The 144179-nt window shown below is 39.2% G+C and overlaps 2 protein-coding genes across 2 annotated transcripts; one reads left to right on the top strand and one right to left on the bottom strand.

Moving 5' to 3' along the window:
* The first annotated feature begins 19533 nt into the window (after nucleotides 1-19533).
* On the top strand, nucleotides 19534-97024 carry SRFBP1 (serum response factor binding protein 1). The gene is made up of 8 exons (XM_080362970.1): nucleotides 19534-19618; nucleotides 44846-44934; nucleotides 45898-45970; nucleotides 73332-73403; nucleotides 93126-93207; nucleotides 94118-94862; nucleotides 95259-95296; nucleotides 96017-97024. Exons 1-8 carry the CDS (start codon nucleotides 19589-19591, stop codon nucleotides 96202-96204), a joined length of 1317 nt encoding a protein of 438 aa, XP_080219096.1. The 5' UTR covers nucleotides 19534-19588; the 3' UTR covers nucleotides 96205-97024.
* A 10180-nt stretch (nucleotides 97025-107204) lies between these two features.
* Nucleotides 107205-114758, bottom strand: LOX (lysyl oxidase; the record flags this gene model as incomplete). The annotated part of the gene is made up of 6 exons (XM_080362105.1): nucleotides 107205-107324; nucleotides 107468-107563; nucleotides 109977-110133; nucleotides 112008-112145; nucleotides 113446-113554; nucleotides 114011-114758. The coding sequence occupies 6 exons, from the start codon at nucleotides 114756-114758 to the stop codon at nucleotides 107205-107207; spliced, it is 1368 nt and encodes a 455-aa protein (XP_080218231.1).
* Nucleotides 114759-144179: the final 29421 nt, after the last annotated feature.

Raw genomic sequence — 144179 nt, forward strand, 5'->3', positions numbered from 1 at the left:
AAAAACAGGACAACTCAAAATCCAATGGCTGTGTCTATTTCTATTTTTTTCCTTCACCACAGACATAAGAACAGCTATTTCCTATAGCAGAGTTAGAAACATCATTTTAGGGTACATATTAAGGTGGATTTTTTTCTTTTTGAAGTTGCCCTATGAATGCTTGCATCAGAGAGATAAAGTGAGGAAGACTTTATAACCCATTCCTTAAGGAATGCAACACAGAGAATACCAAAACCTGGACTCTAGACCTTGCTGTACTGAACACTAAATTTGTATAACTTCAGAAGGCATATACAAGACCAACTCATAGAATAGCTCAGAAGTTCATACACAAGATCTATGAGGACAAACCAAGTGAAACTGCAATTCCTACTCTATCATCAAATTTAGAACTAAGTTGCTATAACAGACTTGATGGAAATAGTTGAATGACTGGAATGCTAATGTTGTTAATGTTAATATTAATATAGAATGTGTGGAGATATCTTCTCGTGTATCAAGAACACATCTTCTCTAATGTTCAGGATGTGAAGGGAAACCTGCTGAAAATATATACATTTTGATAAAATCAGAAAACAAGAATTTATCACTGAGCACTAATAATGTTACAGCAGTAATCTACTATCGATAACCCGAATCAGGGACCTCAGATGGAGCAGGAATATTATGAGTCAATAATAGAATCATTCAAAGCATCACACATGGCAGTAACTGGGGATTTTTAACCATTCAGACATCCATTGCAAAAACAGTATGACAAAAGAAAGACCACACAGAAACTTCTTTGAATAAAGTGGTGATAATTAATTGATAACTTTACAGCAATTTGTCAGACAATAATACAAAGAAAGGTATAGCAAGAAAAATATTTATATTCTAGATGCATTTCCAAATGCTATTCTACACAATAGGAAAGATGTGATTTAAATGGAAACTGCAAAACTGACATAAATGGCCACTAATTTAAATCTATAATCATCTAGTTCTAAGCTTTTTTTCCTTTAAGTTTCCATGTTTGATGTCAGGCCACAAAAAATATATTATTCACACTGCATTTTTCAGGCTATCCATGTATGGTGAATCTGCTCATTCCTTTTCTTGTACTTGCATAGTCCATGGAGGCTCATGTATTACTTTAATGACTGTATTATCATCCAAAAAGCAGTGTGGAAATTGGCTTCTGGTCTTTTTCACTGATTTTCCATTTTAATGGTATCATAAACAAACTCAACATCTCTAATAGAAATACCTCTTAGAAGTAGTAGAAAAATCCCCATTGGTCAGATCATTACAATGAAACAAACCCTCTGCCCCTCCCAAACCACTCAGGACTCGAGCAATCTTAATTAGTGAGCTTTAACAAGAGACTTGACATTAATTTGTATTTAAAAAGTCTGGCTAAGTGAATGTATTACTTACACAAGCTGAAGCCAAACTCTATATGCGTGAAGCCTGCGCACAAGGGTGGTTGTGCACCGCGGATTTTAGATACCCTGATTTCAGCCTAGATTTTCTGGTTCCCAGTTGAACTACGCTTAGCAATGAGTTTTTGCCAGCTTTGAACTTCCAGCAGCCCTGCAATTGTCTTACTTGACCCTCACATAAATTAAAGCACCCTGATAGCCTGCTGCCAGAAACTGCAGAGAAAAATTCAGTAGCTAAGGACTACCCTGACCTTGCTTCCCCAGGAGATTCCATGTCAGGGTGAGGACTATGATGATAATCCATTAGCATTCTTTACCCTCCTAGAAGTTATGCAGAGAAGTCATATGAGGCTGACCTATCAACTTTGTATCTACTTACCAAAACTATTGTGTTGCACAATAGTCATGCAGAGTCAGGTCCTTCACCTACAAATAAATGAATAAGAAACTAGAAGGACTGACTTGAATTTCCTTTGGAAGCCAGTGGTTAAAATATTGTTAATGAAGTAGATAGGCCATGAAGCTGAAAAACAAAAACCAAATTTATTTTGTTGGCTTGAGCTCAAATTTGAGCACTTATAAACTTAACAATTTAAATTCTTAAATCCTGAGTAGTCTGAAAAGACCTTCTTAACATGTCTCTTATGGCTGTCCATCTTTCTAAAATTATGCCAGAGGACAGCATACATCATGTGCCAGCAAAAAATCAAAGGATGTGAAATAATTTCACAGGATTTCTTATTCATATATTCATTTGAAAATTACTCTTGAAATATTCTTCTTTCTGATTGGAACAAATTGAATATACTTGTTCATTTTCCAGGCTTGACTGCCATGAATAGAAGAATTACAATCAGGTATTAATCAAGATGCTGTTATGGGCTGTAGGGATTTTGTATATTTGTTGGCAGAAAACCAGACAAGATCACTATGTGCATGCATTTCTTCATAAAATATCTGATATTCATTCAGAGCTGTATATCACCATGACTGCCATCCACTTATGGATATTCACTTATGCTGACCATTTTCAGGAGAACTCATCTGCATATTTACTTACTATATCAGGCCAGTCATAACTTTCCATAATTAATAACAATAAAGAGCCTACAACCAGTCCTAAAATATTGTGACTGAATGACTGCCTGCCACTATTGTCTTCTGTTGCAGCAGAAGCATCTGGCCAAAACATTCACTTTCAGCTTCTCTCCTATTCTGTTTGCTTTTAAAAAAACTAAACCTGCTCAGACCTGTGTCTGCTCAAGTTCAGCTGTGCAGATGCTGCTGCACCAGCCTTATGAAGACTTTGTGAATTAATTCCTATATTTTTTTCTCAGTAGTACAAAAGACTTTCCTATTTATTCTCTCATGTAGAATCAAAACAGAGTCATAGGTCCATGATGCCGCTATGCACACACACAGAGAAATAAGATGGTTATAGAAAAAAAAAGGAACACTTATCTATACCTCATTTGTTAGCAGGATTAACAGTTTTGCTAATGATGCTAAAAAAAACCAAGAAAAAAAGCAAATAAGAAATTATAATATTCTTCCTGCAGTAATTTTAAATTAAAATGTAGAGTTTAATAAAATTTCTGAAGTACTAGCTGAAATCTTCAATTCACTTGCAAGAGAAAATGAAAAAGTAAAAAACAAATGAACAAACAACAACAGACGTTACTACTTACACATTATTTCACAGCTTATTGCATCAAAGACAGGATTTTACTACAGAAATTAAAGACAGACCAAGTTAAAACCAAGACCAGATGTGTATCTTTCGGTAATTTGAAAAAAAGACAGGAAGAAAACTCAGGAAATCCCTGACGATCACCAGGCAGAGCTTGGATGCAGTCTGCTCTTCAATGAACTAAAAAGCCAGGTCTAATTTGGAGAGTGTAAAGAAAATCATAGCTGATGCCCAAACTGTGCAGTAATACCATCCATGAGTGTCACATGTTCTAGCATATTCCACCACTAACTTGCTACAGCAAGTCCACTTTCTTAGAAAATTATGTCAGAAAATGAAAAATCAGAAATGGGAATGCATCTTCTTTTGTGCAAAACATTCAAGTCTGTTGACTAAATCTCTTTACCATTCTAGCAGAAATCCAGAAATCCAGATGACCAAAATACTAGATTCTACCACTGAATCCCCCAAGAGACGACAGAAAGTTGCTAAAAAAAAAAAAATAAAAATAAATAATTTAAAAAAATTAAAAAGGAATGAGACTTGCATCATAATCAGTGGGCACAATTACTTCCATCAGGTATTTATAGACACTGATAAGATCACCCTGAGCTTTCTCAAGGCTCTCTTAAATGCTCCTTTATGCTCTAGGGCTGTAGTCATCCTCATGATGCTTTACTTGACTTCATCCAGGATGTCCATAACTCTCTTGCACTGGGGAGCCCAGAACTGGACCAGGTTTCAGATGTCTCTCACCAGGTCTGAGTGGAAGGATCTTCTCCCTCAACCTATTGCCACACCTTTCCTAATGTAACCCAGGTGCGTGAACCAACACAGGCTCACTGCAAGAAGCGAGCAGAGGCCATGAATGCAATTGCAAAGAGCAAGTTTTATTTTAGTTACCTCTCTACCAGGGGATCTCTGAAGCAGCACCTAAGCTCCCAGGCAGAGGTGACACAAGTGGGGACACAGGCACTGCAGAATTCAGCCATGGTAGAAGATCACTGGGCCTGCTGCATTTGCCTGTATTTCAAGGCTTCCAGCAGGCACAGCCTCACACTTTCTCACAACAAAGCAGGAATCTCAGGCATAATGGTAAGGTGCCTTAGAGCTTCTCGCAGGCCCATGCTATCTAACACAGAGGTTCTATTTGTCAAGCACACAAGGTCAGTAAAACAATTAGTGTGATGTATGTGCTTTTTCTTCACCTAGCTGCAGTCACTTGAACATATTTACAATTAGCCTCCTTGCCATTCTTGTGCAGTTCCCATACACCAGGAGACCACTGGCCTTCTTTGCCATGAGGCTGCATTGCTTGCTCATGGTCAGCTATAGTCCAGCAGGACACCAAGATCCTTTCCTGCCAAGTTGCTTTCAAGCCTGACAGCTCCCAGCACGGGTGGGGCAAGGGTTCACTGCTACCCAGGGGCAAGTCTTGACTTTTTCCTTGGCTAAACTTCAGATTACTTCTCTGTCCATTTCACCAGCCTATCCACATCTCTCTCAATGGCACTGTAACTATTTGGTGTACCCTTCCAAAATTTTATCTTCTGCAAACTTCTTGAACAACACACTCTGTCCTATCATTAGTGAAGACGTTAAATACTACTGACCCCCGCATGGAACTCTGCGGTATAACACCAGTTACTGGTCCCAAGTTACATGTTCTTCATGCTGCGCTCAAAATCCTTTCTTATCAGCAGTCCAGCCAGTTTTTGATCCAGGTCACTGTCATAGAACCATAGAGTGTCCTAGTTGGAAAGGACACACAAGAATCATCAAGCCCAATTCCCTGTCGCTGCACAGGACAGGCCCCAAAATCACACTGTATGTCTGAGGGCATTATCTAATTTCTTCTTGAATACTGACTGCATTGGGGCTATGACTGCCTTCCTGGGGAGCCTGTTCCAGTGCTCCACCACACTCCAGGTGAAGAACCTCTTCCTAATATCCAACCTCCCCTGGCACATCTTCCTGCCACTCTCTCAGGTACTGTCATTGGTCGCCAGAGTGATCAGCACCTGCTCCTTCTCCTCTCCTTGTGAGGAAGCTGTAGACCATGATGAGGCCTCCTCTCAGTTTCCTCTTCTCAAGGCTGAACAAACCAAGTGATTTTAGCTGCTCCTCATATGACTTCCCCTCTAAACACTTCACCACATTCATGGCCCTCTTCCGGGCACTCTCCCGTAGCTTTATATCCTTTTTATCTAGTGTTGCCCAGCACTGCACACAGTGCTCCAGGTGAGGCTGCACCAGTGCAGAGCAGAGCGGGACAATCGCCTCCCTTGCCTGGCTGGCAATGCTGTGCTGGATGCACCCAGGACATGGTTGGCCCTCTTGGCTGCCAGGACACATCGTTGGCTCATGTTCAACTTGCTGTTGACCATAACTCCCAGATTCCTCTCTACGGAGCTGCTCTCCAGCATCTCATATGCTAGGTCTGTATGTACAGCCAGGGCTGCTGCATCCCAGGTGCAAAATCCAGCATTTGTCCTTGTTAAACTTCATGCAGTTGGGGAATGACCATCTGTGGAGAGTTTTGGCCTGTCTGCTGTGAACAAGCCAGGGCTTGGGGTGGCTGTGGTGCACTAGGACCATGCGGAAATAAGCAGAAGCTGGTCTGCCCTCGACCCAGGCTGCAGGAGGGCGCCGTCGTCGTCGCTGCACATGTGGACAGTGCCCTGCAGCTAATCACCATCATTGAGGGGGAAGAATGACTGCATGCATAACCAATCGTAGCCTGTGCTTGCTGCATGGCCTTTTGGGTATAGAGTATAGAAGGGTTGGAAAAACGTGGTCTGGCGAACATTAATATTCAGTGTTGTTAAGAGTTCATTAAAGGGTATTGATGGTAAATTCATATTGAATTAGATTCTTTACTCTCCAGCCCGCCCATCGTGCTCAAAGAGGTCCTGCCGGCAATTTTGCATTCTCCACGTCGTCTCACGACACCCATCTCTCTAATTTGTCTAGATCCTTCTGCAGGGCTTCTCTGACCTTGAGCGTGTCAACAGCTCTTCCCAATTTCGTGTCATTCATAACTTCTTTGAAAGTCCTTCAAGTCCTGCATCCAAGTCATTTATAAAGACATTGAAGAGCACTGGCCCTAAGATGGATCCTTGAGGAACCCAGCTTGTGAGTGGTCACCAGCCTGACATGACCACATTTACTAGAACCCATCAGCCAATTGCTCACCCACTGCATTATGTGTTTATTCAGCTGGATGCTGGATATTCTGTACAGGGAAATGCTATGACAAACAGTATAAAACATATTACTGAAATCCAAAAAAATCACATTAACTGGGTTCCCTTAGACAATGAGATAGATAATCTTGTCATAGAAGATAATTAAGTTTGTTAAGCCTGACTTTCCCTGCATGAACCAATGCTAGCTGGGACACTGTACATAGTCCTTGCTTCCTCAGTTTGTCTGTGCAGATGATAGGATATATGATGTCACAAGCTTTACTGAATTAGAGACAAACGACCACTGTTCATGTCGCCCATCAAGCTAGTCACCTCACCATAGAAGGCTATGAGGTTAGTCAAATGTGATTTCCCCATTGTAACTCCGCTGACTATCCTCAGTCAGCTGCTTGTCCTTTATGTTTTTGTAAATGGTTTGCAGCATTATGTGCTCCATTCATCCCTATCAGCCATCGAGGAAAGGCTGCCTGGCCTTCTCAGCTGTCAGGAATCTCCCTGCAATGACCCCTCAGTTGGCTTTGCCAGGACCTCTTAAAAATGACTGAGACTGGTGACAATGGCCAGCTTCCTCATCAACTAAGGGTCCACTCCAGCAGGTCCCATGGACTTGTGTATGTCCACTTTGTGGAACTGTTCCCTAACCTGACCCTCCTCTTCCAAGGGTTGATCTTCTTTGATCTGGACTTTCCCACCAGTTCCAGAGATCCAGTACTCCTGGAGGCTGCTCTTACCTGCACTAAAGACTGCAATGGACAATGATTGATTACAGTGGCCTTTTGAATGTACTTCATCTGAAATCTCCTCTCCACTCATCTGTGGGCTCACATTTTCTCTAGTCTTCCTTTGCCTGCTGATATTCCTGCAGAATATTCCTCCTTTTTTGTTTCTTTTTCTCAGGATTCCAAATTCCACCAGCTCGGGGTTACTGTTAGCACCAGTGCCCCTGACCTTCATCTTGCTGACCAGTTCCTCCTTCTTTGTATATACCAGGTCCCACAGAGCATCTTCCACCATTGGTTTGTCAATCACCTACGCTAGAAAGCTGCTATCAGCATTCACCAAAAATCTCCCGGATTGCTTGACAGCTGCAGCTCATATCTCTGCAGCAGAGAGTGGGGCAACTCAAGTCTGCAAGAGGCTGTGGACATGAGGTTCCTTTAACTTGTCTGAAGAAGGCCTCACCCATGCCCCAGGGACACTCTGCATGGCCAACGGGGAAAGCTGATGGTGGAGAAAGTTGGGCTGGGGTGGGGGGGCTCAAGCCAACACTGGTGCCACTGCTGGTGGGGGACACTGTGTGCAATCACACTACCCTTCATGCACCCAGTACTTTCACCTTGAAAACTTAGTAGGTACAGGCCCCAGAGATGCCCCTTTGCCTCTGCCCCTTTCAATTTTGGATTTTTCTCCACCCTCTCTTCCACTGTCCTCCTTCTAAAGCCTCCTCACACACAATGTGGAAACTGGCCAGACGGGAGCTAATGGGTGTAGGGCTATCCGCCCACCTCCTTTTTTTATGATGGCCCAGAGATTAGGAAGATGCATCTTCCACCTCCTTGGGGTGGGGTGGGTGGAGGTGTGAGGAGGTCTTTCTGCCCAGCCAAGCTGGTGCAGGGGCTTCTCTTGTCCTCTTTGAGGGGCTGGGGCAACACCCTCATCTGGATGGAGCACGTGGTGTCCTGGGGGTAATGGGAGGTGAGGGCAGGAGGAGGCAGGCAGGACACTGATGGCAGAGCTCCAGTGCTGTGGGTGCTGGTGGGGAGCATGGGGGAAATCAGACACTAACCATGGCCGGGCCTTGTGGGTACACGGCACCCCGAGAGAGGAGACTGCTATGGTGCTTTGGCCTGCATCGCAGGGTGTGCACCCAGTGTAATGGGCAGCCTTTGCCTGCTGGGAGCTGTGTAACGTTGGAAAGTTGTGCTCTGCAGATGGGATGAGGTGCATTAAATGATCTTGAAAGGGGTCTTCATCTTTGTATCAAGAAATAGTGTGGCCAGCAGGACAAGGAAAGTGATTGTACTTGTACAAGTACTCATCAGTACTTGGCACTGGTGAGGCCCCCCTCAAATACTGTGTTCAGTTTTTCAGCCTCTCACTACATCAAAGGCATTGAGGTGCTGGAGCAAGTTCAAACAAGAGCAACAAAGCTGGTGAAGGGTCTGGACCACAAGTCTTATGAAGAGCGGCTGAAGAAACTGGGGCTGTTTAGCCTGGAGAAAAGGAGGACACCTTATCACTCTCTACAGCTATGTGAAGGGAGTTTGTAGTGACATGAGTAACCCACCCCTTCTCCCAAATAAGAAATGATAGGATGAGAGGAAATGGCCTCAAGTTGCACCAGGGGAGGTTTAGATTGGATATCAGGAAAAAAATCTTTGAGGAAAGGGTTGTCAGGTGTTGGAACAGGCTGCCCAGGGAAGTGGTGGAGTCACCATCCCCGGACATGTTTAAACAGTGTGTAGATGTGGCACTTAGGGACTCAGTTTAGAGATGGGCTTGGCAGTGCTAGGTTTCCAGTTGGACTTGATGATCTTAAAGGGTTTTTCAAACCTAAATGATTCTATGATTCTATTAATTACCTGAGAACAAAGCCCAAAACTAAAAAAATATACTCCCTTCCTGAGGTGTCACTTAGCTATATTCAGAATCCACACTGCAACGCTCACTAATCCCAGAAGTTCTCTCTTTGTGACATTAAAAAAAAAAACCCAAACACTTTTTTTTTTTTCCCTAGTTGGAAATTTCTCAGTTTATTTATAAAATAACTCCATAATTTTGGATGCTGGTGGTAATACCAAAGGGGAGTTAAAAGCTTAGTGACCTTGTTAATAAGTGATTTTGCTAGATTTTCACAACCAGTCAAATACCAAAGAAAAGTATAACCAAAAGATTTAATTATCTTACAAAATTAAAGGTGATTAGTGGAACAGATTAAGAAATACAAGTTGTTTATTGCTAGAAATTTTGTATATAAAAATTCTCACAAAGAAATAATTTTATCCCTGAAAATACAACAAAACTGAAAGATAAAGTCAGCACCACAAATTTCCTGGAAGCTCAAAAATAAGGAAAATCTGTGCCTGTAGCATAAATATTACACCAGTCATTCACTTACCACCACTTTCCTACCAAACCCACTTCTCTTCAAAATGAATATAGAAATCAGTGTGTAGCCTCTGACGGTGCTGTCAAACATGGCTGTAATAGATAAAATGTGTCTTTGACAGTAATAATAATATATTTTCAGTCTTCAGAACTCAGGAAATTATGTCCAGTTTTTACTGGTTCACAGCAAACATTCAACAATTGCTTTGATATTGGAAAGACACCAGATTTTTTCCATCATTTTGTGGCTTGCAGGCTCAGTGAGTTTAATCAATGCCAAGGGATCAAGTTACATAAACTCTGGGTATATCACATAATGTGCTTTTTTGCAATGATAGAGAATGCTATTAAATGAAATCCTTTTTGCTGGTTGTGCTGGTTCAACAACTCTGTAAATTAAGAAGACATATCAATTTTTCATCTGTATTTTTCAACTCCAGTTATAAAAACCTTGAAATACAATTCTGCTAACACTGCTGCAGTTACAGATTCATCATTCAGAATTTTCACTACAGACTCTTACTCTGAAAGCTACATCATAAAATTGTGTTTAGGTATTAACATTAGCTTCAGATTGCTTTCTAAAACTAATTGTAAACTATTTCTAAGCCAGAACCACATAAAGAAAACTTTAAAGCATTAGGTCTCCATTTTTTTTTCTTTGTTCGTGTAAGCTGTATAAAACAAAAAGCAGCCTGTTTTATAAACTAGATTTTGAACCGAGATTACCTAAAATTTAGTTTTAATCTTTTGCTGATTTTAATGAATAAATGATGCTTTTATCTTTGACAAATTGTTACTGCAAATGAGTACCCATTTATTGGACCCACATGTTTAGAAGTAGAATTTACTGTTCTGAAGTCGCTATAATATGTCTGTTATACGTATCTTTAAATTGACTCATAATGTACTTTCCTATTCAGATTTGTAACAGATGGCCAGGTGAATACATATAAGGGCAGTTTTTGAAGTATCTATTAGAATATAAAATACAGTATGCACTTAATATTGCAACTTTTATTCATTCTTAGCTACCTGAAGTTTTTCGAACCTGCTTTAGTTTTGTGATTATGCTCATAAGTGTCAGCAGCTGCATCTTTAAAGCCAGACCAGTGACAGAAAATGTGATAATTTCAAAAACTACTGTGAATAACTAATTACTTTAAGGAGACTTTTAGTATATTCTAGACTTTAATTTACACTTTTTTTGAAAAGAAATGTGAATTTTTTTTTCTAGTATAAATTCAGTTTGAGAACAGGATATGAGAAAAATCCCTTTAAAAAGCTTAGGTTAAAGTGCAGCAATCCTTTGCACTTTTTAGTCAAAACAACTGTTAATTCGCATACTGAAAGAAATTCAGAGGACTTACACTGTAAAAAATTAGGTTTTGTATGTGTGCTATCTTTCTTGATATATCAAAACTCCCATCAGTATCAACCCTGAAACAGGATTCCCATTAATCACCACTTAATGGTGTTATGCAAATATGCAATTCCAAAGCAGTACTATTCCAAACTCTATGAAAAACTCTAATTATTTGAGCTACCAAAGTAAGGCTTCACTTAAGAGGTGAATAGCTTCCACCAGATCACCTTCTGGTCTGTTTGAGGAGTTCCTTTCATTCAGCTCCTCTAAAGGAGGAATCCTGGTTGAATTTTGCTCAACTCCACAGACTTAACTCATAGACAAGTTTTAAAGGGGAAAGAAAACAGAGAGCGAGATTGATCAGTCAGATGCCCCTTAGAATAGACTATGAGACTCCAATCCCCCAAATGCTTTTGTTCACGAACCTGATGAAAGATGACATTGAGTCAAACACTGACTTTTAATTGTCATGGGGTCAAAAAATACCTTGTGATATCTGGATTAAATCATGTCTGTTTATGATTCCAGACTGTGGTAGACAGTAAATACCAACTACAGTCAGCACATATCTTAGCTTTTCTTCACAACTACAATGATACCCTCTACTCTGCCCTGGTGAGACCTCATCTGGAATATTGTGTCCAGTTCTGGGCCCCTCAGTTCAAGAAGGACAAGGAACTGCTGGAGAGGGTCCAGCGTAGGGCAACCAAGATGATTAAGGGAGTGGAGCACCTCCCTTATGAGGAAAGGCTGAGGGAGCTGGGTCTCTTTAGTTTGGAGAAGAGGAGACTGAGGGGTGACCTTATTAATGTTTATAAATATATAAAGGGTGAGTGCCATGAGGATGGAGCCAGGCTCTTCTCGTTGGCAAACAATGATAGGACAAGGGGCAATGGGATCAAGCTGGAACACAAGAGGTTCCACTTAAATTTGAGAAAAAACTTCTTCTCAGTAAGGGTGACAGAGCACTGGAACAGGCTGCCCAGGGGGGTTGTGGAGTCTCCTTCTCTGGAGACATTCAAGACCCACCTGGACATGTTCCTGTGCAACCTCACTTAGGCGTTCCGGCTCCAGAACGGGGATTGGACTAGATGATCTTTTGAGGTCCCTTCCAATCCAGAACATACTGTGATACTGTGATACTGTGATACCCATGCCAAGATTCATCCTACCTAATACTTAATTGAGGCATTAAGCTAAGAATCTAGTCATCCTAGACTTCTACTATCCTCAGCAACATCTTAGATAAGCTTAAGTGCTTTCTGGAAGTATCCCAGTGTCTCCCTCAGAAGGGAATGGAAGGGACAATTAATGCTGATTTGACCCCTGATTAAAAATCCTGCTTAAAAGCCTAACATTGAGTGTGATGAACTTCAGCCTTCAGAGTTTCCTATACAGAAAATTCATATTTACAAAATCTAAATTCCAAAGTAAAATAATTTCTGGTTTGTCAGAGTACAATTAGGGTATGATGCTTTACTTTATATTTTCACGTAAGTAACTAAAATTTTCTATAGATGCTAAATTCTCTTTCATTTCAGCCAAGAAGTTTCTCATGCCCTCATCTGTTCACATCTCTCCATTTGTACTGACCCCATGCTATTCCTGATCCCACTTATCTTCAGTTTCATACTACGCTTTATTTTTTCCTTGTCCACTTATACCCTGCAGCTTTTTCTTTACAATGAAGTCAGCAGACAGCCCCACTAATGCCATCAGCCACTCCAGCTGCTATCCCATAGACACTTTCCCTGTCCATCTCCAAACTCCATCACCCACTTCTGAATTCCCTTCCAGGGATGCATTAGTAGGACTCATCCTATATAGCTTTCACCCAAGACACCATATGCACTCCCAATGCATCTTTTACTATGAAATCCAATAATCTCTCACTGAGAGTCAGACCCACTTCACCCTCATCTTTCCCAGAATATCACTTGTTTGTCTGCTACGACAAAGACTCATTCTTAATCTTAATATTGAATGCTCACACAGTTTCTGCTCATGGTATCTCTGTTCAGAGCACTTCTGCACCTTAATTTTCAAGTGATTCTCCTGCAAGGGGTTGGAGAGAGCTGAGTCTTTTGTCCTTTTCTCCCCGACATACAGGTGTACACTGGGCATCAGAGCCATTATTCTGGGCCTTAAATATTCAGAAAACTTTGTTGTCTAAGTCCTAATGATTTTGTTTTGCCCTAAACATACAGTTTATCCTATTCGCTCATGGAGATGATACACTCATCAAGGTTTCTGTTATGACTTTTGTATTACAATCGCTGCTACATCATAGTCTCCACCCTGACTAATACAGTCCTGTGCCTTGGCACTGTATGCATAGATCATCTTCCTAGAAAGTAACTTTCACCTTACCTCCCTTCTCTTTGCAGCATCCCTTCTGCATTAAATACAAATACAATTCTTATGTTCACTTTCAAGATCTTAATAGTCTTTCCCAGACACTACTGGAGTCCACGGAAAACTGTGTAGACAGTTATTATGAGGAGGTTGGAGAGCCAGCAGTGTCCAAGCTGATGTCTGCCTCTCAGTGCTGCTCAGCAGTGCAAGCAAACAATAGTGCCATGAAGACAAATAGGAGTGTGGCCAGCAGGTTGAGGGAGGTGCTTTTGCCCCTCTACTCTACTCTGGTGAGACCCCACCTGGAGTTCTGAGTCCAGCACTGGAGCCATCAGCACAGTCAAGACATGGAGCTGTTGGAGAGGGTCCAGAGGAGGCCACAAAAAATGTTCAGAAGGATGGAACAGCTCTGCTATGAGGACAGGCTGATAGGATTGGGGCTGTTGAGCCTGAAGAAGGGAAGGCTCTGGGAGATCTTATTGCAGCCTCTAAGTACTTAAAAGGCGCCTATAAGAAAGATGAGGACAGACTTTTTAGCAAGGCTTGTTATGACAGCATGAGGGGCAATGTTTTTAAACTAAAAGAGGGGAGATCGAGGATAGATATGAGGAAGAAATTTTTTACAATGTGGATGGTAAAGCACTGGCACAGGTTGCCCAGAGAGGTGGTGGATGCCCCATCCTTGGAGACATTCAAGGCCAGGCTGGACAGGGCTCTGAGCAAGGTGATCTAGCTGAAGATGTCCTTTCTCAATGCAGTGAGGTTGGACTCGATGACCTTCGAAAGCCCCTTCCAACCTGAACTGTTCTATGATTCTATGATTCTACAACATGCACATGGCTTCTGGACAACTCAGAGCAAAACAAGTTTGAGTTTGCTTCAAATAGAAGCAAACAGTATTTGAAATGGAGGAACAGCACTTCCGAGTCTGCTCACAATATACTGTGTATTTACAGGATAGTATGTAAAGGAGCAGAAAGTTACACCAAAATGGCAATAAACTAGGAAATGCCAGAAGGCAACAATCCTTTGCAGAAATCCAACTGTACATTGTCTTTCTTCTCTGACAGATGTCAAACTACTTTTCTACTTTGAAGAATCTTGATTTCTTATTACTATTTATTTGAAAAAGCATATTTAATATATTTTGAAATAGGCCTTTAATTGTATTAGAAATGTAATTAAAATGCTGGCACCTTTCTCTCAAGAGGTTTTGCTCTATGTATTTGCAATTACTGCCACTGTTCTAGAATACATTTTAATAGCTATTTCAGTTGGATATGTTGACAAAATCCACTGCTTGCAAAGCATCTGCAAAAAATGCTACACCAGACAACATTACTCCTATGGTGGAGTGTTTCTAGACTCTCCTGTACTTCATATTTTAAACTTGTACAAAGTTGTAGCCTGTCATAAGCAAAAAAACACAAAAAATAAAACCAAAACACAACAACAAAAACAGTCCCCACAAAAAAAAAAAACCCACACACAACAAACCAACAACCAAAAAAAAAAAACCAACCCAAAACCAAAACAAGAATATGCTTAACATGTGAAATACTTTCCGTTTAAGCTGCTTATATTATAGTGTTAACACATGGAATCTACCATGTCATACATGTATGTCTGAGCCCATTTATAGCTGGATCTTATTTTGGTCAAGCCAACATGCTGCAAGATGCTAGTGTCATTATTTCTGTAAGGGTGTGTTTTACAAATGCTATGTAGTTGTTATAATATAGGTGATGTAATGATATTAATTCACACAAAAAATCCACTGAACACACTCTTTAGAAAAAAATCAGTCAGAAAATGCAACTACCTTGTTTTTAACACAATAACAAGCCATATATGAAGATACAGTAATGTGGTTATTAATTTAATTATCATATTGAAATGTGAGTTCTTATTTCTGTAAGAAAAATATTGAAAAATATATATTAAAAAATTCCCTGGTTGTCTATAAAAATGTGTTATTAAATGGATTATTCTGACTTCCAGGACAGAATAGAAAAATTGGCTCTTGTTATTGCAGATAACTTGTCACTTTCTTCACTTCTAAAAATTTTTGTGTCTTCATACGCACTTACTGGCTACTGCCCTTAGGTACAAACTAGAACATGCTGTTCACTGAAATTCACTGTATTCAATCCTAAGTGACCACATCCTCTGTTATTAAAGAAGCAGAATTAACTTTGAGATTGCTTCTTACTTAGAATCCATTCAATGTTCAGTCACACTGCAAGCACTTAGATTTTGAAAATATTTCTGAATTTAAAGGATACTTTCATGTTCTTAAAAAAAGATTCTGGAAAGATGATCTTGTGGTGAACTGCAGTGTGGGACATTAAGTTTAAATAAGTACTGCACATTGTCTTCTCCTGCAACCCATCATAAATCACCTAATAATTCCTATATCCTACATTTTCCTTCTATCAGAAGCAGTTTCAGTAGTACAATTGCATATTTCAGCTGCTTGTTGTGTGATGCTGAAATTTTGTTTTACTACTCATATGTAAAGAGATAAGTAAAAATGAATATCTTAACATCAGATAGATCCTCTTATTATAATTAAAAAATAAATACTATAATTTCCAATAAAAGAAAGGAAGCAAGTCCAAAACAGATGCCTTGGTATCCATAAGAAACTCCTCTGGGAAAACTCAGAGCACAAGCTGCTATACAGGAAGCTACAAGTCGCAGAACACCTTCTGGTTTTGTGGTCCTCAATGTCTAGTTAACATTATTGTCACTTGCATTATGTGAAACTTTCTAAATTCTTAAATAGGGTCACAAAACATGAAAATTAATTGAAATTGCTAAAATTTTCCTTTTCAATACAAAACACACTTAACACATATTTCTTTACATCTGTACTGTGCATATGAATGCAAGTGACTGCAATAATCATGAATCTCAGTAACTACTCAAAAAATATGACTTACATGCATGGCCTCTGGGATCAAGGCCAGATGTAGCTTCAAGATGGTCTGCACAGCTGCTGCCACATCACAGAAGCCTGAAGAGTGCCAAGATAAAGGCAGGGAGATGGGAGCCAGTCATAACCCCATTTTTCCTTAAATAGCTTACTGTTCTGAATCCCTTGTATTGTTTTGAAACATATTATGTCCTACAAATACATGCTGCCCTGCCATGTGCACACACAGGCATCTGTGCTCAAAGCAGAGAAGATGGTTCAGAAAAATTTGTTCAAACACTGAGGAAGCATGCCAACATATCTGAATGAAATACTGACATGAAAGGAAGAAAGGTCAGAACAAAGCATTGAAGTATGAAAGTGTTATATGGGGCAATGCCTCAAAGCATCCTTACTGTGACAAGCTGACAAGAAAATCTTGACTTAAAATGAAGTGAGGTCAAAAAATAGTATGACAAAGAGCCAATGAACCAGCTGTGAGGCACAGTGATTCTAAGTTCTGGAAGGTCACAAAGATTTAAAAAGATGAATGCAACAAAAACGTATATTTTTATCAGTGACTGACTGAGTAACAAGAAAATAAAATTGTTGGATGAAGAAGGGCCAGAAGTATGTCATCAGGATCTACAAGAAACTTGCAAAGCAAATAATTTTAGTGTCCAGAGGAAATGGAATGGAAAATTGAAGTTATGACCCAGCAGGCTACACAGACAGGAAACAGCCCTAACTGATGTGAGGCCAGGCTGGCACTGGTTGGAGTCACAGAACCACAGCTGTCTCCCTGGTCCCACTTTTTCCTTCCTCTTTGCTGCAGTGCACAATGGAATTTTAGATTGGCATATCTAGGAATTAGTTTTGCTTTAAAGCTCAGGACAAAGGCAAGCATCTCTTTATTTTCCTCAGAAGATCTTCCCATGTTGTTCCTGATTCCAATTTTACACTCAGTGTATATAAATCCAACCCTGATATGAGATCATATTCCTTAATTTTTAAAAATATATTGATGGTGATGAGTGTATCACATCCAAGTCTGCTTTATATGAAGACATAATCAAATGCATCTACTTCTCATGTAGAACAGTATAGCTGTTTGCCATCAGTGTTACTAAAAAGCAAAGAATAGTCTATGATGGTCAGCTGACTTTAGGTAGGCTGGATGTAACTGCCCAAGTCACAATCTTTCCAAAACAGCAGCTGTGGTAAACACTCCTCACCTGCAGTTAGAGCCAAAGCATTCTCAACAACAATATGTTTAACGTGGAATTCAGCTTCTGTTGTAACAAAATACCTTTACTACATTATGAAGGCATGGCTTCAAAGTAGTTTCAGTTGGGTCTTTATTGATCCAAATGAAAACTAGATTGATACTGAAAAAATGGAACTGGAAAGTTTTACTATGAAGGATTAGTCTGGTCTGGTCCTACTTGCGTGTAAGACTTGATAAAAATTGTAAAGGTGATTTAGCTGCAGTTCACGTACAAGAGATTCCCGAACGCCAACTAAAAATCAAACATTAAAACATAGCAAGATCTAAATGCTAGATCCTGCAGAAAAAAATGCATTACAGAGACAGCTGACAACAATTGTACTTGTCTAGTCAGACTTCAAAGAATTCCAGGCACAACAGTGCCATCCAGCGGCCAGCTAACTGCTGGTGAATGTCCAAAGAATTTCCCGAAACTGATATTATTCGTATAAACAAAAGGTTTTATAACAACTCGTATAAACAAAATGTTTTATATTTAAAACAAGTTCTCCAAATATTTTCAAATATTATCTCAGTTCTTTTGAATGCTGAAACAGATAAACAGTGATGTGAAACAACTGATTCATTTTCTAAACACGCTAAGACTTCCTTACATTCAGACACAAGTTTTGTGAAAGTCCTGTTTCAATAAAATAGAAAAATATTTGTAAGAATTTAAATCAACAATTCATTCTAAAACAATAAACTGGAAATAATGAGGAAAAAGTCTCATGAAACGTTGCCAAAATTTCAGACTGAGATCTCACAAAGTCAAAAACACATGCTCAGCCCCACTTCACCACAAATATTGAAAATGAACTGTGCATACAAAATTTTATGCATCTGGAGCTTCAGATGACCTTATTTCAGCACAAACTATACTCTGCGTCCTCCACAAGTGGAAAAAATAAGTCTGAAAATTTTAAAGCAGTTTGAAAATCATGGCTGGTTTCGCATCATAGGGAAAAACAAGGAGTGAGGATAAGACAAAACCTATGAATGCAGAATTGTGCACTGTTTACTCATGTAATGTTTTTCGGGCTGGCAGTAACAAGAGGAGAAAAGCAAGAATCCCAGATCATTTCTAAGATTATAAACTACTAGTGATAGAGGGAACTAACACTTTAAGGATGCCTAGTTTAGAGCTTTATGTAAACAATTTTAAGAAAAGACAGAACCCCATCGAATGCTAAGATAAGAAGTTTTACAGCACCTAAATGTAAACTTGAGGCACTTAGCTGTAAACTTGAGGAGATGAGATAATGAAGATTTGCAGCAAAATGGAGGGAACCAGTGTGGTTTCAATCGATGTGGCAGCTTGGGTTCCAGTCAAGTCAACATAATGAACCAGAGGTAAAAAGTTCACTGTGACGAAGCTGAAGGAGCCTTCATCCAAAGATCCCCGAAGACCCCACCTCAAGACCTCCAGATGGCACTGCGCAGGCGTAACAGGGAGGGGTCAAGGAGGAGACAACGGAAATTATTAACTAGGACTCAATAAGAAGCGGGTTGAGGTTATGAATATCTATAGGCGTTCCTGGGGCCATTATGAATATGTAACACCTTACTGTATTTAAACACACCTCTTATTGTTAGAAGTTACGCATTAATGGTGGAACGATCCCCCTTGCGCCCGACGTCAAAATAAACATATCTGCTTTATAACCTTGTGGGTTGTAAAGTTTTATGACTTTATAGGTTGTAAAGTTGTTGCGTCACTAGGTGGGGCAGATTTCTTATAGTGTGACGATTCAGACATCTCAGGTCTTCGCTCTGGCCGGCCGATGACGGGGTGCAGCAACACAAGCACAAGGCCGCAGTGCCAGGGTCACCACGAGCCAGCCGAGCGGCTCGGGCAGGTCAGCCGGGGGATCCTCTTCCTGCCCACATCGCTTACCACCCGCCAGAGTCAGAAGGAGACCCTCTTCACCCCCATTCGTAAAGAAACGCGACTGCGGGCTGGGTAGCCTGCGCGGTGCAAGGTCCCCGCCCTTCATAATCCCCCGCCCTTCACAATCCCCCGCCCCCGCCTCCCCGGGGCACGGTGGGAGCCGCCGGAAGCCGGCGCGGCCAGGGCGGAGTTGGAGGACCGCGGCCCGCAAGAGTTAGCCTAGAGAGGCTCTAGCCATAGAGCGTCAGCCTGGAGCGGGCCTGCCGCCGCGCGCGAGGCGCATGCGCCCGGTTTCGCTTCGTGCTGCGGCGTGGGGAGCGCTCGGAGGGACAGCGGAGCTCTACGGGCAGGGGCCGGCACCATGGCTCCCGTGCTGAACCTCAACAACGAGGTGAGCCGTCCTCTCCCGCGTTCCGTGGGGCGGCAGTCGGAGCAGGCTGGCGGGGGCAGGGCAGGAGGTTTTGGCGCGGAGAGCCCGGCGGGACAGGTGGAGGCAGCGGCCATGGGAGGGGTCTGCGCACCGGGAGCTGGGGAAGGGGCAGAGCTGGGGAAGGGGCAGAGCTGGGGAAGGGGCAGAGCTGGGGAGGGGGCAGAGCTGGGGAGGGGGCAGAGCTGGGGAAGGGGCAGAGCTGGGGAAGGGGCAGAGCTGGGGAAGGGGCAGAGCTGGGGAAGGGGCAGAGCTGGGGAAGGGGCAGAGCTGGGGAAGGGGCAGAGCTGGGGAAGGGGCAGAGCTGGGGAAGGGGCAGAGCTGGGGAAGGGGCAGAGCTGGGGAAGGGGCAGAGCTGGGGAAGGGGCAGAGCTGGGGAAGGGGCAGAGCTGGGGAAGGGGCAGAGCTGGGGAAGGGGCAGAGCTGGGGAAGGGGCAGAGCTGGGGAAGGGGCAGAGCTGGGGAAGGGGCAGAGCTGGGGAAGGGGCAGAGCTGGGGAAGGGGCAGAGCTGGGGAAGGGGCAGAGCTGGGGAAGGGGCAGAGCTGGGGAAGGGGCAGAGCTGGGGAAGGGGCAGAGCTGGGGAAGGGGCAGAGCTGGGCGGCAGCGTGTCACCCTGCGAGCGAGCCGGGATGGGCTCCATCCTCCCCAGAGCCGCGTGGCTACCTGGAGTGGTGGGAACGGCCCTGGCCGGGCTGTCGCCATGTGGCCTGAGGCCGCTGCCGCCGCCCCCCCGGGAAGCGCCGCTCACCGCGCTGGCCCCCAGCAAAAGGGCTGTGTGGGGAAGGAAGATCTGTCTTGCGAAGATAAACCACGTCTAAGGGGGTGCTGTGCAATTGTCTACACGTGTGCCTCGGTTCTACATCCTGTCACTGCGTGTGATATCATTATTATATTGCGTTATCTCTTACCGTGTTTGTGTTCACACTGAAGTTTTGCAGGTGATTCTGGTGAACCTACCAAAGTCCCAGCTGCCTGTCTCCTGGATAGCAAAGATATGATGTTGCTTTATTTTCTTGGGTGTGGAGGGACTGAGAATGACAAATTAATGGGTTAAATTTATATTTTTACTGTTTTGTAAGAAGGTTGGTGTTTCATATTTCTTTTGGGTTTTTTTCTACTCTATAAAGTGAATTTAATTAGTTAAATGTGTTTCACTTGTGATGGGCTTTGACTACATGTTTGCAAATTATTCTGTATTATAAGTCTGACAGAACTAAACTGGCTTCTTTAAACTGCTACTGCAGCACCTAAAGAGTAGCTGATAGTTCTGCTGAGCATGGGTTGTATCAGCTTCTGCAGATGGTACTGTGCACTACCTGGATTCCTAGATAATTCACAGTATGATTAAAGTTACAATTTGTCACCAGCAGAACCAAAATGACAGATTGTACAAGCATTCTCAGATTACGTTTGTATTTAAAGTAAGTTTTATGTTCTATGCATACAATGACTCCGAGAGAGGTAGATTTTCAAGTCAATAATTTAGTGAGAAGTAGTCTGTTCATCAGAAGAAATGTGGTTTGATATTACATAAAATATAGATATTTAATAGGTAGTTTATTACAGGTTTTCAGTCCTTACTCTTAACAAATATAAGGTCAAATGTGAGTGATTGCACATTGAAATATGCCAGTGAACCACTGAAGAAGCAGCAGAGTATTTCCTGCATTGTTGAAGCAGCAATTTCTTTGACTGATCAAGTTCAGGTGGTGGTTCATAGTCTTTCAGCAAAGAGACACTTGTATAACAAGAGATGAAAAAAGCATTGTTTGACTGAGTAATGACCAAACTGTTCTTCAGAAAAAAAATAGAATACAATGAGTTTCTGTACAAAAGATTAAAAATTACCATGTGGACACTAGGCACACTAGGCATGTCATTCCTTCTTATAGTTCAAACATCACCCTATCCTAAGAGGAAACTGAAAGTAAGTTCTTAAATTTTCTGGAGGTGGGAGATTTCATCAGAGTTTGGACAAAAATTAGGCACTCTCTAATAAATGTCTGAGCCTGATCTGTCTAAGACTAGAACGGAGACTTGGTGTGAATAGCTTAAACAATTTTTTCCATTTCTGCATTTCATAAGAATAAGAGCCATATTATTTACTATGGTGAGTAGTTATAAAATCTGAAATAAGCATTTTTTAAAATAATACTTGGATATTCTCTGTATTTATTAAAGTTACTGAGATGCTCTTGTGTAAGCACATTTTGCTTTCAAGAGATATTTACCTTCCTCTAATTAAATGTGTAATAGTGGAATTTGACCATGAATAAAGTAATGATTTTAGAAAGACTAATGTTTTAAACAAACTATGGAATTTTTAATGTGTATTTTTCCAGTTTGGTAAGGGAAAGACTTACTGTAATTACAAAGCAACTTGATTCTCTGCATCTTTGTCATTCCACAATCAACCAATGCTAGGGATCATACACATTTCTTCCCTCATTAGGGTATATCAAATAGGCATGATGGTAGTTGTTGCAGAAAGAACTTTGTGACCCTTATGTAGCTGATAAACCTGTTGGTATTAGCTGGATTTACAGTAGTTCTGTGTAAGGCTTTGTAAATTCAGCTGTATTATATTTACATATTCCATATTCTAATTTTGGCCAAGGCAAACTTTAGCTATTAATTAATATAATAAAATATAATGGTTCGCTAAATGATAGAGTCCTAAGAAATTTTCAGATGACAGGTTGCTGGGGTTTTTTTGTGTTTGTTCTTTTTTTTTTTAGCTTCATTACTTCCTATTATAAGTTTGGCACTAGTAACTGATGAAAGAAATAGTTATTGATGTGCAAAAACCTTTTTCTTGAATGTCTTCAGTATTCCTATGGATGGTATTGTCATAAGTGAAAGTTGCACAGCATCTCGTTTATACAGATAACATATATTTATTTGTGAATGTGAAGGACAATGACTTACCAGTTGAGTAGGTAACTTCAGGTCTGTGTCATTCGATGGCAGAATTTGTTCTGCTATTACTGTCCTGATGAAAACAAACCTAAAAAACCCTTGCACACTTAATGGAAAGGTTTGTTACTACACTGTAAAAATCAAGACTTTGGTTCTGATATAGTAATGAAGTAAAGTGTATACATGTTTTGAAATTAGAGGATATTCAACTAGGTGATGATTTAACCTCTTATCACCAAAAAAACTTGAAAGTTAACTATTATTATTATGAAAAGCTAATCCTCTAAGTAAATAAGACAAATAAAAGACTGTGATGTGTGTCTGCTTTCTGACAGCTTTTGGATTCATTGGCTAATTTCAGAGAATTTGGAAAAGAGTAGAGACCTCAGAAGTGTTTGTTTTGTGGGTATTTTGTTGTTGCTGTTGTTGTTTGGTTTGGGTTGTTTTGTTTTGTTCGTTATTGTTTGATTAAAGAATAGTGCCTTTGCGAAGCAACATGCTCCCAACTGTTCTGACTTTATAGGAAACAAAGAATGAAAATGTCATACTGTTCAGGTGACTGTATGAATAGGCTCTGAAATTATTGTACAGAGGTAATTATCCTGGGTGAAAATAAGAAGGAATTGCAGTTGTTGTGATAAGGTGAAATTAGACAGAAAAAGGTAAGAAATCAGTCATCATTATTCAACTATACACAGAATAATTAGTTTAGACATAATGTTCATCATTTATTTTATTTTTTCGTGTAAAATTGTTTGTATCAATTAACAGCTTCAGAAGTTCAGGTTATTTCCATGTTAACAAATAGCTGATGTGCTAGAAGTGCATAAATGTTCTTTTTCTCTAATTCATGTATAGCTAGATAATAACAGCAAAAAGCAAGTTAGCAAGGTTAGCGCTTAGCAAGGTCCGGTAATTTTAAGAAGCAATCAGCTTTCTGCTGGCAAGTGTGGTACAGTTTCAGTGTGCCTGCATGACTGAAAAATTAAGATTGAAAAGAGTTAAAAAACGTGAATATTTTTGTAATCCAAACATTCAATTCCTTTATGGGATTATTGCATTTTTATTTCTGAGCCCAAAGAAGAGCTGGGGGGAGTGGAGGAAGTAAAGACTGCAGAAAGTTACAAAGTAAAACAGTGAAGACTGGGGTTTTTGAGGAAGAAGAGGAAAATGCAGTATTTCTTACCATTATTACTCCTGTTTTTTTGTACAAAGAAAAACATAACTTGTATAATGACAAAGTTAAGTTTTTCAATTATTATGCATCAACTGTATAAGATCATGCATGCTTTTGCAGGGTTTATCTGTATTAAGCCTAATTCTCATCTTGTGTTTAATTTTATAGGCATGCAGGCTGAAGGAATATTTTTAAAAAACAAAAACAATTGCTGTCTTCTACATGTTTCTTATTTTGAAAAGCTTGCTAAGAATTTTCAGGTGTCTTGTCACAGAATAGTTTCCAAAGTTAAACTTTTCTGGAAACATGTGCTAGATGGCAGCACATAATCATCAACTGCCATGGACAAGGACAAGTTTAAACGGAAGATGGCTCATGTTTAATGTGAAAAATGATCGTTGTTGATCAGCAATATACAATAGAATGAAACTGAAGCTTTTGAAAGGGAACCGACCCAGATTTGTGGTTTGGTTTTGTTTTGTTTTGTTTTCAGAACCCAGGCTTCTTAAATTATGTTGTTCTGTTTTTACAGTCGTACTTTGCTAGAATTGATCTTCTGTTCAGTGTGCGGTGTCTCAGACATGCAACATGCTCCTTGCAGGAGTGTGATTCTCTGATGGTGGTTTCGTGGGCAGCTATACTCTCTGCTTCTAGAGCCGGAGCTTCTCATTGCTTTTTCCTCATCCATTCCAGCCACATGGTCCTGCCTTCCCTTTCTGTGAGCAGAATGATTTTTTTTGCTAGGGCAGTTTCCTCCTGTTGGTGGTAGGGTCTCACAGGGAATGGCAGCAAGAGAAACATGGGACCAGGGGTGAGTGGGCAGGGGATGGAGGAGTACTGTCCCACTTCCACCACAGTGAACTATTCGCTTGACTTGGAGGGCTGGTGGAATGGTGCTATTCATCTCAATTAAGTGTTTGTCTTCAGGCAGTGACATTTCTGTGAAATAAGCATAAGGTTTGGGAAGGGCGTTCAACCAGCAAAACTTAAAATAGTCAGGATGATTATATGATGTGCTATTATGTTGTCTGGCAGGTGTTTATGTTTTGGAAATTAGCTAGTGGTCAAAGCTACAAGGGTGGGAGAACTAGAGGGTTCAACGAGGAAACCACAGGAGCCCTTCTGTTTGCCTGATCTTGATAATGTTACATGATGAGTTCGTTGGAGAAGAATCTTATCATTTCACTGTTATAAGCAAGTTTATATTTCTTTTTGGAAAATGTGACCTGGGGTATATCAAGGGGAAAAACAAACAAATAAAAAACCAACCACACCAATGTAGTCTCTTACCTGTTGCAAAAGAACTCTTAAAAGAAGTTGCAGTTCAGTTAAGTAAAGCAAAATTTAAATTTCAGGAGTTGTATTCGCCATAGTAATCAGAGAGGTGAACTCTTAGACCTTCTTTCTTGGGCTTTCTTTGAAATTACTTTTCACTATCGTGAACAAGGTGATGTGAGCATTTAGTTTTTTAGTATATTATATCCAAACGGCTAATGTTACCTAAGGAATGTTGTGATATTCTTAAATACATTCCTAGACCTTCTTTACCAGTGATAAAAAAGAATTCTAGATGGAAACTTTCAAAATAACAATGACTGAGTACTTTAGGCATTATGGTGTTTAAAGTGGTCTGAAATACTAGGCATCCAGCCCAGTGTGGTGATCCAGGCTCCTCTTTGAAATAAAGTAGCTACCCTCAAAGATCTGATTTGTGTACTATCCTCTGGGCGATGTGGTGATCTAGGCGTTCTTTAGGGCAATTTAATATCCCTGTGTGCTAACTTTTTATCCACCTAAAGGGAAGGTGAGGTATCTGACCAGTTATCCAGTTTTGGACTGAGCTGTGACATGTCTTACTGCTCATAATTCAAAATATCCTGCCTTCTTTCAAAGCATGCCTCTGTCTGATAGGAAACATGCTGCATTTTTTGGTTCAATGGTGTAGTTGTTAGAGAACTTTCCAGTAGTTGAGAAAGCTGGTGTATAGGTCCTCTCAACCTGAGATGAGTTGAATCCAGTGATTCAGTGACCAGCAGAGTGCACTAATCACAAATACCAACAAATATGAGTGCTGGGCTACTGTCTGGCAAAAAAGGTGGATTATGTGGGTGAGGGGTGCTTGGTCATATGTTTCACCAGTGGGAGCATTTCTGTAGGAAAAATCATTGGCAGTGCTCCAAAGGCTGCTTATCCAACAATTAACATAAAATACATGAGCTCCATCAAAAGAAGTACTGGAATTCTGAACTCTTTACCCTTGAAGAAATTCTTCTTGCTGTTCTACAGATGAGTTCCCTTTTGGTGTTTTGTCTCTGACTTATGAGCCTTGTTTGTTCCAGTACCTATCCACCATGCTGGCCCAGCCACTCGCTTGAAGTAGAAGCATTTGTATTAGGCTTCTTCACATTGAATAGGGTCTGTAATTTTAGACTTTTCAGTCTGATAAATGCCCCAACACCTGGACTGTTCCTCAGATGATGGACATAAGTGCTGTTACTGTTCTGAGCTGTCTGCCAATATTGTTAAGCTGGATCAGAGTGTCTCTGTCTTAGGCAACTTAAGTCAGCTTTAGGTTTACCTGTGACCACTTCAAAATTATTGTTAAGGCAAGGTGGTTACCACTTACATACTTTTGAAAAAGTACTGGTGCCTAGGGTGCTCTGTAGTCGAAATTAGAGCTGTGGCTGAATTCTGGCACTACCAGGATCTGTCTATCCTTGGCATGCATATGGTCCTAAATACTTCCTTGAAGCTGGTCATACCATCTGTCATATGTCACTGAAATCAGTCTAAAGTCTTGGAAAGGTCAAGAGAACTGAGAAAAAACATATTTCTACATAATTCAAAACCAAATAACTAGTCTATTCTATGAGTTTATTTCTCATTATACTGGGAAATCACCACTTTTTGCTGTAAATTACAAGTCTGCGCAAAGTTAGAAAGCAAACAGGACTTTTTCTTTAAATGTTGGTGTACTTGGCAGCAGTCATTTTAGCTGTATAGAATTGCATGTAAAAATTCTTGCATTACTTGTGTTACTACGAAATAACTCTAAGCACAGCAGTTACTTGAAGGAGAAGAAAACTGCTAGTTTGGGCTCGAATTCTGCTTAAAACTGTTCAAGTGTTAAATTGCTGACATTCTTTTACAGACCATGTAAATGTCCTAAGGAAAAGGTCTTTTGAAAGCTTATGAAATTTCCAAAGTTATACTCTGTGAGATAGAATTCTGAGGAATTGTGGCTTTTTTTTTCCTTCCTGGGAACTGTTCCAGCAGCTGTTTCTAAAGTTTCTAGAGTTGCCACATCATCAGTTATATTAACAGCAAATTCTGATCTGCTGTTCACACAGATTTTGTTCCAGAAGATTCCTGAAGCAATTAAACATAGTAATCTGTGCAGTTTTTTATGTCTACCAGTATTGTATACAACCATTATCAAACTACTGTTCTTCAGGACAGAAATGAAAACTTTTCCTTAGCTCAAGTGATTTATATAAAGTGTGTGTGGTAGGCCACGTAGACTAGTAAGATGCTCTCATAAAACAAAACATCTGTGGTTCCTTGCTGTGGTAGTGTACAATAATGAAAAAAACATGCAAACACAGTCATGGGAAACTTTGTAACTTATTTTAAAGGAACTGTGAGATACTTGCAGTACACAGTATAGTCTTTTATCAGATGTTATTTATGGATATATATGCCTGCATAAAATACGATTTAAAGAAATTATCCTGTTACTGTAAACGTGCTTAATTGCTTGCTGCTGTAATTGCAGACATCCTTTTGCAACCTTTGCATTTCTGGGCCTGAAGCTTGCTGCCAATTGAAGAAAGAAGCAAGGCTGAAATGGGTGTAGAAAGGAATGGGTTGGTGTTGGGTTTTTTCCTAACAGAATTTGGAGGCTTGGGGAAGGAGGAGTTGGTCAAAGGAGAATAGTAATCAGTTGCGAATTCATTGCGAGTTGCCAGTTGGTATGGCAATGCTGAAATTCTATTCAGTTTGTCTTATGCTATGGCAGTCAGTAGTGAAGAGCAAGAGGTAATGGCTTTAAAATGAAAGTGTGTAGATTTAGATTAAATATAAGGAAGATACTCTCCACCGTGAGGGTGGTGAGGCCCTGGAACAGGGTGCTCAGAAAAGTTGTGGATGCCCTATCCCTGGGAGTGTTCAAGGCCAGGTTGGATGGGGCTGTGAGCAACCTGGTCTAGAGGAAGGTGTCCCTGCCCATGGAAGGGGAGTTGAACTACATGATCTTTAAGGTCTTTTCCAGCCTAAACCATGATTCTGTGAATTAAGGGTGAAATTTTTTTTTAGTTAGGTTTTTCAGCACAAAAGTAACCAGCTACTACTAAATTCAGTTACTCTCTTGATTGTAATTTAAATCCTATAAGAGATAGGGATTTTAAATTCTTATTCTGATTTTATATGAAAAAAAAAAAAGTACCATTACATTATTTCTGTTACAAAGATGGGTCACAATGACACATATTTATTCATATGGCATTTAGTATGAGATGAAGTGTGTGTATATATATTCAAAACTAACTACGTGAAATGTAAATCAGTTGATAATTTTTTTTTAGAATGCAAATATTCTGTTTGTTTTTATTCTGGTGTATTTTCTCTTCTGTAGTCACCTGACCTAGAGTCATTCTGTCTGTAATTTTTGCGTTGAATAAACAGGTCAAAATTGGTTCCACCACAGTATTTGTGTGATGGCTTTTAGAGAACTTCCATTTAAAACATCAGTAAGCTTGATACTGAGATCTCCGTCGCACCAAAAATATGCTAGGGGCTCTAATTGAGAAATTAAACTTTTACTGTACTGTCTAGAGATCTGGTTGGATTCATTCAGTTGTGTTGGAGGCTAGTTTATCATATGTTTGTAGACTTGTCTAAATTGTTTGCATTTGTGCTCAAGCAAACATTGGATATAAAGTGGCTCTCAGGAGCTGAATTGGACAACTATCAGTTTAAGACAGTATCATATAGCAGCATGGCAGGGTGAGAAGTTAGACTGCAAGGTCTTTAAAATAGATACAAAACGAAAGACTTCAGTCTCAAAAATTCATGAGATTGACTAGGGATGGAAACAAGTAATATTCCAGTAGAAACAGGAGCTCAGAGCAAGAAGTAAAATGTGAGGGTCTATTTGTTCTCATTTTTAATGAGTCAAATGTTGGAGTTACTGCTTGTCTTCTACTGGAAGATACTGCATGTTAAGGTAAAGTGCAGATGTAAGCAGTGCATCTGGAGTAGCTCTTTTGTTGGGAAGTTACTTTAGATAAAGAGTGCCATCCTGTGATTTGTCTTCCTCAGTTTCCAAATGACTATAGTAATGAGACTAAGCCAGTTTCACATAAAAATCTCCAAGCATGCTTTAAAATGGCTATAAAATTTTGCTTATTCTTTTGTTATTTCTGTTCTTTTTTCTTTCTGCAGTTCAGTAGTTCTTTGCTCATTTCCCTAGATTCTGCCTTGATAATTTTATTCTCAGTAGAGAATGAAAACTACTCAGCAAAATAAAATTGACCAACGGGAAAAAAACCCCTTATTCCTCAGAGTGTAACTCTTTGTACTTTTTATACTAAAAATATTGAAATAACATTTATTTTTGTCTTTAAAGAAGATACTCACAAGAAAGCGCACCCGTTTTAAAAAACAAATTATTGAAAGCTAGTGGTGGAGCAGGACAAATAGAAATGAGTTTTTACATAAGCAGTACACACAGCATTACTATGACTGGCATAGAGATACCAGTAAATACTGAGTATGGATATCTGAATCTCTAGTGAAATATTTTCCATTAAATTTGTAGCTATTACCATGTGTCAGGTACATGGCAACTGGAAATTTTTGCTGTGATAACAGGCTATCTTAGTTAATTTCAGGATCTGCGGTACTTTTGGGATACATGCATGGGTTCTGAGGGAGCTGACAGAGATGCTTACCAAGCCACTTTCAATCATTTATCAGCAGTTCTGACTGACTGGGGAGATCCCAGTTGACTGGAAGTTGGCAAATGTGATGCCAATCTACAAGAAGAGCTCCAAGGAGAATCCAGGGATTTACAGGTGTGTCAGTCTAACCTCATTGCTGGGGAAGGCCATGGAACAGATCATCCTGAGTGCCATCATGCAGCACATACAGCACAACCAAATGATCAGGCCCAGTCAACATGGGTTTATGAAAGGCAGGTCCTACTTGACTAACCTGATCTCCTTCTATGACAAGGTGACCCACTTAGTGGATGGGAGAAGGGCTGTGGATATTGTTTACCTGGACTTCAGTAAAGTTTTTGACATTGTTCCCACAGCATTCTCCTGGAGAAGCTGGCTGCTTACAACTTGGATGAGTGTACTCCTTACTGCATAAAGAACTGGCTGGATGGCCAGGCCCAAAGACTTGTGGTGAACGGAGTCAAATCCAGTTGGCAGCTGATCACAAGTGGTGCTCCCCAGGGGTCAGTTCTGTTTAATATCTTTATCAGTGATGTGGACAAGCGGATCAAGTGCACCCTTAGTAAGTTTGCAGATGACACCAAGCTGGGTAGGAGTGTTGATCTGATGGAGGGTAGGAAGGCTCTACATGGGCATCTGGACCAGCTGGATGGATGGGCTACAGCCAGCTGTATGAGGTTCAACAAGGCCAAGTGTCAGATCCTGCATTTGGGTCACACCAACCCCATGTGACACTACAGACTTGGGGAAGAGTGGCTGGAAAGCTGCTTCATGGGAAAGGATCTGAGGTTGTTGGTGAGCAGCCAGGTGAATGAGCCAGCAGTGTGCCCAGGTGGCTAGAAGCACAACAACAGCATCCTGGCTTGTATCAGAAATAGTATGGCCAGCAGAACTAAGGAATTGATTGTACCACTGTACTTGGCACTGGTGAGGCCCCACCTCTAATCCTGTGTTCAGTTTTGGGCTGCTTACTACAAGAAAGATATTGAGGTGCAGGGCAATTTCAGAGGAGGGCAACAAAGCTGGTGAGGAGTCTGGAGTGTGAGTCTTACAAGGAGCAGCAGAGGGAACTGGGGCTTTTTAGCCTGGAGAAAAGGAGGCTGAGGGGAGACCTTATCACTCTCTCCATCTCTCTGAAAGAAGGCTGTAGCACATGTTGATCTCTTCCAAGTAGCAAGTGACAGGAAGAGTGGCTTCACGTTGTGCCAGGAGATTTTTACATTGGATATTAGGAAAGAATTCTTCACGGAAAGGCATCGGAAAAGGCTGCCCAAGGAAGTGGTGGACTCGCCATCCCTGGCGCTATTTAAAACATGGCACTTAGGGATATGGTTTAATGATGGACATGGCAGTGTTATGTTCATGGTTGGACTCGGTGATCTTGAGGGTCTTTTCCAACCTAAATGATTCTATGATTCCTCTTTGTTGTTTTATGAGGGCTCATTAGAAAAAGTCTGAAGTCATGTACAGATACGCTAATGTAGGAAGGGATGAGTGAATAGAGACTGGTTGCATGAGAAACTGGTAAAAATTGTTTTGAATAGCAGCTGGTTCAAATGAATGAATAAGAGATTTCATCCAGAGGCAGAAATCACTGGGAGGCTGCTGCAAAGGAAATGAGTAGCATGGGAGCAGGAGAGCATAACTTAAACTTGGTTGCATGATAAAATCAGAATTCCAGATGATGGAAAACAAAGGGCAGTTAAGGTGATTGCTCATGGAGCAATTCAGAAATAATGACAATGATGGAAGGAAGGGAAGAGAGGGATAGCTGGTAATTCTTTAGATGTTGCAGCAGTCAAAAGTGATAGGTGAGTAATAAGGTGTTTTGGACAAGAGGGAATAGGACAAGGAATGAGGAGAGCTCATGAAGGGGAACGTGTTGTTTGGTATGGAAAAGCTGGATACTTGAAAGTAGCAAGCTGCAGAAGGGAATGCACCAACAAAAGCAGCACATAGTGTCGGAGAGAACTTCAAAATGGCTGGGCAATAAACATACCATACCTAAAATAGATGGGTATTGTGAGAGCATTAGGTCTGTTGTAACAAAGAAGATTGTGCAGGAACCAAGTGCTGTTCTAAGGTGTTAGAAACATAATACTGGTGTAGTTACACAAGCTCTCGTATATCTGGTGTCTTGGCAACTGCTTGACAGAGAACTAAGTGCTTGAAGGTATAGTTTTTAAACAAAAGAATAGTGCATGTCAGACATCTGGCAGGGATATTTTAAGCTCTTTATTCATTCTACTTTTCATACTTGTCATTTTCCCCAGTTCCCATTTTATGTCATGAAGAAACTTCCAGGAAGAAATCACATTATTAGATTTTTCTATTATTTTTTTTTTCAAACACTTTCCCATGTGTATGTGAAAAGTCCTCATCATGAAATAGATTTTTCTTTTTAAACAGTTCCCAGGGAATAAAGAACACTAACTTCTGTAGCATGGTAATTCTCCATTCCCACTAGAAAGAATTCTTCCTGTCCTAAAAAGATTGAAAAGTAAGTTATATGCTAGTGCTGTTGAAATACCCCACTTTTTAAGATTTGGTTTGGTGTTTTGTTGTTTTGTTTTTTGGTTTTTTTTTACCCTGATCTGTAACTGTTGTGCGAGAGAAGGTTCTCACAAAAAAAAAGTCATAGACACCTGATAGCAAAAGTCACCTTAATGGAAGAGCATTTTTGGGAGGGCGGAAGTAGTAGTAGTAGTAGTAGTAGTAGTAGTAGTCATTGTTTCAGAGTCTGACAGGCCAATAATACTGAAGCATGTTTGAAGCCAACAGAAGCTCACCTCAGATTCTGATGATTTAATAGTCTTTGACAGAGGCTATTCACCCTATATGAAGGAGTGAATAGTTGAGAACTTCCCCTTTTTGATGGGAGTTTTCGCATACATAAAGAACCTTCCTGCCTTTTGGTTTCCTAGTATTTATTCCTTTTCTTACATATATAGAGAGGGAAAAAAATTGCTGAGGAGTTTGAAGAAAAGTAGTTCAGATTTTAAAGCAGAAAGTTCATTTTTCATTTAGTAAGATCAGTTACTTTTATTTTCAGTTTTCGCAAAAGCAGGTTGTACTTTATAGACAATCTAAAAATTGTGGTATTTGCTTCACTTTTTTATCCTTCAGATTCACAGAGAAATGGTTTATGAGGTATTTCTCCAACTTGATGATGCCTCAGCTGATGCTAAGTTTTATTTGTTTAGTGAACTTGAAACCATTTTTCCTTTATGATTCCTTTATGCCTGTGTAATAACTATATAGTGACATTGAAATAGAAATTTTGAAGTGGATGAGTCTTAGTACAAAATGAATGACTGTACTGAATGACAGATTCACAAAAATACTTAATACATTTTCTGGTAATATTTAGATATGAATATTTGGCAAATGTTTGCTGCTATAATGTTTCAAAGTCTTCCCATTCTTTCCTTGGCTTCTTAGCATGTGAGACTAGTGTAAGTTGAAGGTAATTGAAGTAAATATAAAAATGTCTCCTTTTGCAAGGTGTATCTTGCACAGAAGAACCCCTCTCCTCCCCCTCTCCATTCCTCCCATTCTCTATCCAGTTCAGCAAGCTATTCATGTTATAATTTCCCTTGAAGCTTCAATCACCACATTAAAAACATCGGTCGAGTGACAGTGGTAAGAATAAAACGTATGTTCAAGTCACAGAGCCAGTGATGACTAGCATCTTACGGTGTTCCTTAAAACTTCAAACCAGTATCCTCCGTTATTCCTTTTTCTCTACAGTTTTTTAGTGTATTATGCTTGGAGTTGCTCTGAGTGCTAATCAGTAATTAGTTATGGCCCATGTTTCCCACCTGTTTTGACAGTTAGGAGATGTGGCTGATGTTCTGTGGCTGGTTCAAAGCCAGATGTGCTGGTGAATGAGTATGCATGTACTAGTTGGCAGTGAAAATCAGAAAGATTTGATTTCTGCTTATGAATTTCTTCTATGCTAGGCATGCTAATTTTAGTCCTTATCTCCTACTTGGCTACTAGTTTTCACAAAATATGTAGGAGCTCTGGCCTGTGCTGATTTGTCAAAGTTGATTTCTGTTTAGTAAGCCTGAAAGTTACTAGGGAGGGATGCTGACAGGCAAACAATGTGATGACAACCTTAATTTCCTCAGAAACCAGGTTAACAAATTTAATTCCAGAATACACAGTTTTAATATTCCACTCTCTCAGGATAGCTGAGCAAAGTTGTAATGTATTGGCTCTCAGGACCCTGTGGTTTTTTCTTTGACTTACGATGTCTTTGCAAAAAGGATCATTAATTAAACTCAAGTGGAAATGTTGAGCAGCAAACAAATTCTGAAAATCTAAATTTCTAAGTAAAGTTGAGAAAGTGGGGCTTTCAAGATGACATGGACACAGTATGTTTTAAATGTTGGATAAGATACGTTTTTCTTCATTTTTTTGAGTATATAACTAATTTATCATAACATCAGTGTTATATAAAAATAGTTATACAAATTGATGTAATATTTAAGGAATTTCAAGTCTAAATAAACTATTAAAAAGCAAAATTATAAACAGAAGAATCAGCTTGGCTGGCAGTCTTCAGAATTTCCATCTTACGCTTTGAGTCAGCTCAGGTGCTGATTGTCTGCTTTTGAAACCCATCATAAGCAGTGCCACCTTTCAGGATGCAAATAATTGCTTTCAGCGGGTGTTCTCCAAAGCATTTCTAAAACAAATGCATGAATAATATGAGATCAGTTCTACCAGTGCAAAAATAAGGGGCAGCATGCGTTTTTGTAGAGCTTATTGTCATACAACTGCCCCTGTCCCTACTTCCCCATTCCCGCCTCACCCCGTATCAGAAGGTAGCAGAGCAGACCGATCTTCTCACAGATGGAGCCGAGCAGCTTTGTTGTGGTTTGAAAATGGATATTGTTGTTTCACTTAGAGAAAAAGTACACTTACATCCTGATCTGAGACAGTGTGACAGTTGACCTGCTGACGGTTTGACCATAGGATATTGGAGGCCTGTTGATGATCCATGAATGCCAAAGTCTTGTAGTTCCTTGAAAGCAAACGGTGGCATACAAAGAAAATGTGTCTGGCCAGAAGAATGGTATGAGGGTTCTTGAAATGCATATTGTTATTTTGAACCTCATGATGTTTGGCAAGGACAAGTGCAAGGTCCTGCACCTGGATCAGAACAACTCCCGGTGTCTATACAGGCTGGATAATGAAGAGATTGAGAGCAGCCCTGCGGAGGAGGACTTGGGACTACTGGTGGATGAAAGATTGGACATGAGCTGGCAATGTGCACCTGCAGCCCAGAAGGCCAGTCGTATCTTGGGCTGCATCAAAAAAAGCATGGCCAGCTGTTTGAGAAGGTGATTCTGCCCCTCTACAGGAAAGACACAGACCTGCTGGAGATGGTCCAGAGGAGGCCACAAAAATTATCAGAGGGCTGGAACAGCTCACCTCTGAGGACAGGCTGAGAGGGTCGGGGTTGTTCAGCCTCGAGAAGAAAAGGTTCCAGGGAGACCTTATTGTAGCCTTTCAGTACTTAAAAGGGGCCTAAAAGACAGATGAGGACAGACTTTTTAGCAAGGCTTGTTATGACAGCATGAGGTGGTGAAACACTGGCTCATGTTGCCCAGAGAGGTGGTGAATGCCTCATCTCTAGAGACATCCCAGGCCAGGCTGGACAGGGCTCTGAGCAACCTGATCTAGCTGAAGATGTCCCTGCTCATTGAAGGGGGTTGGATTGGATGACATTTGAAGGTCCCTTCCAACTCAAAATTCTATCAATATTAAACAGTCAGGTGCTATGTGGAATTAGTGCTATGTAAAAGTGGCATGTAAATGAGAGAAAACATAGAAAAAATACAAGGGAAACAGCTCTGCATTTACAGTTTGCCAATTTATTCACTCTCTTACCATTTCTGTCTTGAAAACATTTCTACAGTGCACATTTTCAGTGAGTGACAACCACGACTGAGAGAATCAAACTGAAGTAGAATAGGGGAAAATGGTCTGATGATTTGTCCTTTCAGCTGAGCTGCCAGCTGGTTGTTCTGCTGCTGCTTTTCTTGCAAGATGGAGTGATACCTGTTCAAATGCTTTAGTTTTATGTTCTGTTGCAAACAAGTTCTTTTGCTGGCTTATGTAACAAGGACTCTTGCATCTCTTAGTTCTGTCAGACAAACCCATCACTTCATGTTTTATGGCTTTGACAGGTTGAATTTAACTTGCATTTGAAGTGCCTTTATCTTTGTACTCGGCAATTAGAAGAGTTCTAGCCCCTTGCTAGTGGTTAGGCCAATACTGTGGTTTTTTAATTGTGGTAAGTGAAAGGGTTGTGAGTGCTTAACAGTGTTACTCAGGCTCATTTTTGGGTAAAACGAGATTAATCTTTAAAAACTACACATGAACTTGAGTCATGTTATATTTTTAATATATACAGAGAGGTGTAAGTTTCTGAACATCTTTTGACTCTTTTTTTTTTTTTTTTTTAAACAACTGTTGTCTCTACAAAAAAGTATATATGTTACTTGAAGTGGAGGAAGAGAGAGTAGCAACATGAGTGTATCTGTACAGGAAAACAAATAAACTAATTCCAAGCAAAAGCAATCACATCACCCCTGAAAAGTTAATACTGGAAACGCTGTTGTTGCATTTCAGACTTTGTTATGTGAAAGGTGTCATACCAGTTCTGCCTCAATTTTATTTTCATGATAGCAGTTTAAATCTAGAGTGTGAATGTTTGTGATTGGTTTAATTAATGCAAAAAATTACACAGATTGTTTGTGAGTCAGTATTGTCAAGCTATGGTGTTATGCTTCAGATTATGCAACTAATGAGATTTGTACTGCTGCAATGGGACCAGTGCTCTCTTTTTAATCTTCTTTGAAGAAGTTCACCATTTAAAGTGAAGAATGGAAAAAACCCTCACAGCTCTCATTATTCGTGTGTGTTCATCCTGGTAGTTTTTGTGTCACTATTATAGCTTCTGCTGTTACTGTCTTCCTGTGAAATCAAAGCATAAGGGGATGTGAAATTCACACATGGCTTCTAGCTAGAGCTTTGGTCTAATTAAGAAATCCTAGACATACAAATGCATTGATTTGAGCTTGGCTGTTTTGACTGCCTTGATCACATCACCCTATAACATTCCAGGGAAATACTTTTAGCAGAGTGCTAGCTGGGGGTTTTCAAACTCACATCCACCTGATCAATTAAATACAGGGCTAGAAATGGCCTTCAGGTGATCCTCTGTTTTGGAGGACTTGTATAATTTTTATTTCCACATGGTGACCCGTGCACTGATTTATGTAATATAGCATCCTGGGCTAGAGTATCACAGTTATTTCTTATGTGGACGTTTACAACTACTGCTGCTTATTTAGGGTTTAGAAATGTGTCTAGCCAGATCATGATCCTGGTTTGGACTTGAGAGCTCAAATGCTGCCTGAAGTACTACATAGAACCTGACTCCATGCAGTGAGACACTGACTTTGAAGCAGTAAATCCATTAAGTTTTGGCCTTTGGCAATGATCAAGTAATTCTAGACTAGCCTTACTCCCTCCCAACTATCTGAGGTATTTGGAATTACTTTTCAAAACCTTTAGATGAAAATAATCTGTGGTAGCAGTCCGAGTACTCCTTGTGGTTTCCACTTCAAGAAATTATGCTAGAAATGACAACTCTTCTCCATGCAGGAGGAAATACGGTGCTGTATTGAAATGAGACACTCATATTTCATTGCTTCAGTTGAGAAAGTACAAAAAAAAGCAGCATGGACAGACTGTGGAGGAAGGCTTTGATGTTAATTCACAAGGAGTGTGTATATTACTTTTCCCATGAGAAAGGTGCAAACATGCTCCAGTTTGAAATGTGCTTTTTCCCATTCATCTTTAGCAACCCACCTTGCAAACCTGTTAGGGTGAGTTCCCAGAGGACTGAGAGGCTGCAGGTGTTTTGCTTTGTGGGTACTTCCAGCTAGTGATGGCACTTCTGCCTGCTTTGGACAGCAGGTTGCTGTATTTTAATCCAGAAGAAGTTGCCTCATTTTGTTAAAATGATAGTGATAAAGTTCAGTCTACTTGGTTTGAACCTGTTTGCATGTAGCTGAAAATGGCAAAGGCAAGATTAATGCTACAGTGGTACAGCACAGATGTTAACTGAAGAAACTATGTTCCTTAGCACTCTCTCTGCTGGAATTTGATTCTTATATTAAATAAGGCAATAGCTCATTGATCATAGTCTGGTTTGTTGGAGCCCATCTCTCTGTCTCCTCCTGCTCATTCTCATTTTGCTCTTTTGCCCTGGAACTAGCCAGCATTCATGTAGCCATGAAGGGAAACAGTTCAATAAATTGATCTGGTTGAAAACTCACCTTGTTTCTTTTTCTAGAAAGTTAGGATGTATGGCGCTTTTTTTTCTTTTTTTTTTTCTTTTTTTTTTTTGTGTGTGGATGTATATTTGCATAAAACTGCCCTGGAACTGAACAACTGAACACTGGTATACCGCATAGGTGAACTTCACATTGTTCTTGCTGCCTTTATCTCCCTACTTATATATGTTTTTATAATGAAAATATATGAAACTATAATAAGTCTGAGGCTGGCTATTTCCAGATATTTTGACATGTATAAAATACATACTGTAATAAAAAGATTCTTTTTCTAAAAAATAAGAAAAAAAAATCAAACTTGGCAATTCCTCACTTTTCTTAAGACTCTAAAAGTTGTTGGATCCTTCAAGCTGACATTCCAGATAATAGAGAGAAATATTTGTAATGAAGTTCCAGAAACATTTTTTCACTTAGATTATTCACTCAAAAGATTATGTACTATTGTTAGTTCTGGCTAATATGTGATGCAGCTCCAGGTGTTTTGAATTTTAAAACTCTCTGTTGCCAAATAGCACCAAAATTTAACATTTAGAATACTCTGTTGTCATGGTAATTTCTTGGTTAGAAGACTGCCAAGTAACTATAAAATGAAACCAATACTTTTGGTGTGCCCTAAAATGGGAAAGGAAGATCAGTGAGAACTGAAACATACTTAGTTCCGTGTTTTTCTTGTAGGTATTGGAGAGACCTTGAATACTCAACTTAAATACATTTCGCTTTAATTTTTTTACCTGGATTTCTTGCTTTGACACTTGTTGACACATAATTTAATATGCCTATACAACTGGTTTGATGTATTTTATTGACTTTTTTCCTTTCTACTCTAGCAGTGCTGTTGAAATTTGAGGGGGTTCAGAAGCAGATTTGTAAAAGGAGTAAAATCAAGAAGCTAATGTATACCTTTAGGCACACGTAAGCAGTTTTTTCCTTTTGATTAGGGTCATTTTGATGTTAATGAATCAGACTCTTATTCCTACTTGCTAGATTATCTTGGCATGAAATGTCTCCACTAGGACTACAGTTTGTATCTATGATTTTGTTTATCATTGTCATTCATTCACTAGTCCCAGTTTGTGCAGGTATGTACGAAATTGTTGACAGCAATATGATCACATGTATCAAAAGTAAATTTTTTCCTGCGACAGAATTTAGAAGGTAGATTCTCGATGTTTTCTCATTGTCATCCCACTCTCAGCTGTGACCTTCATGTCAGATAAAGCCTTTTAGCCTTGAGAGCACAGAAAGAAACTGAAGCAGAAAAGCTCAGAACTACCTTTTTTTCAAACTGTAAATTAATTTTTTGCAACTGCTTTTGGACCTTGAAGACGATCTTCATGTAGGAGAGACTTTACCATGTTGGGGAGAGGAAGGAGGTCTCTGTTTAATGGATGTGTGTGTGTATGACATTATGGATATTTCAGAACTCCTGAGTTTTTTCACTGGATGAGGTTAGGTGCAGTGTCCTTCCTTGAGGATAACATAATTATTTGTCTTTTCTGGTTACTTGTACAATAACTAGGACTAGACTGTGTGCTGGCATAAAGCAGAAATGGATGAAGAAACTCCAGTCTGTCTGGTGCTGGTTATTTAAGGATTTTTAATAATTTAAGTGCATTATTGAGTCAGGACCAAAATGTTCAGCACCTCATGGGCTGAAGCCCAAGCAGAACAATTGTATATACTTCAGGCTACTCAGAGGAAAAAGTCATGGCCATCTGCTTACTGGCTTTCATGCATTTTGTAATGCATGTAAGCCAGGGCTTAATGCATAAGTAAAATTTTATTAACTTTGACTTAAGAAGAATTTAAGATATTCTGGGTCTTTCAGGTATTTTCATGTACATTACTAGCTTTTGTACACAGTAACATGAAATAAATACTTTCCATGTTGTAAACCTACATAGGTCTGCTAGTATTTCAATGTTTTTGAATAGAATATATTAAACAGGTCATGGGCAAAAACACATTTTTGCTTTTTTTTTTTTCTCTTAATCGATCAGATGAATCATTTTTTAATAATGGTTTGGTTTTGGGGTTTGGGTTTTTTTTGGTCACGTATAGTTGATACTGCAGTTCAGAGGAGACATGTACCTTTCTTGATATAAATCTTTAGTCACACTTTCCTGTATTTTTTTCTTATTGGCTGAACACTAGCTTAGTTTGGAGGCATGTTGCCTGTACAGACCTCAAAACAAGTTTCAGAAGTGGCCAAGTATAACATTTTATTCTAGTGTAGTGTTCCTTTGAGAAGTTTGCTGCTGTTGTCTTAGAAATATGCAGGCAAATACCTTTGACTGGTCATGTGAATTTGAATCTAATGCACATTACTGTCATTTTGTCCACATTGCTTGGTGTGGTTTTTTTGCCATCACCAATATGAGGGCCTTTCCATAATGATTTATGTTTCTTGGAACCTAAACCAGGTATTTTTTCTTTATTTATTTCATCTAAAAATACCATATGCTTCTCTTCAAGCAACTTGAAAATTTTCATAGAATGTTTTTTGCAACAGCTTAATTGTGTGAGAGGCTCTTAAAATAACTTTCTGTTCTATTACACGTTTTGTCTTGTATGCAATAACCGTGTCCTGTTAATTTAAAAGGGATAACATATGTGATCAGAAGCCTTTTCCAGTAAGTCCAACACTGATTCAGGCACTGACTTAGCCCGTACAAGACTTTTGTTAGTTGAAATTAGGTAATTTGTAACTAGGACTGAAATATCAGTATTTAAACCAAACTATTGTCTTGCAGAAAAAAAATAGAAGGAAACTAAGAGATCAAAGTTATGATAGAATAGTCATGTGTCAGTATCTTTCTTTTTATTTCCCCTGTTTGGGCATCAGAAGGGCTTGGACATGGCTGAGGACTCAGGAAAGCTTGACTGGAATACCACACAAGAGGACAAATCTGCGTGAAGGGTTATTCACCCTTCAAAGGCAGGAGCAATCTGGACTAAGATAGCAAAGTGGCTGAAGCTGTTGCTTTCTCACTTCCTCAGCTATAAATTAGGGTTAAATATAGTTATTGCGGGGCTTTTAAACACATACTTGTTAGATGCATTATTTGCTGGAATTCACCCTCTTGGTTTGACACGTACCCTCTTGTTCATTCGTACCAATGCCAAGTGTACCCATCCATCCAAATCAGGGCTCTTTTTGTTGCCAGATACTGCTGCTACTAGCAGTGAGTACCGGAAGGCATAGGTTGTGCTGAAGTCAGCAATTCCTGTTGTAATCCCCCTCAGCAATGTGCACTCTATGCGTAAAGGTAAATTGCAGGAGAGGGTTTCTGGTTCTTGTCTGGCAACTAATCTGCTGATCTCATACCTTACTCTTTCTTGAAACAGCAGCAGCCACTGTCTGCCTGTGGCTTGAAATGGCTTGTGTGCAGCCAGTTGGTAGAGATCATGGTTTGTGGCAAAGCCTACTGTAGGCTGCAAGCTGCTGTGGTGGTGGAAGCCTCTCCTTGTGGAATACCTGCAGCCATAGAACCTTTTGGGGTTTCATCTTTGTTTAGGATTTGTAGTAATATAACTACTTACAGTGTACTGTGGAAAGCGCAGTGCAGAATGGATGTGATTTTTATTCCGAATCATAGCTTTTGAAACATCCTGATGTGCTTTCCAGCTAGTAGGTACCACTACCTAGGCTTGTTTTTAAAAGTAGGTTCATTTCCCCTATGATTTATTTTAGATTGATTGATTTATTTAATAATTATATCTATTATCTATTACCTTTTCTTAATGACTCAATAGTATTAATCACGAATAAACACAGATATTTGCTAGTATGAATAAATAGTAAAGTCTTGCCTTGTAGATAATGTTTTCCTGCAGAATAACAAAAGTCTTCAACAAAGCAAGCAGTGGTCATTTCCACTTACAATTGCACACATCCTGTATTTCCAGGAGTCCTAGAATTTGTTCCTGTTGGTAGAAGAAATTGTTTGCTTTTAGATGTGCCTGTGGTCATATTTATTCTATTGTGTTTACTGCCATCTCTAAGTAGATTAAAAATCCTTATTGCCTGACCCTGAATTTTACTGCAGCTTTTCTGAGTACAAAGACTTCTCCTTCTCTTTTTGTCTTTTCTACTCTTTTTGTCTTTTTCGTACTCTTATTATGAGTAAATGTTTGTTATTATTTTTCAAAATCTACTACTGGTTTTGGTAGGAGTTTTCTTGGTATTTTATTTATTCAAGAGGAAGTTGCCTATCTCTGTAAGAAGAGAGGCGAATAGTTCAGTGAGTCCTAGGAACCACCCTGGTGGTCTAAGCCCCATTCTTTCAGGCACGCTGTAAATTTAAAGCAAAACTTTTTTGATTTCTGTCCCAAAGAGCTGGCTGCTTTCTTGAAAACTTTGTGAGTATTTCCAAGAACACAGTTGATGCATACTGTCCCGTGTGAAAGAAGTGACTGTGGATTACATAAATTGGTACTTCTAGTCTGCCAAAGAGCGAATACCTTCCCACATTCCTGCTGTCATATGTCTATGTAGCCTTCATGGGCTGGCAGAGGGGGAGGCTGGTTTTTGGCTCTTGTAGACCCCAGAAACTTAGTGTGTCCGCATCAATATTTCTATTAAGAAATAAGTTACAAAATACTTTTTGAGAGAGGTTAAATATACTTTGTGTTTTGAGTCACGGTAACTAATATGTAAAGTATGAGTTATTTAAATTTGAATGTGTTTGTAGCTTGTGGATGTTTTTAACAGTTATTTAAAAAAAAAAAAATCGCCCCCTTTCACATTCTAAGAAGGCATACACAGTTTGCATCTGAAATGCCCAGCTCGTTGAATGTACATCCAAGAGATATTAAACCAGAAGATGCTTTGTTTTTTCTTCCATTTAGAAGATGATGTAATGTAGGGAGCTGTGATAATTCCATTCAGTATTTTGTAAAAATAAATGTTAACATGCCCATATGGCAAATCATAATGGTAAGGATTTCTTCCTTAGCTCATGGAGACTTGAGCAGTGCTACTGTCTGGCAGAGACTTGGCGCAGGTGCCTTTTGGCACATCGTTTCTGCTGTTAACTGAAGTAGAAATGCTTGCAGGTAGACCTGTGTGCACAGTTACTTTCACTAGGGTAACCGATGTAAGTACTGACCTTTGCAGTACAACTTTGAGAACAGGAGACAAATTTTGAGTCAGTTGTTTGCGTCTCAAAAGCCTTCTTTGCCTTTTCCCTTCTCTCTGCGCAAGTGCCAGTAATGCTGCCCTAGTATAGTTACCCTCTCACTGGTTTTGGGGCACGTTCTGCTCTACTCTGCCCCACAAGCATGGGGCTGGCAATCAGCACGTATGTCTCTCCAGAAATTGTTCTTATCTGACTAACTGAGCCTTCAGCAGAACCATTACTGAATACAGTTCAAGCCTTCACCACTTACTTTTGTTGGTAACCTAAGTACAAACATAACCAAGTGTGCAAAATATGTGGGGGTTTTTTGTTGTTGTTTTGTTGTGGTTTTGGTTTCGTTTATTTGGTGTTTTTTAATAAATGATATAGTCTCACCTTTATGGTTGCGGCACAGGGGATATATACTAGCCAGGCTTCCCATTGTAGGTGCGAAATGTTGCTCTGTGAGCTTCGTAGACTTATTGTTTCTCTTTTTCGGTGAAGCTTGATGCAGGCTTGTAGTACTAATATTCCTGATGGAACTGACTTGACAGTGCAAACACCGTCAAGCAATCATTTTTATGTTATCTCTGAGAAATCTGAGGTAAAGAAGTTCCTTGAGGAAGAGGTGCCAGCCTATTTTGAAACTTATCCCACTAGATAATTTTAAGATAAATTTGGCTTTTTGTCAAGAAGATTGATTTCTGTCGTTTTAATATGTTGTGTCTTCTAAGTTGAACTGTCAAATACAAAATCTTAACAGTGATGGTTAAGTCATATCTGAAGAAATAAGTGGGTTTTGAGTTGTAAAAAATAAGGTCACTATCAACTCCCTTATCTCCAAAATGTGCATCACTAACAAGGCAATATCTAGGCCTAATGTTTCCCATTATGGCATTTAATAGCAACAAGTTCCAAAGTTTTGTCTGTTTGTACCATCTGTCTAATAAAATTACAACTGTGTTTCTTTTATTTTGGGGCAAAAAATAAGACAAAAGCATCCTTGTCAGGTTTTCTTTAATACTGTCTATTTTGAAACACATTTTGGGAACAGAGTACTGAGTAGGATAGGGAGTTGAAACAGACTGTAGTGTGTTGGAAGTCACTTTCATTTTATTTTCTACAAAAATCAATACAAATATATAAAAATATTTTAATATCTCAGGTTCTGTTCTATAATAAATCATGTTTAGTTTGGGAGTCTTTCCTTATTCTTTCAGAATGTTTCACGATGAAATGCTTTTCCATTAGTACATAATATGTAAAAGTACTGATGCTGTTTTATGGGACAAAGTAAAGGCAAAACATGATTTTCTTCAAGTCTGTAGCTCAATCTGCCTCAAAGAATAACAGTAAAATATGGCTAGTTAGGAAAGTCTTGTCTTCTGTTGAAAGCTCAGACAAATTTTAGATGGTTGGTTGTTCTTCCTCTAATGTTTATGGAAGCAGTTTGATTTTAAATGAAATCTGAATTATTTTGAACTGGGATTTGGTTAGCAGGGAACTGCACCCTGTTTTCAAAAATTGTTCGTTTTGTTGAACTAATTTCTAAAATTTAAATCAATGTAATGAATATATTCTACATGGAAATTAATCAGGGAAAACAAGCTTTATAATGTCTCCTATCTTTCTGACAGGTTGTGAAGATGAGAAAAGATGTGAAGAAGGCCAGAGTCCTGACTATCCGCAGACTAACCAGACACATTGCGAAACTAAAGTTGAAAAAGTCAGTTTTAAGTATCAGTGTTCTTGTTTTTGTATTTATAATTGAGACAGTATCTTAATAGTTTTCCCAAAACCACACAAGTGGGAGAAACAGATATTATATTTTAAAGTTTCAGGGTCTATGATGCATAAGTTCTATTTATCTTATTTTTACATCACTTTAGATAAACTAAAGATACTATAGAAAAAGCAGTTTCATAAAGCAGAATTGCAATATCATTTTTAAGCTGATACAGTATATTGGAAGCTAATGCAAATCACAGAACCTTTTACAGTACTTTAAAAAGTGTTAGACTTGATTTTTTTTATGTTATTCTGCTGCTAAGTTGTGCAACATTTTCTCACTGCAGTTGTCTGCATGGTTCTATAGCAAAAAATACTGTTCAGGTTGCATAGGTATGCAGATTGTACTTGATTTTTATTGATTAGTATTGATTAATGCTGAAGTAAATAGTTAAAACAACATTTTGAGGATTATGTTCTTAAAGATAACTGGCCCAAAGTAACTTAGGACATGTCTCATTGGAGATGGTATAAGATACATCTGTTACTGTGTTCGAAGTGTAAGTTGAATGTACTCTTCTCCCACAATTTTAGGAAATTGTGCAAAATAAGAAGCAAACCAAATGATCTTTTATGTTTAAATATTACAGATCTTAAAAGGTAATTATATTTGAGATATCAGTGTCTCCTACGTATCATGAATAGGAATTGTAGTTACTATTTTCCAGTAAAGCAACATTTGTCTTTCTTATTGTTCTAGTAAATCCCCAGTGTGCTTTCCTCTGTTCAGATCAGTGAAAGCACTAGATTATGTTCAATTCTTTGCTAAAATGTCCATTTAAAAACAAGTGAATGTGTTTATGCTCGTTTCTGTGATATTTTTATTTTGCTGCTTAGTACATGGGGATATAAAATTAACAAGAGTTCCGATTTTTTTAATGAAGACAGACTTCATTTGCAGGGGTTCAGAAGACTTGAAATTAAAGAACCAGAAACGAGTTGAGAGATTAATAGAAGAAATCCATGCCATGAAGGTAACACTATGTTTAGTTATTTCAATATTAGAGGTCATTAATTTCAGTAGCAAAAAGCTTTGTCTCTTTTCTGGACCTGAATTACTGAAACTTAACTGAAATATTTCCAGAGTCAGCTTGGTCATTAGCACAGATGGAAAATTATGGATATTTGTATATTTCCATATTTGTTTGCTGCTTCTGTCAAGGTGTTAGACAACTTGAGTCTTATACTTGCCAGGCTAAACTTGAATTTGTTTAGAAATGTGTGATGCTTGTAATTTTTACTGTAACACTTAAAGCATGGAAGCTGAAGTTCTCATGCTGCTCAGGATTATAGAAGCCATTTTTTGTCCCTGACAATGTAGTATCCTCCTTGTCAGGCCTCTTAGTTTCAAGTATGATGCAACTTGTATTTTACTTTCAGCTTCAAAGTTCTGGGGTAGTTTGAAGTTTTAGCTGCAAGGGAATGGTAACACTTCAGTCAGACCTGTTGTTATCTTCAGCCTTGCTGTCAATTGATACAGCTTTTATTTTATGTTATGCCATATCAGCAAATGCTTCAGAAATTTTGGAACTTGATAGTGTTTTGTACTAGTAGTATCGCAATTTTAGCCAATATTGCTTCAAATCTTGTGTATTGAAACGAGGTACAAATTCCAGTCATAAGGCTTGAGCACTAGAGTCCTATATAAGCCAAGAAAATGGTTTTCACATATATCTCTTTTGTTTGTTTTCCATTGATGACTGTAGTGATTAAATCACCACTACTTTGCAGGTTTGGTTTTTTGTGATTTATTTATTTATTTGTGGGGGTTTTTGTTAGCATTTCTGACTTGGTTTCTTTCCTGATCCTTGTGCAGACCTTAGTCTTCAGAAAAACTGGGTACTGGAAAAGGCTTCATTGACCCATTTAGATGTGCTTTGTGTGAGATTCATCAGGTGGAATCAGGAATTTTTAGCACTGTACTTACAAAACAAGGGTCCTCACAAATCAGTGAAGTGGAAAAGGACATGGGCAGTGGTGTATTGAACAGTAAAGCACTGGTTGTAAGCATTCTGCTTTCCTGGCTTGCCATCAGTCTTAAGCTTGGTCTTGTGATGGTGGTTTTTGGGTTGTTTTTTGGTTTTTGTTTTGTTTTGTGGTTTGGGGATTTTTTTGTTTTGGTTTTGTTGGTTTTGTTTTGTTTGGGTTTTTTTAATTTTTGATGACACATTTATGTGCCTGTTGGAGCATGATGAGGATTCTGGACACATCTCTCAGTTTTTGAGAGGAAATACATCAAGTGATGAGATGTGATGCATCTGATGCCCCATGTTTTACAGGGCTTGTGTGAGCCCTCCTGAGACAGTTTCACTGCAAAACCCATTCTGCACATGACTCCTTGAACTGTTTGCTTTGTCCATGTTGTGCTTTTCCTCTTAGGACTGACTGATGCAGACATCTTAAAGGCAGCCTGTACTCAGGCTATACTGGCCAAGTACATTCAAGCTGTTTCTTCAGTTGGTGTAATGAGTGCAGGACTTGTAAGTGTTAATTTTAAGAGCTATGTCAAGGGAGAATAAATTTGTAATCTGGAGAGCTAAAGGCAAATGAATTTTGCTTTGAAATAGTTTTCTATAAAGAAAGGAGTCTTCGGAGTGGGCAGCTGAGAAAGAGGAAAAGCTCTGCCACTTCTTAGGCAAATAGCTAATAAATGTGCTTAGTTATCTCAAATGGTGCTGTAAGTGGTTTTTATTGTTAGAAAAAGTGCACCTTTATATTAATAAAATTTTTATAGCAAAAAGGTTTGTTCTCTTGACATTTTTTAGTCTTTAAAAATGAACAAATAGACACTTACTAGCTTTACAGGATATTTGTTCCTTAGACAAAATAATATTTCCTGTTTCTTATGATTCACAACCTAAAAGACACTAGTTGTTTACATATTTTTCCATACTGTTGATTTCTAGACTAAGAGCTTTTTAGAGTTGGTGTAGAAATACTCCTCATTTAACATGGAACAGCAACAAGACAACTTTCACAGAAATCATTGATATTATCCGAGATAGTGAGAGACTTTATGTTGGTGAAAGAGCATTCCCAGCAACCTTTTTTCTGAAGTTTTTCATGATAGGGTTTCATAAAGAACTCTTTGCATAACCTAAATGGATATTTTTGAATTTTTAGGAAAGAATGGACAGAATAGAAATGGTTAATAAGGTAAATTGGAAAGCAGTCTACCAAGTTGCACCTTAGAGCAGGCTTGTATTATCCAGACTTTCCTAGCAGTTTCAGTGTGTAGATCCGCAAACACTTGACGGAGGAGGTGCAAATCCTTTCAGAACTGATTGACTGTGTGCAGAATATAGGAATTGGTAATTTTCCATATAACACGCAGAAGTAGTCCATAAACCTCTACTTAAGTGTGTTATGTGAGAAGAAACGTCTGCCTTCTCCTTTACTGAATATTTAGGCTTGAGAAGTATACCAAGCTGCAAAGAGTTCATTTAAAAAGACAATAAAACCCAAAAATATTTACACCAGCCGAAGTGGCTGGGAAATATAAAGTGCATGTTACACCAAAGTCTGACAGCTTGTTTAATTTCAAATTAAAAGATTTGTTGAGATGACTGCTTAAAACTTCTAAACATTCTTTATTTGTTGGACAAAACATGAAGGGTTGATATAGCTTGAAGAAAATACAAATTTGGAAGAAATGAAAATAGTAGAATTTTTTCCAGGTTTTTCACAGTTGCCAAAGACAGCACACCTCTTTCTAAATATTCATTTTTATTCCATCAGTCTAGAACAGACCCAGACCACCTTTCTGCAATCACGTGTCCATAAAATAAAAGCCTTCTGGGGACTGCTCATGTTAACAGTTTTTTCTGGGAAGGACTTCATATATCCTGATGACCTCAGGCATGAGGGGATTCCCCTTCACAGGGAACTTGTTTCAAGATTAGAAAGAACTGAAATTCCGGGACTGCCACAGTTGTCTGTTTTACTGCCATTTTTATTTCCATGGCTTAAGTTTATCTTACTCGGGAAAAAAAATCTGAGGGGTTGAAATCTCAGTAAGGAAGAATTCCTTGCCATCTTCAGAACTACATTTCTGCATTCAGCTGCCTCTAAACCCACAAGCCTTTTGTATTAGCTCATTTACTTTGGGAGTCTGTTACTTGGTCAGCACTGTGTTTCAGTATGGCTGCAGCCACTTCATGGAACAACTGTTTTCTTTCATCCAGACTGTAATAACAACAACAACAACAAATCAGTTGTCTGACTGTATATCTGTTGTTAAGGAGCTGGCTGCCTGCAGCTCAGCAGGACTTACAAGAGCTGCTGTCCTTCTGAATAACACAAATGTAGGCTTTCAGTTACAAGATCTTAACATCTATTTCTAGAGTGTATCTTTACTAATGATCATCTGATATTACAGGAAGGAGAAAATGCTTGCTATTATTTGATAACAGTTGTCTTATCATTAACTTATGGGGATACTCTTTTACTGTCTTCAGGTAGACTCTAAACAGGCACTGCTGACATAAATTTCACTGTAAATATACTGTTTCCAAGGAGTAGGATATAATGAGATGCTCAGTTTTCAAGTTAAATACTGTGTCTGTGTCTACTTTTTTATATCCTGTAGACACTTGTACATGCAGAGTTCTGCATATATTGAAAACCTGAGAAGGGTTGTTGATGGGCTGTATTAAGCTTTTTGCTATTTGAATTTGCAAATAGCATGTATGGTGTGTTCTTGATGTTTTCATTGGTAAAACTGGAGATTAAAATTAACTTAATTGACAAAATTGATAGTGTCTCAAACACAACAATCAGAAGTAAACACTGTGGGAAATAAGAGCAGTTAAAAATTCCAATTACGTGGATGCAGGAACTGGATTAGTTATTTGCAGGAATTCTCCAAGCTGTTGGAATAGTACACTGCTTTTTGAGTTCATCAGATTTTTGTTTCACCAAAACTGTATAAAATATTTATTTAACGACTAATGAAAGATTGTAAAAAAAAAAAAAAAAGTATGACCCTTTTAGTCCTTCCACTATGATGTTACTTTTTTTAAAATATAAATTTTTGTATACTCGTAGAATTTCCTTCTTTTACGAGTTTATCAGGCTTGATGATACTGTCAAAATAAATTAATTACCCATCGTAGAGTACTGTACTTCCTACCCTATTTAAAAAGCTATGATTTTTTAAAGTTTATTTACAGGAAAAAAAAAAATATGGTTGTCTAGTAATTTCTTAGCAACGTATAGCTTATCTTGAATTGTTTAAATTTCTTAGCAGAAAGTAAGTCTTAATACAACTTTATGTAGTTGCTTTACTATGTATTTAGGAGTAGTTTTTGCTTTTACCTTACAACGAAAACCTTGTTATGACAGGTGTTGCTACAGGAATATCGTGTTTGGAGGATGCACATTAATGAGATACAGAAGGAAGCCTTTTTACAGTGCTTGAAGTGAAAATGTCTTCCAGTTGTTGAGAATGAGCAGCAGTTGCTTACAACCATTGTTACATGGCTTGGAAAGATACTTTCTCTGTCCTGAAAATACTGGAAAAATAGTTGCACTAAAAACACAGTATTTATTGCAGAATAATGAGTTTAGTACAGCAGAGATCAGAAAAAATAATTCTTTACTCCGTTTTCTCTCAGCTTTATACCTTAGCAAGATATGAGCAGAAGTATGAACTCCAGTATTCCTGTCAAGCTTTTAAAAGCCAAATCATTTTGTAAAGGTAGAGCTTCAGTCTGAAGGATGTTTTTACAGTCTTTGCCCTTGGAACAAAAATCATCCCATTTCATGAAAGTAATACTGATATCGGTGAGAAAACTTCTTTTCTCTTGACTGGGAAACTGATGATTTTAGAGTAGGTCAGCCTAAGGAGTGTGATAGATCTTTCTTTTAGTATGGTCCTTTTGCATGGAATTTTTTCAAAAAGCCTTTATCATTTTCTTCTAACAGTGGTGGTTCCTTTTTTGGTTAATGCTTTCATCTTTTGTAGCCTCAGTTTCAGTTAACATCTCACTGTAGAATTATCTTAAGTAAGAGTGAGGACTAATGCACTTTTTGCAGTTTTGCTTTTTCTGACTCTTAGCGTATGTTTCCAACAACAGTCTTACATATTTTCTTCCTTGATAGATAGCAGACCTTCATATTACTGATAGAATGTTTAACCTTTGAAGGTCTTTGAACAAGTAATGGGGAAGCTCTTAAACTGTGGTGTAATCAGCTTAGGAAAGGTCCTTGATGCTTCTCAACAAAAGATAAAGTCAGGAGTGGTCTAGCTCTCACGATGGTGTAGGTCAGGTGCCACTTTCAGATTGTTTCAGTGAAGGAAGAAGGGGTAGAATTTGAAGTCATTCAGCCCGCCTTCAACAAAGCAGTGCAGATTCTTGCTGAGGGAAGTGTTTGACTCTTTATCGATGCATGATGCATTTCTCTGCAATAATGCAGGAAACTTGGTGCTTTGAGTGGTGGACAGATCTGTATGTGCGTTACTCAGGAGAACGAGCAGGAAGTCAGTCTCTTTTAAAAAACACTGAATTTTATTACTTGTGTTCTCAATGGCACGTTCTACTTTTTCAATGGCATTACATGGCTCTTCTAGGTACAACAGTAAGGCAGATTATTTTTGTCATAAAAACTCTGTAAATTCCCTTAATACACATCTCATATTATGTCAGGGCTGAAGTAGAAAGCTCTTCCAAGCAGAAAACACAATGTAAAGAGCACCTAATGTAACACAGAAGAAGACAGCATGGATAAACAGTGTGTTCCTGAGCCCAAATGAGAAAAGGAGGTCCACCAAAGGTGGAAGCAAGAACAGACAACCTGGGAGGAATGTAGAGACACTGCCTGAATGCACACAGTGTTAAAACATACAAAACTCAGATGGATTTCCAGCTAGTGGGGAATGTGAAGGTCTGCAAGAATGGCTTCTATAAGTACACTGGGAGTGAGTGTGGCAGAATGCAAACCCTCCTCTCTCGCCCTCTAACAGCTTCTTTTGTTTGGCCCCAGAGCAGCCTGGCCAGGGCCGTTAGGAGAAGGGAGTGCCGAGGTGCCAGGGAGCCGCTGTGTGCCCGTGGCCAGTGTGGGGGATGTTTGGAGGCTTCAGGGGCACCCCACAGCCAGGGTGGGGGTGCAGAGAAGCTTCTGGAATGCCCACAGTCAGATCTGTTCAGCCAATAGAAAATGGGACTCTCATAGAGATGTGCAGTTTTACGCACTGTCTCTTGGAGTTATGAGCTGAGCCAGGAGCCACACCGCCAGGAGCCACGGCCGCCCCTTCCCGGGTCTGAGACTTCGCTTGCTTTGCCGCCACGTGTGTAAGTAAAATTAACCCTTGCAGGATTGCAAGTGTATATATACTTTCCATGCACATTTGCACGTGTATTTTCCGTGCTCAATACGAGCATGTGTATAAATTAATCCTCACAGAATCGCGAGTGTATTTTCCTCCCATGCTTCCAATAAGCACGTGTAATATTCCGTGCACATTTGCACATGTATCTCTCCTTGTAGGATTGTGGGCGTACTATAAATTCACCCTCGCAGAATCACAAGTGTACACTTCCCGTACTTAATATGAGTACATATATCTCTTTAAAATAATCCCACACCCTATCAGGCAAATGTGTACTCTTCCCAGACTCAGGGTTGGCTCTGACATTATTTTTGGTGTAGCCATGTGTATGGACACTATGGACCTCCTGTTGTATTAGTTGCTGCCCCTTAATAATTTTCCTCAACTGATATCCGAACCTGTATTTAAGTCACTTTTGGAGTGCTAAAACCCTGTTTCTCACCGATTTACCCTCTTGTCCCTTAAACTAACCTCGGGGTGCCTCTGTGACAGTGAGCTAAAGGAAAATAAAGGGTCCACAGCTCAGTCAGACGATATGGAAAAGGGTGAGGTATTCAGTGCGCTCTTTTTTTTTCCCATCTTGCTTTTTACTGGTCAGTTATGCTGTTTGGCTTCTTAGCTTCCAGAGCCTGCAACCAGAGTCTGGGGGACTGAAATGTTATCCACAGCAGCATATTATGCCATTAAGAGTCACTTGGGCATATACAAGTCCAGGGGCCCAGATGTATTGAACTGTGGAATGCAGAGGGAGCTGACTGATGTAATGATGAGGCTTCTTTCATGGGTGTTAAAAGGTCACAATAATTGAAAAAGGTTACTGATATTTGGAAAATGGTGAACATTGTGGTTAACTTGAAGAAGGAAGATCTGAGGAAATACAGGCTGGTCAGTCTCAACTTAGTCTCTTAGAAGGCTGTGGATGCAAGTCTTTCTGGAAGCTAATTCCAGGAACAGGAAGGACAGTAAAAGAACTGGGAGTAGGCAACATGGATTTACCAAGGGTGACTTGTGTCTAACTGACCTGATAATGGTCTGTGATGAGATCACTGTATGGACAACAAAGAAGAAGCATATGTCATATACCCTGACTTTAGCAAAATCTGTGACATAATACTCCATAATCATATAGCCAAACTAGGGCTAGGAAGACAATGATGGCAAATTTGCCCTTTATGTGAGAGGGCATCAAGAATTGGGATGGATAATAAACCAGATAAGAGCATAAGGGTCAGCATTACCAGACAGACCAACATAGGCAACATTACTGTAACAATCTGATACACATGGAATGGTCAGAAACAGATAATAGAATCATATAATCGTTGAGACTGGAAAAGCCCTGTAGGATCATCATGTCCAACTGGAAACCTAACACTACTGAGCCCACCTCTAAACTGTGTCCCTAAGTACCACATTTACTTGACTTTTAGACATCTTCAGGGATGGTGACTCAAGCATTTTCTTGGGCAACTTGTTCCAATGCCTGACAATCCTTTCCATGAAGAAACTTTTCCTGATATCCAATCTAAACCACCCCGGTGCAACCTGATGCCATTTACTCTTGCCTATCACTTGTTATTTGGGAGAAGAGGTGTATATTCACCTCACTACAACCTCCTTTCAGGTAATTGCAGACAGTGATAAGGTTTCCCCTCAGCCTCCTTTTCTCCAGGCTAGCTGGCCCCAGTTCCCTCAGCCACTCCTCATCAGACTTGTGCTCCAGGCTCCTCACCAGCTTCATTGCCTTTCTCTGAACTCTCTCCAGCACCTTAGTGTCTTTTGTGTAGTGATGGACCCAAAACGGAACATGGGATGTGAGTTGGGGCCTCACTAGTTCTGAGTATGGGGGGTGATCACTTCCTTAGTAGTGCCGGCCACACTATTACTGATACAAAGATGAAGACCCCTTTCCAGATCATTTAATGCACCCCATCCCATCTGCAGAGCACAACTTTCCAACGTTACACAGCTCCCAGCAGGCAAAGGCTGCCCATTACACTGGGTGCACGCCCTGCGATGCAGTTCAAAGCACCATAGCAGTCTCCTCTCTCGGGGTGCCGTGTACCCACAAGGCCCGGCCATGGTTAGTGTCTGATTTCCCCCATGCTCCCCACCAGCACCCACAGCACTGGAGCTCTGCCATCAGTGTCCTGCCTGCCTCCTCCTGCCCTCACCTCCCATTACCCCCAGGACACCACGTGCTCCATCCAGATGAGGGTGTTGCCCCAGCCCCTCAAAGAGGACAAGAGAAGCCCCTGCACCAGCTTGGCTGGGCAGAAAGACCTCCTCACACTTCCACCCACCCCACCCCAAGGAGGTGGAAGATGCATCTTCCTAATCTCTGGGCCAGCATAAAAAAAGGAGGTGGGCGGATAGCCCTACACCCATTAGCTCCTGTCTGGCCAGTTTCCACATTGTGTGTGAGGAGGCTTTAGAAGGAGGACAATGGAAGAGAGAGTGGGGAAAAAACCCAAAAGGGAAAGGGGCAGAGGCAAAGGGGCATCTCTGGGGCCTGCCCCTGCTAAGTTTTTGAGGTGGAAGTACTGGGTGCATGAAGGGTAGTGTGATTGCACACAGTGTCCCCCACCAGCAGTGGCACCAGTGCTCGCTTGAGCTCCCCCACCCCAGCCCAACTTTCTCCACCATCAGCTTTCCCCGTTGGCCATGCAGAGTGTCCCTGGGGCATGGGTGAGGCCTTCTTCAGACAAGTTAAAGGAACCTCATGTCCACAGCCTCTTGCAGACTTGAGTTGCCCCACTCTCTGCTGCAGAGATATGAGCTGCAGCTGTCAAGCAATCCAGGAGATTTTTGGTGAATGCTGATAGCAGCTTTCTAGCATAGGTGGTTGACAAGCCAATGGTGGAAGATGCTCTGTGGGACCTGGTATATACAAAGAAGGGGGAACTGGTTAGCAAGATGAAGGTCAGGGGCACTGTTGCTAACTGGAACTGGTGGGCAAGTCCAGACCAAGGAAGACCAACCCTTGGAGGAGGAGAGTCAGGTTAGGGAACAGTTCAATAAAGTGGACATACACAAGTCCATGGGACCTGCTGGAGTGGACCCTTAGTTGATGAGGAAGCTGGCCATTGTCACCAGCCTCAGTCATTTTTAAGAGGTCCTGGCAAAGCCAACTGAGAGGACATTGCAGGGAGATTCCTGACAGCTGAGAAGAAGCAAATTTCACTGCTATCTTCAGGAAAGGTATGAAGGTAAATCGGGGTACTGCAGGCCAGGCAGCCTTTTCTCAATGGATGAGGAGATGAATGGAGCACATAATCCTGCAAACCACTTACAAAAATATAAAGGACAAGTAGCTGATTGAGTGTAGTCAGCAGGGTTACAATGGGGAAATCACATTTGACTAATCTCATAGCCTTCTACGGTGAGGTGACTAGCTTGATGGGCAACATGAACAGTGGTTGTTTCTGCTTCAGTAAAGTTTGTGACACCATATCCCATGACATGCATATTGGAAAACTGAAGAAGCAAGGACTAAATAAAGGGAAGGTGAAGTGGATCAAACCTTTCTGGAGTGCTGAGCAAACAGGATTTTTATGGCAGCATGGAGACCCTGTAAGTGGGGGCCAGTGATATACTACAGAGTTCAATACTGTGGTCAGTGTCAGCAGTAGGATGTTACTTCTAAATAGAATTTAGTTTGTGGAAAGTTAGCTTACATCTTTCTACCAATATGTACGTGTGCTTGCCCTTAGAAGTGAATGATGACAACATTTTTATCAAATTAGAAATGTTTTGTTCTTCATAACTGAGGTGGAATACAAGTATACAGAAGAAGTGATAAGCTGAATGAATGTTTGTTGGGATGGCTTTCTCAGTGTTTGTGAGATCAGAGGCTTGGATCTTGATTAATAATAATGAGTGAGGAACGCCTTGTCAGGAGACTACATGTTTGTGTCTCCTCAGTATACCTACTTCCCTAGAATATTCCTACCTAGCACCTTTCTCTAACATGGTTCTTAAAATAGACAGGTTGGTGTACCTACCAACTGAGTTCTGTTCTTAATCTACATAGCATTTTATATTATTTTCACTGATACATTTCTTCCATTCATGTTTATGCTAAAATAGGAAACTTCATATTTAATGCAGGTGCTTTCCCAAGTCATTCTCCTGTTTAGTCCTCCTGCAAGGTCAAAATATCTTAACTGAGGAAGCTTAATCATCTTAGCATGAGAAAGCTGCAGAATATGATGCAATTTGTTTTTTAGATACCAAGCATGAAAGAATACTTAGAAGGAAATATTTAGTTACAGAGTTTTGATCTGGAATGAGAAAACAAGTGACAGACATTCCCACTGTTTTATTTTGTTATGATAACAGAAGCAAAGATTTTTTTTTTTTTTTTTTTCTTAAACACCAAATACTGCTTTGGATTGCATAAAAAGATGGGCTGCACTTCTTAAATATAAAAGTCAATGAAAATATCACCAGCTTCATTTTTCAAGATTTCATAGTTGACAAGATACTTAAAATAAAAGCAGTTATAATGTCCTTTCTTAATGTACTAGATTGTTAGTTACAAAGTGAAAACAGATCACAAAGACAGCTTTTTGTTGATTTGACACAACTAAAAGGAAATATTAAAGTAGGTTCTGAATAAAGTTTGTCAACTGTCTTAAAAACGTGGTTGCAGATGAAGCTTTTTCCTCTTGAGTCTTGCGTAAGGATTTTACTAGCTTTTTTTTTTTGTAGGGATGCAAAAAAATCTGTTTTCACTTTTTTTTTAAAAATATGGCTTGCCAGTGAGACTCCATGTCCTTTCTGAATTCTGTATCAGTATTTTTGTAGTTGATTTTAGTAAAGAGGCAACCTTTGTAGTAGCACAAAAAAAAAAAAGAAAATGCAACACATATGTCTTTTTTTTTTAAAAAATTGAGCAGTGACAGCACACCAAAACACTTGGTGTTGTTATTTATTATTCAAAATAATGACAGAAGTGTCAGCATGTTTCTTTGCTCATTTTGAAAATATTTATGTGAATTCCAAAAGGATATTTTGTTGTTGTTTTTGATTTCAATTTAGTGCATCAGCTTGGATGTCTTTGCTAACCTTCTCTATAATTCATCTGAACCTGAGATAGAAAAAACTGTTTCTGTAAGCACTGCATACCTTTTCTTTACATTTTTGCCATCTCATGCTGAAGTGTACTAATAGTTACCAAGTAAGATGGTCTTTGTGAGATCTCTGAGCCAGTTCTAGTTAATTTCTTGCTGTATACTAGGTGGTCTTTCTACTTAAGTTTATTCTGGAGAAGCTAAGAAGAATACCTCCGGTAAACAGTGAATGTAGTTAATATGGCAGATCAAAATTACACTGTCTCAAAATCCTTAATCAAATCTTAGGTCTTTTGTTCTTCACAGCTGTAAAATATATATATTTTTTTATAACGTAGTAAAGGTTTTATTCTTACTTCTTGTAACTGGAAGGGTTGAAAGAGGGAGGAAAAAAGAAATTGGAGACCTACTGTAAATATCTTGATAGTCACTTGGAAACTAATGAATTCAGAATGGTGACTGCAGCTCCTATGACTCCTTATTCCAGGTGATGTTTTTTTGTGTAAAATCTTGTTTCCCCCATGATTGCCTCTTGCTTACCAAAAAAAAAAAAAAATATATATATATATATATGTAAAGTCTGTTCTAGGAATGTAATACTAATGTAAGTATAACTTCAGTGTTGGACAGACTTATTGGTACATTTATTAAAGAATGGATTTAGTGAACATGTGAACATGTGAGTGAATACGATGAGGCAGAATAATTATACCTTTAGGAGATGAAAGTTATGCCTCACAAATCAGTGGGAGTTCTTTGAAATACATACAGTGGATGTTGATGATTGAGTCTGTATATTGTTTTAAATTTCCAAAAAGCCATTGTCCAGCTTTCACCAAAGACTCTGGGTTTTTGTGGGGTTTTTGTTGGTTTTGTTTTAAATTTGTTCATGGATATTAATTCTTTTGGTCACAGAGTTATACACTGTAAGTGGAAGAAAGGAATAGATTGTTAGCTTTTATAGTGTTGGAAAGTTAACAGTGGAGTTCTGCTGGGAACAGTGCTGGAAATTATTCAGAAAAAGAGAGTGAATGATGGAGCTTGGTGATCTCAAATTTCAGGATAGTGAAGATGCTAATGCTAAAACACTGTGAAATAATATTACAAAACTGACTAGCTGAGTAATGAAATGACCAAAGAAATTCAGTAATGATAAATACTAAGTAATTCATGGGGTAGTGGTGAGAATTACGTTTTGAATAGTTAATTTTCATTGGATCAAAATAGGCTTTTACCAGTGAGGAGGTGGATATTGAAGTTACCATAGATACCTGTATGAAAATCCTATATTGCTGTCTTCAGACAGAAGACAACATGTTCCTATTTGAATCAGTTGTTTTATCATAAGTCTTCTTGGTGTGTTTAAAAAAAAACAACCACACAGCCACCCACTAAAAGTATAAAGTGAAAAGTATGATCAGAGATATGGTATAGCATCTACTAAAGATGTAACAAAATTAGAATGATAGAAGGTGAACTACTGATGTTGGAGATTTACATAATTCACATATTTGTGCTGGGTAGTTCTTTTGCACTTTGTATGCCTATATTTTGCTTAGGAACTTTTAGCAGCCAATTTTGAAATCTTCAGGTACTGAAAAAATTGTATTTTTTGTGCTTTATTACCAGATGTCTTCTTTCTGCCTTTACCCCTTACCTTGGGCAATTGAGATAGTAGGTTTGTCCTGCACAAGTTTCAAGATCTCTAGGAAAGGACAAAAAGTAATTCATTTTCTTCCCCATGGTACTTTAAGAAAAGGCTGCAGGAGGAGTGCTTTTCCTTGGATGTGGTGCACACTGGGAAAGGGAACGGAAAAAGGAAATTCTTTCTCCATTGTATCTAATCTTTGAACTCTTTTATGCCCTCCAGAAGCAGACAGACTGTGTATGTAGCTCTGTGTATTCCCACTCTTCTACCCCTTTCTGCATCTCTCCAGATTCTTCTGTCTTCATTATTCATTTCTGTATCCATATCTATTTCAAACCAGAATCTAGCAAGTGGGGATGAATAGCTGAATTGCACCCATTTTTCAGTCGCTGTCTTTGTTGGGAACGTTTTGAGAATATAGTACATCCTTTCCCTGGCTGTTTTGGTGACTGATTATCTTGCTGGCTCAGGCTCCTGCTGGGAGAAGAAGCTAAACTAAGAAGGAGGTGGTTAGTTGTGCATAGCGTCCCCTTCTGTCAGGTAACACTGTTTTTCTTTAATTTTTACGAAAACAGTTCATCTGGCAACCAGCACTACTGGCAGCGTTTGTGAATACCAGGGATAGTAATTCAAAACCGAAGACAGTTCCAGCCAGCCCAGGACTGCTTGGAAATATGTTAACCCTGAAATTGCATGTGGTTGTTATTTTAATATTAGAAAAGCAGCATGGAACAAATTGCCAGTACAGAGTGAAATTACAGATTGTACTGGTCTAAGTGAACACTGACATTCAGAACTAAAAGAAGTTTGAAGAAAAAAGAATATTTAGATAATTTTGGCATAATCATGCTTGCTGTAAGGAATAATCCAGAGTTTGTTTTTTCCTTTTTTGTGACTTTTCTTTTGAATATGTGTAATTGTAGTTTACTTTCATAATACCTTCTTACTTCTGCAATCTTTTTTTTTTAATTCCATGGGAAAAACAGTCACTGTTGCTTCCTGAATGTAATGGGGCTACTGATTCAGATGGGTACCTCCAAAATTAATCAATTCATTTAATCTAATTGACTAAATAAAATGCCAAGTTCACAGTGTTCATCTCAGTGAACTGATGTAATTGCTGGCATTTAACTTGCATACCTCTTGAAATATTAAATTAGTTTATAAACGTGGCAGAAAAGAGCAGCCTATACTTGCCAAATAAAGTCTGGGTACAACATCTTAAGCTAGTTATGTTAACTCTTGTTTTAGGGAATTGTTTTTTTCATTTTATTATGTTATTAAATGCCATGGATAAGTGGTCTTTGCCTCAGCTGCATGCTCTACTTTTAAGAGAACTTGTACAGCATATCAAAATAAAGATGTTTAACTAGAAGAAGGTAACCATTTGGACAAAAATATATATTTATAGGAATATTGTGTAGTTTTGTTTGATAAGTGTTTTAATAACTGTGATTTTCCAGAGGACTATAAAACCAGAAAATTACAAAATCTTGTAGTGTGAAACTTAGTAGATGAAAACTCACAGGTTCACACTGAATTTCACTTGGATCTAAACTGAGACAGCAATACTGTAGACGTTTAGTAATGTTTAAAATTGGTGCCAGCAAAAACCTGACACCAGTGTAGTTTACTGAAAGAACAATTGCTAGACAAGTTCCACTTGAAATACATTCTTGCATTCCCCATGATTAACTGTAATTTTGGAGTGTCTTTTTTTAACAGGCTAGTAATAGTTAATTCCCATCAAAATCAAATGCCATATATTCATCTAAAGTGAGATGGTTGTACAGCTTTCAACTTTCTGGGGGGAAGTTCTGTTGTAATAATTTAGTCTATGACTTCTTTGATTTTGTTATTTTAAAATAAGAATGAAGTTTTACTGTTTTTTCTTAGTCCATTCTGTAGTATTACTGCCAAAGTTGTTATTAATCCAACAAGACTGAAAAGTAACGATTTTAAGGAAGATTATTTTAAGAAGTTAATATTAAAATAAAAAGCAAGTTAAAACAACATTAAAGCTTTTGAAAATTTCATGCAATTGGCAAAACATGCAAAGTGTTTGGAAAACACATGAAATTTTCCTTAGCATATATTTTAGGAAAATCAGCAACTGTAGAACCCTTTTATGCTTTCCTTCCTCTTTGTAATACAGAATCTACATATTTGATAAGTGAAAAAGGCTATAATTACTTTAGGACATAATATAATCTTAAACCCTAATGACACAGGAGAATGTATTTAAATTATAATTCACTTAATTTGTCTGCAATTAGAGAGAAAATGTCTTCATTTTTACTGGATATAACCTCTGGTTTCAGTCTGTGATGATATAGAATCAAGTCATCCAGTCAGGTTGCCGGGAAAAGCTTTGTTGGCTAGACTGGTGGAACAAAAAAAGAACTATGGAATCTTTTTTTGTAGTGGTTTTGCTTTCCTGTAGTTGTCTCTTTTTAATGACACAGGTATTTACAGTAAAACGACTTCTACAGAAAGCTAAATCTGTACATCTGCATACTTCGAATTTTTATCAGGTTTTTTTGAAGCTTTATCAGTTTTACTATGTTGGCTTAGTGAAAGTTTAAGTTCTTGAAGTCGTTTATTAACAGGTGATGTCATTCCTGAAAATGTGAAAACTTCTGAAATAGTATTTATTCAAATAATATTAGTAAATATTTGCAAGACTGATAATATTAAAACAGCTTAATAGTGAGAAGTTCCCACAACATGCAAAGCACTGATAATTGGAAAGGTATTCCTACCCCTGTTGTAACATCACATGTCATTTTTACTTATAAAACAGAATACATTACTAATATACAGATTTATTTATCTTGTTTATATTAATTTTGAGTGCACTTATGCCTCAACAAACAGTCTTTACTTTGTCAGTATATTACGTTATCCTAGATGTGAAGAATGGGAATCCATCTTCCCAAACACATTCACCCTGCAGTGATTCATTATTGTCTTTTATGGTCTCTGTTAGTACATGGTAGAGTATTGTCTACTTTCATAAGCTTTATATGTTTGTACCACTTATATTTTGTGTCCATCTGTAATTTAAAATGCAAAGGTTTATGCCATTGAGATGCCAGTGAGTCACCAAACCAGCCAAGACATTAGCTCCCAAATAGACTACTTCACTTTCTCTGTCTGAAGGGTGCAAGCTGTGGCATAAATATGCACAAACATTGAAAATCCCGAGTGTCACCTTGCTAGGAAGAGTGGCAACTCAACCTCAGCAAGGCAGGGAGATCTTTAACTGTGGTGTGAGTAGATTAAGCATATCTTGTCTTTCATTTCTCTACCTGAGCGTTTTGTAAATGTTTCTATGTCTGTTTCAAGTATTACAAATAAGTGCTTTTAATTGCATTTTATTTAAACATAGCATGAACTGACTGTGGCTTGAAAGGTGTAGCATGGCCCTTCTCTGTGTAGTATGGAGCAATTCTGTAAACTGGGAGGAGTTGAAGTGCTGAAGTTTCCCAGCACATCCTCTGCCCTGAGCCCTGGGTGTGATCCACCCAAGAACCACAAGAATGAATCCCCACTTCGACTGTGTGGGCCAGCGGGTGAGCTGATACTTCTGGGGTTAGTGGGTGAAGGTTTTTTCCAGATAACTGTTAAGGGGGAAAAAAAAAAAAAAAAAGGCAAAAAGGCAGGAAAGCTTTTAACCCAATGATATCTATTCTTTTGATTCATGAAGGGCAACAATACTCTGATCTGAACAAGTGGCTTGGGAGTCTGTATACCTTCTTAATTTTCTGGGCATCAGTCAAATTCAGACCTGTGACAAGGATGTCCCTAACAATGCCATCCTAGACTCCCTGTGAATCAGTCTACCTCTAATTAGACTGTTAACCGCCCTGACCGGATTCTCACCTGTGGGCTGAAAATCTCAGTCCTCCTCAGCAGTAATTTGAAGCTCTTGGTAACTGTGGCATAATGCTTTTACATCCACCGATGTGAAATATTGTGTAAAGTGTGTGTTTGCAGTCTGCTGCAACAGGAGGCAGTGGCAGGTCTTTTTAGAATGGAAATGCTGTATTGAATTCCTGATGAAAAAATCTGGTTTTTACTTGCCATGCTTTCAGATGGTGCTGAATTTTTAGTACAAATGTATGGGTGGAGATTTCTAGAGTCTGCAAGCAACAGAAATTTTAGTATCAAACTAGTGATAATGTGTCCATATATATATAGAGGTAATTAAGAATGAAACATTTAATGATTATACAATCTCTTTCTTAGCACCAAGTAAAATAAATGGTGCGGTTGCATCATACAGGTGTTCTTATGTTGTCATTTGGCCAGAGGACATGAATGGGTTTTCAGGATTACTTGTCACAGTCAACAAAGCAGGAAAACATTAAAAGAAAACTGTCTTTAGTTGTCAAAAGCTTTACTGCGGAAAGTGCAAGCAAAACCAAGTACCAAATACAGTGTTCTGTGTTTACCTAACATCAGGCTACAGTTTGGGAAATTTGAAACAAATCAGTGGACCTCTCTGGAAGGATTTTATGTAATCTAAAGGTGGTGGATAAAGATGAGAGTGACCTGGATTGCCTGGATTCCACTGAGGAAAAAAGTAAAGCCAAATGGAAGATTAAATTTCCAGGAGTAAGGAAGGCTATGGGCTCTTCGTCTAGAATAAGAGTTCTTCTCTTCTGTATGATATTACCAAGACAGATACTGCATCCCATTCTATTCCTATCTTTTAAATTGTAGTTTAAAAAAGAGAGCAAATGCGGAAAATACTTACAGAGTTTACATATGGACAAATTTTCATTCTGTGGTAGACGAAGTTGGGGACATTTAATTACTCGAAAGGGGGCTTGAGACGTGAGTTGATAATAGTTTGTAAGTACTGTCAGGAAAGCAGCCAGCTTCTTTAAAGTGCTTAATTTTGTCTGTTGGTAAATTACATAGTGACTTTTTAATAAAGCAGATATGTCAATATAGTGCTGATCTGTTTAATAAACTTATTAATAAGCTTAAGGCACACTTAACTAGGCAATACTAGACTTTTACCTACCAGCTTAAATTTTCTGTCCTTCTGTTCTGCTTACTGATTTTACCTGAATTCCCCTACTGACAATACTATTCATCTTGGCTTCACATTTGGTAAAACTGAGGCTTGGGGGACTATGTCTTAGGGGGTGGATTTATTAGGTTGGTGCAAAAGTAGTCATGGTTTTGGACCATGAATTTTAAATCATTTTAACTAGGCTCAAACACATCTTCATTAATCAAAACAGGAACCATTAAAATTAGCACATTGTTGCCAATGAGAAATAAGTTTGTTTATTCCTGTAGCATAAAAATCCATGCTTTGGGATTCAACAAACTCTTGGAAAGCATTTTCTGCTGGTTGTGGAAGCATTTTCCATGAAAGAAGTTGTTGAGATGCTTGGAGAAGTGGTAGTCAGTTGGCGAGAGGTCTGCTGAATATGGCAAATGAGGCAAAACTTCATAGCCCAATTTGTTCAACTTTTGAAACGCTGGTTGTGCGACGTGCAGTCGGGTGTTGTTGTGGAGAAGAATTTCACCCTTTCTGATGACCAGTACTAGCTGCAGGTGTTGCAGTTTTTAGTGTATTTCATTGATTCACTGAGCATATTTCTCAGATGGAATGGTTTTGATGGAATTCAGAAAGCTGGAGTGGATCAAACTGGCAGCAGACCACCAAATAGTGACCATGACCTGTTTGTTGTGCAAGTTTGTCTTTGAGAAGTGCTCAAAGTGCTCTGTCCAACCACTGAGCTGGTTGTCGCTGTTTGTCATATTAAATCCACTTTTTGTCACATGTTACCATCCAATCGAGAAATGGTTCGTTGTTATTGTGTAGAATAAGAGAGGGCAACAATTCAAAATGATGGGGTTTTTTTTTATTTTTTCAGTCAGCTCATGGGACACCCACCTCTCGAGCTTTTTCACCTTTCCAATTTGCTTCAAATGCCAAACAACTGTATAATGGTCAACACTGAGTTCTTCGGCAACTTCTTGTGTAGTTGTAAGAGGATCAGCTTCCATGATTGCTCTCAACAGGTTGTTGCCAACTTCTGATGGCCACCACTATGCTCATCTTCGAGGCTCTCCTCTTCTTTGTGAAACTTCTTGAACCATCACTGCGTTGTACGTTCGTGAGCAGTTCCTGGGCCAAATGTGTTGTTGATATCATGAGTTGTATCCATTTTGAATTCAAATAAGAAAATCTCACAAATTTGCTTGTTGTCTAACATCATTTCCATAGTCTAAAATAAATATAAAATAAACAGCAAGTGATAAGTCAGTAGCAAAAAAACATAAAGTGAGAAAAGCACATTAAAATGAGGTGTAATATAACCACATTTATTTAAGATTGTATTCCAATATCAAATGGCAAATTTCAACAATGCAAAACCCACAATTATTTTTGCACCAACATAATACTTATTTTCTTACATAGAGTGCTATTTAGTTAGTTATGGTGGTCCACTAGTGAGACTTATATCTGTAGCAATTCTTGGATATGTGTGTATGTATGTGTGGTTTTATATTTGGGTAACAGTTACTGGCAAAGGGTTTAGATTTGTAAACTGTCGGGGGAAGAAAGTGTCACTTTTTCTTCAAAATCAGTTTGGTATAACCAATTAGAGTACTGCATTTCTTGAAAACAGACCTTCATAGCTGAAGCAAGCTTGTACACTTATCATGGATTTAGTTTCTTTTTGAAAAGCAAATAAACTTTCAGAAGCATCATGGCTGATGTGTTTCATTAGTTTGAAGATGCTTGTGTGCATGATCCCATTTGTATGTACTTTCCCAGTGATAGTATTTGTGCTGAGAGTCAAAGACTATTTTGCCCTGAATAACTATAATACTTAACAAATTGGTTATAACAGGAAGCCATGCACTTATTCAGTTATAGAAGAAAGAAACTGAAGACCTGTTCTGAAACTAAGTTTGTTTTATTTCTGCTCCTTTTTCCTCACTAAGAAACCTAGAAAATGATGGGAAACAGCAAAATGAGACTGAATGCTGTGGAAAAATTCAAGAAAGCTTGCAAGAAAGTGTTCTCAAATAGCTATTCAAGGACAAAAATCATGATAAAGTTTTAAAAGATGTAAGTGCAGTAGTGGGTAGCTATAGTTGAGATTTCACCAGAAATATTTGAATTTTTCTGTATAGGTGTTCTGTTATCTACTTGTGTAAACCCTGATTCTGTTTTGTTTTGTTTTAAGAAATTTCTCCATTTTAACACAAAAATCATATTATAAAGATGGTGGATCTGGAGTGATTTCACAAGGAAAGGCTTAACACTTGTACAGTTTGAAAATGTGAAAAAAATGAGGAAAAATAATTAATTACATTATAAAGGTAAAAGGAAAATCCTAGTCAAAATGAAATTGAATTTGGGTAGTTTTTAATAGTGTGAGGACTCTAAAATTTCTTCCATGGACCACAACTGGCAAGCTAACTTTTTCCTGAGTCATCTAAAACTGCTTTAGACAGCATAACTGGGGATACATTTTATGTGAACAATCTTGCCTTTCTGAGGTGTGCCAAAGCCTCATCTGACAAGAGTTCTTTTGTGTCTTTCACATCTTCTGAAGGCTCTTCAATAAATTACATTTCCATGCCTGTTAAGTTAGAAACTCTATCTTCCTCAGTATCACTTCCATGAAGTGTCATGTGAGGAACCACTATAAATGTCAGCATGAAATCATATTTTCAGATGCCATTTGTGCTTCACATACTTCGTTCAGTATAGCCTTGCTTTTCTGTCAGTTATGGCTTATTTATGGCTTAAGACAGTTATGGCTTATTTAAATAAATTCATCATTTAAAAAAAAAAAATCAAACCTTGCTGTTCTGAGTTTCTGTAAGTAGTGGGGTGAGCTGTCTGTCTCTGGTACTGGGACTGGCTTCAGCAGAGCTGTATGGCAGCACTCCAGCTGCCCCACTCCATGCTGCCACATCCCTTCCTGTGCCCCAGTGCTCCCTTTTCCCAGCTCAGGACAGTTTTTTTTCCCAACCATACTTTTCCCCAAATAGGCAGTCTTGGCTTCATGTGCTATTACCAGTACAGTTACCTTTGTACCATCAGCCTTTCAAGATTCCCACCCCCTGCCCCTGCAAGCTGCCCAGCACTCCTCTTCAGCTTTCCATGGAGCTTGTCTGTTTTTCACGTAACTCTCCTTTAATGATCAGTAAAATCCAGCTGCTCCATCAGCTTCTCGCATTATCTGTCACATCCAGCAGTTTTCTTATGTCACATCCAGTAGTTTTTCACATCCTGTTTATTCAGCGTAATTTCGGGCCAAGGCCTAGTCATCTGCCTGCAGCTGTGACGAGGTCCAACTGGCTGACAGGTCACTTTGCTAACGCCCGCCTGCTGGAGCGCAGAGCAGCTGCTCGAGTGGCCAACGCCTGGAGGAGCTTTGGTCCCCACAATGTGAAAATCACTGAAAGACTATGCAAATCCCAGTCCTGAGAGTCAGGCTGGTCCTGCTGCTGCCACTGCTCTGTCACCTTTGCCACCTCCCCATCTTGTCTTGGTTGCTCCTGTGGAAGTTGTTGGCTCAGCTCAGGCACCACAATAAAGAGAACTGCACACAGAGTATGCACACTGTTGTGTTTTGTGTTGTGTACATCAGCCTGCAGAGAGCCTTCCCTTGCCCTGTCTCTTAAAGCGTTTCATGACAGAAGTTGAGATAAGGATAAGTCTAACTAAAAGAAAACTATCTGTTCCCCTTGTTGCTTACAACAAGCCTTTGCCACCTAGGCATGTTTTCCAGAAATTATTTTCAATAAGAGGTTGTCTGGTTGGTAGCAAGGCTTTGTCTATATTTACCTCATCTGGGATAATTGTGGATGAAATACTTTGTGAAATTCCCTCTAAACTTTTTTATTCCCTCTTCACTTAGAACATAACACTTAATTGATCTTGGAAACTTGTTGGCACATAATGTTATGACACCAAGCATCATTTCAGAAAGTAGTAAGTAATCTGTTAGGTCACAGAATCACAGAATGTTAGGTCTTGGAAGGGACCTCAAAAGATCATCTAGTCCAATGATTGTCAATATGTCATGTGGAAGTGGTGAGAGCATTCTCTGTTACGAGCCTTCAGGCTTGAACCTTGTCAGTGCTTATGGTGAAGGGGTAAACAAAAACACAGAGGAGCAGAACTAGTAGACTGGGGATAACAGAAGCAGTGACAAAGACAAAATGTCTCCAGTCACTAAATAATAGGCCATTAAGAAACTACTGGTATTGCTTTGGGGAAGGCAAGCCTGTACTTTACAACTGGTAATAAGGGGAAACAAGATGAACGTGATTATTTTGGAATATGGGGGTATCTGTGAACTGTGCTAAAGTTAATAAATAATGTTTAGGGGGCATAGGTGGGAGTGAGTATTGGAGCGGTCCATCCCAACCAGGGCTGGTGAGTACATTTCTCTGACCAAGCCCTTTATCTGAGCACCACATTCTGTCATCTTTATAAATCTTTTCTTAACTGTCCACGTAATCTCACTCCTTATGCTGTGTGTGCAAGTGCAGTAAGAATTAAGTGTCAGCTACTGGGAGGACTGGCATGAGTGGATATGGGGCTAACAACTGGAGTCACACCAGGGGTGTAGGTGCCTAGAGCCTGTGGTGTCAGCAACAGGGGCAGGGGATGGTTTTGGCCCCAGCCGTGGGGGCAGGAGCAGCTGTGTCCTAGCTGGGAAGATAGCAACAATGTGTATCCTGGGCAAAGCTACTGAGGGGAAACAAGCAAGTGAAGCTCTCTGCAGCATTTGACTGGGACTGCAGCCTGGTGCTTGCTGCTGACAGGGGCAGGCAAGCTGTTGGTATTTTCAACCATGCCATGTGGGTTGACCCCATATATGTGTTTCTTTGGTATGTGTAATACACTGGCAAACTTCAAGTTGGACTAGCAGTGAGTGGGAGATGCCAGGCTTGGGCAGAGTTATCAGGTGGGTAGAGGGCCTGTGCTGGTGTTTGGCAGGGACCTGTGAGCCTGTAAGACAAGAGTATCTGTAATACAAGAGTGTGAGTGCACACATCTGCCTACTAATGACTTACTGCCAGCCAGTAAGTAGGAAGCCCATTAAATGGATGAAAGGGCTCTGAACCCAGGCCGAGAAGTATTAGATGGACAGAGTGATATGGTTTGCTGGTATTTGAGGGATCCATGAATGTGCATGTGCTTGTGAATCTGATGGGAGTTGGGAGCACATACTCTCAATAGTGAGCTTCAATCTTGACTAGGCAAAAACGAGGAAGGGGTCTTAGCTGACTGTACTGAAGTTCATGTGAGTCCTGGAAACATTACGTGTGGTTGCTGTCAAAGGTAGTGCCTTGTCTGTAGCAGCTAGCTGCTTAGCTGAGCTTCACATCTGGTTGAACCTGATGATGCAAAAGCAACTGTCATGTTGATGGACCTGGGATGGAGACCTCCAGCAGCAGGGCAGGAGGAATCCATGGACTGGTCCCAGAGATGCTGGAGGTGGCAGTAACTTGTGACATCCATTAACGTAACTGGTGAAATAAGTTTTCATAGTAGACATATAATACAAGTGTTCTCTTTGGGAGTCAGGAGTTTCTGAGCTACATGCATCTCAGACTTGATAAAAGTATGCTGAGAAAAATATCACTATATGCTTTTTCTGTTTTCCTGTCTGCTGCTGACCATTAATAGACACAGAAGAAACATTTCTTTATTCCAATAACTTGACTTACATGGCTGTTTTTACAAAACTGGATGTTGCTGAAGACTATATAAGTCACAAATGCTTGTTCTGCCTTAAATCTAAGAGAAGGAGATGCTTTATAAATGTGGGGGTTTAAGTCTTAACAGGAGATTTGTGGCCTTGTTCTATATACTAAGCATTTCAGTGAAGCTTCATTAATGATTTCACATTCCAAACTGTAATTTTTTTCTCCATTATTATGCATGGTTCTGCAATGTTAAGGGAGTTCTGCAATATTGTTGTATCAAAATTAAACCTCTGACATTCTTGTGTAGGGATTGCTGAAGTTTGCCTGCCTCCCCTCCGAAGCATGTTGTTGCAATTAAATATGGAAATATGAAGTTTTAGTGGAGATGAAGATCAAATAAATTCTTTTTTCTTTTATAAAGCAACAGCTTGATTTAATGAATAGTATAGGGTTCTAGAGCGTCACCTGTAGCCCCCAACCAGCTATGTGACAGTAAGCATGTCACTTAACCACTGTGTCCTACTTTTACCATCTGTGAAATGCTTTGGAAAGTCATGGAAAACTGAATCACAGGTCTTTTCCATCTCAGCATTTTATTAGGTCATCCAACTGTCCATCTGCCAGTAGAAGATTGTTTCCTACATCCACCAGTGTTTTTCCAGTCTGGATTCCACCCTCCAAGTGATTGGGCTTCCATCAGTACCTTTGGGAGATGATTTTGCAGACTTCTAGACCTCACTATCAGGAGGCTTTTCTGATATTCACAAAAAGAGAATTTTTTAAATTAATTTATTTTCATTCTGTTACTTTTTTCCAATTATTATATGCCTGCTTATAGTTTTAAGGCATATGCAATTTGCCCAACACCTTAAAGATCTAAGTAAGATGAAAACTCTCTGTAAGGTATCTAATATATAGAAGGAAGGACAACGTAAGGTTTTGAAATGCAATGTGTGAGAAATATATAAGAAAGTAAGCTACTTGGTTCTTCCTGAAATTACATCTAAGTAAGTGTGCAGACTACTGCAGATTTAGGACAGAAACAGAACAGAATATGGAAACTTAGCAGTGGAGCAGGATGTTAAGTGAGAGTGTTGGGATACTTATCAAGAATGATTAAGTAGGGAAAAAAAAAAGAAAGGAACAAGTATCATTTAGTAGTTGAATATGGAAGCCTTTTCCTATTATATAGTACTTTTTTTTTATAGACACTTATAAATTATCGTGTCTCCTGTAATTTGATTTGCATTTGACTATTTGACAACACATTAATTCTTCTGAGCCAACAGTCACAGTAGTTGCTTTTAAGGGTTTTCAGTTAGCACCTTTCATGTCCAGATCTAAACACCTGGACACATCTCATTTTCTCTAACAATAATACTTTGCATGGGTACTTCCAGTTTAGGTTTTCTTCTTCTTTATTGACCACAAGTTTTTCAAAGTTATTGTATTTCATATTTAAGTCATCCACTTTACTATAGTTTGAGAAATTTAGCAGACATAATTTTTTTTCACATTTTGAAGCCACCAGCATTGTGGCTAGATGTAGATGAAAGCTATCAGAAAAAGATTTCTTTCTACAAACTTCTTCATTTTTTCAAACTATGAATGTGTGAAAGTTATTTGGGGTCTACATAACAGTCATTACACTGCTTTTAAAATGGCTGTCTGGCAAATAACTGATATGTAGCATGATTTATTTGATGGAGCATCCTAAGCCAATATTCAGTACATTCAATTGATAAGGTTAATAGGGCTTTTGTAATACACTGTATATAAAATATGTATTATAAAATAACAAGAAATTTGCCATGGGGACATGTTTCACAAAATATTCAAGTTTTAACAAAATCCATTTGTTCAGGGTTTTCATTCCTCTATTTCAGTTGCCAATGGAAATGCTTAAGTCCAGCAATGAAAACTGCATGTGTAGTCAGTCTCTCCAGAAAAAATAATTTTTTGGTCATCTCAACTTCATTTTCATTGTCTTAAACATATATTCATATATGTTGGTAAGGTGTGACATAACCGCAGAGTCTAAGAAGAGTGGGGCATTTCAAACCTTTGAAAGCTTATTTGTAGGACAACAAAACAGGCAATTTAAACATATCTATAAATAAAATCACCTTCTGCATACTTAGCTGTTGAAAATCTCTGTTGCCCTCAGTAGTAGTAATAGATTAGGTATAAATAATGTTTTGAAAGTCAGAAAAAGTAGTATTTACATACACACAAAAGAAATCTCTATATCACAGAATCACAGAATGTTAGGGATTGGAAGGGACCTCACATGATCATCTAGTCCAATCCTCCTGCCAGAGCAGGAACACCTAGATGAGGTTACACAGGACTGTGTCCAGACAGCTTTTGAATGTCTCCAGAGAAGCAGAAGCCACAACCTCTCCCCTGGCAGCCTGTTCCAGTGTTCTGTCACCCTCACTGTGAAGAAGTTTCTTCTCATATTTAAGGGGAACCTCCTGTGTTCCAGTTTGTACCCATTGCCCCTTGTTTTATCATTGGCTGTCACTGAGAAGAGCCTGGCTCCATCCTCATGACACTCAACCTTTATATATTTATAAACATTAATGTGGTCACCCCTCAGTCTCCTCCAAACTAAAGAGACCTAGCTCCCTCAGCCTTTCCTCATAAGGAAGATGCTCCTCTCCCTCCATCATCTTCATGGCTCTGCGCTGGACTCTCTCCAGCAGTTCCCTGTCCTTCTTGAACTGAGAGGCCCAGAACCAGACACAATATTCTAGATGTGGTCTCACCAGGGCAGAGTAGAGCAGGAGGAGAACTTCTCTTGACCTACTAACCACCCCCTTTCTAATACACCCAGGATGCCATTGGCCTTCCTGGCCCCAGTGCTGGCTCATGGTCATCCTGCTGTCCACCAGGGCCCCCAGGTCCCTTTCCCCTACACTGCTCTCCAGCAGATCATTCCCCAACTTATACTGGAACCTGGGGTTGCTCCTGCCCAGATGACTTTACACTTGCCCTTGTTATATTTAATTAATTTTTTCCCCGTCCAGCTCTCCAGCCTGTCCAGGTCTCGCTGGATGGCAGCACAGCCTGCTGGCATGTCGGCCACTCCTCCCAGCTCGGTGTCATCAGCAAACTTGCTGACAGTGCACTCTATTCCCTCATCCAAGTCATTGATTAATATTTTGAAGAGTACTGGTCCCAGTACCGACCCTTGAGGGACTCCTAGAAACTAGACTTTGCCCCATTGATCACAACTCTCTGGCTTCTTTCCTTCAGCCAGTTCCCAGTCCACCTCACTACCTGATCATCCAGACCACACTTCCTCAGTTTAGCTGTGAAGATGCTGTGGGAGACCGTGTCAGATGCTTTACTGACATCATGATAGACCACATCCACTGCTTTGCCATCATGTATCCACCTGGTTATGTCCTCATAAAAGGCTCTGAGGTTGACTTCCCCTATTTTCTTCCTTTAAAAGAGATCAGGGGAAGATGCCATTAAGTTAGAATGTTTATAAGGAAGATGAACCGTATAAAGATTTTGTAAAGTCTGACCATAAGAAGAATAAATATATCTTTCATCCACAGGATATAAAGCCGGATGAAGTTACCAGACTTGCTCTTAGGACAGAAGTTAATTTTGAAAGTGTGTGCAGAAAGGTAAGGCTTGTTGGTTTTTTTATTTTCTTTCTCCTGCTTCTCTGAGAGTGAGAGCACTCCTTGGGAAAAGGTACCTATGTGGGTAGGAGCACATACATTTGCACACTGTGTTCTGTATGTTATATTTTGTCTTTGTTGTAGACCTTACTTCCTTTTCTAAAGAAATTCATCAACTAGGACATATCTACAAAAAATTGTACAGCAGTTTAGTACAAGTGGCTTGTCATCTAAGCTGGTGGGCTAATCCCTAGTAACTGGAATATAATACCAGGAAGCACAGTAGTGGTTTTTGAGTCTTTATAAATAGATTTAGTTTGTTTATATCCTACATACATATGGTAGTGTTTCTCCTGAAGCCCACTGGTGGTATGTTATTAAATATTAACTGTCTGACTAATGATATCTGTAAAAGATTAAGACGTATAAGTGAGAAGATGCTTGTTGAAATAAGCAGTTGAGGTTGAGAACAGACAAGACATTGTAAAATAAGTTCTAAAGAGCACAAATAATACCGTTTTAAGGGATGTGCTGGAGAAGTGATGCCAGAGTGCAATTCTGAACCAAAAAATATCAATACATGTAGCTATATATTTTTCACTACTTCATCCTAAATTGCTATGTGTGGTTGATCCACTGAGGAAGTCTGAAGCCTGAAATGTTTATTGTTTGCAGGCGAAGTTTTAATGTATAACTTGGTCATTTCCTCCTATAATGGCATCATTAGTTTGTAATATAACACTGTTGCAAAGCACAGTTATGTGTGATATAGTTCAGCCATTAGCATAATGTGCAGCAGGATTTCCATGCTTCATGTGAGCAAAATCAAGTCAATAGGAAAATATCGTAGGAGTTTGGTATTTCTGGAGTAGTGTTTGGATGAAAGCATCTTATTGGTTTTCCTTCTCTTAATGATAGAAGAGGGTAAGGAAAAGGTCACAGATATACTGACATGGAACTAAAAAGCAGCATTCTTCTTTTAAATTTATTTGACCAAAATTTTCCAGTCTGAACGTGAGCTACTCAGAAACTGGTTACTGCAATGTTAGAAATGGTGCAGAAGTAAAGATTCTGGAAGTGTGAGCACATGTGGAGAGGGATTTAATGCTTGAAGATGGATGCCAAATGCAAACAATAAAATATTTTGGTACTTCCTGTAGGAGATTCTTCTGCCAAGGATTCAAATGCATCAGGCCTATGCTGGTTGCATAAAGTATAGGAGCCCCAAAATGAAATAATTGATGCTATGTTTTTAAAAGAGTTTACAGTTGAAATTTTATTTTCTAAGAAGATATTTTTATTGCTAAGAATACAGGAGGAATGTTATTAATCTTACTAATTCATTATGTCCCATAATTTTTGATGTATTCATAGTGATGGCTGACTGTATGCTTTCCATATTTACTTAAAATAGGTTTTCATTTAGCTATAATTCTTGAAAACAGGTCATACATGTGTCTTCATGGAGTTATTTCTGGTTGTAGAACTGTTGTTATTTATAGAATCATAGAATCATTTTGGTTGGAAGAGACACTCAAGATGATAGAATCCAACCATTAGCCTAACCCTGACACTAAGCCATGTCCCTAAGAATCTTATCTACACATCTTTTAAACTCCAATGGTGACTCCACCACTTCCTTGGGCAGCCTCTTCACCCTTTCCTTGAATAATTTTTTCCTAATATCAATCTAAACATCCCCTGGCGCAACTTGAAGCCACTTCCTCTCATCCCATCACTTGCTACTTGGAAGAGGAGACAACACCCTCTATGCTACAGCCTCCTTTCAGATGGTTGTAGACAGCCTCCTTTTCTCCAGGCTAAACAGCCCCAGTTCCCTCAACCACTCCTCATAAGGCTTGTGCTCTAGGCTCCTCACCAGCTTTGTTGCCCTCCTCTGCACTCTCTCTAGAACCTCAATGTCATTCTTGTAGTGAGGGGCCCAAAACTGAACACAGTGTTCAAGGTGGGGCCTCACCAACCAGTCCCAAGTACAGGGAGATGATCACTTCCCTGGTCCCGCTGGCCACAGTATTACTGATATAAGCCAGGATGCTGTTGCTGTGCTTCTGGCCACTTGGGCACACTGCTGGCTCATATTCAGCCAACTGTTGACCAACGTCCCCAGATCTTTTTCCATCAGGCAGCTTTCCAGCCTTGCTTCTCCAAGCCTGTAGCACTGCTTGGGGTGGTTGTGACCCAAGTGCAGGACCTGGCACTTGGCCTTTTTGAATCTTACACAATTGGCCTCAGCCCAACAATCCAGCTGGTCCAGATCCCTCTTGTAGACTCTTCCTACCCTCAAGCAGATCAACATTCCCACCCAACTTGTTGTGTCTGCAAAGTTACCAAGGATGCACTCAATCCCCTCGTCCAGATCATTGATAATGAGATTAAACAGAACTGACCTCAACGCTGAGCCCTGGGAACACCACTTGTGACCAGCCACCAACTGGGTTTGACTCCATTCACCACAACTCTTCGAGCCCAGACATCCAGCCGGTTCTTTATCCCTCCCAGAGTACACCCTGGATGGCCATGAGGTGCCAGCCTTTCCAGGAGAATGCTGTGGGATACAGTGTGAAAGGGTTTTCTGACGTCTAGGTACAAAACATCCATAGCCTTTTCCCTCATCTACTAGGTGGGTCACCTTGTCATAGAAGGAGATCAGGTTGGTCAAGCAGGACCTGCCTTTCATAAACCCGTGTCGACTGGGCCTGTTCATTTGGTTGTGCTGTATGTGCTGCATGATGGCACTCAGGATGATCTTCCCCAGCACTCAGGTCACACTGGAAGGCCTGTAATTTTCCCTGGATCCTCCTTCTGGCCCTTCTTGTAGATGAACGTCACATTTTGTTGCTTTCAGTTTTTCAATGGTGTGAAAGTCTGTTAATCTCACACCTTGTAGTGAATTGGTCTTACGTTTCAGATCGAGTTTATAGGCGGATGCTGATGCTTTTTTAAAACTACAGAGGATTTTTAACCTTGCTGCATAAGAAGAATATGTACAATTAATTATTACGATACTATTAACAAGTGGTGGCTAAGCCATCAAACTATCGCTTGCTATTGGTTGGCCACAGCATATCACCAATTAAAGAAAGCATCCCTTCCATGCTTTAACAAAAGTTAATTTTCCAATATATTATTTCTTCTTTTCCCACAGTTAATTATTAAACATACAATTAAAAAAAAAATAAAAAGAGTTTCTATCCCTAGCAATATTCTAGATCATATGAAATGCAGACCACACTGTTTACCTTTTCATTAACTTGAGTTTCGAAATATTTGAAGGAAAACATCCTGTGGCTGTTTTCATTTTCAGAATAGGTTTGTTTTCATTGATAAAAGGCAATCTGCTTTTAATTCACTGTGGAATGTTGAATATTAGTTTTGCATAGTGGTCATGTTTTATGTTCCATTACTACATTTCCCCATATATTTTTCAGAAATGGATAAGCATACTTTTCAACTTAAGAGGAGTTTGCACAGATTTCAGTCAAGTATGATAAAAGTGTGCTATGTGTTTAGCAAGTGGCACTATAACTTGAGTTCTAATGATTTAACCGTCAGTATTTTTATACCAGCACTTACTAATAAGCAAATCAAATTTATGATAGTTGCAAAGTGCGTTGGCAAGAGTCACCAACCACATTACTCAAGACTTCTTCCTTTTCCAATTTATGGTAGTGTTATAGGGCTTACGACATTACTTTAAGAGAAGAAGCTGTAGGTGAAGAGTTCTTTATGCACCTCTGCTGAAACGTTTTTAAAATCCTGAACTCTTACAGGAGGCTTGGTTCATTACTGTTGTGCTCCAGCACACCAAAGTTAGAAATAAGCTAATCCGAAAAATGCTGTTGATGACAAGCAAGAAACTGACTTGGGAACTGAGAAAGGTCTTAACTGTTATTTTCAACTTATTGCTAACAGTTTTAAGGTAACTTAGATAAGCTAAGGTAGACAGGGTAGATAGGTTAATAAGTATTAATATTTTTCCAGTGTTAGAGAAATTATGTGCATCATCTGTGCTGTTTCTCCAAACAAAGGAACATTGGTCCATCTGTGACCACCCTCATCATTACTGCAGTTGGTTTTGTTGCTTTTGCACTAGTGCTAACAGATACTGACTAGCTTATTTTAGCATCTCCTTTAGTTTTTTTTCTGATAAGTCTTCGGTATATAGAACATGAGGAAAACAAACAACAACAAAAACCTGTGTTTTAAACACTGAAAATGACAGAATTCTGCTCCAGCATAATGGAACTTTATTATTACAAGCAATTATCTGGAGTCCATCATGCCCTAAGTCAAAATACTTTTTTTTCATCCAAGTAATAAAGTCTGTGCTTCAAATTCAGTGAGTTTCAGATTTTTGGAGAAGGGGGAACTGAAACAGCAAAAAACTGTGGTATTTGATTGAGAAACAAGAGTACCAGTATACATTATTTTCAGAGCTTGAATTGAGCATGTGCTTCTGGCTTGCAGAAATACCAACACATATTCACTGATACACGTCCTCTATTTTTTGCTTCCAGATAGAATCTTTGCATAACCTTAGCAGCATAATTTTCTTTTTTTTGCACTGAGTTCTAATCTTTGGTCCTTGAGAAAAGCATCACCTTTTCTTACTAAGTCCTGTATTTTCACCTGAATCCTGTCATATTTGAATCATGAATACACTAATGAATACACTTATTTATTAAGAACATATTAAACTTGATACCGCTAGTAGTTTTTAACTGTATGGCAGGGAAGGAAGATGTGGTTTCTGAATCAAACAGAACTTTTGATTAAGCACGTCTGCATCCACCGAGCAACAGTCATATCTGTGTTTTCTAACTTTGGAAAATATAAGGGTTACTATTTTAGCTGACGATCCTAAATATATGCTTGTGATCTTTGGCTTAATTTACTTTAGAAATGTATGTTCTAGAGGAAAATATATAAACAAAACCTCTCGATTCTGTGTATTTAATCTGAGGAAATGCACTAAATCATAAAAGGGGCCTGACGCAAAGTCTCTTGCAGTTTAATTGAAGACTTTCCGTTAACTTCAAAGGCTTTGGATCAAGCACAGAATAGTTTCTGTCTTTCGTCTGGGCTTTGGGGGATTTTTCCACAACCTCCTCCCTTCTCCCCCCCTCCCCGCCCCGTGAGCCCCTCTGAAGTATTCTACTCATTACAAAAACATTCTGATTATGATAGATGTTATTATTGATATGAAACTTCTGTTTCTCTTGTTAGTGCCTTTAATAGCAGCATAACTAGATAATTACTTAGGTGGATTTTTAACATTCTTTGCTTATGAAAATATTTTGCTTGTAATCCGTAAACCACAGGGAAAGGACTACTGTATGAATCAGAGTTTTTTGTAATAATAATGTGATAGACTATTAGCTTTATATAATATGCAAGTTAATTTTGTGGTTTGATTTTGGCAATGTAGGGGTGAATGGCTTGTGTTTTTCAGGGACCCATGAAAAACTCATTCTCTTTTTTAATCTAAGTTCTGGTTGTTACACTCTTTTAAATTAGAAATTGTGTATAGACAATCAGAGCATAATTATAAGATTTGATAATTAGTAGTTTAATGAGCACATGCCTAGACTAACAATCTCTCATTGCCCCCACCTTGCCTTCTTTCTAAGTATCAATACTTGGAAACATTGTTATCAGCTTTTGCTTTGGAATGAATGTATTGCTTTGTACTTAGGAAGACATTTCCATTCTCCACCAATGTGTTTATGCTGAGAATAGTAAAACAACGATACTCCATTTATTTTCCTACATGTTTAAAATGTTACATTCCTTTCTTATTTCAGTATGAAAATAAAGGTACTAATTTGCATATCAGATACCACATGCACTTTGCTCTAATAGTGGCATCTGTCAACATTTTATGGTTTTGGAAATGTGTTGCATTGATTTAATAGCACGATTTCCTGTAACATGTTCTAAAATAATTGACTTGATGCTGGGAATCAGTGTTACAGAGTTGAATTCTTTTTGTCCTGAGTATTTTGACTCTGTTTGAATGTAAGTCACACTGAATGTATGAAACCACTGTTTCCTGAGAATTTTCCGTGTCAAACACCAGATGTTAATGTTAAACAGAAATGTCTGTGGTCTTCCTAACACTACTGATGAAGTGAAGAATTTTGCGTTCAGTGATGAATATCACATTCAGGTGTAAATACGTTCTCTGGATGACTGATTGGGTTTTGTTTTCTTTTCCTGAAGATTCCTCATCTTCCAAATTTGTTCACCTGAACTGCAAGCTGTTAGCATGTCTTTTATAGATAATTCTTTATTTTAGAACTAAGAATCCGTTGTTATGGCAGCAACTGACGTTTTATGTCAGTATAAAACTGTCTATTGATTTTTGACAAATCTTTTTCCACTCTCTCCCTGCTTCTCCACTCAATTGTCTATCTGCTAGCCCAGCCAGTATCAGTCCCTTCCCAGTCTTCAGTGGGAGAGTTCAGGCTCCTGATTATGCTGTTCTGTCCATTGCCCACCTACCTTAGGTTTGCCATTCCTTCCCCCTACAAAACTCTTTCCTTTACTGGGCCAATTTATACATCTCTTCTCCATTTGCCCTTTTTTTTCAAACTACGCTGCCACACGTGGCTGTAACAGCTTGGGAGTAAGGAGATAGACTAGACCAAAGTTACCATCATCTTCAACAGCAGAGTAGCAATTGCAGTGATCTGTTTAATTACAGCTTGGATTTTGTCCATTCTGGAAAGAATCTTTTTTAAGTTCAGTACCGAAATAAACTGCTAGTAAGTTTGGCAGTTTTTCACAGAGATACTATGTTTATCTGTGACACAAAAAGGCTGTCTCCTGTCAAATTTTAAATTAATAGTTCAGGGATCTTTCTACCACTCATTTGCATTCCTGTGAAGCTGTATTACTTACTGTTGTTGCCTGGCTGAACTGATTGTTATTAAAGTGTATTCCTGTCCTTAGACAAGGTTCAGTCTTGAAAGTGATGTGATTGCTTTCAGTTTTAATATACTCGTTTCGCTTACTTGGTGTGTCAGACCAGAATGTGGGCAGGCATATTGTCAATAAAGCTGAATTGTTAAGTCAATTCACATTTTTGTAAGCAGTATTTGGCTTGGATCATCTAGTTAATTCAGATACAATAGGCATACTTGAAAGAGCATAAATGAAACAAAAAAAAAGAAAGGTAGATTGGGTAGATCAGTGTTTTTAGGTTCATGTGTGCCTGTGGTAGTGGTGGTGTGATGCATGGTGCTTCACATGCATGTGACTGTACTTTTTCAGTACCAGAAAGACTTACATCACAGCACTCATAAAAGACAAGCAACTCAACTTTTATTCCTATTTTAAATGAATATAAGAGTGATGTGTGTAAATATCTTACTGGATATGAGCTGTCATGGGAACAATAGAGGAAAATGTTAGAAATCATCTTGGGTTTATGCTTTCATTGAATAAAATGCAGGAAAAAAAGTGTAGTGTAACGAGAGATTCTCAGGATATGGTGGTTGGTTAGGCTACCTTTTTTTTTTTTTTAATAAAGGAAGGCGAAGTTACTGATGCCCAGAATGTCCTTGGTATTCTTCTCCAAATTATTGTTCAGGCTTCATCCGATACCCAAAAGGCAGGCAGAGGTCCAGAATCAAAATGCACCAACACAAGTATGGTATAGGAAGGAGAGATTTAGGTGGCGGGGGAATCTTTGGGGCAAGATGAATTTGGACAGGAAAGATGAGCTGCATCATAATCAAAATTGTGCCAGGCTGCTGGAACTGAAAATTTTAAAGGTCATAACGGAATACTTAAACTAAAAGCAGGGAAATGCGTGGAAGAGCATCTGATTGACAATGACATGACCAACAGGGGGCATGTGGCTACTTTTCAGGATGTCTCTTAAAGGCCAAAGAGAACAGCTTGATCCAATAAATAAGGAAGGTAGATTGGGCTGCCTACAGGGACAGTTGCTTGGCCCCTCCACTACTAAGCTACAGAGAAAGAATGTAAATTATGAATGCTTCCGTATCAATCCTTGAACTGAAAAAATTAATGGAGAGAAATTAGAGTACCTGATATACGACATCATCACAGATATAATAGATACCCTTCTACCAGATCTTCAAGATAATTAATGAAATGTACCATCTTTACAGGGATAAAGGGGGAGGATGTAGTGCATGAGAGTGGTGCTGTGTTGTGAAGCACTGTATTTTAAGTCTAACAGCACAAATATGTTACAGGAAAAGAGAAACACTAAGAGGCCTTTTGAATGGAAGTTCCAGCTGTCTTAAAAGTTTGGTACTATGAATGTGCTACAGCCTCCAATCAGAACGGTGTTGGTGAACAGAAAATGTTAAATGAGGTTAAAGAAGCTACAAATTTATGACACATTAATAGTGAGAGTTTTCATTTACCCTTAATTCATTTGGATACTAAAGAGACAATCTTTGAATTGCATCCTTTATGTATTCATAGGGAAAGTAATTGCTTTACAAAGTTCATCCAGATGAAGGGGCAGGGAGAAGGTTACTAATCCAGTAAGTATTAGTACCTATTGAGCAATTTCAACCAAAGTTACCGGAGGTGATTTTAAAAGCATTAACTTCCAACAGGGCTTTTTGTGTGTGAGGGAGAAACCAAAATCGGTGTACCATTGAGGGAAAGGTGTTCATAGTTCATAACCTCTTGATCTTGTTTTGAGAAGCACCACAGAGTTGGTGTTGGCACAGAAGTGCACAGAGAGAGGACATGAGGTACAACATACCTGTGTTGGAATCTTTCATTATTTTGGTTCCTTCAAGAGCTTAAAGTGTTAAGGTGTCTTTAATGTTATATAAACAATTGTAATCAACTATGTTCAAGGCAGACAGCTACTCACAAATTGCTAACTGGAAAAGCTCTTTCTGTATATACGCTTCGTAGTGTGACTCAGAATTGCATTACAAAATCAGAAAAAAAAATAAATCTGTCATTCCTGATATTTCTGAAAATGAAAAACATCTGCTGCTATCTTTTTATTTTTATAAATGAAACTCTCTCAGTTTTTCATTACATATCATATAAAAATAAAGTACTAAACCATTCTGATTTCTTTCCCCCTTTCTTATCCAGATCAGTTTTTAAAGTGCTGCAACTCAGAACAGGGAAATGGAGATTTATAAAAGTAAAAACAAACAAACAAACAAGTGTTCTGGGATTAGGAGCTCAATATGAAGCCAATCAGTCTGTTAATATTGGAAAATCAGATGAAAAATGCTGGAGGCACTATTGTTTGAACTTTTTGAAACTTAACTGTAGAAGGAGAAAGCTTATATGTTATTGAATTCCTAGAATTCTGTTTGAAGTAAAATCTTATCTATTGGGACGTCAATGAATGTAGGTGCTAAGACTGGCTACATTAATAAGTTACACCTCAGTAAAATGAGAGCATTAAGTTTAGAGGATACTGCCCCTCTATGACAAGATTACTAGGTAAGAGAAAGTATTGGAAACGTGAGGTCACCGAGTAATGTAACAGCATTAAATTTAAAGGGTGATGGTCTATTTTTTCTTGGGTTTGGAATACAAATAACTGCATAATGATTGAAATGGTTGAGTGATTATACATCAGGAAAATTCTACATGCCAGAGTTCAGTTAATAATGAAGTAATGGCCTAGAAGATGCCCGAGAGCCTCTAAGCATAAAGACGACTATTCTGTTTGTCATATGGTGAAATACCTGCTATAAAATGTGAACATCCAGAATTTCCATTTATTTTACATACATTATCTGCTGATTTGTTCAAATAATATCAGGGCTTCCATACATATCTGACATGTGTTTATTGTTAGTTTTGAATGCATATACTCCCTCAATAGACTTAAAGATGGAAAATCTACATTTTGATGCCAGATAACTGGTATGTTTATCTCAGATGTTTTAATAGCTTTTCAGTGAATAGGATATTATTTCCATTGTCTTTTCAGAAAGTGGCTGAAAAACATATATATATATGAAAAGAAATCTGTTTTCAGTTGTGCATGAAAATTGCAATGTGGTATGCCAAGAAATTCTGTCTTGTTTTGAATGGCGTATTATAATGTGGCCTACCCCTGGTTAGTGTGTGCAGTGTTTGTGAGGTCTTTAAGTCATCTGTGCCTCCAAATCCCTGGTTCTCATATTTAGTTCCTTCAGCAGCACTCTAAACCTAAGTACATCTCTCCCAAGAGTTTTATCTAAAGGCATCAACCTGACAGCAGTTATATATGAGTGTGTTCCTGGTGGCAACGCTTGTAAATGTGAAGGTCTGAGCAAGACAGGCTTTCTTGGCAGGGATAAATCTTTTACCTTTATGTTATAAATCATCTGAAATGTACCTGATTAAATTGGAGCTTGTTTTTCAAATGTTAGCTAGTTTTGAAGCTTTGCATCTGTTTTAAATTTGAAAATCTGAACTGTGTCTACTTTCTCTATTATAAAGTCTGTCATATATGCTTATACATATGGTGCTATATTGGGCTGCATCTGACAAGTGATAATTTGAAGTCTGAGCATCTGTTTTACAGTGAAATATTGTATGGATTTCTCAGGGTTACATTCCTGAAAGTTCAGTACAGAGTTTTGTCACCAAATAGACTTCATAAGGAGACTGGTGGATATCTCAATTGTGAAACTTCACAGGTTTGTCCAAGGCAGAATATTGTGAACTTCTTGGTCCGTTAAATAGTTTACTCATGTGGTGCTCATCCTGGCATCTCGCCAGTTTATTTGCCACCATCTGTTTTCACTCAGTCTTTGGACATGCTCGTGATGCACAGCTAGATCTTGGGAGCTCAGATGCATTCAAGTTGTAGAGAACTCTCATGCAGTTCTGTTTCCTGCTTGGTTTGCAGCGCAGCCTGACTGGTGTTGGTCTCTTTTCTATAATAAATATAAGTAATAATTTTATTTTTAAATTTTGGTTTCCCAAATAATTGTTTCACATTTCATTTTGAGATTGGTTAGCTTAAGTCCCTGTTTGGAGTTAATAAACAACTGCCTATTTTGAGTTTCTAGACCCTCATTCTAGATTGCCAGTTGCAGGCAAATGATCTCTCAACTTCACACTTTTCTGCAAAAGTCAGTTTGGTTTTCAGATCTGAAATATAGTTGTTGTCAAACTAATTTATATATGACCTTTCCTACAAATTTCATTATGCTCTCTGAATAAGTCTGTGTGAATTTCGTGACATAGACCTTTCTCTTTGCATTGTTCCCAATTACTGCCTGTTACCCAAGAGGCATTTTGTTTCTGTTCCCTCTGAAGTACATTTTTTGCTTCAGGGTTTCTATTTCATCGAATTTTGCTTTCCAGTTTACTTTCACAATATGATTGTCGTTTGCCTGATTTGGGTTGAAGGACGGGAGTTGGTTGGTTTTTTTGTGGGGTTTTGGTTTGGGTTTGTTTTGGGTTTTGGTTGTTTTTTGTGTTACTTGTTGGGTTTTGGGGGGTTTTTTATTGCATCTATTTTACTGTGCTGCGTGCCAAGATTTTTTATTCAGTTTGGCAAGATGCATGTGTTTTATAGTGATATCATGCCTCAACTGTTCAAATGTCAAAAAATATGAAATGCATCTATTTTGTACAAAGCAAAAACATGTAGCCTTTATACGGTTAGGTTTTATGTATTTGATTTTATGTTGCTATAGGTCAGAACTGTACATATTTTATACTGGTTAATTGTACTGTATATACAATTCAAATTATGCAATATTTTTACATTACAGATACTTCTTAATAATTTTTTAGCATCTAATATGGGGAGTACTCGGTTCACAACTGCTTTCCACTGGGAATTTGTCTGCATCATAGATATGTTTGTCCATAGCATAAAGTAATGTTCAACCTGCTTCTAGGTTTTCTCAACGGCCAGCAGGGGTTTAAGTGTTGGTAGTTACAATGAGTTAGACCACAACTGTGGAGGGAAGTTGGCACTGTGCTCACTTTAGGTCCTCTTTCATGACCTTAAGAAGTTAACATTTTTTACCTAAAGAAGTGTGCATTGTTTGTTTGGGCTTCCAAAGTGAGAGTATTAAAACACGTATTCCTACTAGCTTTTGAAGAAATGTCAAAGAGTTAGCAGCATTTGAGTTTTCCCACAATCTTGCTGTTTCAGCTTATATGTAGAGCTGACCCTGTTTGTCATGAGGAGATAATTAAGAATCCATGCGTGCTTTATTCGGGATTTTTTTGCTCTGACTTCTTTATTGAAACAGTCATAGAAATTATTTTATACATAAGGAGAAAGGAAAGAATTAGTAGAAGATTAAGTACATAATTTGTACTTGGGCAGGTCTGGGGTTTATGCCAAGTTCTGCTATAGTTCACTGTGATAGTTAGGGGTGAAACACTCCGATTTCTCTTTGACCATTTCCCAGTCTGAAAAATAAGCATTAGACTCACACTTGCATGGTTAGTCAAATTAGTTGTGGCAGGTTAATCCGGAGAAACTCTATTGAGTCTTTTATAGTCCAATCAAATGTGGTCTTCTAACACCTGTAAAGTGGTAGGCTTCTTAAAAGGGCTTTAAACTTTTTCAAATGCTTGGATAGTAGGTGTTTTCTATCGTGCATGCAGCAAAGAAGAGCAAGAAATCTTTTCTTTTTTTTTTTTAATTTATGACCTAACTTGAAATTCTTATTTTAAAAGAAGAGGAGACAATAGAAACAAGTTTATACTTGGTCCTCATTTTGATAAAAGACAAAACAAACTGGATGGAGGAGTGAGGGTAAATCTAAGTGAACAAACTGAGGAAAAGAACAGCTTTGGTCCAGACATACAAATGAAGTTAGGGCAGTGTAAACACCTTGATATTATTAGAGGAATCTCATGCTTCTGCCTGATGCTGGATTCAAAAGTCTGCAGACATCAGTGATTAGTTGACAATCAGTGCTGCTGCAAGGTCAGCTAGATTCTCCAGACCTTGACGTTCTGTTATGTGCCAGAGTTGCCATGGGTCTTCAACTTCCATACTTCTTGAAAGATAAATAATGTAAATAATCCAGACATTTTCATGGTTGAATTACCATGATAACAGAAAACAATGTAAACCAATATAAACTATGGTAAGCATTGTATAATAAACAGGAAGCCAAGGGGGACTTCAGGTTTATTGTGTATCTTGATGTTTTGTAAGAAATTGTTTAGTTTTTCTTCTGTTGTTCTGTTACAAGATGTCCTGCTGAGGTTTATGTTTTGTTTTTTGTTGTTGTTTGGGTTTCTTTGTTTGCTTGTTTTTTCCAAAGGCTTTAGATCTGTTAGTACATACATTTTCGCTTCAATTGGAAATTTTTTATCAGTCTACTTTAAAAATTGTGTGTAGTCCAATAAAATCTGGTGAAACTTGTATGATTTCCTAAGATCTGTACAGAAGTAATTGCCATAGGTATTTCTCACCTGTCTTGGTTTTAAGTTTATATAGCTATTTCTTCATAACACCTGTACCATAATTTTGATGTTACATAGAAAATTGGGAAAGCTTGAGTAAAAACTGAGTAAAAGTTGATTATAAATCTGACAGGTTTTGGCTGTCCATTTGCAGTGTAGAGTCTGAAGCATTTAGTGCTGATGTTCCTCTCCTTTGAATGTCATGGGCTTGCTCTTTGTTATTTATGTATTTTGGAGACCCATTCTCTTTTAAACTCTCACCAAATCTAACAGACACCTCTTTACTGTATTCCTTAGTTGATCCATCTTCCTATTATCAGAGTGTTTTGGGTCCACATTGACAAGGTTTTGGTGGCAGGTGGTCTACAGGGGTGGCTTCTGTTAGAAGCTGGTAGAAGCTTCCCCCATGTACGACTGAGCCAGTGTCAAGCGGGCTCCAAGATGGACCAACCGCTGGCCAAGGCAGAGCCCATCAGTGATGGTGGTAGCACCTCCAGGATATCATAGTTAAGGGGGGAAAAAAAACCTGCACAACTTCAGCTAGAGAGAATAGTGGGAATATGTGAGAGGATCAGCCCTGCACACACCCAGGTAAGAAGGAGGCAGAAGGAGGGGCAGGAGGTGCTCCAGGTGCTGGAGCACATATTCTCCTGCAGCCTATGCTGCAGACCATGGTGAGGCCAGCTACCCTCCTGCAGCACATGGAAGTCCATGGTAGCGCAGATACCCACCCACAGCCCATGGAGGACCCCACACTGGAGCAGTAGGCTGTGACCCCTTGGAAAACCCACGCTGGATAAGGCTCCTGGCAGGACCTGTGAACCTGTGGAGCGAGTAGCCCACGCTGGAGCAGGTTTGCTGGCAGGACTTGTGACCCTGCGGGGGACCCACACTGGAGCAGTTCAGGAAGAACTGCAACCAGTGGGTGGGACTCACATTGGAGAAGTTTATGGAGGACTGTCTTGCATGGGAGGGACCCCACATTTGAGCAGGTGAAGAGTGTGAAGACTCCTCCCTCTGAAGAGAAAAGAGCAGCAGACACAACATGGCCCTGTCCAGCTGAGGAGGGGGAGTGATAGACCAGCTTTGGTGGACACATGGTGTCCAGCCAAGGTCAACGCACCACAGTCAACAAACAATATCCTGCTGTCACAAGCAGAAAGACAACATGCTGCCACAAGTGATACCAATAATCGTCTCTCATACCAAAATCTTCATGTCTAACATCCACAAACCACACACTGTATGTCTTACAGACATAAAGAATGAGGGAGGACTAGCAACATTTCACAGTCAGAAAGTAACTTTTCTGAAGGGTCTGGTTCCAAAGCAGTATGAGGTCATGGAACAGACTTGGGTGACAGCCATGATCTGGCACCTTCAGACATCCTGTGACTCTACATTAACCATATCTGCTATTACAAAGGACAACTGTAACTAGTTAGACCTCTGGGAAGAATGTGGGGATTAACAGGGTTTCTGAGGCCTTTTTTTTTTTTTTTTGTAGAGAGACAGCTCTTCTTGTAATCTGCTACAAAGCGTGTTGCAATGACATCTTGGTTTAGCTCTGAATATTGCATTATTTTTTTAATGCTTAGCATTTTCTCTGCCATTTCTATGCTTAAAAACAGGCTGTTAATCTCAACATAAAACTGCACTTCCAGTTGGATTAGAAATTTGAGTATGACATGCTTCAAGGTTACTTCTGTCTTGGCTTTTGACATGTACTGCATATTTGTCAGTGGGGTTTCTGATTGTCTCCATTTCAGTGTCATTGCTTTTAAATAACTGAGAGACAATCTGAAGTGACAGATGGAAGGCCACCAAGCATTACTACTTTAGTAGCACTGTGCTTTGACCCAGTTGAAATTCTAGTAGTAGTTTTTGTAGTAGTATACTCTTCTAGTAGCAGTCTTGTTTCTGATGAGACCTGTAACAAGGCAATCCTCCTTTATACAAAAGTCAGTTGAAGAATAGATGTATGACCTCTTTTTTCCCTATTGTTGATTATAATTATAGTAGAGAGGGTACAAACAAAACTAGACTTGAATAGGAAGAGTAATCAGAATGAAGGAATGGTCAGAAGTCTCCATGTCCCCAAGTTAATCCCAGGTTTCTGCCCTTTAATTCTTCCTGAAGCTCTACTGTCTCAAGCATGCAAACAAGGTGACCCTTTCAACTCCTGCAATCATGTCTCCTCCAGTGCCCTGAGACATGCAGTTTCTTGTTCTAACTTTGTCACCTACGTTGTATGAAGTAGGTACTACCCACACAACTTCTGCCTGACTTTTTTTACCCAGTGCTGCCAGCTTTCAAGAGCCATTGCATACTTCTTCTGGCCCCGCACATCTCAGAACTTGCATTGTGAATCTGTTTTTATCTTAACAAGCTTGAAATGTCCATTCTCTTCCCAATCATTGCCACATGGTACAAAATTTGTCTGCCATATGTGGGACAGGCATGCGTGTTTGCAGATGTGTAATATACACAACTGTTGCTTTATTATGCTATGACTAACAAGTTATGTTTTGAGGCTTGTGCATCTATGTGCACATTTACCATTCAGGATGAAGAATGCTTGTTTATGCAGTTTGGGTTTCTTTTCCTTTTAAGAGATTTGAAAATACAGAAGTCAGTACAGTTAATTCAGTTAAATGTCCACATGAAGTTTAATGAAACATGGTAGTGATGATAGACATCTTTGATACTATATACAGAAATAATGCATCACTTACTATGTTAAAAAGTTTAAGGAGACTCTGACATTCAGGTGGTTCTTTCTGTAACGTACAGCTTCTCACTGTTCCCTGCTCCTCTGCTTCTTTTCACATTGCAGAGCTTCATTTGCACACTGAATGAGAGTGTTCCTATGGAAAGTACTAGGACATTCTTGCATTAAAAACGAATAGTGCAAAATAATACAAGAAGTAACAGGAACACATGAGGATACATGTGTACAGTTCCAGTATCTGCATAATTAAACATACTGGGGTGTGGGCAGGGGGGCAGGGTGTTCTTCCTGTAAATACAGTTGACATTTTTCTGTCAAGTTTTATTTTCTGCCAAGGTTTTATATACTGGAAAATACTTGAGGGAAAATAAATTGAGCATTGGAAGTGCCAAAAAAAAAGAAGAACAGGAAATTGTAAGGAATATGAATATCATGTTGTTAGCTTTTTGACTACTGTCTATCAGTGTGAGTAGTCTTTGTGAAGTATTTTGCTATAAGGAAAAAATGTGTTTATTCCATATGGATTGGCATGTATATGCTTAAACCTTTCCTATAAACATTTTAATTAAAGGACACCAGATGTTGCACAGAAGCTACTGCTGCTGCTTTCTGAACTTCATGGTATATTCTTTCAAAACCCACAGGAAGTAACTGAGGGAAAAAGTGTATTAATTAAGTTCAGAAATAGATTTTCCAGCTATAGAAAAATGTCCAAAGAAAATAATGTTTGATCTTCAGAAATGTGAGCTTGCTGTCCCAGGAATCTGGTGGCAGCATGCAGCACTGTCACATGGGGATCAGAATTCTGATTTCAGATTCTCAGAGCTAGGCTAGCTTGAAAGTAAGCCAGTCTGTGACCCTTGGAAATAGACCCATATTTTGACCTGGCTCTTCAGTCTACAGTGAAAACATTTTTCCAGTTTTTCTTGACCTGAAGAAATGAAGTTGTAATAGCAGAGACTCAAGGAGAAAGAAAAATAGAATTCCCAAATGCTCTGCACTTCAAACACCAAACATGAGCAGACATACCCAAAGAATATTTTGTAAGCTCTAGAACCATGGCAAAAGAAATACAGGTGAGATTTGCTTTGCTCTGGTGGAGGAACAAGATTCACATTTTTGCAAACCAATTAAATACTTCTGCATGTAGAGGTACTGGCTCTGCTGTAGCTGTAGTGTCATCTTCTTTCCTTCAGACTAAAGCACTGAAAGTGACTCTCCTGCACTAGTAGTTGGCATGAATTGTCTATCTTTATGCAATGAATACATAACTGTTTGGACTAAGTGGCACAATTCTGCTGAAATAAAATGTACATACAAACAAGTAAGATTCTCTGCTGAGCACTGCTATGTCGAGCAAATCATATACTTTAAACATGCATTGCTGATGTATTAGGTAGTGTTTGTGTTGTGGTTTGACCCCAGCCAGCAACTAAGCACCGTGCAGCTGGTCGCTCACCCCACCCCCGCAGGATGGGGATAGCATCAGAAGAGCATAAGTGAGAAAAACTCACAGCTTGAGATAATGACAGTTCAATAAGTGAAACAAAGACGTGTGTGCAAGCAAAGGAGGATAGAAATGTATTCACTACTTCACATCAGCAGACAGATCTTTAGCCACATCCTGGAAAGCAGGACTTCATTTCATGTAACGGTTACTTGGGAAGACAAACGCCAAAACCACAAACATCCCCTCTTTCTTTTCCTTTCCTAGAGCTGAGCATGACTTGATGTGGAATATCCTTTTGGTCTGTCCTGGGTTCAGCTGAGATAGTTAATTTTCCCAGGAAGCTGCGAGGGGGCCCAGCTGGGACAGCTGACCCAAACTAGCCGAAGGGATTTTCTATACCAAAAGGCATCATGGTCAGTACATAAACTGAGGGAGCTGGCCGCGAGAGGGAATTCCTGCTCATGTGGTGGGCATAGGTTTCTGGGTGGTGAGTGACTGCATTTGTATCCCTCGTGTATATTCTTTTATTATTATTATTATTACTGTTGTTGTTTATCTCTTCCTTTGTTGTCCTGTTAAACTCTCTTTATTCCGACACACAAGTTTTACACTTTTTTTTTAATTCCCTCCATCCCACTGTGCGGGGAAGGAGTGAGTGAGCTGCCACATGGGACTCAGTTGTCAGCTGGAGCTAAACCATGACAGTAAATTTGGATCAGCTCTCCCAGGTGTATTTCTCTCCCAACCTCTTGCCTACACCCTACTTTCTTGTTGTGAGGGCAGACTGAGAAAGAGAAGGCCTTGATGCTGTGCAAGCACTGCTCAGCAATAATTAAAACGTTGGTATGTTACCAACTCTAAAATGTTTTTGTCACAAATCCAAAGCACAGCACCATCTTGGCTGCTAACTCCATCCCAGGACAGAGCCAGCACTGTCTCAAGCCCTTATTCTGTACCATTTACATACCTGTGATGTGGGCTCCATCTGTTGCAGCAGTCACTCAGGACACAAGAGGCAAAGGGTTGTGTTTATTTGCTGGGCACTAAAACCAGCTCTAGGTTTTGCCATGGGACTCTTGCTCGGTTCTTTATGAGACCCGTCATCTGTTGGTTCCATTAGCTTCTGCTGTAGTCTTTCCTGTAGCATAGCTCAAATCACAGGTAACAGTTTAACATATATCAATTACAGCACCACTAGGATGGAGGGAGGAAGGTGTGTCTTTTCCCCTTTCTCCCAAAGAATTTCACTTCAGGCTCTAAGAAATCTTCCTGCTAGATTAGTGTTTTACAAATCTGTTATACCCCCTTTCCCTCCCTTCAAAATAAAAGAAGACAGAACTGTCTTTGGAAAACTCTTAGGGAAGTCTCATTTTGTTCTCCAATCAGAGTAATTACAAGAACCTAAAAATGAGATAGGTTTTACAATGTGTTGTACCTATGTACTCTAATATATAAAAAAGGAAGTCAGAAATTGAAGAAATTCCTACTTTTCTCCTTTTTCTTTAAATTAAAGCATGAAGATCATATTTGTTCTTTGAATCAGTCTACAGAGTTCCAGTATTCTACCACAGGAAATTCAAGGTGGTTTGTTTTTAAAATCAGGTTAGACACTGTCTCTCAACCACATTAAGTATATATTCCTTCAATACCTGCTGTGACATTTTGCCTACTTTTATGGCATCCATACTGCACTTCTTGAAAGCTGCTGTATTCCTTCATGAAGAATGCCTTCTGCCAATATGATGGTTTTTATTCAGGGGGTTCATAAATTTGCTTTGCACTTGTAAGAAATAGTGAATGTAAACTCAGTGTGTTCGCTCTGAAAAATGTGTCTCCTACACTTTTAAAATAAAAATCATGTTATCCCGTTTCAAAACCTGAGAAATCGCAGATTTACATGTCTGTTATGATTCCGTCAGTGTTTTGGTAGTCAGTTTTTTCCTCCTTTAGGATGACAATAACACAGGAAAAATAAGAAATATTCAAATATTACAGTGTCATAAGCTTTTCCTCTTGTTCAGTTGATAGTCCAGAATCACATTAGTTGCATTGTAACATAACCAGTACAGACCTGTATAAGTATTCACAATTCTATTGACTTCATGCCTTTGGATTTTTTTTTATATAGCCAAATTGTACTGCCACTGAGAGAGCCATTGCACGACTTGCAACACACCCCATCTTGAAGCCCAGATTTGTTGAACTTAAAGGTATGAAATATATATTAACTTGTTTATGACTTCAGTAGCCTACTGATATGTTACCTTGCTGCTGTACATTCCAGACATGAACAACCAGTATAAAAAGAAAGGTAAAAAACAAACAAATTAATAAAAAAAAAAAAAAACCACACACACAAACACAAAACCAACACCACTCTTGTAATTACCTTAACTAGCTGCAGTGAACTGTCACCATCTTGTAGCCATTTATATTGGATGAAATGGGCATATGTGTGACAGTATGCTATATGACATTTAAGATATAGGGTGTAGGATAAACAGGCCTCATAATGGGAATTCTAAAAATCGAATGTATGTAATGGAGTATCTCTAAGTTAAATAGGACTGAACTGGCAATGAGCACAGTAACTATCAGATACACAGGTGGAAGGAATGTTACAGCTGGGTTTCTAAAGGCAGCTAAAAGGTTTTTTTTCTGGGACCTGTCATTACAATCCTTTTTTTCAACTAAAATTGATGTTTAAAAGGGTTGAGTCCTAGTAATAATGTCACAAAGTTACTTTGTTAATAACAGAGTATTGAAAACACCCATTAAGTTATTTCTGAGCAATTTACTGTGTATTTGCAGTTTTTACGCACAAAGTAATGCCCTAGATGAACAACTGCAGGTTATTTGTTGAAGAGTTCACAGTTAAACCAAATTTTAACAGTGTATTCAGTTGGTAATAGTTTCAGGTTCTTTTCCTCACTTTTGTTGATGCTGTACTCTAAGGTATTTACATCTTCCATGTGTTCAGTGAATGATTGATAAGGACAGTCAAAATATGCTTATTCAATACAACTTATCTAACTTGCAAAAATGTTTCATTATGTTAAAATAACTCTGTAAACTCATGTGTAGCTGCAACAAAATATTTTTCTTCTTGCCCTTGTATAGCTGCTGTAAAAGCTTTTAAGGATGAAAGAAAGAACCCAGTCACAACCATACCTGCAAAAAAGGCTCAGTCAGAAGAACAGCCTAAGTCAGCACAACATTTCAATAGTAGTTTGGGTGACCAAGGTCTTAAACAAGCTTATAGACAGCAAGGATATGAACACAAAAAAAAAAAAAGTGTGAAAATAGAAACTGACAGGGTGGGTAAAGACCCTTGTGAGAGTGAATCTGAGCAGGAAACTGTGGAAATGGAAAGAGCATATGCTCCAGAAGAATCTTCATTTCAGGCAGGAGAAGTGCAAGCAGTCAGTCAGAATAAAACAGGAAAGAAAGTTGGCTATCAGAAAAGGAAAGAAAATGTGAGCATGAACAAATTAAATGCAATAAAAGAAACAATTAATGATGATAGTGACCAGAAGCAACCTAGTGAAGAGGAGTACTTTGATGATAGTACTGAAGAGAGATTTTATAACCAGTCATCAGATTCTGACAGTGACAGCGATGATGATTTCTTCATTGGCAAAGTAAAAAGAAAGAACAAGATAGCAGCAGTTGATGATCTTTCTTCAGCAAATGAAAAGGGTAAGCTTCAGAAAAATGTAGTGAAGAATGAAAAGAACACAGCGCCTGGGACAGCACAAAATGTGACCCTGGAAGAAGGAAAGCCACATGCAAAAACAAGCAGGCTAGAATCAATGTTCTGCAGTTCATTGTCTACCTCTAATGAGAAGTCTCAAAACAGAAGAAGGTAAACTTTTCCACTTATGTTCACCATTCCCTCCTTCCCAGTAATGGAAATTGTTGTGATTTTTTAGTAGCCCTTACCAAACCAGTAGAATTTCAGCCAACCACAGCTTAAAATAGTTTCATATATAGTACTCTGCAGTCTTATGTTTTCTTGACCCTTAACTATTTTTCACATTCATACTAGCACTGACATATACATAGGATTCCTAACTAGACCTGCATCCAGTCACTACTGAATACTTCTATTTTTACTTCTTTATTAACAAAGAGGAAACAATATACATTATGCTTGAAAGGTCATTGCATGAGTGTTTGGGTGATTATGATTCATTATTCATGGGTGTTTGTCATCTTACAAGTTTGTTGAAAAAAAACTGAATTCTCTCTTTATTTTTAGAAATACAAAAGACCAGCCTCTCAAAAATGGAAGAACAGGTATGTTTACTTAGCCTGGTAAAGTTATAAAAGTAAAAACATCTTGAGATTTTATTGCCTCTGCAATCTAAACATGATAGACTATTTTTTGTTTCATTTCAATTTTTTTGCATGTATTTTAACATTTTTTAGTAAACTGGTCCAATTGTGGAGGTTTCATTTTAGTCTGGATATTGTTCACTCTTTCTTTCTTTCAATATTAGAAATACTTAGAGTAGGGTTTACACAGGAAAGTGCTTTTCCATCTGTCTTGATGTTGAGTGGTTAGTGTTACCTGTGTACAGGTAAAGGTGTCACATTTTGTAAGCAGGTTATCACATACGTAATTCCTTCAATAGTTCTTTCAGTATTTTATTCCATTGATAGTACATGGTTCCATTTTGGAATTCATTGGGTCAAGGATATAATTTCAGTCTTATTGAGTTACATTGTATAACATCTTATTAGTTTATTGTGAAGGAAGGAGTTGAGATTGTGCTCTTTGTCTGCACAAATTTTGAATGTGATCCATAATAACAAATCTTAACTATCTGCATTCTACTAAGTGACAATTTACTGGGCTGCAAGATTAGGAAATCTTGGTGTGAAAATTCAGATGAGTGTGTTCTCTGTGACTCATTAAGAAATTATTGAAAATATCTGCAGTCTCAAGGTAGTTTTAGCATATTTGTATGAAGGTTCATGATGTAGTTAATGTCTTATTTTGTTCTTCTTGCACAGCTCTTCTTAAAAAGGAACCACAGCTCAAGAAGCAACCATTTGCAAAAGCTGCAGGTATTAAATGCGACAATAAGAAAGCAAGTTTGGAGCAGCCTCTTCATCCTTCATGGGAAGCAAGCAGGAGACGCCGGGAACAAATGTCTCAAATTACAGCATTCCAAGGCAAAAAGATTAAATTTGATGACTAGACTATATGTAAATCGAGATTAAAAAAATACTCTTTGGGGATATGCATCTTATGGTGTTACAACTACTGTTTGAACATTTTTGTTATACTGTCCTTATCCTTTGCAATCTGTAAAATACCAACTGCTAGAATTTACTGTAATTCAATTATGAAGATTACTTCATTTATTCAATATGCTGTCTGTTGATGAATGTGGTCATATGGTCTTGGTTCATAGGCCCCATTATATAGTGCCACTAATTATGAAATACCCCTTAACGTGAATTAATGGATTTTAGGAACATCATTAGTGCCCTGTAGAAATAGTACAGATTCTTTGGAGCTTTTTTTTTTGTGTAAAAATGTACTTTAAACTATACAAGGACTTGGCTGTCGAGAGAGAGAGGAGTATACAAAATACTGAGGTGATAATCGTAGGACTGTATTATCAAACACATCTTAACTGAGAAAAACTAAGAGATTCTTAAACTTGAACAGACTTTAAAAATTCCTGAATGTATCAGGCAGCTGGTAAAGCTGATCAGTAGCATGCATGATGATATGAAAGTTTCTGGAGAGCAATAAAATATTAGCGTGTTAAATTGTCATCTCTGTCCTTTGATTATACTGCAGATTTGAAAAACTGAGTGTCTTTAATACTGTTGTCCTGGAGGATATTTCTGGGTACTCCAACATGTCTGTCTTGCACTTTTTGAAAGAATGATGAAAAACTGAAAGGTCTTTGTACGCTAAGAAATATTTGACTTTTAAGTGCCATTCTGAGTTTGGGAGTTGGTTTGATTGGTAAAATTTTTGTTGTAACTTTCTTCAAGGGCTTTTCCTACTGCTTAATTGAAAAAAAATTCTGAACTTGTAATTCATCTTTAATAGTGTTGTTTATTTAAATATAGTTAACTTTCATAATTAAATAAATTTGGAAACTTGGTAAATTACTGCAGTGGGCATAATATAATACACTGCACAATTCATGTGGTGCTGCCATGACTGTGCTGCCATCCAGCGGGACCTGGACAGGCTGGAGAGTTGGGCGGGGAATAACCTGATGAAATTTAACAAGGGAAAGTGTAGAGTCCTGTATCTGGGCAGGAACAACCCCAGGTTCCAGTATAGGTTGGGAAATTACGTATTAGAGAGCAGTGTAGGGGAAAGGGACCTGGGGGTCCTGGTGGACAACAGGATGACCATGAGCCAGCACTGTGCCCTTATGGACAGGAAGGCCAATGGCATCCTGGGGTGTATTACAAGGGGGGTGGTTAGTAGGTTGAGAGAGGTCCTCCTTCCCCTCTACTCTACCCTGGTGAGACCACATCTGGAATATGGTGTCCAGTTCTGGGCCCCTCAGTTCAAGAAGGACAGAGACATCTCCCTACGCTGGAGATGGTCCAGCGTAGGGCAACAAAGATGATGAAGGAAGTGGAGCATCTCCCTTATGAGGAAAGGCTGAGGGAGCTGGGTTTCTTTAGTTTGGAGAAGAGGACACTGAAGGGTGACCTTATTAATGTTTATAAATATATAAAGGGTGAGCGCCACGAGAATGGAGCCAGACTCTTCTCGGTGGCAAACGATAGGACAAGGGGTAATGGGATCAAGCTGGAACACAAGAGGTTCCACTTAAATTTGAGAAAAAACTTCTCAGTAAGGGTGACAGAGCACTGGAACAGGCTGCCCAGGGGGGTTGTGGAGTCTCCTTCTCTGGAGACATTCAAAACCCACCTGGACATGTTCCTGTGTAACCTCACGTAGGCGTTCCTGCTCCAGCAGGGGGATTGGACTAGATGATCTTTTGAGGTCCCTTCCAATCCCAAACATTCTGTGATACTGTGATACTGTGTTTTGTGATGCCTGAGAATAGTGCTGCATCATACCAAATGTCCATCTAGCCTAATACCTTCAACAGTTGTCAAACAGGAATGCTTAAGCATAGGCATAGAAGAAGCACATAGTGCTTCCAATTTCCAACTTGTTTAGCTTCCTATTTTAGAGCTCAGGGACATCTTGTGATATTGTGGGTTATTGTATTTAATAATCCTTAATGGATTTATTTTCTGCAGATTTATCTGCTCTTAAATCCACGTGAACTTGTGAAATCTGTATTCCCTTAAGGTGTAGAAGTCCTTCCTGTGTATTAAACTTTTATGAAAAACAATCTTTTTCTGTGTCTTGGCAAAGAAGGCCCCATTAGCCTCCTGGGTTGCTTTAGAAATAGTTGCCAGCAGGATGAGGGAGGTGATCTTGCCCTGTACTCAGCACTGGGGAGGCCACATCAGAAGTGCTGGGTCCAGTTCTGGACTCTCCAGTGCACAAGGGACATGGACAGATGGGAATGAGTCCAGCAAAAGGTGACCAAGATGATTAAGGGCTTTGAAGTATATGACAAAGGAGTAGAGACTGAGAGAGCTGAGAGACTGTTCAGGAGAAGAGAAGGCTCAGTGAGACCATAATGTGTATAAATATGGGGCAGGGGAAGGGAAGTGTAAAGAAGGTTGAGCCAAACTCAGTGCTGTTGAGTGGCAGCACAAGATGCAATGGGCACAAATTGAAATACAATAAATTCCACTTAAACAAGAAAAACTTTTTTCACTGAGAGAGTGGCAGAGCACTGGCACGGGTCCCCAGAAATATTTTGAAGTCTCCATCCTTGGAGATCTTGAGAACCTGGCTGGACACAGTCCTGGGTTAACTGTCTTGAGGTGACCCTGCTTGGACAGTGCGTTTGAAATAAATGATATGCAGAGGTCTCTTCCTACCTCATCTGCTCCTTCTGATTTTGTACACTTAGAACTGAGTCAAGCAATGACTCCCTAACCATCAGTCGCTTCACAGTGGAGTTACTGGTTGTGTCTAAAACATGCAGTCACCATATAATACCTCAGTGTATTCCACTTGGGATGACAATAGCCTCAAATGACAGGAACAAGTTTAGATTTTCTAGTGTTAATCTATTGCTGATATTGCCACCTCTCTCCTGCAGATATTTTATGTTATTTGTAGCCCAGCAACTTCGGCCCATTCTCCCGCCCTGTGTTAAGTTCCTGAAGGCTAAATGTTCTGGTTGTTCTATTTTATATTGTTATTTAGGCATGTCTTGGCCCCACTTGGTTAGGCTTTCTCTTCTGCATCCTAAACAAATGTTACTGTATGTGGTGTTATCCTCCTGAATGGCATTGCTATTCAGGAGTTGGAAATTTGAATACCGTTCCATTCTCCAGTGTTTTCAGTTGTTGCTTTTATTGTACTATACAGAACAACATTTAAGGCCAGGAGCATCAAAATAAACATGGAAACATGTTTACTGTAGTTTTGTAGGGAAGGGTCATATTTTCTAGAAAAAGCTATGGGTTTATGTGCTATAGACAAACTTTTAAGTTTTCCAGGTGCAAATGCTAATCCTTAATGCTTTAAATAGGTAAGTCCTAGCTGAATGCTATGTCAACCAGATGTTTAGTATGCGACTTCTCTGATTCCAATAAAAGGCAATTAAAAAATCTTTTGGTAGGTGTCCAGCTACAATGGTTTTTCATGGACAGCTTATCTTTGTTTCTGCAGAGAAGTACCTATTTTTAAGAGCTGATTCACATTAAAGACCAAAATTAAAGATTGCAGATAGTTTGGGAAAGGAGCTTAAGGAGCTTGTGTTCTGAAGTGCTTTTTTACATGTGCTTAGAGATCTACAAGCATTAGTTTATCTTGGCATTTTAACAAGTTCCTTTCTCCATTCTTACAGCTGTAATTTGTGGCCACAGAACTCTTCCTGAAGGAAGCCTGACTTATCAAGACATCTTTTTTTTTGTCTTCAAAAACACTTCTTTAAAGAAAAGAAAAAAGATAACATACACTGAATATGAATGAGAGGAGATTAGGTTACTGGCATTGCCTCATATTTTAATGGGTTACTGCTGCTTCTAGCTGGTGCTTAGTGACTCACCTGTATCACAGCCTTAATAAACTATACGAACAAGTTGTGATTGCTGAGATTTGATAATATCTTTTATGTGCAACTGGGCAATTTTTTATTAACTGATAAACCTATGAACTTATCTGGAGGCTGTTGATAAAGTTCAGAACATTTTCTCCTCATTGTAACAACATAACATTTTCAATATATACATTATTTTAACATAACTTTTATCTGTAACAGTGTTTAGACAGAGATCTCTTACAAAGTACTAGCGATTTATTTTTATAATGATATGGAAAGTTCTTTCATTCTGTGATGATTAGATTTAAAAAAAAACCTTCAGAACCATGCTTTCCAGTTCAGCGACATACCATAGAATAAATGTTCCCAGTCAGGGTACATATTGTCAGATACTACCAGACTGCTTCAGGTACGCAGTTTTTTCAGTTCAGGCTTAATGGCTAAACAATGTCTATCAAGAGAGTCGATGTTAGTTTAAATGTGATTTTTTTTTTTAAGAAAGATAGGTATTATAGCACCAGTTTGAAGACTTCAAAACAGATGTAAATATTTCTGTCATCAGTTTCTATGGACAGATTAGATCAGGAGAAATAGGGCTTGAATGAAAATTCAGTTACAGCAATACTTTCTTAACCAAAAATGTTGGGTTGCATTCTAATTGTAGGTAGGTGATAGATCATTTTGCAATACTAGGCAGGTGATCTAATGTGAAAATGAGACAGTACAATAGCAGGCAGAAGATACTTGGAAACCTGGAGGTGCTTTATTTTCAAAGAATTCAAAGACACCTTCTGCAATAATTGCATGTGGAGTTTTTTTACTGCATTTTTGGTTTTGCATGCATTCTGATGCACAGTGAGTTCTGTGCTGTAAGCATAGTACTTGCAGGAATTCACAAGTTCTTGGCTCTAATATATAGCAGTATAGGAATAACTTTGTTAAATAAATCGTAGAAACATAATCACAACATTGTTTATATCTGAAATAATTCTACATTTATTTTATGAATTTTAAAAGTTACTACACCATTTTTGTCTCCATTTACTCAAAGTCAAGAGTGCTATGAGTTGATATTTAAGTGTTTGACAACCTCTTACTGGAGTGAACATTCCAAAGTTTTTAACCATGCTCTTATGTATTAATCCATCAGTGACAGGACAAGAGATGCTTCACAATTTAGCCTATTTCATTCATTTAGCATACAGATTGAAGAGGCAGCAGGACATTGGTTTGTACTCAGAGAATGTAAATAACAAAGAGTAAAATGTTTTTGGAATAACTGAGTGTTACATGTATTAGTCAATTTTCTAGCAGACTTTCTGCCATGGACTGCTCAAATGTTCTTTCCATTAAAGTAAAGGTTTTAGAGCAGAAGTTATGAAAGTGGTTTCTAAGTTCCTGTTCCTACAGAGACAGCCAATATGGTAAGGAAATCTTGTATTCTGATGAACATCCTCATCCTGTTACACCTTCACGTGTTGAGCCTTCGTGTCATGTGAGAGGTAATTTATCATGCCTTGCAATTTTTTCTTTCTTGTTTCTAACTTGTTGCAACATTTTTTTTCTGAGAATGCATCAACATGATAGAATCTTCCTCATTTCCAAATAGATATAACAACTTCAATTGACACTTTCTCACTGAGAGATGGTTCTGGCCTATGCATGAAGTATAATACTTCGACAAATAGCACGCTTGAAACATTTTATTCAAGTCATTTTCACATAAACTTGCAACCATTATACGGGAATGTAACACAAGAATATGAAAGTGCAATGAAGAATATAAAGCTAGTGCCTGAATATTATAAATTAGAGCGCTTCAGATAAAGATGTAAAGTTACTGAAATTAAGACACTCGAAAGAAAAGTGAAGGAAATAATGAAAAACCTTCAAAAAAGTTGCAAAAACAAGTGGCATTTCACTGTATCTAGCACTTAGTTGCATAATAAAAACCTCCCAATAACATACTCTTTGGTTTTAATTCAAGTTAAAATCTTTCAGCACCTTTTAGGATGTGGAGAAAATGAAAATGCCTTATCGGCATAAATGTGAGACACAGGATAAACCACCTTTCAATGTCTCATGTATGAAATTCACCCTGCTGGTTTTGAATGAGTACAATGCAAATGATGTATGAATGGCTAGAGGAAGGTACAGCTGGTGTTTGCACTCATTCGACACTGCATAGTAAACTTTGGAGCAGAGAGAAAACAAGTAGACTTTTACTAACACAAAAACATCATCTACACAATACGTTGGTTCCATTGGTGACCAATCTGTCATTTTTCTTACACTTTTGTCTAGAAATATGCAAATATCAAATGTATTTCAGGATTAAAAAAAACATAACAAACCCCTCCTGTAATGAACCTGGCTGGCATACAATATGTTCCTTATGTGCAATATTTATCTAAAGATCTGAAATGTGGGAGGTAATTGCTTCACACACATTTTTACAATTCGGCTTCTCAAAGGAAATTTGAGACTGCAAGAGAGCAAGTTTGTTCTAGATTTCACACAAAATCTAAATCTGATTTTGCTCCCACTGAGACCAATGGCAAGATGCCTTGCAAAGATGATGGGAATAAGCCAAATATCTGGCAGAAAGTATTCCAAAGTATAATTTGCTGAATAAGCTTTTATCAAACAGTTTTTATAAATGTTTTTCAACAAAAATGCACGTAATCACATAAATATATTCCAGTATGAAAAAAGTAAGTTAAAGTGTCTGGGTCAAAACTGCAGAGCCAAGATACTGAAAATACTGGTTGGCACTCCCTTATTTAGAACTACTTCTACACATGCTATATAATAAACTTTTCTACTGTATTATGATTTACTATAGTTGAACAGGGGAAGTTAAAAGTCACATCCATTCATTTTTTTTAATCCTAAAATCCCTCCTTTTTTCTAAATAGACTGTTCATGTTATCTTAGGCAATTTTTGTGCTATTGTACATCACTGTCATGTTGCTTAACACACATTTCAAAACAAATACAATATTTTGCTACCGAAAAAAAAAAAAAGCTACATTTTTGTAGCTACAATATCCCCAATATTCAAAGTTGTGGCATTCAGCACCTTGCCGAACCAGGCCATTCCCACTGAAAGGACCAAGTTCAGTATTACAACTTGCTCCACCTACACAGATGCTCAAGGTCCTCTGGCTCCTTGCTGACTTCTGTGGAGTTCTGCAAGTGGTTTGGGTATAGGCGTGTGAGCAGGTTACTACCTCGTAAGTCGAGGGATAAACTCAGTTTCTGTGGCTGCTCTGTGTCCAGCTAGTGCTCCCTCATCCCACATTAGCATCAGGCACAAGGACGTACGAGCACACAACCTCTTGCCAGGAAGCAGCCCGTGCCCACAGCCTAGCTTCCATTACAGTAGCTTTTGTGTCCACTGCCCAAGCTGCTGTCGGGACTTTCACCACAGTTTTGTCTCAAGTCTACAAAAAGGTGAATGCACTTGCATCCCTTAACACCACTTAATCTTAAAAACTCTAGGCTGAGATTTCAAAAGCCTAGACTTTAAGCAGACCCCCAGTTTTTGCAGACATACGTAATAAATGGCTTTCTAATACTCCTAGTTTCCAAATTTTGCTTCTGTTTGTTGCCCGTACTGGTGACTAATTGTTAAAATGGATCTCTCAGCAAATAAAAAGGGACATGCGAGTATAAATAGTATTCATTCTGCACCCTCTCCCAATGTTGGATAATAATCACTGGGTTGCTGGTTTTCAGATTCTTTTAAGTATACATTGTAGTTGTGTAAATTTGTAACCAAGTTACGGTTAGGGTGGAAATACTTTATAATTTTGAAATAAGGTTAAATATTGGTAGCAAACAAGTTGATCCATAAAGGATATTACGATAATTCATAGAACTACCAAAGTAAATCCATAGGGTTCTATTGCACAAAATCATTCCAAATACTGCCTGAAGTATTCTCAATGGTGATAATAAAACCTCTCCATACCCCTCAGATTTTTCATTTTTAACTATACTGAATGTCTTATTCATTTTTTTTAAGAAGATACTGAGCTTTCCATGTTTCATTAGGTGTTTTGAAACGTTGACTAAATCAATAACAATCAGTATTTCTACATCCCTTTGTCTCAGAAGTAGATCCTCCATTTTACATAATAAGAAATCTTCTAGGGGGAAAAACAAAACAAAACAAAACAAAACAAACCCACCAGATCCCCTTGTGATATGTTATTTCACAGTTTAAAAACAAAATCACAGCTACTGTAGCTTACAGCAGGGTGCACTGCAAAAGCAAAATAATTTGGGGATGGGTGGACAAGTGGTATACGTAGCACCAGTTAAGCAGTTCAGCAAAAACTTTGATTTGGGCTGGATTTTTTTCCCCTTAACAATGTTGTATTTGGTTCCTGAACAGCCTAGCAGGGCTTCTGTTCTCCTTCTATATAGAGTATATTTTCAACTTCATTGTTTGAATACTGAGATATACATTTTAAAAGTCAAATACAGTACTTAAGGGGGAAGCAGGTAGTAGGCTTTTTCATTATAAAATACTTCGGTAGAGATTCTGACCTACTTCTGTTTGTGGTGCCACCTGAGTTAATTGCCTGTATTATTTTGATGGTTAACCTGTTCAAGTTGGATGTTTTTCACGGATGACTACATTTAGGACTCTTCTTCATCTCCAAGAGCCCTTTTCTGGACAAGTATTTATTTTTTATCCACATTAAGTTTGCAGAAGTCTTTTAAAAGCCCCACCTTGAAAAATCTCTTGAACATAGAAAGGTGGATAAGTTCTTTAATTCATTTCCACAGATGAAAGGTTTCTTTTAAAACCCCATCTGTTTTTACTTAAGAAAATGGAAAAACTTCTAATGTATTAAAAATGTAAACGTAACTTTTCTTGCAGGGGTTATAACTGTTATATATATATATATATATATTTGTATTTCTCTGCTATATGTTAATAGTCCTTGAAAACTGAACACAGTTTTCTCATTCATATCAATGTGTCCTAGCAAGTTTTATATTAATGGTACTGTAGCATTACTCTCAAGCTGGTTTTCATTCTGCTATTTTCTGAGATAGCTGAAATTAGTACTTTCTATTGTATTTTATTTAATTCATTTAACATAAATTTTTGCTACTTTTTAAAATATATTCAACTCATTCACCAGTAATATTCCCACTAAAGTCTATTATCACATAAACTCCCAATTTTCAGGACTTAAGAAATGCTTGTGTTTTAATGAATGAGTTAGATTTTCAAAATTCAAAGGATCTGTGCATGAATCACCAGTTCCACACATTTCAAGAGTAATAAAACTAATGCCAATTTAAATGCTTAAAATCCAGTTACAGATTTGGTTGAGAAGCAGCTGAAGTGCTTCAATATCACATAAGGTGTGTGGGTGTATGTGTGTATGCTCTGTAGTTTTTGTTTCTATAGTGTTTACATCCTATTGAAGTTTATACAATGATATTTCAGTTCAAACATTTGGCACCTCTCATCCATTTTCTTGCAACTTTCTCAGTACCTGTCAAAAGAAAAGAAACAACGTTATACAGATGACGAAGCAGATAAAAAAGGGTATCTGCTTAACACTCTTTTGTCAGCTTGAAGGTGCAGGTCAGCAAACAATAACAGAGATTTCGTTTCCTCACCTTGCATGATATGCTTCCTTGATAACATTCAAAGAGGTTAGATGGGTAGACTAAACATTAAAGGCATGAAGCATAAATTTCCCTTCCACTTGAATGTGAGCAAGAACGATGTTCCCATTAGTCCTGTTACACAGAAATGCTTTACAAGCTCCTGCTTCAGGTCTGCCAAAAATAATGGCTCATGACCTGCAATACACCTGTTGCTCCTTTTCGTCCATTTCCTGCAAGTCTGACCACCACACAGCGAGAACAAATAGAGGATTTTTTTGAAGCCATTTAAATTCTCACGTTTATGAGCAAAGTGCGATTTTAAGGGCAAATCTCCACAGGGCATGAAAAAATGTTTCTCATTTAGCCTCACTTAATTACTGTTTTCCTAATACAAAGTAAGGAATTAATATTTTAAAGGCTAATTAAGCAATAGTCAAATTCACTTAGTATGTTTGTTTCACTGATGCTGTTATAGCAGACTATACTGGTCATTTATTTTACCTTTCATTTACTGCTCAGGAATTTATCTCACATGAACCTCTACAGAATATTAATACCCACTGCTTATGCAATCCAAATGAAATCACTTAGTACATATTTTGTATGAGCAATTAAAATATTATCCTAAGAACTGCTTACCTCTGTGTTACAGAAGACTGATTGCTTTGTGTGTGTGTCTGTGTTTCACAGATAACTAAGCTACAATAGATCAACTATGAGAACATTAATTAAATGAATTTGCCTTTTTGGAAAAAAAAAAAAAACCAAACAACATAATTGTGGCATTGTTCAAACTGTTAAAGAACTGAACTGTAAATGGAGAGTGGAAGAACTGTTTCAGGAAGGATGGCTGCAGCGTCAGCAGCAGGAGCAAAGTAACATACATGTGTAGAATTTTGCAAAATGTTTTAAGAGCTCTGTAACTGCTCAGCAGTTGTGTGTGGATGCTGTAAATGGGTATTGGATGAGGACAGAAAGGTTTTAGTGCAAATACAAAGAAGGCATGAGCCAGAGGTAGTTATCTAGCAGCCCAAGTAGTAGCAACAATTTTGAAAATGCTATATATAATGATGGCACGATTGCAAGAGCAAAATCCTCACTTATGATTGTCAAGCCTAAATAATTTATAAAAAACAGTGCTAGCCTCACAGAAATAGTTTAATTAGTGGAGAACAGGACTGGAAAGCTATGCTGTTATCAACAGCACAGCAACTGTTCCCATCATTCCTGCCAAAAAAGACCTTTGAAAAGTTCCATCTGAATTTTGAATTAACACACTAGATCCTGAAACCAAAGAAACAACATACTAAAGAAATTGATATAGCTGGAATTAATGGTGGGACTTATTTTTTCAATACAAAATGAATCTCTAGGCTTTATAAATCTGTGTGTCAGCTTTAGTACTATGAGTATAAAACAGTTGCAAAGACAAAGGAATGTACTTACGGTGAAATTGTACAGCCAGAGGCATATGCATGGTGTCCTGTATAGCGTATATCGCAGCGTACTATGTTGTTGGAGTAATCGGATTCAGGCACCAAATAGCTGGGGTTTACACTCACCTTAAGGGGAGAAAGTACATTGTTGTCTACTTCCACATTTGAGCTGATAACTTACATTCACAAGGACACATGCATATGATTTGCTTCTTTAAAAAACAAAGGAACAAACCAACCCCAAACCTCTCCACTCCGAAAATCCTTACCTTCAGAATGTAATTTCCAGGTTTTACATCTGTAATATCAATCCACTGGCAGTCTATATCAGCATTGTAAGTGTCATAGCAGCCAGGGCTCAGTCCCTTAAAAACAGAGTTAAGATGGATGTCAAAAAATCATTGGGCATGGTAACATTCTAGACATTAGTGACACCCAGGCTGAAGTATACTTAATCCTCTCATTTCACTACGAAAATTACCTCAGAAAATTAGCCTCATTTTTTCTTGGCATTTTATTTGAATAACTAAACTAGAATATGTAAATATATCACTTTTATAGACAGCACTGTATTACTACTGCATAAGAAACACCTATACTATTGATAGTTGTTCATCTGTGAGATACCTGTATTTTATCTGTATTTTATTGTCACTTGTTACAATACTCACTTTATGTAAATATTGTTGATGCTATTACTTGCAGTTCTTTACAAAGTGAGAATAAAATCAAAACTGACCAAAAATTGGACCTGAATGTCTATAAATCTCAAGTAAATAGCTTCTGAGATCCTTAAATAAACACTTGATCACTATGTTGGAACCTGTCTCTACCCTTAGGAATGATGCAACTTTTAGTTATAGGTGTACTCTGACAAAATGCCATCTTTGAATAGTAGAGTCTAGGGCCATTTTCACATCAAGTTTTGCTCTGAAATGGCACCTCTTCAGGCAAATAGTGACACAAGAATCTGAGAGAACTGCAAATGTAGCCTTTCTTCTAGGTGAATCTTTTCTGAAAGCTTCTTTGCTGTTAGGAACATTAGTAAGAATCTCCACATATGAATGTATTGATGGTTCAGATCCAGTGTCCTTAACCATGGCTGACACAGTTTGCTCTCGGCAAAGCTGATCTGCGCTGGTGACACGCATAGTGCACAAAACCCAAGTCCTGCAGGAATTCCCTCTTGACCCAGCTGGTGTTGTGCTCAGACTCTTGCATGTATGTGCCAAGTCTGAGGCTGGAGGAAAGTTTTACAGTCCAATTACAAACCCCTGAAATATGGACTTCCATTGGAAATGCTGACACAGTCATGATTTTAGTGACATATGCTCCAGCTGTAAAATATGTATATTGCTAAGTTAGATGTCATAGTCTACAGAAGGAGAAAGACATTTATAAAACCTCTTCAAAGCCTTCATGTATTGCAGATCATTCATTATATTTAAAATGCAAATGTGGACACGTCAGCCAGTGAAGCATAGCTGGTATTTCTCTGTGATAAAATAACTACCTCCTAGGTTTAAAACTACAGAATAAGGGATACAAGTTTATGCATGAGTATGGCCACATTGACTTAAACCACAGATCCATCAAGCTCAGTGCCATGCCTCCGACAGTGGTCAGCAGCAGATGCTTGAGGAAAAAAGAACATAAGAAATGGTATGTGTAATGTCCTTTACCCAGGAAAATTCCTTTCACCAGACGCTTAACTGTATTTAAGGCACGGGGTACCATCAGATTTTTGTGTTTAATAGCCTCCATTACTTTGTCTAAATTTGAGTCTATATAGATATTTTTGAGCTCTGCAATATCATATAGCAAGGTATTTAATACTTTACGCATATGTCAAAAGAGCACTCCACTCTGTTTTAAAGCTGTTGCTTTTGGATATCCTATGAGGAACAGTGAATATCAACATTTCCTTCTTTCCACCCAGGACCACTCAAGATTTGGTATTATTTCTGGTTTTCAAAACAGAATAGTCTATGAAATCTCTCTGTGTGGCAGCTATGCTACACTGCTGATCATCCTTATTCTCCTGGGGATGGTTGGTTGGCTTTTTTTAAGCTTTTCTTTAACAGTTTTGAGAGGTGGTGATCAGAAGTCCATGCAATAGTCAAGGTAAGAGTCTATCATGGATTTGTATAATAACATAACAGTACATTGGATTTTTTTTGTCTGTTCCCTTAACAAGCCCTAACATGTTGCTTTTAAGTTTGTATATCACCCATCATGATATTCTCATGGCTGCCATTCTCTTTAACAGTCTTCTACATATGTATAAAACTATGCTGTAAGTTTTCTGTGTTGGATTGCCAGCCAATAGCTATAGATATTAAGGGAATTCAGCACCTTACATCCCCATGCTCTGCAAGGCAGAAAATACCTATGAATGCTGGGACCAGACAAGGACATGACCAAGCAGTTTTTGGGGGGATAAACACAGAAAACAATTTCTTTACTGACTCTGTCTTGAGTTCCCTCTAGTTTGCTTGACCAGTCCTGTAACCACAAGAACTTGTAGTGTGTTTTAATGTAGTTTAATTACCAGAGATGCTAGGCTAATGAGTGTTCCTGCATATTAATGAGAAACCCCCATATAGCAGTACTTGGGTAAATTATGTCTCCAAACTGCTATCCTGGCCCCTACGATGGAGAATTTCAGAGCTAGTTAGGGCATCAGGTAATTTAGGGCGTCAGATGATTGGTAGAAAAAAAGATCCGAAGATAAATTACAGAGAAAAGAAACTTAGTAGTCTCTGAACCAACTCTTACTTGTGTATGCGCTGTACATGCATATCGTCTATAATATCCATAATCACAGGAGGTATCTTCAAGACAGAAACTTGCTTTGTGTCCTTCAGCAACTTTTCTGTGTGAGCTTGCATCCAACAAGTCATAGTGGCTGAATTCATCCATGCTGTGATAATGTCTGTTAAACCATAGATTATTAGGGATGGATCACATCTTGTCAATAACATTTTAACATATTCCTATCAGATCTACCTTTAATTGGATTTGGCCAAATTTTATTAATTACACAGAACTTGCATGTTAGTATACTCTTCTATTACTGGACAGTCAATTAAGTTTTATTTTCATTTTTCTAATTTTAATGACTATAAAAATGCCATCTTCCATAAATAAATAAAAAAAATATATTTTAATTTGTTAAGAGAAAGACTCAATAGCAGCACTATTTTTCTGAAATTTAATGTTTCAGCTCTGATCCAGTAACAAAAGCAAGTAGTTGATATTTGATTTGTACATCTTATAACTGCCTTTAGCCAGAGCTTTGCTAGGAATGCTTACCTTACATACTATAAATTCCAGGGAAGTTTGCTACTTGCTAGCAAAAACCCAACAATTTACTTTCACATTTCCATGGCCCTCAATCAATATAATGCATTCATAACATTAGTGAAAACAAAACATGCATAAAGAAATCAGCTTCTGTGTACTCGCAATGCAGAACTCATCTGATGTCAACAATTTTTTAGTCCATACTTGATGCAGTCTCTGTTTCAAAAGTGTGTTATGCTTTTGATCTAGGCACAGCTTTCTTGCTTTCACACAATAGGTGTTCTAGGTCTTACTGTGGACTCGAACATCTATTATTCTTGTAATTTCATTTTATCAAAAAACATGGAAAACTGAGCTTGTAATTTAACAGAACTCAAACATTGTTAAAATGAAGAGGAGCACAAGTCTCACAAATGCGCATGTCAAGAACATTAAAACTGGTGCACAAATGACGATGATTAACTCTGAAGTCTGGTGGCTAGCCAAACTAATCCGCACTTATAGTTCACTTCCAAATGGGTTTGTTTCACTCTCATGGAAGTGATCACAAGAAATGCATTTTTTTGTAGGCAAAGTATTTTCTGTCCAAGAACTGAATCAACATCAGAGACACTTTGCATCTGGACAGTCATAGCTGGCCTGTGATGGCAGAGTAAGAAATGGCTTTTCTACAAATGGAGGATTTCAAGCACTAGTAATATCAGTCTTTTTTTTCTTTTTTTTTTTTTTTTTAAAGAATTTGCTCTAATGATACTGATTTTTCATTCCAAAGCTTGAAGCCTCTGAAGAACAAAAGTGCAAGTTGTGCATCCATTTTCTGAAAAGGTAAAAGTTTGCAGTGTTAACAGCTCCCAAAATGTTGAAAATGTTCTACATTTGCCTTGCCGTGTTTCCAGCGATTTTGCTGTTTCTAGAGCAATACTGATATGTGAAAAGTATCATGATATGAGAAGAACATTGATATTATTACTCAACTCAGAATCTTCTCTTTTCTATATTGACCAGGCCATTCCTTGACCAGAACTAACCCATGAAATTCAAGTAAATAAGTATGGGTCAATGTTTACAATGATGTATTATAGGGAATATGCTAGTACACATACATTTTACACATTCCACAGTCACTTTACCATGATTGGAACTTTTATTTACTGGTTCCACTTGAAGGTAACTGGACTATAACCTGTATAAAAATATATTCTGTAGCATAAAAATATATTCTGTAGCAGAAGGTGCTACAGTCAAAACTGATTTGAGACTCATAATGAATTTATACTTTTAAGAGTTTTATACTTATAGATAAGCTTCATATTTATTTTGGTTTCATATGGCTATATAAAAAGTAACCACTAATTACCAATAAATTAATCAGACAGTAAAAGGCTAAAGTTTCCCCATGGTTACCCCCCACTTCACTGCAGTTTTAGAAAATGTCACTTTGTAAGTGACAATTTGTTAGTGAAAAAGATAATAAGAGGATACCATACTGAGCACTTCACTCACTGGTGACAGCTGTGCCACTCCCATGAATAACGGGGTCTACTGGGCAGAAAATCTGACGTGCCTTGATTTTTCACTCTTTGGGGAAATCTCAGGAGCACCCGATTGTCGTAGTCTCTGACATCTGCTCGATAAGCAGAGCTGTAATAATACCAAAAAAAGAGCCATAAGTATATGCAAGAAACACTTTAAAAAGCACTTTATGTTATCTCAGAACTAACTGCTAGCACAGATCTTTTCAGCCCCCTTAAAGATCATGCATTTTAGATGCGCAAGAATTCTAGATGGTATGCTCAGGAGTGCCTGAGGTCTGACCAAGACCTGAGTAAGACCCAGATCTGCTTTAGTAACACAAATAGGAGTGTGATCACCTACTTTCTGTCTCCATTTCTGAAGCAGATCACTGCTTAGCTGTAAAATTACTCTGGTACCCAAAATACAATTCCATCAGTTGCTGTTAACCAAAACTCTTAACCATAACTTCTGTTAACCATAACTTCTGTGTATGTAAGATCACACAACAGATGTTTGTTTCTGTTGTAAAAACAAACAAACAAACAAACAAGGCTCCAGCTATATTTTCCTATTTCACATAGCTATTATCTACAGACTTTTAAATACAGGAATATTTTAGTCAATTTATACCCAGTAAGAACATTTCAATTAGTCTTCACTGTAAAGTTAGCATAAAAAATACTGCTTCTTATGCCATGTATTCTTTTTCCAGTGAAGTGAAGAAAAAGCATGACCCTGGAAACAGTCTGACATCAATTAATGGTGCTGGTAAATAAATAAATCTGGTTTGCATGATAAGGTATCAAACAAGTTAAAATGGTGAAAAACAGACATGTTGATTTCTTTCCAAACAAAACAGGAAACATCCCTCTTTGCCAACTGGACAGGACCTAACTTCATAGCAAAGCTGTTATTTCAACCTGGTAAGAGACTTTGAAACACTTTTCAAGGAGATTTTAGTCTTAAGAGACATTACAAGGCATAGGCCCAGAAACAATTAGCACGTTATAATTTTAATAGTAACTTGTGCTGATTAAGAACAGGGGTTTATTTTAAATACTATTTGGTTGGATTAGAGGAAGGAGATGAAAATCACCAGAATCAAGTGGTTTTTTTCAGGTGCTTCCATTTTGCAAAATTCAGATTTGTTCAAGTGAGCCTGATAATAGAAATGTGTAATATGAGTTTTCTCAAAATGTAGGTTCTTCAAGTCATCTGTAGTTTGCCTCTCTAATATGGCAGTATTGTTTTCCTATGTACACACCCTACAATCTGCTGCAGGCTTAGAAGGTTATAAACTGAGCTGTTTCCTTGGGCCCTTCAGCCTCACTTTTCTCCACACATCACTGTGTCCTCAGGTACTCTGCAGTGGGTGCAGAAGCCCAAGAAGCCAGAGTGAACAGGCAAAAGCCAGAGTGATGCCTACCTTGCCAGGCAGTTCTCCTCAGCAGCACATCTCAAGTTATACATGGACATCCTCTGGACATATGTGGACGCCTGGATGTAATAGGGATCCGGGACTAAGTCAGGGAGACCTGCAGTTCATCAAACCAACCACATAACAGCAAGATCAACCCAGGACACGTCTGCAAATACTCGGCTTCCATCCCAATTGTTAGGAGCCGTCGTTTTGCTACGGACCCCTGAGCCCATTAAGTTCGCTCTCCCTTTTGCTCAGGCCCTTCGCCTTTTCTCAAAGACCGCACCACGAGCACGACGCCCGGTCCCCGCGGTGGCTTTCCTGCTGTGGCCCGCGTAGCTCGCCCTCTCGCCCCCAGCCGCCCACCGGGCTTCCCGCAGGTCCGGAGTCGTGCAAGCGCCTGCCTGGTCCGGTTCTGCCCCGAGCGAGGGGCTGACAGGGCCGCCGACCCCCACACCGCACCCCGTTGGGACGCGCCGCGCTGGCACCGTCGTGCACGGGAGAGAGCGACCGGCGCTCGGGGCCGACGGGAGGGGAGAGGAGGGAAGACAAGGGACGGGAGGGCTCTTACCATACTGGAAGTAGCCGGTGCCATAGCCAGGTCTGTACCTGCTGCCCTGGCGGGGCCTCTCGTAGGTGTCGTAGTAGTTGTAATAGGGGTTATCGTCCGTATACTTGTAGGGGTTGTAGGGGTCGTCTCCTACCATGACATCTTCCCGCCCAGGTCTAAAGTTGCTGAGAGGCGGCAGTCCGCCAGCCCCGGTGCTGCTTCGGTTGCCGTCGGTCCCGGTGCCGCCGGCGGGGCTGGTGGAAGCGCTGGGTCGCGAAGGTCCCGAGGAGGCGCTTCTGGCAGCGCCGGCGGCCGCGGGGGTGGCAGCCCCCTGGCTCCGCTGCCCGGCGGCGCGACCCTCCGAGGGAGCCTGGTAGCCGGCCTGGAACCAGTGCCGTGCGCCGGTGCCCCCCCGGCTGCGGGCGGCGGGCTGGGGCTGCGCGGCGGCGGGCTGGGACTGCGCAGCGGTGGCGGCGGCAGCTCGGGCGGCGGCTCCCCGCGGCAGCGTGCCGTTGTTCCGCAGCAGCAGGATGGGGCTGCCCGCCGCCTCCGCCGCCTGCCTGCGGCGGGGAGGCTGGTACTGGGACCCGAGGCTGAGCAGGCTGTACACCTGCCCGTTGTTCTCCCACTGGATCCGCTGCCTCCAGGCGGCGGGGGGCGGCGGGGGGTCGCGGGGCGGCGGCTGCTGGCCACCGGCGGGCCACAGGCAGCTCCAGTAGATGCATGCGTGGAGATGGGCTAGCAGGAGCCCCGGCGGCGCGAAATGCATCTTCTCCTCTTTCCTGGGTGCCGGCGGGAGAGAGGAACGAGCGAAACCAGGGGGCGAGCGGAGAGCGAGAGGCGCCTTCCTGCCAGAGATGGGGCGGGGGTGTGGGGAGGCCGGGGGGTGCGGGCTGCGCCTCTAGAAGGGTTCGGCAGGCAGCGGGGTCTCAGACGCGGCGGCACCCAGCCAGTGCCATCGGGCAGGTCGGGCCGTCGGGAAGGAAACCTGGCCCGGGGGAGGCGGCGGGAGCGGCTTTTCTTCTTCCCGGTATTTATAGGCGAGGGGATGCGAATGGGAGCCGGAGCGAACAATCAGCCTCTCATCGTCCTCCGGCCCGCGCTTGTGTCTGGTGCGAGGGAAGGAGGAGGAGAGACCAGGGACTTTAAACTTGCTGGCACACTCGCAAAGTTACACAAGCCCCGCTGGCTGCGCCCGCGCCATTTGTTCACGTAATGCGGCTGGAAACGTGCGGCCCTGACAGTTCCCCCACGGCTGCCCCCCGCCCGCCGCCGCCCTCCCCGCGCGGGGGCGGCCGGGGGGAACGGGGCGGCGAGGGCCGGCGCGGCGGCAGCGGCTGCCCATCCTCCCTTCCTTTTTCCCTCCCTCCCTCCCTGCCTGCCTCCTTCCATCCCTGCCTCCCCCCGGGCCTCGGGCCGCGCCGAGCCGAGCCGAGCCTGCGGCGAGCGGGCGCGCTCAGACACACGTAGGCTGCCAGAGTATGCCGTGGGGCAGCGCCAAAGTATGCAAAGGAAGAATGCTATTAGCTCATCAGCGCTGGAGAGACTAGAAACGGGGTGGCGGGGAGGGGGAAGGGGCCGCTAGCGAGAGAGGAAACGTGTTTCTGGAAAATGTGCTGGCCGGCACATCTCCCGGGCTGGAGCAGCTGCTGGGGACCTTCGTCTTAGCGCTGAGTAACAGTCGGATCCCCTTAATGACCTCTTAATCAGGAGAAAACCTCCATCAAATAAACTCTTGACTATTGACTTTTGGATTTTCTGAGTATGAGTCACACGATAAATACACTGGCGGTTGTCCTCTCAGAGTAAGTTTTCATTGAAAAGTGAAATTTCACATGGGAGAGGCTGAGCCTCATCACCAGAACAAATAAACCTGTCTCAAGCAGCGTGTCCCCAAAACCGTGCTGGGGGAAGGAGGGCAGGCTGTGGCCCGAAAGCCTCTCCCACCCTTCCTGCATTTACAAGAGTTCATCAACACTGTGTTTTGATAAGTCAAATCACCCAGCAAGGCAAACGAATTAAGGTCTGTGGATTTCAGCCAGAACTACTTTTGGGTGTATTTTTTCAAGGACTGTTTGCTTATGAATCCTTGCAAAGGAATGGAGAAGAATACACAAAAGTTCTCCTTCAGCGAATGTTTAATGGTGAGGATATTTCTTAAGATATTCCTGTCAAAGCCAACCAGCCCAGGCTGGAAGGTTTTATCCTACTAGGACAGATGCAAGGCACCTTCCCACCACGGCTCACTTATCCAGTTCAGGTTAGCAGTCCATATACCACTGGCTGGGCAGGTATTTGCCACTGCATTTTGATATTCTTGATACAGTTCTCCTGTAGTTTTTTGTATTGTAGTTTATTTTAATTGCATATTACTTCAAATGTTTCACAATAATCCAAATTCTGCAAAACAGTCCTGTATTGTGGCTGTGATGCATTGTGATTGATGATTTACACTGCTATCCAACTATTATTAGTAGTGGTTAGCTTTAAAATAACTCCTTCAAGCCCCTGAAATCAGTGGTAGTGTCCTGGGAGTCCATTTTATCCCTGTGGACAGGTGGGTCAGAGATTGTGGGCAATGCCTGGTACTGGCTGTCCAGGGAGCCAGACTGGCTGGCTCTGCTCTCCTTCTCAGGAGGTCAGTGCTGCAGACAAGTGTGCAGCCTAGTAAGTTTATTTAAGCACTGTTAACCCTGCAGTCACCCAAACCACCTGAAAGGTTAAAATCACTGGGAAATCAGCAGTTAATTATAAAAAATCATGGTCTGGAGAACACAGAGGAGCACAGGGCAGATGTGCATCAAATAGATTAAAGTCTTCTTACTTGGGAGTAATATCCCCAATAGGACAGTGAGTGTTTGTCATCACTGCTAGCCCACACCAGGCTGGTGGGGAGCATCTGCTGGACTGGGGTCCCAACCAGAACTAGTAACTGGTATCTTTCCACAAGTGGGTTGTGCCTCACACTCAAGTTAGTGATACAGATCAGCCATCAAACTGCTTGCTACAGAGGTGGTTTGGTTTAGGTTCTCTTATTCATCGTATTTGCAGACTGCTCATCCCATCTGATCTTTCTCATTGTGGTTTTGAAAATATTATTCTCCATTTAAGGGTTTGCCTGGAACAATCAGTGACTAAGAGTGAGTAAAATGGAAAGGTTGAAGATAGGGAAAATACAACACTGAAGGAATGAGGTTTCTGTCTTTCTAATCTTCCTCTAAATCTTACTAGCATTACAAACAGCAGGTTGTTGCCCAATGTGTGATATTAGACAAAGTTTCCACACAGTAGGATTCTAGCTTTTTTTTTTTCTTTTTCCTGATTAAGTAACTGTTCTTCATGCAATTGGAGAAAGCATAGTAGAGGCTAGTCCTGCACATTTATTAGCCATTCACATTGTTTGCCATTTTTTCCATACCACAGGTTTTATTTTTTAAACGCACTATCAGCATCCCTAGAGAGTCACGCCCTTCACTTATCATTAGGCACCTATGTCCTCTCCTCTCCTCTCCTCTCCTCTCCTCTCCTCTCCTCTCCTCTCCTCTCCTCTCCTCTCCTCTCCTCTCCTCTCCTCTCCTCTCCTCTCCTCTCCTCTCCTCCCCTCCCCTCCCCTCCCCTCCCCTCCCCTCCCCTCCCCTCCCCTCCCCTCCCCTCCCCTCCTCTCCCTCTGTCCTCACAGGTTGCCTAATTATACTAGGTTTTATACCTTGTGTCTGTCTAGGCCAGGGCTGTCAAACCCATTTTCACTGGAGCCGCATCAGCCTGGCAGTTGCCTTCAAAGGGCCGAATGTAATTTTAGGACTGTATAAATGTAATTAGTCCTAAAGTGAAAATGTGTCCCAAGTGAAAATGAGTTTGACATCCCTGGTCTAGACCATCAAAAAGCCCACCAGTACCTGTGACCAGAGGTACGGAGGTGAAAATCTCTGCAGTGCCTGAAGAGTCTTGTAAGCAGGCCAGGTACTGGGATTGCTTTGAAAATTCCCTAAAAATTGGTGACTAATCTGATGTTAAGCTTTCTCATGAGATTAATGCAGGCTCGTTGTAAAGCCCAAGTCTGATGGTGGATCAGAATTAATTTAGTTTCTTAAGCATTTGCTTACCTCTTTCCTTCTTGACTGGAACAACTGGTGTGCCTGGGTACTCGTTGCACTGGGGATTCTGATTTCTGTCACAGAAATAAGTACAGTTTATGTCAACTGAGAAATTAATTTTTTCTTTACCAGAAAATTATGCTAATTGAAGCAGATATCAGTAAGTAACTGCAGTAATTTCTCAAAACCTGAGATCGGGAGGTATTTTATATTTAAATTTAATTGGTAGACTGTTGCAGTCCTCATTTGAAGGTTACAAATAGAAAAATGTGTATGTGTAGAAAATGGAATGTGTAGCATTTGGAGTCTTTCTTATGTGTACACCACTATTAAACAGCAGTTGCTTAGCACATCCAAGAAAAGACATTTTAAGATTCTCTAAGCTTACTGTTTAGCATGTGGATGAAAAAAGTCCTATAGTGTAGAAAAATGAAAGTTATTTAAAATGACAGTTTACACCTATCACGTTATTTGTTACTTTTTATGTTATTTTTTAAAAATCATCAGTTATATATTATATTGTTACAAGATGGCTAATTTGTGTTCTTATTTAGTGTTAAATTGGGATGCTTAGCTAGAACCACATATGTGAAGCAAGAAATATAATTAATTTTATGAAAGCCTAACATGAAACTAGGCAAACTTAACATGTGTTAAGTACATGTCTTTGAAGATAGTATTTATTTGTTTCGGATCCAAGGGCTGGTTATTGAGGAGTCATTATGAAAAAAAGCTTGAAAAAAAGTGTTTGGTTTCAGCTTTCTGTATCTGAGAAAAACTTCATTTATTCATCCAAGTTATGCTTGAGTAGACAAAAAACTTACTATGATTTTTGTTTGTATAAACACCAAGTTGCAAGTAGATTATTCAAATTTATCTTGTTTTGCATATCTTCCTATTAATATTTTTAATAACTTGGGGAGTTTTTTTGCATTCAAATATTCAAAATTGGGTAATTTTGTTGCATACTAGAACACTGAGGATTTTTCTGGAGCACGTTTTGCAGCAGGTCCAGGTATCTTTATTTAGAAACTCGCTTGTCAGTGCATTGGATTAAAAGGTCCCTAAATATAATTAATTCTCCTTAATAGTTGGAATTAAGATATTAGATATTTTTATAGTATGTAAAGTTCACTAGAAACAAAGAACACTGAGTATTTTCAGATTCAGGTCTGTAATGAGATTTTTTTAAAAAAAATAACATTTAAACATTTAACAATTTAAAATTAACATAGAGGTCAGGGCTATGGACTTTTTCTGACATCAGCAGTCTTCGGAACAGACTGTAAAAAATTATTTTCACAAAAGTTAATCTTCTGGTTAAATTTAGCTGATTTTGAAGTCTCTAATCAGACAGCTTCCTATGACCATAAATAAAGTCCAGAAGTAGACTTTCAGAGATTTTCTGCTCTGAATTCATAGAGGAACACACAGATTTTTGTTGCTAAAATGAACTTGTCAACTCGTTGAAGAAAGCAAACAGAATTTTATTGGAAGGTAGTATCCTAATTTCAAAATGATCAGCCAAGATGCCCCACCTAATATTTTGAGTTTATCTATCTGCATTACTCAACTATTTTCTAGTTACTTGGTTTTGTACACTGCAGGTAGAGCAACTGAATTGCGCATATTTATGTCCAGTACAGAAAATAAAGCATCCTTGTCCATCTCTGCAGGATCTGACAGCATTGTCAAGTAAAGCAGCTACAGGACCCAAGACAGCTGTTGTTATTTTCTAGCATGGGACCTGAAGACAAAAACCTTCTGGTGTCAGTGGATTTTTTGTCAAATTAGGGTTTTGCAATGAGGTTTTAACAGCAGTATTTTTTTTAAGTTTAGAGTGTTCATGTGTTAGTGAAGCTGAATATGAGTGGTTTCACACTCTGCAGCTACATTATTTATTACTTGAACATAGATTTTAAAATAGCATAGTGAAAATTAACCGAAAAACCTCTTACTTCTTGAATTTATAGCCCGTTTCATCTCTAAATATTGTTTTTTCACTTTTCTGTTTATTTTCTATTGCTCTCCCAAAGGTTTCTGTAACAAGTGAGATTTCTAAAAAAGCAAGACAAATAAGTAAATAGGCAGCTTCTGCAAATTCAATCAAAAGTTTGAAAATCCACTAAAGTAATTTCTTTTCTTACACATCAGGGTGTATAATGAAGACTTTCCTAACTATTGTCTTGGAAGTATTCATTGCAGTGGCACAGAAAACTTACCATCAACGATACAATATAACCAGATATGTTTGTTTTGGTTTCAGTAAGTTGTCTGATGACATGTGCAAAGAAATTGAAATCCAAGACACTCAAAATTAAGAGTGCACTATCTGCACATTAATGCCTCTTATAGGTACCAAATACTTTCATTTAGCAAGGTTAATAAAATTAAAAGTAGATTTGTAAAGTGCATGTGTAAACAGTACTTTTTTAGTTTAGCGACTTTGGTCTGGCATTATACCCATAAGAAAAGCATGTGCTCAAGAACTGTCGACCACCTCAGACTAACTACTTAATTTTATTGAAATTTTTAAATACTGGGAAGAGTTTATAATGGTAAACCTGAAAAACCTAAGTAAATTCAGAAAAAGCAAATATTTGGCGGCACACTTCTATGCACAAGCCTGTCTTTGTTGTGGAAGGGCTCCAAAATGAGTCTTTCCTTCTGTGTATTTTGCACCCAAAAAAAACCCCCAAAACAAACAAACAAACAAAAAAAAAAACCAACCAAAACTAACAACAAAAACCAGCTGATAAGTCCAAGCCGAGGAAGACTTGAGAAAACAATAAGTTTTGAATTGAGGCCTTGACCAGACTGTTCTAAGGTTAAGAACATTATGTATGAAGGGAGATGAATGGATAGCATTTCATATCCATCATTTTGTTTTCACCTTTAGCAGAGAAAAGTCCTTGTAAATCTTTCACAAAGTGGAACACTCTCCGACATAATGTAAGAGCAGAACACGGTAGAAATTTCGGAACATGATTTTACTATGCATCGCATCAAAGATAGTTAGACAGTGTGGGAGAAATATCTCTAAAGCAAAGCTAACTTTGTAAAAATAGTGTAAAGGAGTTGCAGACTCTTTGTGTCTCATTCGTCATATCTAGGCTGCTTGGTTTACAAATAGATATAGTTCCTAACTCTCTAATATACCTGGATCTGATAGTTTGCATCTAGTGTATAGCATCCTCATCTTCATAACCATCCCTGAATTTGGATGGCTGTCACAGAGACAGGTAATTTTCTTTGTGACACTTCAATGTCTGATGGAAAAATGCCAGAGAACAGCCTGATTTCAAATCTCAAGGTAGATGTTCATAATTTAAATTGGAAAAGAATTCTGTGTTATACGATAAGGTGCATACAAAGGCTCATTTAAGATGGCAACCGGTAATGCCATTCATAATACAAATGTGAATGTATAAAGGCAGAACAATGATGGAGGTAATAAAGAATTGGCAGAGGAACTCTTCTATCTCTATGGCAAGGATTTTAATTTTCTGATACTTTGTTTCATTGAAGAATATGTACACAGTAAACAACAAAGACCCCCACATCTTTGCAGCAGAGAGAATGTTTCAGAGCTGAGTATAAGTACATTAGAAATCCAGTTTGCAGTTTGTGTTCAAAAAAAAAAATGAGGAAAGAATAGAAACAGATGGATGGGCCAACTTCTCCACAATGAAATCTACTTCTAGTAGAACACAGAAACCTACCCAACAGAAGGTCTTCTGGTAGAGATACAGGCTCAGACTTAAAAGGTACCTTATATTAACCAAGTTCTTATAGAAAAACAGTATCATTTAGGCATCTAACAGCCCTTAATCCCCCCTTAGCTGTCTCCAGCAGTGTTTTGCTGTATCTGATGTTGTAAAAATGTAAACAATCTGATCAGGGGACAGAAAGTTTCTAAAACAAATACCCTCACATTTCCAACTCAGTCTTGGTTCCTAGCTTGGTATTGGCGAGAAAATGTTTGGTATTATTAAGACACATTGTTTCTATTTTGCTTATCACACTGTTATGTGTAGAGAGCTTCTTCTGTAAACCCTGGAAAAGTATTTCTGTGTGGATTAAGTAAAGAGATGTGCATCCTCTGGAAGCTATGTCAAGGCATATGGATGGCAGACAGGTAATTAGAGACAACCTTGGCTTCACCAAGGGCGTAATCCAAAGAGTTGCAGTCAACATGGAAATCAGTAACAAGTGGTATGACTCAGGGGCCCATACAAGAACCAGTACTGCTCAATATCTTTATTAATGACATAGACAAAGGGATTGAGTACACCCTCATGAAGTTTGTGGATTATACTGTGCTGAATGGTGCAGTTAATTTGCTTGAAGTTTGAGATGCCATCCAGAGGGACCTTGGCAAGCTTGAGGAGTGGGCCCATGTGAATCTCATGAAGTGCAAGACTTGGGGCGATTCCCACTGTCTGTACAGACTGGAGGATGAATGGATTGAAAGCTACCCTACAGAGAAGGACTTGGGGACAGCGGTAGATGAAAAATTGGACATGTGCTTGCAGCCCAGAAAGCCAGCTGTGTCCTGGGCTGTATCAAAAGAATTATGATCAGCAGGTAGAGGAGGTGAGTCTGCCCCTCTACTCTGCTCTGATGAGACTCCACCTGGAGTCTTGTGTTCAGCTCTGGAGCCCTCAGCACAGGAAAGACATGGACCTGCTAGAGAGGGGCCAGAGGAGGGACACAGAAGTCATCAGAGGGATGGAACACCACTCCTACAAGGAAAGGCTTAGAGAGTTTGGCTTTTTCTGCCTGGTGATGAGCAGGCTCTGAGAAGACCTTACTGCAGTCTTTCAGTATACAAAGGGGGCTTATGAGAAAGATGGAGACAGGCTTTTTAGCAGGACCTGTAGTAACAGGACAAGGGGCAACAGTTTTAAACTGAAAACAGGTAGATTTAGATTAGTTATAAAGAATAACCTCATTTTTACAATGAGGTTGGTGAGGCAGTGGAACAGGTTGCACAGAGAAGCTGTGAATGCCCCTTTCTTGGAAGGGTTCAAGACCAGGCTGGACTGGACTTCGAGCAACCTGACCTATTGAAAGGGGCCCCTGCCCATGGAAGAGGGTTTGGAACTAGGTGATCTTTGAAGGTCCCTTCCAGCCCAAGCCATTCTATGAATCTATGATTCTATGAAAATAAATATATTTCCAGTCCTGAAACAAATCAGCTTACAAAGAACAGTGGAGATGCACCAGTTTGCCTAAACTGATGGTCTGGATTGGTGAGCATTTCTTGGCTGCAGAGCTTTTCTTTCTCTAAGCATAACTAAGCATAACCACTCTAGGAGGACTGAAAAAAGTAGTGTCTAATTGAATGAGGCTTGGGAAGAACTGGCTTTATTTATTTACCTTCCTTATAAGATGAAGAGAACACAAAACCTATTGAGAAACTCTTTGTTGTTCATATTCTCATCCTGTCCAAGTACATGATCTTTATCCCATTATCTTTCCTCCTTACTACTCTCATGTTTGTTTGTTTGTTTGTTTGTTCCAAAGGTTACAGATTATAAATTCTCCAGGGCAGGGTCCATGGCCTTATGTATGGGCTCAGTAATGCTCATAGTAGGGCACTGAGTCTCACTATTACTTTTGGCCACACTGTCATATGAAGTGCAGCACTGAATACAGAATGCTGCATCATCCTGAATGATGCAGTTCCATCATCCTGAATGGAATCACCCAGCACCTTCAGGATGGACAAGGGATCAGACCCAGCCAGCAAGGGTTTAGGAGGGGCAGGTCCTGTCTGACCAACCTGATCTCCTTTTATGATCAGGTGACTCACCTGGTGGATGAGGGGAAAACCGTGGATGTGGTCTATCTGGACTTCAGCAAGGCCTTTGACACTGTCTCCCATAATATACTCCTGCACAAGCTGGTAGCCCGTGCCTTGGACAAGTGCACTCTACGCTGGGTTAAGAACTGGCTGGAGGGCCGGGCCCAGAGAGCGCTAGTGAATGGGGCTGCATCTAGCTGGCGGCCAGTCACTAGTGGTGTTCCCCAGGGGTCAGTGTTGGGTCCAGTCCTGTTTAACATCTTTATTGATGATTTAGATGAGGGGATTTAGACCATCATCAGCAAATTTGCTGATGACACCAAGTTGGGAGGGTGTGTCAACCTGCTGGAAGGCAGGAGGGCCCTGCAGAGGGATCTGGATAGACTGGAAAAGTGGGCTGATTCCAATGGGATGAAGTTCAATAAGGCCAAGTGCTGGGTGCTGCAATTTGGCCACAACAACCCCCTGCAGCGCTACAGGCTGGGCACAGAGTGGCTGGAGAGCAGTCAGACAGAAAGGGACCTGGGGGTACTAATTGACAGGAAGCTCAACATGAGCCATCAGTGTGCCCAGGTGACCAAGAAGGCCAATGGAATCCTGTCCTGTATCAAAAATAGCGTGGTCAGCAGGACAAGGGAAGTGATCCTTCCCCTGTACTCTGCATTGATGAGGCCACACCTCGAGTACTGTGTTCAGTTCTGGGCCCCTCAGTTCAGGAAAGACATTGAAGTGCTGGAGCGGGTCCAGAGAAGAGCAACACGACTAGTGAAGGGACTTGAGCACAAGACCTATGGGGAGAGGCTGAGGGAGCTGGGGTTGTTTAGTCTGGAGAAGAGGAGGCTCAGAGGTGACCTCATCACTCTCTATAACTATCTGAAGGGAAGTTATAGCCAGGTGGGGATTGATCTCTTCTCCCAGGCAGTCAGCAATAGGACACGGGGCCATGGGCTTCAACTCTGCCAGGGGAAATTTAGGCTGGATATTAGGAAGAAATTCTTTACAGAGAGAGTGGTCAGGCATTGGAATGGCCTGCCCAGGGAGGTGGTGGACTCGCCATCCCTGGAGGTTTTTAAAGTGAAGTTGGACATGGCACTTAGTGCCATTATCTAGTAAACAGACTAGAGTTGGACCAAGGGTTGGACTCGATGATCTCTGAGGTCTTTTCCAACCCAGTCGATTCTGTGATTCTATGATTCTGTGATTCTGTGATTCTGTGAACAGATGTGACATTTAGAGCATGTGAAAGACCTCATGCAGCTGTGTGTGTACTATTGAACAAAGTTGACACTCAGCATTTCTGACTCAAATAAAACATCCATGGTGGTTTTCCCTTTGGTCTAGATTTCATCATAATATTTTGTCTTACATACCAATACTATGAACTCTTTTACTATTCTGCTCTATAACAGCACAGTAGATCCTTTTTGAAATAAATTCCTAATCTAATTCCTATTTTCATCCACAGGTAAATATCAAATTTCACTTCAGGTCCTTTCATTGCTCAGATGATTGGAGAAACTACTTGAAGTAAAACATTAAGTCATACAGTTAAATTGAAAGGAATGTTTATAAAAATGTTGAAGGTATATCAGGGCAATGACTGTAGTATTTACTTTACCAACTAAGAGCAGAAGAGGTATACTTAGAAAGTGCTTTTTTGGCTTTAATGAGCTGAAATAAAAGTTGATGCTAAATACAATTTTCTCCACACAGAGAACAGACTCAAGCTGCTACTCATTGAAGACCAGTCTTGGACGGTAAGCTTGGAAACTGTCATGGTGTCCCAGGTTAGTTTCATGCAGTTTATTTTATCTGAGTAGAAGCCTAACACAGTAATTGGTTTAAACTTCATCGCACAATTGCAATTTAAGAGCAATCAAAATTATGTCAATGTTTGATGTCATGTATCAACACAGAAACTTCCATGAAAACGCATTATTCAGACAGGTATACACTCATTTGAGCTAATTTCAGTTGAATAGTTAGTGACAGAAGTGGCTGCTGCCTTTATCTGGGAAAGTAAAGCCCTTTTCCCGTCTTTCCAGCTGACTTGTGTCGTACCCTGTGATATTGTCTGGGCTGTGTAACCTCATCAGGTCAGGCGATGGGGTCATGCTGTTAATTGGGTCTAAAAGAGCATAGGCAGTGGGATGAGGGAGAGAACAGATGACAAACTGTCTTGACTCTAGTGCGGCACTGACTTCTCTGTAGCTTTGGAGACATTAGGGAAAAGCTGAGCTTGTATTAGTTATCTGTGCAGTGGCATGAGAACAGGACATGAGGACATGAGATGGGCAAAACCAGGAACAATTAAATCTCTTACTCATCTTCCATAGCAAATCTAGAGGTAAGCTCACAGAAGTTGTTCTTTTAGTCTAGTTTTACCATGGTTTTCTTTCTGTATGTGTTGTTGCTTAGCAAAACTTTCTGTATGTATCTATCTGTATAATATTGTATCTAGGTACAAGTACCATTTCTCTGCATAGCTAGAATAAAATCAAACTCTTGGATCTATACAACTGCACAGACCATCAAGAAATGCATATAGTCCTAAGCTTTAGGAGATTTTATATTTCTGATCACTGTCCATGTTTTGTTACGTGGAAGTCATTAGGGGGGTAGCTTTTCTGCAAAATGTGGTGTCTCACCAGTCATAGTATGTCAGATTACACTTTCTAGCACAACAATCTGAAAGGACCATGGCAGGTAGTGCCTTGTCCTAGGTTTTCTGCATTTGCTAGTGAAAGGTTGTTAGGACTGCTCCACTGAAGTCAAGCTTTATAAAGGAAGCCAGGAAGTTTCCCCACGAAGCCATGAGAAATCAGTAAGGAATAAGAAAGTCTTGAATTGGTGGCATTGGTTTGCTCATTGTCATGGACCTCTTGAAGAATAAAGAGCAGAGCCTATAGGGCTTCACTAGGAATCATATCAGCAGAAAACACCCCGTAGGAAGACAGAACCTGAATAAGCATTGACAAGTTTAAGAAGCAAAGACACTGTTTGATGAGGATGAAGATGACTGAATGTCTGGTTCCAGAAGCAGGTGTTTCCCCCTGCCCCTCCCCAAGGAATACAGTGCGTCTGGATTCCCCTTTAAGGATTCATGGACAATACTCAATTCTAGTGAACAACTCCCATGAAAATCAGCTGTGTTACACCACAGTGGGACTTTGCAGCTGAAAGTAGAATATTTAAAATGTTAGTGTATGTACTGTGATGTATTTTGTAAAGAATAAAAATTAATCCAATTACAGTATTTTTCACATTTTTTTACTGTAGCTCCAGCTACAGTAAAAAATGAAATATTCTTTTATAGAAACCTCTGGGGAAATGTGTAAGTAAGATTACATGTGTTAGAATTTGGATTTACCAAATTTTAAAGCCAGGAAGGACCTACACAGCCTGATCTTCTGCATAACATAGGCAATGGAATTTTACCCAGTAATTTCTGCATAAAGCTCATAATTAGTCACTGAGCTAAGACATCTTTTTTAGAAAGATAGTCTTGGATTAAAGAGGACAAATGACAGAGAGGACACCACATCCCAAAGTCAGCTGATGCAATAGCTTTTTTCCCTTCACTTCAAAACAAAACAAAACGGTGCCTTATTTATAATTTGAATCGAACACCTCCACTTAAGTTGTCATTCAGGGCTGCACCTGTGGTAGAAAAGCACCTGCTAACACAAGCATGAACATGTTTTAAGCATGAAGAGTGGTGACTGGAGAAGCAAGAAAATAAAGCAAATGTTCACTGTTCTTGTTCACTCACCTTTTTGAGGCCCCCCACTTTAGCCTTCTGATTGCTTGCTTTGTGAGAGAGGGCCAGGGTTGTGCTGAAGAGCTGCAGCATCTTCTAAGCAACTTTTGAAATGGACTCTGCTGTGATCTGATCTTTGGAATGACCATCCTTCAGTGTTTTTGTACCTGTGAGAAAGGAGAATCTTGCTGTAAAGGAGCGGTTCTGGATGCAGCCTCTGATGTGCTGAAAAATTATTCACCTGACTTTGCATTCTTCATGCCAAACAGCAGTGTGCTACTGGACTGAGAAAACCATCAGTGAGTGTCAGCTGGTGGGAAAAGACCTGCTTACCTTTTAAGAAGTTTTGATATCCAAGCACCTGAAGATATTCTGATGTTTTTTTCTCAATGAGTCACCAAACACATTAATTATGAGAAATTGCTAAGTCTACTCTTTTGATACATAGTTTTTGCTTTCTAAACACTAGGATCAGAATGCATAGTTCGAAAAAAAAAATCAGTTTCCTTCACCACTCAAAATTTATGTTTAGAACACACAATCAGTCGTAGTTTATGAACCTACATTTAAGATATGCATTCTAGTGAAAAGGCATACTGGGTGGAGGGACACCTCATAAAAAGCCTGGTACCAGAGGACCACAGAGCTCCACACACTCACTGCACATTTGTAATTTCAGAGCAATCAAAATTATCTCAATGTTTGATGTCATGTATCAACACAGAAACTTCCATGAAAATGCATTCTTCAGAAAGGTATACACTCAGTGAGCTAATTTCAGTAGAATACTTAGTGACTCAGTCCTACATCATGATTTGCAGCTTTTGCCCAGGCTTAAAATACATCAGGTAAACTATATCCTGTACCTGAAGAAGCTAGCCAGGTTCCTTTCTTTGGGGTTAAAAGATAACGAACAGAGGCCAGAAACAAAGGACAAATTTCCATTGTGGTTAATGTGACCCAGTCAGTCCTGTCTCATCTGCACAGTCGCAGTGAGTCCTGTGCACCCCAGAGCGTCTGGTGCCCTTCCATGCTCCATGTGATCAAATCCTTGCTGAGATGTACTTCTTCCAAGAAGCCTGCAAACAAAATGAGACTATTGGAATATTCATTCGTGTTCTTTTGAATCAGTGGTGGCTATATACTATCTGGAGGGCACCTCGTATTTCTTTAGGTTTTAAAATACCATTGAGAAAAAATTGCCTTGCTTTTTACTTTGCTTACTGTGGCAGCACTCTGATTAGAAAAATAATGCTGTCAATAAATAATGAAGTTTATTTTATCTAAGAATATAGGATTTAATTTGGTCATTTTCTGTGACAGAAAATGGTTGTGTTGTTATTCATAACACATGAAATCTTGTTTTCATAAACTATACAGATATTTAAAATACATTATTTCAGAAAGAAGTTCTAAGCAGTGAACAAACTATGTATGTTAAGTGTGAGATAAGTGATATTCTTGAGAAAAACAAACTCAACTCATTTGAACCCATAAAAAACTAAGCAGTGAGGTTAAGACATAAAACGTGGTGGGTACTTTCTCACTACAGTGAACCACTAGGCCATTAGGTATGCAGGCAATATGTGTTTGTTTGCTCCCGTGGATACTGAAAGTATTCTGAATTCCTCAGGACTTCAAATATTATGTTATAAAATGTTAAACCAATACCTTTAGGACAAAAAAAGAATCCAACACATGCCACCTAGATTACTAAGGCTGAAAAATAAAAAATCAGGACTCAGACTTCTGGAGAACTTGTTTTTTGATGGAACATATTTCCACTTCAGCTATAAAAAACTCCAGTTTAAACCCCTGTACTTGTTTACACCTGAGAATAATGATGTACCTTATTCAACTTATTTTTTTGAAAAGGTTATTTTTGTTTCAACCAAAGCAACCTTTTTTTTTTTTTTTTTTTTTTTTTGTATTACAGCATCTTTGAAGTTAGAAGTTACCCTGTCTTTTTAGAGGGAGTTTCCTGTTAAAGGAAACTATGAAAATTATATGCCTCAGTCCAGCAGAACAATTTATTGTTGTTTATGTCTGCAGTGGACCTAGCAGCAACACATACAACAGCAAGTTTTCTTTCTGGGAAAAGCAAACAAATGCTGTCCTCATTTTGTTAATGAACAGATAGAACAGATAGATTTTTCAGAGTTCACCAAAAGTTAAACATTCTGAAAGAGACAGAAGCACACTAAATAGGCTTCTTGAAAATAATATGCATTGGGAAAGAAACAACTCAGAGACTGCATTGATGTGAAGACTGTTGTGAAAGCAATTTCTTAGAACAGAGCTTTACAATAGTTTTTCCACTTCTAAATGCTGATTGTTGGGTTTTTTTAATGCAAATTTCTGTGGCATTAATTCTGGGAATTTGTCCAGTTAAACACATTCTTCCATTTAGCCCAAGAGGAAACTCTCGGCAGCAATTCTGAATTGTTTTTTATTTTAACAAGATTGATGTGGAAACCTTTCTTTTGTTTTGAGAGACCCTTAGACCTATTGTGTGCAATACAACGATATTTAACCTCAGAAACACAGCTTCTTCAGAGCTGATGATGGGGCAAATAAATATATACCCCTTGATTAAAAAGAGGAAGATACCAGGCCATTCAGGAACGCTGGCCTTTCTAGCTAACAACAATATTCTGTGTGTTCATTGCCCTCTCCTGGTTTAATCTGGTAATTTGGAGGGTTTATAATATCAAAAACTGGTCTCTTGAGAATATTATGCATTTCTCTGACAGACTATTTTCTTTTTCCAGCCCCACATATCACTCATGAACATGTTTTTTCAGGTAGTACGAACTGCCTCTCTCACAGTGCATGTGAAACAAGCTAAGAGGCAGCACTTGAGTCAGACCTGGTGAACTCTGTTTGCTCCCTGTGCTATTGTGGTATTTGTCTGTGACATTTACTTATGGCAATGCTTGAATTTAAAAAAACATTGATTTTGATAACATTCTGCATTATATACTTCCAAACCCAGGAAGCCATTACAGGTAGGGATGTCTCAGAGGGCAGAAGTGTTATGTTTCTTCGTGAAGAATATGAGGCCCAGTTTTAGCAGTTTGTTCAGGACAATGCCCAGACAAGTTCTGAATATCTCCAGGGATGAAGGTCCCACATGCTTTCTCGGCCCATTCAAGTGTTTCACCATCCTCACAATAAATTATTTTTCTTAATATTAAGTCAGAGTTTCCCATGTTCTGATTTGAAGAGGTTGTTCCTTAGAATAAGACCTTTCACTTCATAAAGGGGAAAACTGATAAGGGCAGAGGAATGACAGAGGTTAAAAATCATGACTGATGCAGAGAAGTTGAATAGGGAGAAATTTTTTTAGTATTCAAAAATATGACTATTTGCAAGTTTCCATTTAAAAAAAAAAAAATCTTTTTTTCACCAGGATATCATTAGCTTGTGAACTCATTAATGCTAGATAACATAAGGAGTACAATGCAGGAATTGAGAAAATGATGAAAGACAAAACTTTAAGCACCTATTAAAACCAGTGATCTGAAAGTAGCTGTGCTCAGGAGGGCTGCAACATTCTGACTTCCGCAGGTTAAGACTGTCTTTCCAAGATGGATCACTCCAGGTACAGACTCTCGGTATATTCTCCCCCAGCCATCCTGTGCTGGGTACTAGGAGGGGCAACACACATTACACAGCTGGCATATGTGGTACAATTTTTTGAATTATGAAGCCCAGGAACTGTTTTTATTGACCAGAAGAATGAGAAATTTTAAGTGCAGCTTTGAAGTAATGAGATGGAAAACACATTGAAAAGAGAAGTATCTCTGAGTCTGACTATGTAAACAATGCTATATAGCAGCCTGAGATCTGATTTCTGTTGTTCATAAGCATCTGACACAGTCTCCTGCAGCATCCTCGCTGCTAAACTGAGGAAGTGTGGTCTGGGTGATCGGGTAGTGAGGTGAACTGGCTGAAGGAAAGAGGCCAGAGAGTTGTGGTCAATGGGGTAGAGTCTAGTTGGAGGCCTGTATCTAGTGGAGTGCCTCAAGAGTCAGTACTGGGACCAGTATTATTTGATACATTCATCAATGTATTGATGAGGATGAGGGAATAGAGTGCACTGTCAGCAAGTTTGCTGATGACACCAAGCTGGGAGGAGTGGCTGACACACCAGAAGGCTGTGCTGTCATCCAGCGAGATCTGGACAGGATGGAGAGTTGGGTGGGGAAAAATTCAATGAAATGTAATGAGGGCAAGTGTAGAGTCTTGCATCTGGGCAAGAACAACCCCAGGTTCCAGTGTAAGTTGGGGAATGACCTATTAGAGAGCAGTGTAGGGGAAAGGCACCTGGGGGTCCTGGTGGACAGCAGGATGACCATGAGCCAGCACTGTGCCCTTGTGGCCAGGAAGGCCAATGGCATCCTGGGTGTATTAGAAGGGGGGTGGTTAGTAGGTTGAGAGAGGTTCTCCTCCCCCTCTACTCTGCCCTGGTGAGACCACATCTGGAATATTGTGTCCAGTTCTGGGCCCCTCAGTTCCAGAAGTACAGGGAACTCCTCAAGGGAGTCCAGCGCAGGGCAACAAAGATGATGGAGTGGAGCATCTCCCTTATGAGGAAAAGCTGAGGGAGCTGGGTCTCTTTAGCTTAGAGGAGACTGAAGGGTGACCTTATTAATGTTTATAAATATATAAAGGGTGAGTGTCATGAGAATGGAGCCAGGCTCTTCTCAGTGACAACGAATGGTAAGACAAGGGGTAATGGGTTCAAACTGGAACACAAGAAGTTCCACTTAAATTTGAGAAGAAACTTCTTCACAGTGAGGGTGACAGGATGCTGGAACAGGCTGCCTAGGGAGGTTGTGGAGTCTCCTTCTCTGGAGACATTCAAAAGCTGTCTGGACACATTCCTGTGTAACCTCATCTAGGCATTCCTGCTCCCACAGGGGGATTGGACTAGATGATCTTTTGAGTTCCCTTTCAATCCCTAACATTCTATGATTTTGTGATTCTGTGATAAGGAAATCATTCTGGATTCCCATATAGTCTGAAGATTCTTACTGGTATGTATATCTTCTTGTATGTATCAGGTGTTTGTCTTCACATGCACCGCGAACTATTATGGGGATATTTTGAGGATATATGAGTATATATATATTTATTGTATATTTACACATACATGCACATGTGTTTGTATGTATAAAATGTAAACAGAATTACTGCATTTAATGTAGAAATTTATTCTCTGACTTGCTGCCCTCTGTTCCTGTGAAATGAGAATGCTGGAGTAGTAGAAGATAATTTAAAGGCCCACACCCGGGCAAAGACCCTCATAGCCAAGGAAGTGGGTGGGACAGCCAGCTAGCTAGGTGTCTTGCAAAGGCACCCTCATAAGGCTCACATCAACAGTAAGACTGAGGATGAGACTGAGGCATAGTACTGAACCATCCTGTATTTTCCTGCTTTGAATTCAAGGCCCTGTGTTTTATAACACAAAATCTAATTCCTCCTATGTGTAATTTCTAATTTACTAAGTCACCAGTTTCTCATTTTTTTTAGAACAATTACATGATGATCTGCAATTATTCAAGCAAAGTTTTGGATCTCATAAATCCATAGACTCTCACAAACATGCCAATACAGAGTTGTCCTGAAAGCCAGTATACTGGAATGCTCTTGAAACTTCACTTATGTCTTAGCTATGTTATTTATTAATCTTCTCCATTTGAATATAATTCCATTCAGATCTCAAATTGTCCAGGAGGAATGTTAGTGGTTGCAGGACCTCCCAGGCATATGAAAAGTCTCTAACTTGCAATGGGTTGAGACTTAAACTGAATGTTTATACTGAAGATTTTCTCTAAAATAACTTCATAGGGCTCCCAAAATAATCTGCCAGATTTAGCAGACTTTCTTGTAGGTCTTAGTGGAAATGTCTGCATACTGGAATCTGGCTTTTATATAACATAGTAACACTAAGATGAGTTTGGACTTTTTGTTGTCCTTATGGCTAAAGAAATAAAGGGACTGTTAGTACACCAACGTTACCAAATACATTAGTCACTAGGTGTTGTATGCTATGTTGTACTAGGTACATCTTCAACTGGATTATGAAAGAGGTTACATCATGTGTTGGATAGAGGGAGTGAATACATACGGCACCTAAGTGTTTTTAAGTTCAATGCAGGAGAGCCCTATCATTTTAGTTGAAAATAAGGAGATATTCCGGAAGAGGATACACTTAGATTATTCTTTATATGTATACAGGCCTTGTTCAGAACAGGTCAAGTATTCCAAATCCATGAAAAACTGCATGATTTTCAAGGAGAAATAACACATTACAGTGAAGTGTTAGAAAGGTAAACACCACTTGGCCTTTCCTTCACTAGATCTTCATGTTTACACAGTAGTTTTTCTACTGAAGCTGAGGGTGTAGTTTTAATTTCTATCAAGACAGCTGGTGAAACCAACTTGAATTCAACACCTGAAAACTTTGTGTGGTTTTACATCTATTTCCCATTTTGTTTTTACTTTCTGTAAATTTTACAATCTAAATTGTCTTTTATCATCATCATCTTGCCATTTATTCTTTTATAAGGTAGCCACTTGCTTCTCTCCTCTGATTTCCTTATGGGGGGTATGTGGAGGGAAGAGCAACTAATTGTATTTTTCAAATGGTAGCACCATATTAATATCCAGAAAGAGATTTTTCATTATATTTTTAAAATATTATATGTGTTGTGGCATTTTGTGCTCCAAACTCCTTCCTTAATTGACAAGATTTATTTAACTGAGAACAGAAAACACAGTGGAGATTAAAAAGTGGCAAATATTTTTCTTTAAAAAATATATATATGATGCATTTAGAAAACCATAAATTATAAAGCAATTCTAAATGGAGAACTGGACATTATCTAACGTAGTACAAGACAACAACTAAAAAGCAATATCTTAAATGTAGTCTAGATGAAGTTAGGTCATATATGGTCAGCTCCAGCTCTTTGAAAGTATACTGCTATAAAATACTGCACTACATAGTAATAATAGCTCAATGGATGACAGCTTTTGAATCACTGCTAACTAACCTTGTTGTCCAGCACAGTGCCAGGAAATGCTGTGTTGCTTGAGGTACAGTATGTTACATGAGATGAGGGTGGAATTAGGGTTTAAATAACTTTCAGCCATTATATATGTTGAGAAGTTCAAGAAAGAAAGTATGTTAGCCTTGGCATAAAAGCTGTTACAATATGAATAACAGCTACACCCACGTAAATTCCCCTTTATACTTGCGACATATTGAACCATGCAAAAATTAGTTATAATTTATTTTCTTGTTGAAACAATGTATTTATCATGTATAAGTGAACAAACCAAGTTTTGCAAGGCCTATGTGCCAATAGTATTCACATATTCTTCAACTATATAAATAAATCCAAGTTAATTACTTAGCAGAAGGGTGTTTTTAATTGTCAAACAATTACATCCTGAACTGTCTCCAGCCAAAAATAAATTCAATAATTTTTATATAGTCAAAACCAGATAGAAGTCTATATGAATCTTTAGTTATACCTGTAAATGGTACTTAGATTTTTTTGGAGGTCCTGGCAATGTGATGGTCTGTGGTTCCTCATCAAGTTGATTCTATGATTCTGGCTCAAGTGTGGTTTTCCCAAATACATTTTCTCTGTTCATTTGCTTTGGGACATAAGGCATTGCATATTCTACTTCTTTTTTTCTTCAGCTGTTTTTTCTCTGGCTACTCTTTTGAATAATTCACTCAAAGTGAGCATCACTGTAAAGCCATTTTATCAAACCCACTTTGTCCCAACTAAGTGAACATTATTCTTGCATTGTTTTTTACTAGCTACTGATTATTCCCTTCACACAATTTGGCAATGAATGGTGCTGCAGCTGGTGGTCCTGACGTTCCAGACTTTTAGTCAGTATGAACCTCTTCCAACATATAAACTAAAGCACTAGTTGCTTTAGTTGACTGTTCAATTTTACAGGAAAATGATATTATTCCCAAATATTAATGCAGTTTTCAGTCAAAGTAAATACGAAATACTATTTGTGAAGCAAAACACGCCTGTTTTAGCTAGACCTACAAGGATGAGATGGGGAAGATCTTCTATAAGCTACACGAAGCAAGAAACATTGGAGTGCAGAGTCTTGTACTGGCATAGTTATCATGCTTTAGCCTCATTCCTGGACAAGATGTAGTGCCATATATGTATGGGTAATTTTTGCTTCTTTCCTTGCATACATGGACATGAGGTATAGAGACAGGAAAAGTGAAAAAGCTGAAATGGTCATTTTTCATTAAAAGTAGGTGTCACATTATGTCTGAGGTAAGTGAATAAATCATTCCATAAAATGGATAGTAATCCAGTTTCTAAGTAAAAGTACTACTAAGCAATTTAATGATTCATGTGTATGCAGGAAGTGTTTCTGTCATGGTTTCAGTAAGAGTTAAAGGTGCAAAAATCCCTGAGCTAAGGAATCATAACTGCATTTTAATGAAGTACTTATTTTGATTGTAAACATTCTGGCAAAACAGCCAAATCACAGCAGTACTGCTACAGAAAGTAAAAGGTTGACATCCATATAGATTGTCTTTTCCTCCAGCAAAAGAATTCATAGGGGCATCCTCTCAAGTCTTAGTCAATTTGCCACTGTCTTGACCTGCTCACACTCTCTAAAAATGAATTAAAATAGTTTTTGCTTTATCTGCTGACTCTGTATTTATGTGTCATCAAGTACTAAAACCAGGAGAGGTTTTATTTCACATACACATTGGCCAGCCCAGTACAAATCATTGGCCAGCAGGGAACTGTCAGACAAGTTTCTCTAGAGTAGCACACTCTTGAAACCTATTGGCTAATAATATCCTCTTTTTTTCTTTCAAAAACATAATCTTCTCATTTCCTCCTATCAGTAATTTTTACTCTAGTTCTGTTTTGAGAAATAATGAAGTTCTGAAAAGGCAAGAAAAAAGCAACTAGGAAAAATAAGTATCTCTGAGAATCAAATAGATGAGGAGTGGAAAACCGCTCTTTGTGAAAACATAATTGTTCTTCGAAAAAGCGATTTAATGTGAAAGCATTTCCTTGTTTACCACTTCTCAGGGTCCAGTGCAGCCACAATATGTATACATTACATACATAATTTTAACTTTCAGAAGTTTCTCAATAGCAGAATTTTCTTCTTCCTTGCCCACATGATACGCGGCATTTTATTGCTCATAGTTTGTGTAAAGCTCAGGCCACTAAAAATTAAGGGGCTGTTACAGGAGGGATTACTAGTCCCAAGAGCTCAGAATTTGTTTCAAAACCTGTAGTTTTTGTAATTGCCTTCAGAATCCCTTTCTTTATAATACTTGTTATAGGTGTAAACTCAAATAGATGTAATACAGATTGAATCCGATATGCTTTAATCACCACTGTCCACAATAGATTGCTTTTTTTTCAGCCAAGAACTGACACTGTATATTGCCTTCCATATTTGAAATGCAGTACAACTCCCTTAATCTTTTTTCATGCTACCTCTATGTTCTTTCCAGCTTTGGCACCCCAGCAGAGAAATGGAGGGATATTTTACGGTACAGATCGACCATGTAAGTTATGGGCAGGGGACAGCTGTGTGAGCCTAGCTCAGTCTACACCAATGCCGTGAATAACTGCATCTGTGGCTGTTTGCATTGCCTCGTAACGTCAGGAGTGTGCAAGTTCCCAAGTTACGCTTCCTCCTTCTCCTCATGCTCTCACTTCCCCTTTTTCTTTCTTCATCCCTCTTTTCTTCATATGCAGAAGCACAAACTCTGTATATGGCTGCTCTCTTTGTTTAGATGATTGAATTGCTGTAGATACAGTATTTGTTTTATTTCGCTTATATTTCCTTTCTGTTTAATCTCCACACCTGGTACAATCTATGGGTTTTCACAATGCTTTCTGGAAGGTCACAGAGGGATGTAGAGAAATTTGCTGGAAAAGAGAACAGGAAGAGTATCTTTACAAATCTTTAACATTAGTAAACTGGAAGTTTTATAACACATTCCAGTCACAAATTGTTGTCACTTTGCATTACATAATGTCGCAGAACACAGTAAAAAAGCACAATGTGTGTTATTGCAAGCATTTCTTTGTACAGCTAGTGTAAGTTTGTACAGGGCGTCCATGGCAATGTTTTTGTAAGTGGAAAGCTGCAGGGGTGGCCTCTGTGAGAAGAGACCAGAGGCTGCTCTGTGCTGGCCACAGACATTCCAACCAGACCCACAACAGGACACAGCTGAGACCCTTAGCCACTCTGGTCATGCCTCTGGGAAAGTGTATTTAAGAAAACGCAGAAAAAGCCAGGTAGGCAGATGGAACAAAAAGATGGAGACGGGGAAACAGGGAAACACCAGAGTCAGAGAAAAAATGGAAATTGCTCCATGGCAGAGAAGATATTCACCACAGCCCATGAGGAACTCATGCTGGAGCAGGTTTTTCCAGAAGAACTAGAGCCCATGAAGAGGATCCACACTGGAGCAGGGGAACGGTGTGAGGAGGAAGGAACAACAGAGAGGCAACCACTGTGTACTGACTGCAACCTCCCTTGCAGCACTCAGGGTGTGACAGAAGAGTCAGAAGTGAAGGAGTGAATGTAGGCCTGGGAAAGGAGGGTGGAAAGGTGGTTTTATTGATTGTCTGTGTTTTTCGCTATCTGAATCTATTTTAATTGGTGATAAAATAAATTAATTTTCCCCAAATCGAGTCTGTTTTGCCCATGACAGCAACTGGTAAGCAATCCCCCTGTCTTTATGTCTACCCATGAACTTCCTGAACCTATTTTATCTCCCAGTCCTGCTGGAGGAAGGGTTCTGAGCAGCTGGGTGGGAGTTTGGCTGTTAGCCAAGGCTAACCACCACAATGTACTACCATGTTATGGTGGCATGCAGATGTGTCAGTTGTCATTAGATGAGGAATGACCATTGACTGTAAAGATCATACAGCAAGACCATCCAGGAGCAAGGCCCAGAACTCCTGTGCCACACACTTGTGAATCAGCTGCCCAGTCATCTGTCATTCTGATGGGGATGTCATTGAGGATGTCATTGGGGAAAAGTAAAGCTTTAACAGAGAGAAACACACAAGCATAATTGGTAACAAGTAATTACTGATTTACACTTCAGCTTTCAAAAAACTGGAGTCCGTGGAGTTTCTATGGTGGGACACTGCAGTCATGATAATGCTGGCAGCAATAAGAACCCATCTGTGTGTTTAAAAATCAGTAAAGGAACGGTTTCTTTCTCTTCATTTTTTTTTCTACTGAACAGCAGCACATCACCAGAAAAAAGGAAAAAAAAAAAAAAGACAAAAAAAAAAAAAAAAGACAAAAAAAAAAAAGAAAAGACATGACAATGTAAGTGAAAGCTGGATTTGGTTTGAAAAGGATTTCAGGGCTAAGCAAAAATTCAAATGAGGTGTTTCCTCTGTATTGTCGACTTATTTTCAGCTGTCTTTGTGTCCTTAAGAAAAAAAACAACCAAACAAAAAAAACCCCACCATAAACAGCGGCACTCTTCCCAAGCCCACCCCGCCATTCATCTTCTCCTTAGGAACAGAGTTTCCTTTCCTTAACATCAACTGAAGTCCATCAAAATACAACACAGCTTTAAACAAAATTTACCTAAAACACCAAAGAAAGAAGAATGGCTCATTTGGCATTTGATTCCTTGGATTTCATGTTTTTAATTAAGAAAAAAAAAAACCAAACACATACACACACAAAAACCAAATAAACAAAAACACAAACAAGCAAACAAACATAGTCCATGCTTAAAGCTTCATTCTAAGCATATTCAAAGTGCATGCCCTCAATGGATGGGGAGTAAACCAGCTTTCTCTTAGGCAGCACTGGGTTGGCTGCTTGTGTTGCCACTTGTTTGGGAATAGTTATGCACTTAAGAAATGTGATCATCAGCTTTAGTAATGATCTCCATTTAGCCTGCTGAAAAAGAAAACAAGCTAAGATCCATTATAGTGCTCATCTTTCTCTTTATGATAGGTGTATCAGCATGAGGCCTTTATCTTTTTATTCAGTCAGTATTTATTGTTTCAGTGACATGTTGCCTTAGGGATGCTGTGTATGTCCATTAAACTGCGTTGCACACTAATGCCCTATTTTCATACGAAGTTGCAAGTTCAATATATTGGGATATTTCTCTTGACTTCTACTGTGGCAGTAAGAGCACCTAGATCTCAGTTCAAACACGTAAATAATTATTCATCTGAGCAGTGATGGGTTTTGGCAAGACATATTGCCTTAGTATTTCACAATAAGAGTGCAAAAAAAAGGTCAATGAAATACATGTAAAATCTTTTTGTTTACCCAGCTGGAAAAGGCCTTTGTTAGAAATGGATGGGCACTGATGTAATTTTGGAAAATGCATTAAACAGGGGAAAATGTTTTTATTTTATTATAAGTCAATACCAGGAAGGAAGGAAATACAGTAAAATTTGCCGTAAGCAGTGTCTCAGAGGAACAGCAAAAATTGACCGCTTAATGGACATGACCTTCCAATAAATTTGGAGAAGAATTTATTGGATTTTCTAGGGATATTCAGAGGCTTTGTAGACAGAGCTGTCTGATAAAGTTTGTATTTTGTGTAGGTATAATGTGTAATTTTATTAAGGAAAATCTTTAGTCATAAAAGAAGCCTCTCTCTTAATAATCAACACTTTGATTTAGTAATTTTTCTATAACAAAAAAAATGTTGCCTAATGTGCTGAAATATGTGGTTTCCCATGTGATTAGTTACTGTTTCTAAATACGCTTGTTATTAAACCTGCAGTATATTTTTCCCTTGAGCTGTATTTCACAGTGAGGCTACTTGACTAGTATGGTATCTGCTTGTATTTTGAATAGCCGAGTGTTTTCCAAAACAGGAAAATGTTTTATTAAGCAATAGTGAGGTCAGGAAAAGAAATCACAGTGTGTCTGACTGACTGGCTTTATGTGTTTGAGAGAAACTGGACCCTGTTCTTGATGAGAAGATGTGGGAGTGATAACCTACACAAATGTCTTCCTGTGGAGTACTGCCAGGAGCTATCATGTTGCACTCTGTAGGATAAATGACTCAAAGATGCTAAATATAATCAGTCTTTACACTATGAATTTTGATCGGTTAATAATATTGAATAAGTTTGTAAATAAAGCTCTCTGTAGTTACACTGTATATGTCAGGTTTCCCCATGATGCATGGAAGGATTACACCTCCAGAGCACCTGTGATGCATCAAAGTGACTCCAGATTTCATGGATTTAGCCAGACAGATCATGGTACAGAAGGTTGCTCCTAATTGACAGCCATTTAAGACTTTACTAATAGCAGCATATCCCTACCATTGGCAACTTTCAGTTGAAGAATAGGTCTCTGTGTGTCCTGGTCATAGCAGACAGAAAATTTATCCTGTCAAGTTTACAGCTCAGGTGTGATGAGAGACCAAAGATATGAGAAGAAAATTCTCATCAGAGACAGCATTCTTCTAAAAAGCCCATCTACCTGAGTGTGTGAGGATCTGTGCTTTTGTTGAAAGATCAAATAAATTCTTATATCCTAGGACTCTTTTGAATCTGGTCTGTTGTCTCACTGTAGGCCTGCAAAATGCTGAAGTGATAGGGAATATGAAACCCAAGTCATTTGGTCAAATTTACATCCAGTGAATCTGCGACTACATTTGTACCTCCCCTTACTGGCCAGCAATGAACGCTTTTCCACTCAGAAGGCAAATAAGGAGAGCTCAACACTGATGCTTTGCTAGAGTTAAATCCCATTATTTTCAAATTATGGAGAGAACTCAACACATTTAGGTAAAAATGCCACTGACTGGAGTAAGAATTTATTTTCAAATGCTTGCCTCTAGCAAGCAGTTGCTCTTTGTAATAACAAATATAGTATTTTTGTGCAGTTTGTTCTGTATTGAGGTTACACCTTACATGGACTCAACATTTAATAAGTGGGATGTTTTATTTTTAGGCTTTAGACAGTTGCTGTATCTCAGGGGGGTACATAAATGGAGGGAAAATCTCTTTTAACAAGAGCTGATTGGGAATGGAAGGAGGTAGGAGACAGCAAGTGACAGGAGATTATGCCCCAGTGTTGCTTCAGACACTACTTCAACATTTTCATTACACTGGTTTAAAGCATATTTTCTTGTGTGTATTTCATTCTTCTGTTTCCAACCATGCAGCTATAGGATCGCATGTAAGAAAGCCAAACTATGGAACAGCTTGACTTTCAGAAGTCAACTGTGGAAAGATTATGAAAACTGGATGTAATGCCAAACTCCTATATTTTACCCCTAACATGAGAAAAAACGCATAAAAACCAGCATGAAGCCCATGGTATCATTAAGTGCCTCTGGTGGCTACAATGGATCTGCGGCAGTTTGTCCCATGAAGGATATAGCCCACAACTTTTAATTTGTTAATTTTTCTTTAAGGATCAGATAAACAAAAAATGTCAATGACCTTGAAAACAGGGCCTGAGTATCTTAGTTTCACTAGGAAGAACTGTTCTTGGAAAAAATTCTCCCCTATCGGAGTCACAACAACGTTTTTTGTTCTGGGGTAGGAATGTGTGCTGTTCTTCCCTCGTTTTCCCTTCCCAGTCAGCAATGCAGTCAAATTCCATTTTGCTAGTCTGGCATTTCAATTTCTGTAAGGTCTTCTCATGTTATGCCAGTGTAGAATGTTTCACATTTTTTGTAACATTCTTTCAAAACAGAACTGCTCCAGAGCACCTTGCTACAGTCCAGTGGCTAGACTTTGAAAAGGAAGGTGTTCAGCCCTTGTTCGCAAAATGGAAGAAAGCAAATTCCAGTCCTTGTGGCTTTTAGCATAAAGAAAGGCCTGTAAGCAATGATTGCAGAAGTCATTATATGTAAGCTTAAGAATGCAGTAGTAGGGATATTCATATGAGAAAAAATATGATGGCTACCATGCCATTTAAACATCTACTATATTGTGAATAAAGGTTTTTGCCTTCTGTTGAAAAAAGGCAGTAAAAAAATGTATGTATTATTCAGACCAAACCACATTTGGTGACTTTCTGCTTCTTTCTTTCTGTCTTTCTTTACCCTCCAGGAAAGAAATAATGCAGGCATTTCATATAGTTTTGAGATAGTGCCTACAGTGCTTTTAATCATTAGTGAAATGTTCAGAGCAGTCAGTGTTACGAGGATGGACACCTGGTGCCTCTCTCAGATCACAGGAGCTGTGGTTTGAACACTCTGAAGCAAAGAAGATTGTCCTGCTCTGTGGGCTAGGAATTATTGAAATGGTTCTGCTCTCAACCCCTTGGCCTGGTACTGCTTTGTTATGAAAGATGGTCATCTTCATCACCAGGTTGGAAAGTCCTTCTGTCCCAGTAGCTGTTAATGTGTTTTGAGCAGAGTAGGTTACATGTGAATAGACAGAGGTCCTTCCTTCGAACTTGCCTGCCCCGTGGTGGGACACTAATGTGACAAGTACATAAAGTTCATTCAAGCCCTTGCCCTGAGTCAGTCTGAAAGGATTTTTACCAGGGTTTCTGATCTCTTAGTCTGACCTTCAGTAACACCATTTTCTCCAGAACAAAGGAACCATACACATGAGCCTATTCCTTATTACACCACTTTGAAATAGCTCTCAGCAGCACTACACCAGCCAAAAATAATTACTGTGAATTCTCCATTATCTGATGGAAAGAAACAAACATTTTCCCAATTACAGAAATACACGGATAGTACAAGTACTGGGAGCAGTCGTGGAACCAACTCTCATAAGACTGGCCAGACCTAGGAATATCTCTGCGCTGTACACTCTTGACGCTCCAAACCGGAGGAGGACTTACTCATTCAGACACAGCACCTGACCTGAGATGACTTTCTGAGTGCACCACATTGCAACAGAGCTAATAAGGTTTCTAGGAATCCAGGGTGCTCTGCAGCACAGTAGAAGCACATTTGATATGACATGAACACAACTGCATAAAATCTGCTGGCCTCATGCTAGCAAAGAAGAGCACCTTGGATGCACCTCCAGAAGGTTCCACACTGCTGGTTTGGCATGTTTGGTGCGGAGAAAACAGGTCTAGCTCTCCACTGAAATAATCTCAGTCCAAGTTTACATTATATTCTGTGTAAAAAACTGCTGCACTACTCCCACATTCTGCCCCAACATAATAACTCAAGGAGCCTGGATAGGTTCATGCAAAGCCATCTGCACTGTCCCATCTTCTGTGGTATGGTTAATCAGCTGTACATATCCACTAATCATGAACAGTAAAGTGAGGTAGATATGGAGAAATGTGTTACACTCATGCCACTTGGTTTCTTGACCCTCTCTATTTTGTCACCTGCAAGGAGGGTATGGGAGTCAAACAGGACTGTGTTGTACATGAAACCTTGGTACAGTATTATTGGTCTCTTTTTACATTTTACAACCTACTCAAGCATCTTGAAGGCAAAGCTGCCAGAGTCTGCCACTGGAAATTCAAACTCAAAGAGAAGTAGCAAAGGAAACT

The sequence above is a fragment of the Nesoenas mayeri genome (genome assembly GCF_963082525.1).
Source record: "Nesoenas mayeri genome assembly, chromosome: Z".
NCBI classification, from domain to species: Eukaryota; Metazoa; Chordata; class Aves; order Columbiformes; family Columbidae; genus Nesoenas; species Nesoenas mayeri.

Bases quoted from the DNA above. Each gene is read 5' to 3' on its own strand.
- SRFBP1 (XM_080362970.1), top strand. From the start codon at position 19,589: ATGGCTCCCGTGCTGAACCTCAACAACGAG. The intron at 19,619-44,845 runs GTGAGCCGTCCT...TCTTTCTGACAG, and splicing joins TGCTGAACCTCAACAACGAG to GTTGTGAAGATGAGAAAAGA. The intron at 73,404-93,125 runs GTAAGGCTTGTT...TTTTTTATATAG, and splicing joins TTGAAAGTGTGTGCAGAAAG to CCAAATTGTACTGCCACTGA.